General features: G+C 35.3%; 2 pseudogenes; one reads left to right on the forward strand and one right to left on the reverse strand.

Moving 5' to 3' along the window:
* Positions 1-2,716: 2,716 nt before the first annotated feature.
* On the reverse strand, positions 2,717-5,459 carry LOC149748797 (uncharacterized; annotated as a pseudogene).
* Positions 4,524-117,200, forward strand: LOC111167566 (60 kDa heat shock protein, mitochondrial pseudogene; annotated as a pseudogene).
* Positions 117,201-144,179: the final 26,979 nt, after the last annotated feature.

Raw genomic sequence — 144,179 nt, forward strand, 5'->3', positions numbered from 1 at the left:
ATTTTGTTTTGTTCACCACTATATCTCAAGCACTTAGACATGGTAGGTGCTCAAAATATAACTATCTGAGTGTGAATAATTTGATGAAAAGCCTATTTCCCAGCAAACTTGCCCTTTCTCCTAAATTCCTTTTCCCAATTGAAGATATCACCAACCTGCTGATTACCACAGCTTCTTTTTAGAACACTCAGGTTTCAAACTTGAGGTTACCTTTGATCCTAACTCTTAAATATGTGGCACACACATGATTCCCCACCAGGTGATGAGTGTGCCCTGTCAGTTTTATCTCAGCAATAACTTTCCTATCTCCCTTATCCTGTTTCTTTTCTATGGTTCTACTCCAGATCTTTGTCCCACCTCACATGATTTTCTGAAAGGCAGTCTATAAACTAGTCTCAGCTCCTGCCTTTCCTGGTCTACATCACCAAACCACCTAACTATCACCAATGTTCCCTTTCTCTGTATATACATACCAGATACCTCCTCACAGAATAAGGTTCAGTATCCCAAGCACTTCATTCAGTATGCTCCATTGACAGTCTAACCTAACTTTCTGTTCTTATCATCCTCTACGACCCCAAGTTTATACCCCAAAACAGCTCGGCAGCATGTGCTTTATATCATCAGGCCCTTGGACACCATTTTTCTACTTAGAGAGCTATACCTATCTATCAATATCTATCTCTTCTCACAGAAAATTCTCCACAAAGCCTTCCCTGCCACACCATGTGAATGTTTTGTGTATGAGGCTGTGGCATGTTCATCTGTGGATTGCCCACAGCATCGGGCCTTTCCCATAGCAGAACTGCCCAAATGCTGGCTGAATTTACTTCATAGGATCAGAGATTTGGGTAACTATAAGAAAGTTTAGAAACCTTCTAGTATGATAACTTCTTTTAATATATTAGTAAGTTGAATTTCAGAAAACTGTGAAAATATTTACTTAGAATAACACAAAAGCAATAAAATCAAACATATGTATCTTTGGTTTTCTCAGCTGGTAATAATCCTTCGAATTTTTTGCAGAGATATAGCAGGATCTTACCTCTGCCTTTACAAATGCTCCAAAGAGAGTCTCAAGTAATTGTTTTCTATATGTAAATTCATACTTAGGATAATAAGAAGTGTATCATGAGTCATACTTATACATATGACTGGAGGATCAGAAACTCAAGATTAAAAGTGCAGGTGTTAGCTGTACCATTACTAGCTACATTTTTATTCTTCACTGTTTTGTCTTCAGTGTTGTTGATTATAATTTCTATTATATATGAATGCACAACGTCTGCCACAGCCTCCACTTGCCTTCCTTCCGAGCCAACTCTAAAACTTGTTCCATTTTGGTACATCTTAAAGACAAGCATGACATGAGGATATATCTATAAGTATATCCCTGTAGATATAGATATATAGAGAGATAAATAGAGATATCCTACAGAGAAAGATAATTTAGATGCATAAAGTAAAATGGAGGTTTTAATTAACTGGAAAAATAGAAATTAAAAAAAAACCAGATTACTATTTTGGAAAACTATAGTCGTGTCATCTGTGGTCATATTAGTCAAGGTGTCATTATGGTGGTTAGATGAAAAATAAAATGACCATACTACATGTAGAAATTTAGATGAACAAGCTAAGAATTGGTTAACCTTGATTAATACTCTATATGAAAGTAATGCCATTCCATTTAAATAAAAAATTAGATTCTGTTAAAAAATAAAAACATAAAACTTGTCCTGCACCTATAGTGATGGTGGCATTACATTATTTGAAAACTCAAATCTTTTGATTTTGAGAACAAAAGTTAATTATTGCCTTTGTGCATTAGGGGGAGCTAGACTAGTTGCCCAACTAGGTGATGAATTTAATGATTTGGTGGGTTTTGAAATTTTAATTTCAGTTAAATTCAACTTGAATTTTATGTGGCTTATTTTATTATTTTCTTATAAGAGAAACAGAATAATATTATTACAGCTTGGTTTTTACATTGACAGAAAAGGCAAAAAGGAAAACATTTCAAATCCCACTTGACTTGTAAGACTAAAGCCTTATAAACTGAAATGACAAATGTATGATTTGTGGTATCCAATTACTCACAATTAAGATGTTTTTTGTCATAACAATCTGTTGTGAAATGTAACAGAAGAGTGGATAAATAACAGCAACAACAAAAAGATGTGGCTTTAAAAGCAAAATTCAGAACTTAGAGAAGCACTCTGAAGAAAAGCACTCTGAAGATTTAACAGATTTAACAGAGGATTAATTGAGGATTATTAAATGTCATCCTCAAACTCCAACTATAGGCATTTAGTGATATCTAATGAAAGGAGACTTGAAGGAGTAAAGGCAGTACATATTTCAAGAAGTCTTTACCAGGTGGGCCACATTGATCAATTCTTCCTCCTCTTTTCCCAAATGTTACATCAGATAAGCATGGGCACTTACTATATTCTTTTGTAAAATGTAATGGAAGACAGTACTTTAGGTGTAGAAGACACTAATATGAAGGTATGATACCAGAAGATTTCTAAAATTTCTTACAGTTAACCTTTAAGGAGAATCCCTCCCTCTAATGATTCGTCAAAAGCTTGGCTTTAGCTGATGTGACCCAGCCTTCCAGGCTCTAAAATAATATGATTCAACCAATGGCACCCAAAGAACTGTAACGATTTAAAACACATTTCCTCTTACAGTTTAACGGAATTAGGGGATTAGATATACTGTCTAGGTCAGAAAACCTCAAACCATAAAGAGGAAATCAGAAACCTTTCATTCACTGCTACTGCAGTCACTCTCTCTTGGTGTGGTACAGACTCCATCCAATAGAGCCAAGTGAAATGAAGTCTTAAAGGTGACCCTTGGAGAGGCAATGACACCATAGCTCTAAAACTTTCTAGAATAATAAATTTCTTCTACCTATTTAAAACAACTATTGACATCATCAAGGCAGTGCTTAAGTATTCTTGGAGTGACATGGAGTAGAATGAGTATTCTGGAGCTCCAGCTAAGAAAATATGTGCATGTAAAATACCCCATTTTTCTATCAGGCACAAATACCAACTTGTGCCCACTGCTCCAAGCACTGCCCTTCCCATTCTTCTTCATCAGCCCCTGAACTATGTTCTTGCTACTCCTGAAGTGTGTCTAGCACAGAGGAAAATTGTCTCTTGAAAAGGTGACTGGAGAGAAAGAACCCTTTAATTACCTTTCCTACTCCTAGTTCCAAGTCTTTCAAAGAACAAGTAGACCCCCTATTCAGTTTTCACCTCTCAGTCTCTTCCCCACCCCGTTCATCACCCTACTTTGTTATTTAAATTAACTTTTTCTTCCTTCCTCTCTTTCCTAAAATGGTTTGACCTCTCTGTGTCTCTTCTCCAGCCTGAACTCCATCAATTCTTTCCTCCTTGGTTCCAGCTTCTTAAACCTGCCTGAGGCTGCCCTTTGCCCCCTTTTCTCATCCTCTCTCTCTCTCGAGCCCCTTCATCTCGTCCATTCCCGTCTCAGGCTCTCCAGATTCCCGGGCTGTTTGCTGGTGAGAAATCTTTGCTGCAGCGAGGACCGGAGTCCCCCGCGCGCAGCCCAGTGGCAGAAGAGGGCGAGGCTGAGAGAAAGGCTGAGCTGAAGGAGAGGGAGGCAGCCGGTCCTCCCCGAGAGCCTGCAAGAATGCGGCAGGGGGCCGGGGGCATGGGGAAGTACTAACTCCCCGAGGCCCTGTTCGGGGCTTGAGGACCTGGCCCGCGGGTGAATTTCCTGTCAAGTGCAGCCGCGAAGCAGAGGCGCCTGGAAAGCAGAGAGGGACGCTGGGGGTGCCCATCCCCAGAGTAGGACCCACTGCGAACGCGGGAAGAAGAGAGGCGGGAGTCGTGAAAAGGAAAAACCTGTCTCCAGATTGGCTCTGGACAGTCGAAGAGACTGAGGCGCTCGGGTGAGCACCCAAGGGATGAAGCCTGCCGAGTAGTGGGTGAGGGGCGTGCGGAGGGAGTGCTGCGCGCTCGCGGAGGGGGCGCGAGGCTCCGGGCTGGTGTAGGCTTTAGGTGGCTGTTGGCTGAAAGGAGCAGCAGAGCGCGTGCGGCGGCCGCGGCGCTTGTGTGTGTGTGTAGGTGAGAAAGCGAGGGCCGAGAGCTAGTGCGAGCTAGGCACAGAGAGAGCGCATGTCTCATCTCTGCGAGCAGCCAGTAGCCGCTCCACCACCATCTTTTGCATGTGTAACATTTGCAGCCGGACAGAAAACCTCTCCCAGGGCTATGGAGACTGCGGGAAAAATCTGGCAGCTCGGGATGGATTGCTAAAGGGAAATAGTCATAACCCCAAACCACCCAAACCTCTCTCCTCTGTTTTTTTTTTTTTTTCTTTTCATTTTTGGTTGTTTTTAATTTTAGCGCCATAGTCCTCAATGTCTCTCTGAACAGCCTTTAGGAAGAGTGCGAGAGAAAGAGAGAGCGCGCCAAGGGAGAGGAGAAAAGAAGATGAGGATTATTTGCAGACAGATAGTCTTGTTATTTTCTGGATTTTGGGGACTCGCCATGGGAGCCTTTCCGAGCAGCGTGCAAATAGGTAAGCTTTGCTCCGGTGGGGTATGCGTGTGGGTGGCTGTAGCAGATATCCGAAAGTGAGTCAAATGAGTTACTGATAACCAATTTAGGGGAACCTTCGGCGGCTCCTTCCCCCTCTGCTTCCCTCTTCCTTTCTCCCCTTTATAAAAAGACTGCCTCTTTGGTGCAGGTTCAGTTAGAACAGCACAGAGCTGCCCACCCGTCCATTCTCAGTCTATACTCCTGTTTCCACCTTTGGATCATGTCGCTTAAGTAGGATTGCAATAAGTTGGGGGGAAAAAAAACCTCCGTGGGGTTTGGTAGCATTTTATCTGATATTTCTTTTCATTTCTTTCTCTAAAGCATGAAGGGATGTAGAGTTTGTTTAAACAAAACAAAACAAAACACCCCCCCCTTCTTCCCGTGCTGTACGCAGCAGCTTTCTCTATTACAGAAAGACACTGTGCAAAAAAGCATTTACACCCACACCTCCTTGTCTTTGCTTGCTACCAGTTAACGGATTCCAAAGTTAGATCCCTTTCCCGGAACCTTTTCTTCTTTTGTTTTCCTCTTGAATCTTTTGCCCTTAATCCTCCCTCTCGACTCTATTTCCAGGGACCCTATCCGTCCTTCGCTTTTCTTGCTATTCTCTCCTGTCTTTTAATGGGACGCAGCAATTGAATTTCTTCCAGCTAAGCCCAGCCTCAGACTGCATCATTTCTCGTAGACAGTGCACAAAACGGTGCTAATTAGGCTGAGTCCAAGAGCTGCATAAAAACAAAGTTCATGTCTCCTTTCTGATTTCCCTCTAACCTGCACGTCACCACATCCCTTCATTTCTGTATTTTAATGCAAATTATCTTTTCTTCCCATCTGCATGCATCTTAGAAATGCCCGGAGCTGGCTTCTGTAGCAGTGTGCTGAGAATCATGGGGAGTGCAAGAGAGAGAAAGGAAAGCACACTAAATGATCTGTCTCAGAGGTCACTGTGATCATGACAAATTGGGACAGGAAAAGGCTGAGCTGCCTTAAAGAGTAAAATATTAAGCATACACCTTAGGGACAAAGGGCAGTCTCCCAGATGTGGCAGGAATAGCTCCTTAATTGTATGTGTTGGTGAATGGCAGTGGATTTGACAGTTCTTGGGGTGGGTATAGTAACATTTACAAGAGGAGACACTGAATGTGCTTTTTCTGCTGTTTTTAATAGGTGGTCTCTTCATCCGAAACACAGATCAGGAATACACTGCTTTTCGATTAGCAATTTTTCTTCATAACACCAGCCCCAATGCGTCAGAAGCTCCCTTTAATTTGGTACCTCATGTGGACAACATTGAGACAGCCAACAGTTTCGCTGTAACAAATGCTTGTAAGTAAAACTAAGTTGTAGGTAAATGAGAAGAGAATTAAAATGGGGCAATAGAGTCCCCTTCCTCTATATTATTATTATTACTATTATTATTATTATTATACTTTTAAGAAAGACATTCAAGACCTCCACAGTTTGCTGGTTACAGAGTAAATCAGTTAAAAGTAAGATTTAGTCTCAGGGATATTTAGCTGGTCTTTCTTTCTCTTCCTTCCTTCCTCCCTCCCTCCCTCTTTCTTTTCCGCCTCCCTCACTCCCTTCTTCCGTCTTTCTTTTTTCTTGAAATTAATTGAAGTTACTTTCTCCTTTAACATTTCAGTATTATTTCTACAACCTGAATATCAAGTTAGAGAAAATTGTACTCAATCTAGTTTTTGATTTCTGTTCCTTGGTTTTTATTTGCTTTTCACTTGAGTAAGCGTATGTCTTGCTTTTAAAGAAGACACATGCTCTCTTACACTGGTAAAGGCAATGGAAGGTTTGCTAACAGTTAGAAAGAGGGGAGCAGTGGTGTGGAGGATATATATTTGAGTCGGTTGGCTGACGCTGCAGATGATCTGGTGATGTCACTTGAGACTTCCCTGCTCTTATATTCTGGGTTGTAAATGTCTCCTGCTATAAGGTAATGCATATATCCTGTGAATATAACTCCATGAATCCTTACCTTGGTGGCAAATCATGTTAGTCTCCAATCCACTGAATTTACAAACCAACCCAGCTGGATCTGTTATTTTATGCAATAAGATTGAGATTTGGTGATCTTACCTAACACTATAATTAAACAGTTGTACAGAGCTCCCCTGCCAAAATACTGTATAACAAAGTAAAAATATAATCAACTGTGTATTAATTTAAAAATCACTAAAATATGATCAGTCAATAGAACATTTAAATTGCATTTTCACTCTTGGGGGAAACATGTTTCACATACCTCCTTATTTTTACATGCTAATTTACTACTGCTCAAAATTTACATGTTAAGATAATGGTTATAGATTATGTAAGACATATAGGAATAGTTTCTATATAAAATTTTGCACAGCAGTAATAAAATATTCAATCTGCTTTGTATGATATTTTTATTATATCAAGTTGAGTATATTTTAATTTTGAAAGTCCTCTTTCTGAGTACAAGTGTATACTGAACAAACTACTGAAATTGAAAACAAGGAGTTTTTGTGTTAGGAGGATATCTGTTTCATTAATTATTTTAATTCATATATATTTGCCATTAATTCATCTAACAAGTGACATGATCACATTTCCTTAATTTTTGGCATCTAATTACTTTACTTTAGAACTTGGTTTCATAAGGAGGTTAAAGCATCTGACTTTTTTTTTTTAACTGCTACAATTGTATTAATTTTCAGGAATTCTCTAGCTCCTTTGGGTACTACTTAATTAAAAATATCATTTGTTGTATTTAGTAATAAAGTCAATATTCATTATAATGATAATTATATGGGAGTTATTTTTAAGCAGAAATGAACATAAATTAGAGCTAAGTTTGTGGATAGTCATTTTTGAAAATGTCTTAAGTTATTAATTTTTGTTCCAAGTTTTGATAGAGATGTTAACATTTCAAACAGTTCTAGGTATAAAATATTCTTAGTATGTGATTATTATCTGTTGATTTAAATATTTTTCTTGTGTCTCTCTTGAGATTCTGTCAACAAAACCATTTCTAAGTTTAAAGATAATTCATGATTCAGATATATTTGAAGGTACTTTGTCTACAGTAAATTGCTATTTAAGTATTCATTTTTATTATTTAGTTAATGAAAGACTGTCTTAAAAGTGGAGCTATATTAGTTTTATATTTTCTAACTAAGTGCTTCAGTATTTTAAAGTTTATGTTATGGCTTCCAGCTATATAAACTATAAAGTGATAATTCTTTCTTCTTCCATATCATATGTTAATCTCATTCAGGAAAATTTTAATTAGTATTATATTATTTATGTAATAAAAATATTGTATAAAATAAAGTGTACTAGTAAAGAGCCTGTAAACATAAGAAATTGCTAAGAATCTGTACACAGAATGAAAAAGTTAAAAAAAGGTATAAAATATAGGTAATATGCTATTCTTTAACATGTTAGAATTGAGAAAATTAAAGCTAAGTAAACTAAGTCTGCTTATTTTGATTCCTAGTGTAAGGCAATGTTAGTGGTGTCATGTTTTTCATAATCACATATAACTGACTTTGCATACATGCTTAAAATATTTTTAAAAAGCATAAATTGTAAATAAGGAAAAAACCCATTTTCTAGTGAAGAAAAGGAAAAATTTTTGACAAATGAGTATGCCAAATGTCCTTAAGGCAAATCTAAGCAGAATTTGGGAAAAATCAATGGTCAGAGAGTATGGGTCAGGTGATTGGTGTTTGTTAAATGGACTGACCTAGAGCATGTAGACGCGTGATTTTCCAGTCTAATTAAAGGTGAAACGTAAGCAATAAGTATAAGGCAAACTCATATATCACGCTGTATGCCTTTGGGTACAAAAGGATAAAAATAGTGTTCTGTAGAATTAACATGGAACTTATTCCTCACAGTGATACAGGCTAGATTTAAAAATTTTTCATGTTGGATTAAATATACATATATTTTTTAAATATAAAAAAATATATGTGCCTGGCTAGGTTTATCTTAAATACAATTTTCCTGCAGTGTGCCCTTGTAAAACTTCATAATCTAGTGTCTTTGTGAATAAGGGCCACTAAACAGGATATGTTTAGTTTATGGAATGTATACTTAAAGACAAAAAAGGCAGATTAAAGAATAAAGAGTATTATTGGTCATCTGTTGGACAGATGTAATTTAATGTTGGTTCTTCTGCCTCAAAATTAATTTAGCATTCTAAGACTACTTCAGACAATCTAAACATTCTGTGTATAGAGTTTACATACTGCATTAGTATAAATCCAATTAACTCAAATTTTTCACTTTTGGTATAAATCCCAAGTTGCTGAGAGAGGGTGGGGATAATTTTGGCTTATAGTTTCACTTTATTTTTTTACAATATTTGTGTAAGATTAAATTAAAATATTGTTCTCTTTTTAAACTATTCACATGGTTGAAAAATCACACTTTGCTAAGTATAAAACTGAAATTATAAGAAATACAGATAATATAGAATTATGACATATTTCAATAACAAAGTATAGGTGTAATAAATAGCCCAAGTAGTCAAATTTCAAAATGTAATTAAAGGTATACATTTCTTTGTTGTAATCTATTCAAAGTATGGGGTATGACAAAATAAATTTATTTAAAAAATAAATTCAATACGGACTGTCCTTTAATAAATTAATTTAATAAAATATTAAATATGGAATGTCCTCTAATAAAATATTATACAGTTGACCCAAAATAGCTATCCTTGCAAACAAACATGCTAGTTAAATTGAATATGTTCTTTACAAAACATTTGAGACAACCTGAAAAAGCAGGCTATGTTCTTATATTTTTCTAGTAGTTAATTAATAAAGATATTTTGGTTTGGAGGATGATGTATCTTAAATTTTGCCAAAGAAGTTATAACCAATATACTAAAGTAATCTATCCCAAGCTTTCTAAAAGATAAAAAGATGAGACATTGCAATTATTAATTTAGTACAGTTACGTTAGCTAGCCTGTAAAAGAATCAGTCTTTAATAAGTAAGGCAGTCCCTTTACAATATAATCCACAGATGTTCAGTTTCTCAAATGATTCTTTTAATTTCATATGGGTAGTAGGAAAAACATAGTGAAATAGATCAAGTACTCATGTATTGTCCCTTAGGTGAAATAATAAGAGAATTTTGTGGAATATTTCCAACTTTTTAAACTTGGATAGGAAAGACCAACTGGTTAATATTTTTGTTTTATTTTTTACAAATAATGTGTTTATCTTACTCTCCTTTTCTGTCTAAAATCTGTCTATTCAGTAGTTTACAACATGATGGATAGGAAAGTTGTAAGTCAAAAATAGAATGCATATTATACCCTAGTAATGATGAGAAAGTTGTTCTTTTTAAGTTAAGTATTAGTTCTATTTGTGATGGGTTTAGTTATCAACTCTAAATACCCAGTTGTGTGCCACTTGTAAAAGTAGGTTGGTATGTAAAATATACTTGTTTAGTTAATCTAAATACATTGAAAATGTGACATTATATCCAGTAGGCTCTGCAGGCAGAGCTTATATAATAGGGACTTAATTCAAACTTGTTTAAGGGTACTAAATAATACAAACTTTTGGCTTTAATTCAACAATGTTTAAGTTTTGTACATTTTCCTTTTCAAGGACATGAAGTCCTAAAAAGACATTCTAAGAGTTTATATTGGACTGATATAATAATCTTAAAAATGCTAAAAATAAGTTCTGATGGTTTGACCTGCAAAGTTGTTAGCAGAAATACATTAAATACTATTTGACTTTTGATTATTTCTAGGAAAATGAGTGACTGTCATTAGATTTCCTTATTTTGAATTGATAGCAAGATTCTATGTTGATTTGAAATAATTCTTTAGTTTTATAATATTCTTTCCCTCTTTTTCTTAATTTTCCCCATGAGATTGATGACAAAGATGAGTCACATTTCTATGGCTTGTCCCTTTCTTAAATGATGCACAATTTGCATTGATGTATTTCAGAATTGTCACAGTACTAAGCTTTCTTAAAGCCATTTGAAAAACTCTCTAAACTTTTTTTTTTTTCTTGTGGATTCTCCCAAGGGTTTTTTATTTCTCAAAGAGGAAAAAAATTTTACTTTCTGACATTGGGAAATATGTATATGTCTTATTTACAGAATTTTACTATAGTTCAGGAATTTAAAATGAAGAATAAATACCATACACCTTACATTTTACTACAACACATAGTTTTTAAACTGCTTTTATGTACATGATTTTATTTGACCTCAAGCTAGTCTTCGAGTGAGACTGTCTGAGAAGATAGTCATTATTTTTTAGTTATTATTTTTTAGTTAAGCCAGCTTTGACTCAAAGAAGTTACTTGACTTGCCAAAGACCATGTAGCTAATAAGTTGCAGAGCCTGAGTTTGAACTCCGGTCTTCTAATTACTATCCTAGTACTTTAACCAGGAGACCATAGGATGTGAAAACTACATCTGTATTGAGATTACTTGAATCAAGAAAGAAAAGAATTGTCATTTTTTTTCTAATTTAATTGTAACATTTTGAAGAAAATAGGGCAAGACATTTCTGGCAACTTATTCATTAATCAGATGTCAGTGAGTGATATAACAAAGACTGAAGCCATATTGTGTAGTGACTTTGTCCATTCATTCAGTAGATTAGATAATAAACGTATCCATTTATTCATGAAACATATTTATCAAGGGTAACTGTATTTAAGACATTATACTAGAAATGAGCATACAGAAACTTATAAGAGAAGCTAATAGTCTAGGGGGAAGGATGTACAAGCCAGTTATCACAGTACAGTAAGACAAAGTATTATGACAGAGAAACAGTGTTATGACAGACATTAACACAGGAAGGAACATCAAACTTGGCATGGTGTCCTAGGGAAGATGTTATCTGACTGTGTGTTAAGAATCTAGTTGAGTTATTTGAAAAATAGAGAGGAAGGAAGGCACGCCTGGCCAAAGGAGCAGAATATGACAAGGCACCAAGGTGTGGCAGGGCCAGGTGTGATTGAGCAACTGGATATGGTTTAGTCTGGCTGTAGAGTATTGATTGTACTGGGAAGGAGAGGTGTGCTAAGGGGCAGGGCTTTGTAGATCCACACAGGATCTTGTAGCTCTTGTAAGGAGACTCTTCTGAATAAAAAGGGGGACCCATAATGATTTAAAAACAACAGTGACATGATGAGATTTATGTTTTACAAAGAACAGCATGATTTCAAGAAAGAGAATGTATTAGAAGGGGGCAAAATGGGAAGAAAAAAAACAGTTGAATCTTGAAGTAATGCAATTTAGGATGATTAAGTGTTTGAATAAAAGTAGAAGCACTAAGGAGAGAGAAAAGTACATAGATCTAAGAATACAGAACTGTTGACAGGACTTAGTGATAGATTGGATGTCTGTGTGGGAGAATGGAAAGGAAGTATGGTAAGAATTAAAGATGATTTCTTCAATTTTTGGTCTGGAAAAATGATTAGATAGCAGTACCATCAACTAGGAAGGGACACACAGGAGCAGATTTGAATGGGGAAGATGAGTATAGTGTGGATGTACTGATTTTGAGGAGTTTAAGAGACATCCAAATGCAGTAGAGAGTTGGACATGTGTATCTGGAGCTCTTGGGCTCAGTTTGAACTAAAGGGAGACATTTGATAATGGCTGAAACCATGGATGTGGGCAAAATCATACAGAGAGAGCAAAAACAGTGAACAGAATGTTGAGGACATAAATCCAGGAAATACAGTACTTGAGGCACAGAGAGAGAAAAAGAGACGGAAGGAAATGGGTTAGTGAGTTCAGATGAAAATGAGGCAAGAGTAATTTCACAGGAGCCAAGAAATGGGAAGAATTTCAAGTAAATAGTCATCAACCTTGTCACTGGCTGCAGAATTTTAATAATGAGTTGCATGGATAATTGATCTTTAACAAGTCTTTCCTTCTTTATTCTTTAGTGTTCTTTCGTATTTTGACCAGAAAAAACGCAACCTTTATTAATCCCACATAAATTCTATTAATACATACTCTTTCATGTATGTTGGCCTAGAATAGTCTTATGTTTTATTTAGAGGTAGGGAGAGTCTTTTCTGGACTTTTGAGCCAGATAGGCTTCAATTTACAACCTGATAGTGGGTAAGTTACTTAATGCTTTTGAGCCACAGTTTCTTCATTCATTAACATACAAAACACATGAATTTTATGAATATTAGAAAAGCGTTTGGAAAATATTTAGCCTATAACTATAACTCAATTAAATTTAGTTGTATTACATTCTTTGTCATATAGAACATTTATTTCTAAACCAATGCTAAAACTTCAAGTTTATTTATATTTTCTGTTTATATTTTGAAAAAGCAATTTACGTTTTGAATAAATATATTTTGTTGATATTTCATAGGAATGTTTTTGACCTCTAACTGAATTGTTAATTTTAGTTTATATACACAAATCTAAATGCATATTTTTAAAAATTATTTCTAAGTCCTCTGAGAGGGTAACTTTGTCTGGGATCTATGGACCATTTGGAGAGAGAACTGGTTCATGGATGGATTAAAGAGATTGATGAATTCTCGTAATTGCATGCAAAATTATGTGTTCGTGAGCACGGTGTGTGTGTGTGTTTACAGAGAGACAGTCTAAACTTTTGAACAGCTTCTCAATGAATTCCAGTTACAAGCAAAAGAAAAAAGAAAAGCCCACAGCCCTAAAGGAGCTACACATATATTAGATAAATGCACAGTACTTCATTCTCTACCTTCTTCATTTCAAAAAAAAAAAAAAAGAAGAAGAAGAAAGCCAGTTGGATTTTATCTTTGAAACTAACCTGGAATTTTCCCATAAACTCCATCTCCAGTAGCTTCTTCCTTGTCATAGAAAATAATCAGTGTGTCCTAGCTGGAAAAATGCTTGGCTTGGTCCTCTGCCTCTTAAACTGTCATCATATTATTTTTATTCCTTCTCTTACTATCAAAAGTTCTACATATTCCACATCAGCTCCTTCTATTTTTATCACAATTTACCTTCTCCCTTAACCATCACCACTCCTGCAACAGTGTTCTTGAAGGTCATCAGTGACTTACAGAATAGTAAATCCCATTGTTCCTTAGTCATTGTCTGTTAATATTGTAGTTTGCAGGATTTGACATAGCTGATAACTCCCTGTTCTTTGAAACTCATTTCTCCTCGATAATAATAATAGCTACTGACTATGTGCCAAGTCTCTGTGTTAGTTACCTCAATTCTTACACAACTCTAGAAGCAGGCATCATTATTATTTTAATTATTTATGTGGAGAAACTGAAGATCTGTTGTTAAGAAAATTTGCCTAATGACAAGTATCCAGGGCATCAGATCTTGAAGTCAGTTTTGCCTGCCATTCACACTATAGTATCTTGGTTAGTACAGTATTCACAAGATAGCCATCACTCTGTGACAGTAGCTAGATAACTCCTAATTTAAATAGAAAGATGTTTTCTTCAAAGTTAGTTCTTTAACAATTTTCATTTACTCCAGTGAATATGTCCATTTTACACTGGACATCGAGTTTTCTATGTGATTTGTAATGCAGCACAGAAATTTGAGTATTCTAAATGATAATGCTCTCATTACTTTATATTTCCAAATTCATGTTATAAATACCACCAGGTGTAAAAATTAATAAGTGGGTCTTTATATGTTACACAAACAGTGTTGGATACTTCATTAGTTGGCCAACCTACATAAGTTTTATAGGAATGTTATTTGATTTCAGAATAACTACATCTATTCGAATCGAAACATATTTTCCCCAGTGCTTTAAAGATTTGCTTAGCTGTCAGGGATTTCATTTCAGGTTTTCCTTTACACGTTTTTGGATTCCAATAAACATAGTGAGGATTGTCTTAAAGATCATCACCCTAAGTCAAATTTTCTGCAGTCTTCATAGCATCATCACTTGTCTCCAACTTAATAAAACTACTAGTGTCATAAATAAAAAGTTCAACATTATCTCAGAAATAAAGGGTAAAAAAATTGAGATGTAGTATTTTCTTTGAATAAGCCATTGTATTTCTCCAGTTACAGCAAAAATTACACCATAAGCTGTAATCATTGTTTGCTTACTTTTGTTGCTTATCTGCTTTTTCTAAAATAGGCAGTTTCTCATCAGTATCTTTAAATATATTATACCCTGTGTCCTTTCCATTTTTCATATTTTTATCTTTTTAAACTGACACAAAAATTTCAAATAATTTAGAAGTCTTAAATAGGCAAAATATTTTTGCAGTCTCACCACATAGAGATAATCACAGTAAATAGGGTTTATAGATCTTTCCAGACTTCTTTTCTTATCTGTATAGACCTAGGTAGAGAGATAAAGAGTATTATAAACATAAGGTACTAATATATATCTATTGAATAAATAAAACTTTTTAATAAAAATGATATTAATCTATACCTATATTTTATTATTTTATTTCATTTATCATAAAAAGTTTTCTGTCAGTTATATACTATACTTATATAGAGCTATCTTATTTTCTTTTACTGCTACATAATGTCATTGTGCAAAGTTACTATGATAAATGTACACTCTGGATCAACATTTAGGTTGTTTCCACATTTTTTATATTACAAACAGAATAGCAGTAAAACTACTTAAGTACCTGTGTGAATATTCCTGTAGGATTAATTCCTGGGAATGAAATTACTATATCAAATAATGTGGATTTTTGCTTTTAGTACATATTGTCAGTGTCTTCTCCTCAAAAACAAAGTATTATTTAAATTTACAGCCACCTAAATATGAGAATGATTGTTTTCCTATGACCTGCTAACACTAGTCATTATCAGTCTCTTGAATCTTCACTTGTCCTGATGGATAAAAATGACATCTAACTGCTACTTTAATTTGCATGTTTTTGATTAATAGTGTGACTAAGAATATTTTCCTATATTTATAAGACCATGTATATCTTTCTGTGTGAACTGTTGTTCTTTTACTTTGCCAGTGTTTTCTTTTTTATTTGAGGGAGTGTTTTACATGCTAAGAAATGAACCCTTTGTCATGTATGTTGCAAATTATTTTTCTACTGTGCCTTTGGCTTCCACCTTCATTTATGATGCCTTTTACTGTACAGACATTTTAAATTTTTATGTAGTCAAATCTGTGAGTCATTTTCTTTATGGCTTCTGGGTTTCATGCTTTGATTATAAAGGTATTCCTGTCCTTAAAACTATATAATATTATTCCACATTTTTCTAGTATACATTATGGTTTTAAATTTTATATTTATAATGCTAACTCTTTTGGAATTTATTTTCTTATGTGTGTTAGGAATTGATCTTTATTTTTTTTCTGCTCTATTTATTTGAATAAGCTATTCTTTTACAACTTCTTTGAACTGATATATTTGTGCAGATCTCCGTTATCGTGACTGAATTTGAGCTTGAGCAGAAGTTCTGCATATTACCTCTTCTCAAGTTCTCCTATTTGCTTTTCTTCATCTACCTTTCCTGACAGTCCCTAGTGGTCATATTTCTAGTTTTGATATTTTTATCCTCTGCTTTCTTGCTCTGTCTATTACTTTCCTAGGTTTTTTCCTGTTGTCATTTAACATCTGACCAGGTCCTCTTGCTTCTATCTCCAAAGTACATTACAAGTATTTCCACCTTTCTCCATTTCTATCCCACAGTTCTAGTCCAAGTTAATGGTACTTTTCTAATAATTTCATAGTTAATCTGCTTCTACCTTACCTCTCCCCATCCACTTTACATACAGGAGCCAGTGTTTCCCTTCAGAATTGAAATAAGAGACATTTTTCATTACTTAAAACCCTCCAATGGCTTTTCAATCTCTTGGAGTAAAATTGCAACTCTTTAACAGGCTCTGATTATAAGCATGATCTGACTCCTGCCCATCTTTTTGCCTTGTTCTCCATGCTGGAGTTTTCCCATTCTTCTTTTTGTTTCCTGAACATCCTTTAACCCTTTCATTCTTTTTTCTATACCTTTGTACTTTCCATTACCTTTTTTTGGAGAGGGGCTGTTCCTCCAATCCAGTTATTGCTTGACTAGCTTTTTCTGAATCTTCAGGACTCAGGTCAAAGTCATCACCTAAAAGAAACCTTCCTTGCCAGCCTCTCTAGAGTAAGCTTTCCCACTCCCAAACTCCAATTACTTTATATTGCATTACCAACCATATGATAATCTTTGCATTTATTACAATCTGTAATTATTATTTTCATTTGTTTACATATTTATCATCTATAATTCCCCACTAGAAAATAAACTCCCAGAACCAAGGCCTTTATCTGCCTTGTTAAACAATATATCCTTATAGCCTTGCACAATACCTGGTACAAAGCAAGGATCAGTAAATATCTTTGAATATAAGAATGAACAATATGTGACGAGTTTTCTCTCCACTCATCCTTGGGGCATCCTTAAGATAGCTAAGACTTTTCATGTGTTATCTTAGAAAAAAATGAACAGAAGTAGTGGATCCAAAATGAACAATGAGGTAGTGGATCCAAAATAAATGTTATGTGTCTTCCTTATCTTAAGCATGTTTTTTTCTCATTTGTTTTCATTAGAGTCAATTGATGGGATGGGTTAAAAAAGGAGGAAAGTAAGTCCTATAAAGAACAAAGTGGGACTGTTAATGCAAATTGACGTACATTGTGCTGGCCAGAGAGCACTTTGATAAATTTAAATCTGGTAGAAGAGAACTTCTAGGTACTTATAACATGTGGTGTCTGCTGACAAAAGAACTAGAAAATGCTGATACAATCCGCTTTCAGAATAGGAGAAAGCCCATGTGGGAAGCCCAGGTGTACTAGTAAGCATACCAGGTGTACTAGTAAGCATACTCAGGAGAACCATCTGTTCAGACATTGACTGCTTCCTTAGCACTTCTTAAAGTTCATGAAACTAGAAGACTTGTGAAAGAAGGCATCTGGAGTCAAGCATACGATGAAAACCTGTCAATTCTTGATTATCCACATTGCATTTTCTATAGTAAATTTCACAATTTGCTTGTTTCTATAGCCCTTATCCCTCCCTCTTTTGAAATTAGTTTACCCTGTGTAAATTACTTAAATTTTAAACTATGTATATAATCTTACCTTGGCAAGTTTGAAAGGTATTTCACTACTTCTCTGCTCCAAAGACTTAGAATCAAGATAAATATTTTTTTTCTGAAAAACATATGCATGCTTAATGGAACACTTGTAAGTCCAAATGTTTCCCTTTTTCCTCTGATAACCAAGGAGCTCAATTTCACATTTACTGAGCAGTAACAACATTGATCCCATTAAAAATTAGCTTTGTTTTTATATTTGGATTTTTCTTAAATAATATATATCAATAATATATGAGTACTATATATGATATAAACATTATGTTTATAAATATACCTTAAAAGACTATGCACATCATTTTAAGAAGGAAACACAAAGGTACAGCAGCTATAAATTAAAAGTATAAATGATATCCCTTTTAACAAAGATGTTGATCAGCTTTTGCTTGAATAGTTAACTTTTCTGTATAGTACTTTCTGTATATTGTATATACCTTGGAAAATGATAGATAGATAGATAGATAATCTGTCAAATCCATTAGACTGCAAGTTCCTTGAGGACAAGGATGATACCTTATTAGTACCTCTATTTTAAGGGTCTTTCACTGTGCCAGGAACAATTATGTTCCATACTTAATAAATGTCTGCTGACTGATTATGAGAGGAGGAAAAGGAGGAAAGGAATCCATTTCTTGGTTGGGTATTATAACAACTAATTCTTAGCCAGAATTGAATAACATAACATAAATCAACTTCTTCTCTATATGACTCAAACCCTTCACATTTTTGAAAACAGATATCACAAGTCCCCTTTGTACTTCCCCAAGCTAAATAACATTTCCTTGTATAACATAGTTTCTAAAACCATTAACACCCTAGTTCTGGCATTCTGAATATCCCATGGATTTATCATAATTTTATTAAAATATATTGACCTGAATTAACCCGATTCTCCTGTCATGATCTGTCTAGAATTAAACCACATTTTTGACACTCATGATTATGATCTGACATGATCTGTCCAGGTGAGAATGCTAATTCCAATTATTTAGGCATTTTACACATAAAGTGTAGGCCAAGATTATTTGAGTTTTAATTAGTCTATTACATCACTCTGTTCTTGTTAAATTCATAGTCAATTAAAACTTAACACTTTGTTCTTTTTTCCACATGAATTGCTACAAATCAACTTCTCCATAGGCATTTTTTAAAATTCAAAATGAAAGATTTTACATGTACACTCTTAAATTTCAACTTGTTTGGAAACATCAAGACCATCTTGAGTCATAATTAAGTTAGCTATAAACTATTTTAAATTCCATGTGACTCTTCACTATATGATTATCCTTATTGATGTTTAAAATTAAAAACAGGCTGTGATACCAGGTCATGAACCAATACTCTTTAGGTATGTGTGGTAGTTAAATGTGAATTATCCTATAATAATTGATCAAATTTTTCCATGTTGTTTATAAAGATTGTCATTTCATTGCACTTGTATTTTTTAAACATTAAAACAAACACAAAGGCCATCAAATTTAATTGAAAAAGAAAATTTCAAATTACTCAAGATGGCTGGGGCATTTAAAATTGATACAATGCTTTTGAAAATCAATTTGTCACAATGTATCAAAAACATTACAAATTGTGAATCATTTGAACTAATGAATATAGGAAAATCTCTAGCCATGAAAATGCTCATTAAAGCATTACTTGGCAGTATTTAGTTGGAGGAATGGTTAAATTAATTAAAGTCTAGCCAGACTGTTTAAGGAAGAATGTCAGTCATGACAGTCCTCTATCTGACTTGTCCCAGCAATTGAGTTCAGGAATTTGAGTTCAGCTTATTATCTCAACCATGTATCTTCAGACTGCAAACCAGGCCATTTATGATAATAGGCAGGTTGGAAAAGAGTTGGTATCTGTGGGAATTGGTATCTGTTGGGATCTGTGGGAGGGAAAAAAATGAACAAATAGGCATCATTTATAATGTGTTTAAAGGCAATTAAGTCTCCTTACAGATTGGTATAGATGGTTATAGAACACGGCATATACATTCCAGATTAAATTTCAGACTATTCTCCCTTTTTTTTAGTTATCTACCTTCGTAGAAGTGTATAATTTAATTTAGTTGGCACAGATGAGCATCTGTACTAAATTGTGATTTGTCACTCAATCACATATAGAGTATTAAGAACGGGTTTTAAAAAAGTAAGCTGAGCCTGGAGGGGTGGGATAGGGAGGGTGGGAGGGAGGGAGATGCAAGAGGGAAGAGATATGGGAACATATGTATATGTATAACTGATTTACTTTGTTATAAAGCAGAAATTAACACACCATTGTAAAGCAATTATACCCCAATAAAGATGTTAAAAGAAAAAAAAGTAAGCTGAATAATTGTAAGATGAGAATAATTAGTACAGTTACAAATAACTTTGTAAGTAATTTTATATTGTTATGCATAGATATAAAAATATATAGCATATACATCACAATATATTGTGTACATGTATAATATATACATGCCTTTAGCATTTAATTCTTGTTATTTTCACAAAATTTGGTAATGACTGTATGTTATGAAACCATAAGTGGCTGTGAAAATAAGCCTCATTTTACAGAAGTGATAAAATCTCAGATTAGAAACCAAGTGTGAATATTTTATTGAGAAGGAAATCTTGTTAAAATTTAAAAAAAATAGCAATGTCTTTACCTCCTCTACACTTTATTTTATTTCAAAGGGTAATTTTGCATTTAGTGATAGTAATACTCCAGTGCTTTTAAATCAATAGACTGCAGCCAATGTGCCCTCTACTTGGCAGAATAGTATAACTGTTAATAATTTAGAGACACTTAATATATGGGAAATATAAAAGCTATAATGTCAGTGAAAAAATATAGACTGTCTTTTGATTCCAATTTCATAAGAACCATAATATATACAAGAGATTGAAAACTACCATACCAAAATTTGGTAGTGACTATTTTTCTTTAATGTTACTATGCAGAATTTTTATTTTTAATTTACATATTTCTGAGTTTTTTATATGTTTACAAAAAAGCATACATTTATAGTTTTCTGATTAACAATATTTAAATAAAGGAAACTGTTGTGATCTTACCAGTAAGTATTGTGTTTGTCTTGCTCTGTTCAAATGGGACAGATAACCTAAGGAGCTCTTTAGACATTTAAGCCAATATAGGTCTTGTTGTCAGAATATCATGTCCACTTAGCAGTTGCCATGTTTGATCTCTTTGTTTACACACGTTCATTATTTTAAAATGAAAAGATCAGCTTGAATTAATTAAAACTATTAAATTAAGTCATTATGTTTACTTTAAAAGAGCCAAGAGAACAGTTGGTGATTACAAGCATTTTTCATTGCCAATTGAAATATATAACTTACTGAGTCTAACTGCATATATTATTTTCAATTCTGTAGAAAGCACAGTAGCTGCGTGAGTGAGTTGATGGCTCTTGGATATCTGGTCACTGTCTCTGGGTAGTCTTTTCTGATCACCCTAGGCTGGTTTAGCTCCACTTTGCTATGATCCTTGTGGCATCCTGAGCTTCCCTTTTTACACTGTATTATTATTTAGCTGTACATTCTCCCCCTGGAATGTGAACTTCTGGATGACTGGGATGCCGTTGTATTTGTGAATGAATCCCTAGTGCTTGGCTCATGGCACAATGCCTGGCGCATAACACTAAATTACTACCCATTGAGTTTATGGATATGAGAATGGAGGGATTTGGGAGTTGATGGTTAGATACTAGTGTTTTAAATCAATTTTTTGAGCATCCAGTTCAGAATTGTGGCAGATTCTGTGTTAGTGACTGTTGAGACTATAAAAATACGAAAAACAATTCTTTATTGACACCCCCATATGAATAGATGACTGGTGAAGGATTTTAAAGATTATTACAATGATTATAATTGTATAAACACATTGCCTTCAGAATTTAGAGGCGAAGAGTTCTATAATTAGAGTCTCCATGTAAGAAGGGACAGCCTTACAAGTTGCCCTCCCTCTGTGTTCCTATGTCTCATGAGGATTGTTTCACCTGAATTATTGATACTGCCAGGATGCCTGCCCATGGACAGGGATGTCTCAGCTCTCCACTTAAAATTCTGATCCAAGCATCAATGGTTCATTCTCATTTCTACCCCAGACTTTTTACACAGCATCCATAAAAATTTGGACTCCAAAAGATTCTCACATTTCTACCTGGTTTCCAAGACAACTTCCCATTGCGGAGCACAGGCTCCGGACGCGCAGGCTCAGCGGCCATGGCTTACAGGCCCAGCCTCTCCGCGGCATGTGGGATCTTCCAGGACCGGGGCACGAACCCGTGTCCCCTGCATCGGCAGGCGGACTCTCAACCACTGCACCACCAGGGAAGCCCCCAAGACAACTTTTTGTGTGTCTAGTGTGCCAAACCATATTCCATTCTGGGGACACAGGCTCTTTGCTCCTAAGCAGCACACAATTTAGTGATGACTACTGAAAGTCTCAATGCAATGTGACAAATACTATGATTACATTAGAAAGGAGGCAGCTAGCTCTGCCTGCCTTAGTGTTTTTATAATGTACTTTAAAAGCCATTTTCTCTTTTTTCTCCTCAAGGGGAGAAGGACAGTTTGACTGTTTCTTATAGGGCCAAGATAATAGACTCAAGAAAAGGATTCTACATTATAAACACTAATTTGATTAATGAAGTAAGATTGGATTGATTTACTTATATGCCAGAATTTATATGGAAAGAATAAAACCAAATTCTTTGTCAGCTCCAGATTTGACTCAACACCTATGAATCTGTACCACCCTATTGTCTCAGAGACATCAAGTTGCTTATCACTTCTATATTCTATATTCCTTAAGCATCTGTATGTGTTTGCTACCAAGTTATTATGCCCCTGTTAATATGCAGCTTTTAAGTGTTCAGTTGTCACTTTAGTTAATTGAATGTTCATTTGGCAACTGTCTTGCTTCCTTCATTGTACCACACATTTTATTGAAAAGAAATACTAGATGTGATATTTTACCATAAAAGGCTTATAATCTGCTGGAAAAGTAGAAATAACTTAATGTGAAATAAGGGAATAAGAAGGTGTTAAATTAGAATACTATTGTCTAATAATCACCAAAGAAGGAATATCAGAAGAAGCCAGACTTTATCAACATAAACCTTAATAAAGTGTAATTTAATCTTGTCATGAAAGTAATGGGAAGGGAAGGGAGAGGCATAAAAGAGGGTTGAACAGAGTAAGTAAGCACGCTGACCTTGAAAAGGTGGTAGGACAGCCCAGGAAAATGTCTCGTTGGATCCAAGTAGAGTTACAGTGAAGGGAGTCAGATGGTGGAGCCCATTGTAAATTCAGGACTTTCTAAAGGTTTGGGCAGGGGACTGGCATTATGAAAAGTGGAATTCAGGGACCATTGTTCTGGCATGATATGCAGTATCAACTAGAGAGAAAAGAGGATAGATGCAAGAACATAAAATGAACCAGGGCAAAGTCTCACTCATCTCTAATCACCCTTCATTGTTCTGGGTTCCCTTCAATTTATAGGTTAAACTGACTTCTTCTCTCCTCATAAGGATCTACTCTAGACATGTCTGTTTACTTATACTTCTCACTTTCTAGCCTCTGCTCTCACTTCTACCCAGCTTCAAAGACAATAAATAGCACTGCTTTAAATGTATTTCCACTTCTGTTGCATATGTAGAAACATTTCCATCCTTCCAATCCCCATGAAGGGAGAAAGCATAGGCTCTGGAGGCAAACATGGATTCAGTTCCCATCTTTGTTACTCACTAGCTGTGTGACTGTTTTTTGAAAGAATTTAATATTTCTGAAAGTATCAAAGTCGTCATCAGCACATTGATGGACTTTGCCACATGTATTTTATTTATTGATTGATTGATTTTTAAAATATTTATTTATTTGGCTGTGTCGGGTCTTTGTTGTGCCATGCAGGATCTTTGTTGCGCTGCTCATTGCAGCGCATGGGCTTCTCTCTAGTTGTAGTGTGCGGGTTTTCTCTTCTCTAGTTGTGGCACGTGAGCTCCAGAGTGCATGGGCTCTGTAGATGAGGCGCACAAGCTCAGTAGTTGTGACGCATGGGCTTGGTTGCCCTGCAACATGTGGGATCTTATTTCCCCGACCAGGGATCGAACCTGCGTCCCTTGCATTGGAAGGCAGATTCTTTACCACTGAACCACCAGGGAAGCTGTGTGAATTTTTGACAGGTTAATCAACTTCTTTGAGTTTCCAGAATATAAATTATAAATTAAGGGAAATATTACTTTGTTTTTAATTGGAAACATAAAACAATGTGTATTAAAATATGTCACATGAAGTGTTAGGTATTGTCCTCTGAGGATTAGTGTAACTGTAGTAATCATTGAAATAATAATATGTATCACTCATTCAGCCTCATGTGAACAAAATAAAATGCAGACTTCAATGGCTGATGGAGGTGAAGGGGAAGGTGTCTCTAGGATCATGACTTAAAAGATAGTGGAGGGTATTGTTAAGTAGGATATGGAATGAAGTTAGAATAAAAAGGTCCTAAAGCAATTTATGCTTTCATTTTGGAGCTAATCCAATTAGGGATTTCTGTCTGCTTGAGGAACTCTGAGGCAGTTGAGTATTCAAGTAGCTGTAGAAAGATCTGGGATGAAGATACGGGTTTTAGAATACTCTGCAGGTAGGTGACAGTTAAAACCATGAACAAGAAGCAGATTGCTGGAATATATCTAGTTAGTGTTATAACAAAAAGGATCCCTGGGGAAGAGCAACATCATGAGAAAGAAGATAGCAAACTGTCTTGTTTGGTTCACAAGAATTTAAAAATTTAATTTGTTGCAAACCTAAAAATCAGTGGATTGTATATAAAATTTTGGATTTCTGACTTCTCTGGAAAATTACAAAATCCTCATTACAATGTATCAGAATTTCCTAATAGCAACAATGATCTGGAGCTTAGTGAGTGGCCCCCATTTTAAAAAGGTCTGTTCTCTCTAGTTGGGTCTTAGAAACCCAGAGGGCCTACTTCCCATCTAGGCTTTATAGGCATTTGACTTTATGACCCCTGAGATAAAGAACAAATAAGCGAGAACAGTTTCTCAGAAGCCACAGAGAATTACAACCCTGGCATATGCCTTAGATAGGCATGGGAAGTAAAACTGAAATATCTGTGATTAGGAGAGACTTCTCTGCTTTAACATCATTTAAGAAGGCAACCTCCCCAATACCTTGCAGTATTTAGAACAAATCAGAATATAAACATAGAAGCTCCTTAAAGGTAGTTACCCCATGGTGTTCTATGTTGTATTTTATATATTATCAGAAATATTAGTTCTGTAGGTGCTCAGTAATTCCTAAATGACCTTAACAAAATGTACAATTTAAATAGAGGAACTTTACTCTTCCACATATGTGGATTTCTGTTTGAAAATTACCTTAAAGTCAAGGTTGATTTTTTTTTGTCAGGAGTGGTTTTCACAACTGACAATATTGCCATTTCTTAGAAGATTTTTATATATGTCTATCTAAAGTATTTATTTTTCTGGTTGTCAGATTCAAAGAAACTGATTCCAAAGTACAAATTTACAAATTATGCACAAGTTGTAAATCTGATCAGTAGAGTAAGCTCCTCAGGGACAGAGTCTCCAGCTATGTTTCTGTTTTATCCCCTGAACTTAGAACATAGCACAGTGTATAAATTGTAATAAACTCTCAGGAAGTATTTTTTAATGTAAATTTGCATTATTTTTCAAGCTGTTCAAGCTGTAAGGCCACAAATCAAGTGTAATTGCACTGGAGTTTTGAAGCCAAGTTTGGAAATCTCTTGCACCACAGAAATCCAGACTATATAGGTCAAAGGGCTGTATTCCAGACCTAGTTCAATAACAAAATCAGAATCCAAGACCTGGAAGATACCTTTTGAAATCACGTAAATAACAACCACATCATTTACAAAACCTTTCATACAGCTTATGTCATTTGGTTTTCAATACAACCCCAAGAAATAACTAGAAATATTAGTCTGGAACCTGAGACTCCTAGCACTAGCCTGGTGCTTAGTGCTCTTAGGTTGCAAATGGTTTCTGCCACTTCCTAGACATCATGACCTTAAGCAGATTATTGAAACTTTTTGAGTCTCAGTTTCCTGATGTGCAAAACAGGGAAAATAGTAGTAACTATTGATGGAGTAACTATTTGAGGGAGATTTTGCTTGTAAAGTGCCTAGCACAGTGCCTGCCACATGGATCAGTCCAACTGTGACTATGACTACTTTGCTACTTGCCCAAGGTCCCTCAGCCAGTAAGTGGACTCCAAACTGAAAGCTTTTGACTCCAGATTCCAGGCTGTGTTTCCTATTCCACAAAAGGCTACACAGGCTTGAAAGTTGCCACTCTTTAATATCTCAGACTCTGGCAGTCCCCGGATTTCCTAGGTTGCCTGTGTGAACTTATTATGTAATACAGTATATAGAAAATAATCTTTTGGACTGGCTGCCTGATTGTGAAAATAAAACATTGTCGGATATTCTAGGTATAGGTGAATGTTAGAAAAGTTTTCATAAATTCCATTGTAAAAAGTGCACACTCTGTAGTCCATGTACAAATATTTTTATTAAATGATTTTGGGGTGTGTACTTTTGGGCTGAGACTTGAAGAATATGAATACTTTTGTATAGCTGTGATAATAATACCTCACACATGTATAGTATTCACAGTGTTTCAAAAATAAAGTATTTAGAAATAAGATGATATACAGAATTTCTGACAACAGTATTGTCAGTTAAAACTACAACTTGTGTCTTTTTCTTAAATATCTACAATCAAATACAGGAATCATATTTAAATATTCTCTAAAATAACACTATCAGAGACTTCAGAAATAAATTATCTCTAAGTTTCTTTGGAACACAAAATAGAACCAGGGAATTAGCCTCTTTGTAGGAAATTAACTGCTGAAAGTAAAATAAAATGTCATTATTTGAATTACAGCCATACTAAGAAATATATAATTTGTGACTTAGGAGCCAAACCAGTATTTTAAGGGGAAAGACAATATAAAGAAGATCTGTGATAGTGCTAATAAATGATGGTTCCACAGTAAATGTCAAGCATAATAATATACGTTATAAATTTCTTTGGTTTTACTTTAGGAGAAGTGGCTAAGTAAAATTGAAATATGAATTGTGGAAATTATATTTTTGGCAAAGGAAAAACTTGAAGGACATTTTGTAACTTCTGTGGGACTCACAGAGGTGAGTCTTGTCCTGGATTCATGCCATTTCACAGGTCATAAGAGACATGAGAAGAGGCTGCTCTTTCTTGCCTGGCTGGGCTGTGACAGCATTCCACACAGAGCGTCCCAGCCAAACAATCTCCTCGAGTGACCCTCACCATCATTGCACTTGAAACTGTGTTAGTGGCTAACGGCCTTGAATACAGACCAATATGAACTATTTCTTACATTTTTAATGCACAATTTCAATATCACAGTAAACTCTAACCTTATTTATTTCAACTATTCTCCATAAACTCAAATCCTAAAAAAAAAGCATATATACATTATTGTATATACTCAAGATGGTTTAGAAACAGGAAGGCATAGAAGACGATCTCTGTAGTCTGACATGGAATGCTACTGGAAGACCTGAGAGCTGAGTATTCCACATCAACCCAGAGACATCTCTGCCTCACATCTCTCTTACCATCAATGTGTGCAATGCTAAACACTGACTCTTAATTATCGAGTATATTTGGAATCCGTTAAATGTGAAGCAGACAGTTTTGGAATACAAACTGAGCAGCTTCCAATACAGAGAAAGTAAAAGACAAATGCCTTCTTGCTTTCCATCATTTGTTTTTATTAGATGATTCCCCATATGGAATGTCTAACAGTATAAAATTTTCATGTTAATTAAAAGTAGATAATGTTCATGAAATATATATTTTAAGGCAATGGTGAACAAAATTTGCAGAAGTGTAAATAGTATAATTTTCTATGATTTTTTCTAATATCCTGCTCTCTTCATTTTATCCCTCAAGAATACTTTGCCATTTTTCATTTTTAAATTTCAAAGTGACTTTTTATTCAGAATCTTATTTACTTTCCTTACCCCGCCTGACCCACATACCAAATCAGAACATCATATATTTTCATCCTTTTCCTTTCTTTATAGGTACAATAAGTAGCCTATACATTATCAAGGCTAACATGGAAAAGAGTGCCCCCTCCATTTTCCCTAGTGTTCCCAGGTTTTGGAAGTCCATGGTCTAAAGTCTACCCTCACTTAATGCACACCATATGGTAATGCTTCCCCACTGTTGTGACAATGTCATTGTAAACATATGCTTTGGAAAAAGGATGCTTATTTAATCCATGAACTCTTTGTAAAGAAAAATCCTAAAATGATGACATGGGATGACAATATCTCTCAACAATGAATCATTTCAAATAAATCACAGAGGCAGAGGTGCTCAGTTCTAACTGCACTTGGCTAGAATTGAATCAGTGCATTATCTGTCATGACCATCAAATCAACCAGGTCCTCTCAGTCTGATGTGTTTGAATCTTACCACATGATCGTGCAGTTTCTTGACTTTTCAGTTGGTATTAATAAAAAAATGACCTCAGCATGTACCAATACAAAACAATGGTGGGATTTTTTTTGGCATCTAAAATATTAACTATAGAGACAGAAGAATGTGAACATTTATAAGATTAAAACTCTATGTAATGCTGTTTAACTTTGATATTTGTACTCCACGTTATTGTTGAGAATAATCAATCATTTGAAAATATTTTCCCGTAAAGTTAGATAATCTTAATGGTGTGAGGTTTGAATAGAAACCTTGTTGCCTTTAACACTAGAAATGGAAATATATAATTAAATTAATGCATTTCATGATATTAACAATAGAATTCTATGAGTTCTATGCCTGTCACATTTAAAAAATCCTTTTGCTTACAACAGCATTATATAAAATCTTATTCTAATATCATTGCCATTTTAAAAGTAATACTTTTAATTAGACTGAATATCTCTGGGGAATAGAATCTCTGGATTTTGTGCATACTATGTGATATGAATCATCTCAGATAAAACACTTACATTTGTTAAAACAAGTATTTATAAATATTTACTGAGTGTTTACCCAGTGCATCATACCCTACTAGACACTAGAGGATTCAAAGAAAAGCTTGGCTTCCTGATGTTTAAAGTCTAAAAGGAGAAATAAGACATGTAAATAGATGACCATCATACAAACTAGATAGTGGTAAATACCACAGTGTACTCTGCAGGTTCTAAGGAAGGACAGAAAAATTTTTAGCCAGGAAAATATGGCATTGTGTCTTAAAGCTAGGCATTTTATGGGTAACTCATATTTTAGAGTCATTATAGCATACTGTTATTTTAGAAGCTAGGTAAAATAAAATGCATTTGAACATGAAAGTTTTTAAAAGCTAACCCAAGTGAGAATAATCGTGAAAGAAGAAAATGATTCACCAATGGAGTTCTAGTTCCAATTAACATGGATATCTGAGATCCTGAATTCTTATAAAGGTATATTTTGTTACCAGTACATCATGTAACATTGAACTAATTTCACTGTCACGTGATAGATGATATAGGTTGCTTTTTCTGAAAGAAGTAGAGTAGCTCTTATGCCGAGTTCTTATGCAAGAGTGGAATTGTGAAGTACTTCTCCCAAGGAAATCCTGAAGTTGAAACACTAATTGAAACACTAATGGAAGCTGTGCAATATTGATGGTGATTGTTGTGAAACCAGAGCATCAGACAGATCATGCTGATATGAACAGGGAGGGATGTGGTGGAAGAGACGGTTCAGAAACATTGTGTTAACAGAGGCTATCAAGGCCTGGGACATCCACAAACAATACCCAATAAGCAGAGTATAAATGCAGCTGCCTTGAATCTGCTGAACACCTGTTGCTCTAAATCTTATTATTTTATTCCATAAATAATATATAAATTCATTTTTAAACAAATGCCATAAGTACAAAGTGGTGATATTATCAAATAGTTTTTCTCTTCAGGAATCTGCACCTTAGGGGGTACTTTTTTTTCTCCATACTCATATGGAGAAAAAATATGATTACTGATTACTCAGTAATCATACATATGATTAATTCATATTATTTGTACCCCTTTTTAAATAGTCTTCTATTATTCAGACTTTCTTTTTAGTAAAAACTCACTATTTTCATTTACTCTAATATTTCAAAGTCTCTTCATGGACCTTAGGTTTTCACACTTTAGCCTCCATTAGAAAACTTACTGTGAGCTACCATTTTCACTTTATCTCTCCTCCTTGAGGGAAGTGCTTTCTTTCTTTAGTCATCTTTCTTTGAATTATTTGAACTCACTTTCTCTAACTTTTTCAGGATAACATTCATTCTTCGTTTTTCTTCTCCATCATCTTTTACCTTTTTTATTAGTGAAGTTGTCCACATATCCTTTCCTAATATGTATTCTCAGTTCTCAAATTAGGGTAGTACACATAATAGATAGTTAGAAAATATTTGCATAAACACTCAATATTTCACTAACATGCCTTCATTTTCCCTTAAAACAATAAAGCAACAAAGAAAGAAAACAAATCATCATAAATAAAGCAGCAAATACACCTTATCTCACACTTACTTGGAAAGGGAATATTTACTTAATCATATTAATTTTTAAGTTCACTGATTCACTTTTTTCCTTTATTAAAGTATTATTTACCTACAACACTGTGATAGTGCCAGGTGCACAACATAATGATTCAATATTTCTATACATTACAAAATAATCACCATAAGTCTAGTTACCATTTGTCACCACACAAAGATATTACAATATTGTTGACTATATTCCCCATGCTGCACATTTCATCCCTGTTACTCATTTATTTTGTAACTGAAAGTTTGTATCTCTTAATCTTCCTCACCTATTTCATTCACCCCCCCTCCGACCTCCCACCCCCTGCCCCTCTGGCAGCCACTTGTTTGTTCTGTGTATCTATGAGTCTTCTTCTGTTTTATGTTTGTTCCATTGTTTTATATTTGAGGTTCCACATATAAGTGAAATCTTATGGTATTTGTCTTTCTCTGTCTTACTTATTTCACTTGATATGATACCGTCTAGGTCCATCCATGTTGTCACAAATGGCAAGATTTCAAACTATTTTTTATGTCTGAGTAGTATTCCATTGAATAGATATATATCCTTTGTCATAGATTAATTGACCATAAGTGTGTGGGTTTACTTCTGGGCTCTCTATTCTGTTCCATTGATCTATGTATCTTTTTGGTACCAGTACCATACTGTTTGATGACTGTAGCTTTGTACTATAGTATGATGTCAAGGCATATGATACCTCCAGCTTCTTTTTTATCAAGATTACTTTGGCTATTTTGTGTCTTTTGTGGTTCAATATAAGTTTTCAGATTATTTGTTCTAGTTCTGTGCAAAATGTCATAGTATTTTGATAGGAATTGCATTAAATCTGTAGATTGGTCACTTTAACAATATTAATCCTTCCAAACATGAATTTGGGATATCTTTCCATTTCTTTGTATCATCTTTAAATTTCTTCATCATTGTTTTACAGATTTCAGAGTATAGGTCTTTCACCTCCTTGGTTAAGTTTATTTCTATGTATTTTATTATTTCTGATGTAATTTTGAACAGGATTGTTTTCTTGCTTTCTCTTTCTGATAATTCATTATTAGTGTATAGAAAGTAACAGATTTCTGTATATTTATCTTGGATCCTGCAACTTTACCTAATTCATTTATGAGTTCTAATAGTTTTTTGGTGGAGACTTTAGGGTTTTCTACATGTAATAACATGTCATCTGCAAATAGTGGCAGTTTTACTTCTTCCCTTCCAATTTGAATGCCTTTTATTTCTTTTTATTTTCTGAATGCTGTGGCTAGGACTTCCAATACTATGTTATAAAGAAGTGGCAAGAATGGGCATCCTTGTCTTGTTCCTAATTTTAGAGGAAGAATTTTTCACTTTTCAACATTAAGTGTGATGTTAGCTGTGGGTTTGTCATAAGCCTCCTTTATTACGTTAAGATATGTTCCCTTTATAATAACTTTGATGAAAGTTTTTATAATGATTGGATGTTGAGTTTTGTCAAATGCTTTTCTGCATCAACTGAGATGATTTTTGTCCTTCCCTTTGTTAATGTGGTGTATCACATTGATTGATTTGCAGATAGTGAACCATCATTTTATCCCTGGAATAAGTCCCATTTGATCACCTTGTATGATCCTTTTTATATATTGTTGGACTCTGTTAATATTTTGCTGAGTATTTTTTGCATCTATATTTGTCAAAATATTGGCCTGTAATTTTCTTTTATTGTAGTGTCTTTGGTTTTGATATCAGGGTAATGATGGTCACATAGAATGAATTTGGGAGTGATGCTTTTCTTCAGATTTTTGGAATAGTTTGAGAAGATAAGTAATAGCTGTTCTTTATATGTTTGGTAAAATTCCTCTGTGAAGCCATCTGGTCCTGGACTTTTGTTTGCTGGGAGTTTTTTGATTACTATTTCAATTTCACTACTAGTGATATGTCTGTTCAGATTGTATGCTTCTTCCTGAATCAGTCTTGGATGGTTGCATGTTTCTAGAAATTTACCCATTTCTTCTAGGTTGTCCAGTTTGTTGGCATATAACTGTTCATAGTATTCTCCTATGACTTTTTGTATCTCTGTGATTGTATCTCAGTTGTAATTTTGTATCTTTTTGTATCTCAGCTTTAATACATCCTCTTTCATTTTTTTTTTGATTGTGTCTTTTCTCTCTCTCTTTTTTTTTTTTTTGTGTTGATGAGCCAGCCTAGACACTTGTCAGTTTTGTTTATTATTTTAGAAAGATAGGTCTTGGTTTCACCGATCTTTTCTATTGATTTTGGGTCTCATTTATTTCCTTTCTGATCCTTAATATTTCCTTCCTTCTGCTGATTTGGGCTTTGTTCTTCTTTTTCTAATTCCTGGTGGTCAGGTTGTTTATTTGAGACTTTTCTTATTTCTTGAGGTAGATTTGTATTGCTATAAACTTTCCTCTTAGAACTGCTTTTCCTGCATCCCATAGGTTTTGGAAAGTTTTGTTTTTATTTTCATTTTTGTCAAGGTATTTTTTAATTTCCTCTGTGATTTTTTCATTGATGCATTAGTTTTATAGTAGCTTGTTGTTTTGTCTCAATGTCTTTGTGTTTTTGGCATTTTTATTCCTGTAATTGACTTCTACTTTCATACTGTTGTGTTTGGAAAAAATGCTTGATATAATTACTATCCTTTCAAATTTGTTGAGACTTGTTTTGTGACATAGCATGTGATCTATCTTGGAGAACATTCCATGTGCACCTGAAAAGAATGTGTATTTAGATGTTTTTGGATGGAATGTCCTAGAGATATCTACTAAGTCCAAGTGGTCTCATGTGCCATTTAAGGTTAGTGTTTCCTTATGGATTTTCTGTCTCGATTATCAGTCCATTGATGTTAAATGGTGTGTTTAAGTCCCTTACTATTATTGTATTATTGTCAATTTCTCCCTTTATGTCTGTTAATATTTGCTTTATATATTTATGTGTCCCTATATTAGATGCATATAGGTTAAGGAATATTGTATCCTCTTCTTGTATTGATCCTTTTATCATTATATAATGCCCTTCTTTGTCTTTAGTTATATAGACTTTGTTTTAAAGTCCATTTTGTCTGATATGTGAATCTCTACCGCAGCTTTCTTTTTTTTTTTTTTTGCGGTACACTGGCCTCTCACTGTTGTGGCCTTTCCTGTTGAGGAGTACAGGCTCCTGACACGCAGGCTCAGTGGCCATGGCTCACGGGCCCAGCCACTCCGTGGCATGTGGGATCTTCCCTGACTGGGGCACGAACCCACGTCCCCTGCATCAGCAGGCAGACTCTCAACCACTGTGCCACCAGGGAAGCCACCCCCCTCCCAGCTTTTTTTATTCCTGTTGGTGTGGAATATCTTTTTTCATCCCCTATTTTCAGTTCATGTGTGTCTTTAGCTTTAAAATGAGTCTTTTTTAGGCAGCATATTGATGGCTTTTGGTTTTTTTTACCCAATCAGCCATCCTATGTCTTTTGACTGGTCCATTGACATACAAAGTGATTATTGATAGGTATATGCTTATTGCCATTTTGTTACTTATATATATATTTTTCTGGTATTTCTTCTCTGTTCTTTTCTTCTTCTTTTGCTTTCTCTCCTTGTAATTTGAGTGTTTTCTTTAGTGTTTTTCTTGTGTTCCTTTCTGTTTTGTTTTTGTGTATCTATTGTACGTTTTTGATTTGTCAGAATACCCCAGGGGAAGACATCACTCATGCTCACTTCAGATCCAGATCTGAATGTGTATGTTGACAAACAACTATATGGTGATCTATACATATATCTACTTGTTACATTGACTTATAACTATGTGTTGGTCTATATTTACTTGTTTTAAATTGATAGTCATATAAGTTCAAACACATTCTAAAAGATATACATTTTTTACTCTCCTTCCCCACATTTTGTGTTTTTGACATTATATTTTACATCTTCATGTCTAACTCTTAATTATTTATTGCATTTACAGGTTATTTCACATTTTTTGTCTTTTAATCATTATAGTAGCTGACTTAAGTGGTTGATCCACCGTCTTTATTATATATTTTTCTTTACTAGTGGGATTTTTCCTTTTCTGTAAATTCTTCTCGTTATAGCCTTTTCTTTTCCACTTAAAGAAGACCCTTTAATACTTCCTGTAGGGTCAGTTTAGTATTGATGAAATCTTTCAGTTTTTGCTTGTCTGATAAGTTCTTTATCTCTCCGCCAACTCTGAATGATAATCTTGGTGAGTAGAGTACTCTAGGTTACAGGTTTTTCCCTTTCAGAACTTTGAATATATCATGCCACTCCCTTCTGACCTGCATAGTCCTGTAGAAAAATCAGCTAATAGCCTTATGGGGGTCTTCTTGTATATGACTCTTTGTTTTCTCTTGCTGCCTTTAAAATTTTCCCTTTATCTTTAGATTTCACCATTTTATTTATATGTCTTTGTATGGGTCTCTTTGGGTTTGCCTTTTTTGGGACTCTCTTTGCTTCCTATACCTGGAAATTTGTTTCCTTCTGCAGCTTTGGGAAATTTCAGCCATAATTTCATAAAATACATTTTTGACCCTTTCCTCTCTTTCTTCTTGGACCCCTATAATGAGAATGTTTGTATGTTTGATGTTGTCCAAACCATCCCTAAAATATACTCATTTTTTAAAATGTATTTTTCTTTTTGCTGTTCTGATTGGGTGACTTCTATTATTTTCTAGTTCTTTTATGCATTCTTTGGTATCCCCTTCTCTTCTGTTGACTCCTTCTAGTGTATTTTTCATTTCAGTTATTGTATTCTTCAGCTCTGATTGATTCTTTTTTATATTTCCTAGTTCCTTGTTAAAATTCTAACTGTGTTAGCATTCTTATTACTAAGTGCTTTGAACTCTTTATCTGGTAAATTATTATCTCTTTTTCATTAGGGTTTTTTTCAGGGATTTTTCTTCTTCTTTCATTTGAACTGTATTTTCTGTCTTCTCATTTTTTAAATTTCCCTGTTTATGAAATAAGGTAAAACACTTACCTATCCTGATCTTGTAGGGATATCCTTTTGTGTGGAGGCTCCTTCTCTGTCTGCATGTGCCCAGTGGCTGTGGTGGGAGATCTGGATCTGAAGTGAGGACAGGTCACATCTTCCCCCAGAGTGTTCTGACAGCTACCACTTTGTTGGGAGGCAGGGATGGAGAAGGAGGAGCTAGAGCCAGAGCAAGGTTTGAGCCAGGGCTTTTCCTATGCTCAGTAGCAATCACCGCCTTATCAGGGGAGGTGGCAGCACCCAAAGTGCTGGAGTAGAAACCCTGAAAGTCATGTCTGAGCTGGTTCTGTTTCCTCTAAATTGTGCACTCTCCTTGCTAATGGCAGCCTTCTCCTTAGTGGAGAGCTGTGCCTGAACAAGAGGGACTGGAGTGGATGCCCTACGCACACTGGGGTACAAGCTGTGATGGTCCTGGCAAGCCATTCAGAGTCCCAGGCAATTTCCAATCTACTGCTTCTGTGCAAGCACTGCCAATGGCTGTGTTTGCCATATTCAGAGGCATGGTGTGGTCCAAGCCAGCTCCGTTCCTTCTAATTGTGCATTCTCCCATTGTCAATGGCAACTCTGCCCTAGTTGAGAGCAGTGCTGAATCAAGAGGGGCTGGAGCAGGTGCCTGGTGTGGGCTAAGGTTTGGGCTGGAGTGGTCCTGGCAAGCTGGTCAGAGCCCAGGCAGTTTTCAATCTACTGCCTCTACATTATTCCCAGGAATGAGCAAGCATGTGCACGTGCAAGAGTATAGCCTTGGTTTCTTACAGCCCCTGGCCAGTTGTCACTTATTTTCAAACCAGTTAAGGAGAATCATTTTCCCTGTGTCAGACCCCAGGTCTGGGGTGCCCTATACGTGGTTTGAACCACTCACTCCCTGAGCACATCATATGCCCCTCCTCTTCTGTATCCCTTTCTAGGGGCATGGGTCCCAAGCTGATTACTTCTCCTCCCTTCCGACCTGGTTTCGTGTGGCTCTTTCTTTACAGCCTTGGTTGTAGAAGAGCTTTTCTTATAGTCCCTAGGTTGTTTTCAGAGTTGCTCCACATGTAGATGTATTTTTGATGTGTTCATTGGGTGAGGTGAGCTCAGCATCCTCCTACTCCTCCATCTTGATCTCCTTTCCAGTTGACAGATATTTTAAATTACAAAAGTAATGTGTCTGTTAGGCAATTTGAAAAATACAGTTATAACAACTAAACCAATTAAAATCACAGTAATTAGACTACCTAATAATAAATCTATGGATACTAGTTTTACTGTTTTAAAAACACTTATCTGTAAACTATGTTGTGCTGCTTTGAATTAACATTTTATTTTAGGCATTTTCTCAATAAATATTCAAAGATATTGTTTTAATGACCAACTAATAGTCTATGGAAGTTAATAATGTACTTAACTAATATTTTATTTTTAAATGTTTTTTTCCAGTATTAACGAATATAAATAACAATTTGACCATATTTCTACTTATTTCCATTGGATATATTTCTAGAAGAACTACTGGATGAAGGAGCATACAGATTTATAGGCTCTTAATACATACTGTGAAATTGCTTTCCAAATAGACAAACATGACCATCAACAGTGTATGATGATGACCTTTTCATCATAATGCATATTAATTTTTATTCATTTTTTAATTAGATGGGTGACTGGTCATAGCTAATTATTTTTATTTTGTTTTGCTTTGTTTGTAATGTATTTTTAATTACATTTCTTTTGCTTAATTTGTCCTTTCATATAACATGTAAAAATAAACGTGTTTTTAAACCTCAAATAGAACATATTTTATAGCATTATTCTTATCCTAATTATCATTTTTATTGTAAATTACTATGTTTAAAATTATGCAACTTTGCTTTGTAAGTGCAATGAGCATTTACAAACGTTTATGTGTGTTTATTTATCCAGTATTTGTCATGATAATATTGAAGAAACTAAAAGTAAAATAAAATAGAACTTTGATTTATCATTTAAATCTAGAACTTTATTAGCATTTAATGAGTAACATAAAATAATTATTACTTCTTTTTTTAATACAATTCTGAAATTAGTAACTATATTAATTTTTAATCAGAATTTAATTTTTATGGAATTTAGATCTAGTGGTCATTTAACCTAAATTGTTGTATTACATTAGCCTTTTGCTCTCTACTCACCCTAGCCATTATTGTCTCTTCTGAATTTGTTCCCCAGTTCAATCTGGTCACTAATGTTTATTTTAGCAGTTAAATGAGCAGAAAATTGAGAGGAATTTTTCTGCTTAATGGTTTAGCTGAGACTAGTAATGAGAGCAATTAAATGGCAACACACATGGCAGGTAAGAATCTCTGATATGGGAGTTTTTTTTTTAATCTCCAAAGAATCCTTGAATACAACAAGAGAGAACATATATTAACAAACATATGGGCCAGCATATGATATCATTCTATGTCCACATGATTTTGATCATGTGGATCCTATGGGCCCTGTTGTGATGTCATTCACCAATTTCACTTCCAGTCCATAGAAAGTTAGGCACCTCTCTATCCTTCTGTACCTTATAGTAGGAAATATGTTCTCCAGTGTGTGTTGTGTTACTGGTCCACAAAGCAGTGTTACCTCTATTCTATTTCTTGCAAGATACAAAATTGCCCTTTCCAACCCTTCTTTCACAGGAATCCACATTTGAGGGAGGAGGAGTGGGCAGCAGACAAGAGCACACATTGCATCAAACAAAGTCATCCATCCATCCTGAGGGAAACCAATTATTCATGAAACAAAATTGCACACTTTGACTGTGTTAACTATTATGGTGAAATTCTGTCCCTGCAGTTGGGTCACATCCAACAATCCTTGGAAAATTAAGGGGTGATCCTTGTTCCTAAGTAGGGCCCTCAACCTTGACAGTCATAAAAAAGCCTCAAAGGTATTAACCAGACTATATCATCAATATTCTCAATTTTTATGCAAATACATAACTGGCAGCAGAAGTCCTCCCCACCTACTTTACCAGTTCCTAAAAAGTTCTAGAAAAGAACAGATGTGTCTAAATTGATCTAGACCACATGTCTTAGATCCTAGGTTTAGGTTATCAGACTTCTATTAATTCCAGATAAGTTTGTATTATATTGTTGAATCAGACATATCTAGCTTAAAATATTGTATATTTTTAATTCTGATGCAAAGTCACATCCTCCATATTCTATAAATATTTAAGTAATTTATTTAAATTAAAGTACAGCATTTTATATTTCTTCCTATGATTTTTGTTTTGAATACAGATCATAGTTCAATACAATATGTTTGATATATTTACCATTTTATCTGCTTCTTGCTTTCTGAAAATATTGTGATAAATATTCAAGGGAATGATAGTAATATCAATGTAGTATAGGAACATGAAAAAGATAAGATACTGTAAAATTTCTTTAAAAATTCTTGCCTTTAGGAAATGTTGATGTCTACCAATTGTCAACAGTCATTTAACCAGTTACAAAGCCCCTGTCTTTTCTATTGTGATCCCATGTTTCCTTATGATTTACTTAGAGATTTTAAAGAGATTCTACAATAAGCTCTGCTGAGGTACCAATAAACTAGGTGTACCTTGTTTCCCTGGTCTCCTTCAGTGGAACTGGTGGAGATCATCCTCACTGTAGTAACATAGGTAATACTAGTAGTTATAGAATTAGAAGTAAGACTATTTCTAATATTGTGTTGCACACAGTTATTCCTGCTGCAGTTTAACTGAGTTACCAATATGATTGGTGTCAGATATAAAAGTAAGTATGAGAAGAGTTCTGCTTATAAAGATTTTCAAAGGAAATTACTGAAAACCTTATTGCTTGTGCCAAAGCTGAAGAATGACAAAATCCAGATATGCTCCTTGGCAGGGAGTCAACTGATTTGGAAAGAAAGTGGGAAGAAATAACAAATGCAGAATGCAGCTGTCCATTGCCTCAGGCCCTGTTTACACCCTCTTTCAAGCAAGTGAATAACTAAAGCACCCAGTTCAAAGAATAAGGAGAAGATTCCAACAGCATCTGTTTAAACAGGGAAGGGAAATAAAAGACACTATTTGGGGGCAGTCAGCACTATTTTGGACAGTTAACAGGAATGGATGGAACTTCTTGAAGTCAGAAATAAAGTGTGTAAAAACAACAAAAGCAACAAAGAATATCATGGTAACTCTAAAATTTCTGTTACATTGACAAAAGAGAATATAGCATGCAAAGGAAAAATGAGGAGTATTCATTTAAATGTATATCCTAAGAAATTAGAAGAAAATTAAAAAGCAGGTGTTTGAACGTTTAAGAAAATTTAAGAGACCATGAGATGTAAGAAAAGAATTATGAGTAAAGAAGGAAGATACCTCAAGAGATGAAAGGGAGCTGGCAAAATTAAGTAAAGCATTTGATTAGAAAAGTAAAATCATCTCAAAACTTAAACCTACTTTAGCAACATCAATAAGGAGAATTAGCAATTTTAAAATAAGAAGGATAGAGTGGAGAAAATATCACACATTGTAGAGCTACAGAACCAGAACCCAAGTAATGATAGATTACTAAGTAATGATAGATTAGCTATTGTAGCTATGGAAGATAATGTTGATCAAATATATAAATAATTGGCATTTTTGAAGACGGGGAAAAAAATCCAAGAATGAGTACAAGGAATTTCCAGATAATGCAACAATTTTCATCTGAAGTTCTGTGTAGAAAAAGCTTGTTATATTCTGTGAGATAAAACTCACATTTTATGCTAAGACAAAAAAATATTTAAACATAAAAAATTTTCTCAGGGGCTTCCCTGGTGGCGCAGTGGCTGAGGGTCTGCCTGCCAATGCAGGGGACGCAGGTTCGTGTCCCAGTCTGGGAGGATCCTACATGCCACGGAGTGGCTGGGCCCGTGGGCCATGGCCGCGGGACCTGCACATCTGGAGCCTGTGCTCCACAATGGGAGAGGCCACAGCAGTGAGAGGCCCACAAGCCACACACACAAAAAAATTTCTCTGCCCTTTGGCCTCCTCTCTCCCCCCTAATGTGCATTGTGTGTCTTCTTATGCATTGACCAAATCTCTCCCATCAGCAGAAACACCTGCTCAACCATAAAGAGCAACATTCTCCTAGCATCAAAGGGCAACTCCTTAAAAGACAACATACATTCTTGATCTTGTAAGGGGCCACAATGACATTTAGATGTGGATCGTATCAACTGTCAATAATATTATATCCCATTTAGTATACAGCCCTCTGATATTAACAAATTGAAGGATAAAAACCATATGATAATCTCAATAGCTGCAGAAAAAGATTTTGACAAAATTCAGCATCGATTTATGATAAAAACCCTCCAGAAAGCAGGCATAGAGGGAACTTACCTCAACATAATAAAGGCCATATATGACAAACCTACAGCCAACATCATCCTCAATGGTGAAAAACTGAAAACATTTCCACTAAGATCAGGAACAAGACAAGGTTGCACACTCTCACCACTATTATTCAACATAGTTCTGGAAGTTTTAGCCACAGCAATCAGAGAAGAAAAAGAAATTAAAGGAATCAAAATCGGAAAAGAAGAAGTAAAGCTGTCACTGTTTGCAGATGACATGATACTATACATAGAGAATCCAAAAGATGCTACCAGAAAACTACTAGAGCTAATCAATGAATTTGGTAAAGTAGCAAGGTACAAAATTAATGCACAGAAATCTTTTGCATTCCTATACACTAATGATGAAAAATCTGAAAGAGAAACTAAGGAAACACTCCAATTTACCATTGCAACCAAAAGAATAAAATACCTAGGAATAAACCTACCTAAGGAGACAAAAGACCTGTATGCAGAAAACTATGTGACACTGATGAAAGAAACTAAAGATGATACAAACAGATGGAGAGATACACCATGTTCTTGGAATGGAAGAATCAACATTGTGAAAGTGACTATACTACCCAAAGCAACCTACAGATTCAATGCAATCCTTATCAAACTACCAGTGGCATTTTTCACAGAACTAGAACAAAAAATTTCACAATTTGTATGGAAACACAAGACTCCGAATAGCCAAAGCAATCTTGAGAAAGATAAACAGAGCTGGAGGACTCAGGCTCCCTGACTTCAGCCTATACTGCAAATCTACAGTAATCAAGACAGCATGGTACTGGATCAAATACAGAAATATAGATCAATGGAACAGGATAGAAAGCCCAGAGATAGAGCCATGCACATATGGTCCTTTGATAAAGGAGGCAAGAATATACAATGGCGAAGAGACAGCCTGTTCAATAAATGGTGCTGAAAAAACTGGACAGCTACCTGTAAAAGAATGAAATTAGATCACTCCCTAACACCATACACAAAAATAAACTCAAGATTGATTAAAGACTTAAATGTAAGGCCAGACACTATTAAACTCTTAGAGGAAAACATAGGAAGAACACTCTATGACATAAATTACAGCAGAATCTTTTTTGACCCACCTCCTAGAGAAACGGAAATAAAATCAAAAATAAACAAATGGGACCTGATGAAACTTAAAAGCTTTTGCACAGCAAAGGAAACCCTAAACAAAACGAAAAGACAACCCTCAGAATGGGAGAAAATATTTGCAAATGAATCAACTGACAAAGGTTTAATCTCCAAAATTTACAAGCAGCTCATGCAGCTCAATATCAAAAAACAAACAAGCCATTCCAAAAATGGGCAGAAGACCTAAATACACATTTCCCCAAAGAAGATATACAGATTACCAGCAAACACATGAAAGGATGCTCAATGTCACTAATCATTAGAGAAATGGAAATCAAAACTACAATGAGGTATCACCTCACTCCGGTCAGAATGGCCGTTATCAAAAAATCTACAAACAATGAATGCTGGAGAGGGTGTGAAGAAAAGGGAATCCTCTTCCACTGTTGTTGGGAATGTAAATTGATACATCCACTATGGAGAACAGTATGAAGGTTCCTTAAAAAACTAAAAATAGAACTACCATATGACCCAGCAATCCCATTACTGAGCATATACCCTGAGAAAACCATAATTCAAAAAGAGTCATGTACCAGAGTGTTCATTGCAGCTTTATTTACAATAGCCAGGACCTGGAAGCACTCTAAGAGTCCATCGACAGATGAATGGATAAAGAAGGTGTGGCACATATATACAATGGAGTATTACTCAGCCATAAAAAGAAATGAAATTGAGTTATTTGTAGTGAGGTGGATGGACCTAGATTCTGTCATACAGAGTGAAGTTAGTCAGAAAGAGAGAAACAAATGCTGTATGCTAACACATATATATGGAGTCTAAAAAAAAAAAAAAGGTTCTGGAGAACCTAGGGGCAGGACAGGAATAAAGATGCAGATGTGGAGAATGGACTTGAGGACAAGGGGAGGGGGAAGGGTAAACTGGGATGAAGTAAGAGAGTGGCACTGTGGCACTGACATATATACACTACCAAATGAAAAATAGATAGCTAGTGGGAAGCAGCTGCTTAGCACAGGGAGATCAACTTGGTGCTTTGTGTCCAACTAGAGGGGTGGGATAGGGAGGATGGGTGAGAGGCACGAGGGGGGGGATATGGGGATATATGTATACCTATAGCTGATTCAGTTTGTTATACAGCAGAAACTAACACAACATTGTAAAGCAATTATACTCCAATAAAGATGTTAAAAATATATATATACAACTCTCTGTCTCAAAAAACTTACATAATTGTGCTTTGACTTCTAACTGGTGGAAGAGTTCTTGGAGCTTTCTGAGGTGCTATTCCCAGGTTATAATCCTCAATTTGGCTTGAATTAAATTTTCTGTTTCTTTCTTAGATGGATTATTTTTTTTGTTGACAATTCTAAGGAAAATTATCAAAGATTGGCTGAGACATAGTCTGGTGTACTGTTTGAAATTAGGGTAAGGAAAGATTCCTACAGGGACTTCCCTGGTGGTTCAGTGGTTAAGAATCGTTCTTGCAATGCAGGGGACCCTGGTTCAATCCCTGATCAGGGAACTAAGATCCCACATGCCGTGGGGCAACTAAGCCCGCACACTGCAACAACAGAGCCGACAAACTCTGGAGCCCGTGTGCTCTGGAGCCCACGCTCCACAACTAGAGAGACGCCCAGGCACTGCAACTAAGAGCCCACGGGCCACAACGAAAGATCCCACATGCAGCAACTAAGATTGACGCAGCCAAACAATAAAGAAATTTTAAAACAAACAAACAAAAAACTAACACGATAAAAAAAAAGAAAGAAAGAAAGAAAGAAAGATTCCCACAAGCCATGAGGGGAAAAGAGGAAGATCACCTACAAGGTAAAAAAAAAAAAAAAATCAGGCTGTTCTCAGACATCTTCTCACCATCATGAGTTGAGAGATGGCAATGTGATGTTATCTATAGGTACTGAGGGGAAAACTATTAGTTAAGCATGTGTTACCAATTATATGGTTACTCAAATATAAAAGCAATATCAAAAATGCAATAAATCAGGACGTAAACCACCACTTTGCTCTTTCTAAAAATAATATTAGAGAATGTATTTCAATAAACAGAAAGTTTTATCAAATACTTAAACTTAGTAGGAAAGTTATGGCGTTGTAGATCTGGAGGTAAGTATAATTATTTAAATAGTAATTAGTCATAAAACTCTAATAATTATTGTTGAAAACTGGAAACTGGTTTAATTCTTAAAACAAAGTATAAAAATAATGTTAAATTAAATATAATTCATTGTTACCAGAAAACAATATTTTTCAAAAGTGGACACTAGAAAGTAAATTTCAGAGTGGAGTGAGATATGATAACATACACTGTTAACAGTTAAAGTAGATACATTAGGAAATAAGCATATTATTTAGAATTATAAAGATAACTACCAGTTACCCTCCAAAATAGATTAGGAAGAAAATATAAATACAATATTAATAATAGAGCATAATAGATCAGAGAGATAAGAAATAGAGCTATAATGGATTGAAAATATAATTAATTCTTCAGTTTACCTCAGCAAAATATCTCTGAGAATGTTTCAGCATTTTTACTTATAAGGTCTTTGAATACTTCAGTATAGGACTTAAATTCATTTAGAAAATAATGTTATTAAATTATTTCATCCATTCTTGGCCTTTAATTATATCTTTAAAATGTTGTTTATTATTGTATTGTTCTGACAGTTCTATCTGACAGACAAGATTTAAGATAGAAAAATCAAGAACTTCGGCTTTTTTTTGTTATGTATTAGCATTGGCTTGTAATGTGACCTTTTTCCTTGTCATATAAACTAAAAATCACCTATGCAAAAACAGCATGCCAATTCATAACAAATTAGAGAAATTCAAAGAAGGATAAAAGTTAAACCGTGTGAGATTTCATACATGGATTTTATCATATATTTCTAGTGAAAGTTTAAGTTGGTTTACTTATTTTTTTTTTAAGATTTGTTTTTTGATGTGGACCATTTTTAAAGTCTTTATTGAATTTGTTACAATATTGCTTCTGTTTTATGTTTTGATTTTTTGGCCCCAAGGCATGTGGGATCTTAGCTCCCCCACAAGGGATAGAACCTGCTCCACCTGCACTGGAAGGTGAAGTCTTAACCACTGGACCACCAGGGAAGTCCCTGATTTACTTATTCTGAAAAGCAATTTTATTATTATTTTTATTATTTAACAAGAACTTTTAAATACTCAGTACTTTAAATACTGTTGACCTGTAAATTAATAAATATTTCAGCAACACAGAAGTAGATTTCAGCATTATATATAATATTGAAAATTCAAATACAAACTAAATGTACAAATACAAGGTAATGATTACTGAAATAATGTCACCTACACAGTCAACTCATATGAAGACATTAAAAGGGTAATGCCAATAATTTTGAACTATCTGAGAAAATAGCTATGAAAGAAGATAATATAAAACGTAGAACCTCAAAGACATGTATACTGTATGATCTCAACGGTCCCCACTTACAATGGTTCGACTTAAGAGTTTTCCACTTTATGATGGTTCGAAAACCATACACACTCAGTAGAAACAGTACTTCAAATTTTAAATTTTGATCTTTTCCTGAGCTAGCGATATGCTGTATGGTGCTCTCTTGTGATGCTGGGCAGAAGCAGTCAGCCACAGCTCCCAGTCAACCATGTCATCATGAGGATAAACAACCAAGATAATATAACCCTCTTGTACCCACACAACCATTCTGTTTTTTACTTTCAGCACAGTATTCAACAAATTACATGAGATATTTGATGCTTTGCTATAAAATAGGCTTTGTGTTAGATGATTTTGTCCTACTGTAGGCTAGTGAAATTGTTCCAAGCATGTTTAAGGTACGCAAAGCTAAGCTATGATGTTTGGTATGTTAGATGTATTAAATGCATTTTTCTTATAATATTTTCAACTAGCGATGGGTTGGGTTTATCTGGGTGTAACCCTATTGCAAGTGGAAGAAGATCTGTGTATAAAGAGAAGACATTTAGAAAAAAAAAAAAGAAAAAAGAAAAAAAAGTGCCAAAATGTTCACTGAGTCTTTCTGAGTGTTGGGAGAATAAATAAATGATGATTCATTAAACTGTTCTGCATTTACAAATGTTCCAAATTATAATTTGAAAATGGTGGGAATACTTCCTTTTATTTGTTTTGCAAGTCTCACCTATTTGGGGACTTTTCCATTCATCGTCTTCATGAGGGAAGCCTTGGAGAGTACAAATCTCTCAGAGTATTTTCTCAGAAGAGAGGGACTGCCAGATAAATAAAACAGTTTGTCCTGTTTCCATGTAGTGGTAATCCCTAGCATTTACACAGCCCTTCAGGCTTCCTTATACTTAAAGCAGCTTCCTGAGAATGGAAAATAGGATACCAGTTATAATTACTTATAAGATTTAAATATTTTATTGTATAACAACCAAAGAGTATGAAAGAATGTTTCCATTATTGAAAAAGACTACACCAACATGAAACTCTTAAACATCCAGACAAAGAAAAACTTTAGAATCTCTGAGTGGGGTGGAAAGGCACTTTAAAAAAAAAAAGAATTCCTAGACTTAGCCTCTCAAATTTTGATTCAGTTGATCTAGAGTAGGGCACAGGAACTAGAATTTTTTTTTATAATTTTTTTTTGATGTGGACCATTTTTAAAATCTTTATTGAATTTGTCACAATATTGCTTCTGGTTTTTGGGGGTTTTTTTTTATGTTTTTGTTTTTTGGCCCTGAGGCATGTGGGATCTTAGCTCCCCGACCAGGGATCACACCCACACCCACTGCATTGGAAGGTGAAATCTTAACCACTGGACTGCCAGGGAAGTCCCAGGAACTAAAATTTTTTATGAGGGTTCTCAGACTATTTATTCAGAAGGTCCATGAAGCACATTCATTTTATAAATTTATTTATTTATTTATTTATGTCTGCGTTGGGTCTTCGTTGCTGTGCGTAGGCTTTTTCTAGCTGGGGCAAGCGGGGGCTACTCTTCGTTGCGGTGCGTGGGCTTCTCATTGCAGTGGCTTCTCTTGCTGCAGAGCACGGGCTCTAGGCGCACGGGCTTCAGTAGTTGTGGCGTGCGGGCTCAGTAGTTGTGGCTTACGGGTTCTAGAGCACAGCCTCAGTAGTTGTGGTTCCCGGGCTTAGTTGCTCCACGGCATGTGGGATCTTCCTGGACCAGGGCTCGAACCCGAGTCCCCTGCATTGGCAGGCAGATTCTTAACCACTGTGCCACCAGGGTAGCCTGGCAGGTGGATTCTTAACCACTGCTCCACCAGGGAAGCCCAGCACATTCATTTTAGACTTTCAGATGACAAGCTGGCTTTTCCTGTAGAAATCTCAGAAAGGAAGATTGTATATAAATATTCTCACTAAAAATAAGCAGTGTTTAAATAATATACAAATTATCTTCAATAGGTCCCTGTTATAGCAAAATCAGATCAGTCAGTAGGGTAGATCCAATCTTAAAGTGGTGGATATTTGAGCAAACATTTTGCAGTGTAATCAGTTGAAATTGGACATTTATAAGGAATCCAAGTTTTGTAACTTTATGTTAAAAAATGAAATTTCAGGCAGATCAATATTTCATCATGGATTTTTCTTATGAATTTTCAAGCAATTGATTAAACAAGGAAAAATAATTCCACCTAACTTAGGTAAACATAAACACTCACAAAATATGCATTTTCATGCCTAATTTATAGTTCATGAAAATACTATTCTGAAATGACAATCAGTATAAATATTATATTTCAAATGCTATTTTCCTCAAATAGTGTTAGTTTCATTTGGCATGCAGCGTCTTTGCAACATACAGCTACACTGAGTGAACTGAAGCAAACCTGCATCACAATTACCTGAGGTATTTATGAAAATGCACAGATATTCGTTAGACTCAAAAATTTTCCATATCACTGCAGTGTTTTCCTCTGCACACTTCCGTTTGGGGTTGCATTAATTTGGCTCAATAGATAGTAACAATTACAGTAGTCTGTTGTCATTTATCATTCCCACATCAGCTTTGCTGTAGTAGGAATTGCTTCAGTGCCAGAAGAATGAGTAATGCTCATCCCTGAGCTAATTAATGGAACTCTGTCACTTTACATCCAAGGTAGTAATTAAGTATTGCTGATGAAACAGGTTTAAATTTCACACACAAAGTAAGCCATTTTACAGACCTTTAACATATTTTGGAGCTTCCAGCAGTTAACTCCAGAATAAACAAATCTGTGCTAAGGAAATAATTATTGTTAACTGATGTAAGCTCAAGCTTTTCCCACCCTTTTTATGGGCAACAATCAAGCTTTTCAAAAGTTACTCAAAGTATTCAAAAATATTTTACAAATATTGGAATATTTTTTTCTTTTCCTTAGTTAACAAAGGAAATAGCATGATTCTTAGATGTGTTATTTGTCTTCCATTGATTTACCCTTAGTATTATTGGTTGAGAACTGCTAACCTAATGTTAAAAGTGATACCAAAATCTGAAGAATAGATGCAGGGGCTGGTTTATAACCAGCTTAGTCATCTCTAAGCCTCTTTAAGTTACTACAAAACTGTCTTTCCAGAGCCCTTGGAAAATCTGCTCCAATGTGTCTCAGAGTGTTCTGAATGCTGTAATACCTTTTAGGTTCAGGTTCATAATCAGCTACCTACTGATGGCATCCAGCAATGTTTCCAATTTTCATCTGCTCATGGTAGTATACTCAACTGTCAAGTTGCCTGAGACATAAACTACATGATTGTACACTGCTCATAAATTTGTCAAGTGGACACAGCAACCTGAAGTCAAATCAAAGGAACAGGACAAGGCTTTTTATTTGTAATGTAGCACTTTGAATTTAAAGGCCACTATAGTTAAAAAAACTGAACTAAACTTAAAAAAAAACAGAAGAGTGTTGTGCAAATAAATAGCAATAAATAGACTCATACTTTAGGGATGAAAACTTAAAAATGGATTGTGTTACCTAGGACATATCCAGTACATTTTCACTGTGGCATTATTGGTATTGTCAATCAATTGACATGACATATTTATTGTGAACTTGTAAGCGTCAACAGTCTTCACCCTTGACCTTGTCAATTTGCCTGACTAGGATGATACTTCAGAGTAAGTAGAGTTGCATTCCATTGTTCCCTTCCACTTTCAAATATTGTTCATCTTCATAAGGATCTATTTGATACAACTTTGATATATTTTTGAGACTTTCTACTAAATAGTAATTCAGATTCTCAGAAAATTGGTTCATCTATTCTACTGAACAAGAGACTTAATTTTCATTGGAACAGTGGATGTTGTCACTCATGTAGCTCAATGGCTATGTGAACTGAGAACTGGAATTAAAAATGTATCTCATGTTCAGTACTGAGAAGACAGCTCTCTTCTTCAGGAAAGATAAAATTTTCCTTCGAATATATGTGCCCTTTTCAACACTCAGCAAGTTTCTTCTGGATTTATATCTGTATTTGGAGAGCAAAATATTTCCTTTATTTAGAGTTAGTAAATACTGATGTCTCATCAATAGAGTTACTTTATAGTCATTCAGTTTTGTAAAATCTATGTTTAGAAGGTATGGAAAATTCTTGAAGAGTATATATATTGCATCATAAACATAACACTTCAGTGTGTCTTGGACAGCCACAAAGTAAAGACAAGTGACAAGCAAGAAGCAGTGGATTACAGGACATAGAGAAAATGTGGACTCTATTCTTAGAAATATTAGAATCTGTTTATTGTTTGCTGCTATAAAACTCTTCCTCTATATGGAAATTTCACCTTCAAAGGCTGTAACTTAAAGCAATGATTATGGGGTTAATGGCTTAAATAGTGACATGTATATTATGTGATAAGTGAACAACATATACAAAAATATACAACTGCGTATTGGACTTTCTGATTGAAGTTTGGCATGAATCTTGCATTTTATGTAGTAAGTACATTAATTTAAGAGTCTAAATCAAAGTTGTCTATTTGAAAGGAATGTGTTTTGTTGTTTATGCAAAATTAGATTAACTTAAATATGAAAAGGAAAAATATGATTTATATATTTAAAGAAAGTACAGATGGAAGGCATTTTCTCTGTCATCAAAAATAACTTTAGATTTTTATTATATCTTTTAATTTAAATATTTGTGTTTACAACTATTTTATCATTAAATTCCTCATTTTAAATTTTATTTTAGAGAAACTATTAACTAGCATATTTCATAAATATAGGAAAATTTAAAAGTTGAAGACTATTCATATAAATGTCATATAGTCTCAACTTACAAAATGTTTGTGTGTCTGGTATTTCTTAGTTTCCAAGTAATCAGCAGTATTACTTAAGTATGTATAGAAATTGACTATATATATATATTTCAACATTCAAGTTATGTGATGGACATTATCACCATGTACCAGAAAAGATTAAATTTATTAAACAATTTATATACTTATATACTTAAAATTTCAACTTAGTATTTACAGAGAGAAATAGTGATGAAAACATCCTTTACCTGTTTGAAGAAAATGGCAAAACTAATTTTATAAAGTACAAAGTGAGTTTCCTAATTTAAAAAGAGGTTGAACTTACTATTTATTTTTAGTGCTTACTTATGGGTATAGAAATGTTATACTTTCTGCTGTGAATGTATCTAGAAACCTGAAGCATTTATGCAGAGGTAAGATGCTGAGCTTGGACTAAATTGTCCTTTATCAAAAAGCATCATGATTTTTCATAGAGGAGTACCATTAATACAGTAGGTATTATAATAAATTACAAATATTTGGGCTGAATAAATATTTAAGTGCATCTCTTTTAGGTTTAAGTTAAGATGTCTCTAGATGAATATGCTACATGCCATGAGTTTATAGGATAAAGAATGAAAGAACTGAATTTTCATTTTTTATACTGAATAGATTTCTTCTTTTAAAACCTGTAGTCTACATTGTAAAAATAAAGCTCAGAAAAATAAGTAACTGATCTTTAAACAGAGTGTTTTAAATGGCCTGGAATTCATAAAATGATCTACTGTATTACAAAGGAAAATCTGAAGTGTGTCTAGAAAAAGAAAAGAGAAAGTTCACTATTTTAGATAAAAAGATGTGGGATTAAGAGGGGTGATTTCTGTGGGAACAAACTGGTGGAGGTCTATGAATTCAATATGCTTAAATTAATGCAGAAAGAAATAAGGGTCTGAAGGGAAAATTATTGACAAATAAAACAACAGGTAGTAGAAATTATTTTGGCTGTGATATTTCATATTGTCAAGAAAAAATTTAGAAGGATATAGGATTCAAGTATGAAATGAACAACGACTTCCACAAATCTTTGTTGGATTTTTGAAGGAAGTTTCTAAGAGATGTTGTCTATGGAAAAGTAGCAGAATGTAATAAACTCATAATTTCCTCCTTAATTGTGACTTGAAAGGTAGGTTGGTAATTAAAACTCCTGTTGAATTTGAATTTTAAACTTTCAGGTCAAGATGATAGACTGAATTCACACATTAATCTCTTCTTCCAAAACCCTAAAAATGATATTCAAATAATTAAAAGATATAAATCCACATTGATGGAGGTAGTGGGGAAAGGCCATCAGTAGATCCCAAAATGTTCACAGAAACAAAGCCAAAAAGGAACCAATGAATTTAGCCAAACTCCAAGGAGATTCATGAAACAAAAATACCTGGAAGTTCCATAATATTAGTTCGTTCCTCACCCCCATGTGACAGCTGCTTGGGTTATTAACCCAAATGTCACCTATGTCAACCCCCACACTTTTCCTTATTGGAAGAGATGTCTGTCACCATCAAAGGTAAAAGTGCCAAATACTCACTTTTGAAGACTCCCTTATATCTTGGTCACGAGCATTTGACCCAGCCCTGATAAGTTGGATGGGAGGAAGTCTTGAGAGACTTCTGGGGAAGGTTTTTCTCACTAAAGTAAAGAGTGTTAGGAGAAAACATCTTTTTTCTTTATCATATTTGTCATGTCTACCTAGGATACCTGGAATTGCCACAGCCTTTTGGGACTAAGGGCTAAGCCTATGACCTCTTCCCTAAATAGCATCAATGAACTTATGAATTAACCCTGGAATAACCTACCTTCATATTTCTAGTTGTTCCACACTGTTTAAGGCATTTTATTTAATTATTGTGTTACTTCAGGCCAAAATTCTCCCAACATACAGCCTCAAATAAAACCTCTAATTGACAAACTCCTACCATGTCCAGAGTCCCAGTCAATTTTTTATTGCTTTATTCTAAAATATGAACAAATAGGCACCAGACTTTTGAGGAAAACCTGTAACATAATATTAAAAGAATATCAGAAAAAAATACCACAAGAAAAAAAGATAATTCAGTGAAAAGAACATAAATTTAAGACTAAAACCACTAATTATATCATCAGAACATTCTTTGTCCCTAGTAACTTCTGAAGTCACCAAAAAACTATATGTAATATATAATATATATATCCTGTTTAGATTCTGATTCAATCAGCCTTTTTAGGGAAAAAATCATTTTGAGATAAACAGGAAAATAAGAATATGGGCTGGATATTAGATGAAATCAAGGAATTAACTATGTAGGTAAGATAAGGGCATCATATTAGATGGTGAAAATTTACATACTTTTAAAGAAATTGATCCTTAATTCCTTGTACAGACTGATGTATAAAAATGATGAGATAACATTATGTCTGGGCTTTGCTTTTAAATATAATCCAGCTGAGACAGGAGGAGCAAAAGAAGGGGAATATATAAGTAGTATGGTAAATTCTTGATGATTATGAAATTTGGGTGACAGGATATGGGGGTTAAGTAATATTTTTTGCAAGCATAGTTGCCCCTAGAGAAGATTTGGTTAAGGAAAGATGAGACAAGAGATTTTCTTGTCATTATAGGACTTTCTATACCACTTGATTTTTCTGAAAATCATACTCATATATTTCAATAATAAAAAAAACTTAATGAATTTATTCTAATAGAACCATTAAGGAACTGTAAATTTGAGGTGATAAGACTTTTAACTATGCAAAGTGTGTGTGCCTGTATGTGTGTGTGTGCACACAAAATGTATTTAAAAATATGAACTCAATAGTATTTGACAAGGTTAAAAGAATGTGATGTGGCAAATCAGGCAAGACTTAACAAAGCAGATGAGATTTTATTTGTCATAGAGTAATAATGGGTCATGTACATTTAAGCTACTCTATACACAATTAGAAATTTGGCAGTCCACCATATCATCTTATATAACCCTTATGAAATAACCATTTCATAGGGTGGATAGGATGGGAATTGAGAATGCTAATAGACCAAAGTGAGGAAGTTAAGTTAAGAAGGAAAGGGAGATCAGTCAGATCAATAGGACTAGACCATAGTAAACAAGTCTATAGTAAAGTGAAAGTATTGAATTTTTAGAGAGAAAAATTTTACTCTATACTTATTCTGAAGTAGAATTTTGAGAAAGATGGAAAATACTACATGGCAAAGCAAATTCTACATAATAAAAAGGGATTCATAGAAAGGTGAAAGTAAATGATGTAGGAAAAAGTTGAACATTTCAGAAAAGATAATGGTTGAAGTCAGAAAAAAAGAAGTTACAGGCTGAGGCTGAGATTTCCTCAGAGTCAGTGAAAAGAATGATGGAGAGACATATCTATGTTCTTTAAACTACAGATGGAGGTATCATTGTAGTGGCACTCACACTCTCTCTCACACTAAATCCTCTGCTGTTTACAGCTATGACACAGAAAGCAAAATACTACATAATAAAATAGTTTCTAGAAATTAGTGAACAAAAGCAATTTTGCCAAAAATGTTTACATAGCAGATAATACAAAGTGTCCTTATACCTTTATGAAGAAACATTGTTATCGAATACCAGTAATTACTATAAACATGTCTCAGAGAATGAAAAATCTTTAAAAGAATAACTGTCTTGAAAAACATAAATCCTTTATATCAAGTACATCAACTTAACCAATTTTCAATATGGAGAAGTTTATATATCTTAAGTGCATAAGATTTCTGATTCAAAAGTTACTTGGTTAAGAAAATTCATTGTATTATAAAGCTCTCTTCAATACATAAATTCAACAAAAAGATCTCATTTTAGTAATATAAATTGTCTAAATTCATCTATTTCTTCAACAAATATTCATTGCAAATCTATGTTCCAGGCATCAGAGTTATATAGATAAATAAGGCACAGTCATTACTCCCAAGGAACTCATAGTCACATGTGGAAAATCAACATGTAAATATGTTTTTTAAATAAATTTATTTACTTAATTAATTTATTTTGGCTGTGCTGGGTCTTCATTGCTATGCACAGGCTTTCCCTAGTTGTAGCGAGCAGGGGTTACTCTTTGTTGCAGTGCACAGGCTTCTCATTGCGGTGGCTTCTCTTTGTTGCAGAGCACGGGCTCTAGGCACATGGGCTTCAGTAGTTGTGGGACGTGAGCTCAGTAGTTGTGGCTCATGGGCTCTAGACCACAGGCTCTGTAGTTGTGGTGCACGGGTTTCGTTGCTCCACGGCATGTGGGATCTTCCCGGACCAGGGCTCAAACCCCAGTCCTCTGCATTGGCAGGAGGATTCTTAACCACTGCACCATGAGGGAAGTCCCTGTAAATATGCTTTAAAGTGACAATTGCTTCAATAGACATCTGTATAATATGACATGAAAGTGGAGATAATAATAGTACTCACAGTGCTCAAGTTTTCATTCATCTTTGCTAGTAGGTTAGTGAAAAAATAAGAGTTCTGGAGCCAAACACACCAGATGGTGAATCTGGGCCCTTACTAGTTATAAATCATAATAATAATATTTACCTGGTAGGGTTGTTAGGAAGACTGAATGAAATGCTCTATGTCACTAGCAGCACAGAGACTATCACATAGTAAGTGATTATTCCACTACTCAACAAATAATGTATTGAGTGTCTAGTGTACAGAGTGAACTAATCAAGATGTTGGGGATACCTTAGAGAAAAGGCAGCCAAGGTGTTGCTTCCATGGCTTGTAGATTCTAGTGATGCGAGTGGTTAGGAGAGGTCTCTCATTTGAAGTCCATTTTTAGCAAAGATGTGAATGACTCAGAGTCAGACAAGTGAAGATTAGGAAAAAGAAAGTCCAAACTAGGAGCCCTGTGATAAAAATGAGCTTGTTGGTTTTGAAACAGAAGGAAAACCAGTGTTTCCAGCATGAAGACAGGGTGGCAAGTAAGAAAGAAAATGGAACAGATGAGATCCAAGAGCTATGGGCATGTTAGGACTTTGAAAACCAGAATAAGGAGCTTTGATTTTTATCTCAAGTTGGGGTAAAACAGGAAAGCAACATAAACTGATGTATAAATTAAAATGATAACTCTAGCTATATTATATGTATTTTGTAGCTTTGATGCACATTGCCACAAATATTATCTGGCACTTCTGTGGCAGAACCAGCCGTCTTTTCTCTCTGTAAAATAACTTGCTAAAATAACCAATTAAAATCTTATTTTGTTAAACTAGTGTGATTTCATTACCCCTCTGTACAAGGCAGCAATATTCTGGTCTGTCTTCAGAAGATAAATCATCGTGTGACCAAGTGGTTAAATCAGATAAGATGTCAAAGGGGACTCCAATCAAGATGGTGGAATAAGAGGGCGTGGAGCTCACCTCCTCCCACAAATACATCAAAATACATCTACCTGTGGAACAGTTCTCACAGAATGCCTACTGAACACTGGCAGAAGATCTCAGACAGCCAAAATTGCAAGAAAGATCTCCACCTAACTAGGTAGGATGAAAGACAAGAAATAAAAAGAGGAATCTGGATGGGACCTGCACCCCTGGGAGAGAGCTATGAAAGATGAAAGGTTCCCACACCCAGGGAAACCCCTTCACCAGTGGGGAGGTCATCTGGGACAAAAACGTTAACTTCAGAGACTCAGAGGAGAGTGCAGAAGCCAGTTTGCAGCAGGCAGTACCACACAGAAGGTCCCTGCCACCTCCCTGCACTCCCCAGTCCAATACGTGCATCTGCTAGTGTGGGCAAAGGCTCAGTGCTGAAACTTGGGTTTCAGAGGACAGACCTAGGGAAAGGACTGGGATTGACTGTGTGGAGACAGCCTGAAGTGGCTGCAGTGTGATACAGGCTGCATCTAGGTGTGTACATAGGAGAAGACCAGGCCCATCAAGAAAGGGAAGCACCATTGTTAACAGGTGCATGAAGGGAAGGAAAGAGCCCCCCATAGCAGCCTTTCTCTCAGCACACTCTCAGCCAGCACAGCACCACCTATACGAGCTCTGGAATCCTGCACATGCCTGCGGGTTGCCCACATGCAGAGGCAGGGCTGAAATCTGAGCTGATTCCCAGGGACCATGTGACTTAGGAAGCAGGGATGAAATCTAAGCCCTCTCCCTGCAGGTGTGTGATCCACAGGTTTACAGCCTCTGGGGCTTTCTGCCGGACATCCCAGTGGACTACAGGTACTCCTGTGGCTGAGGCAAGTCTAGCATTAGCAACCATAGGCTGAGTGGGCACGAATATGTGGAGGTCATGCCAGGGTCTGTGCTGCTTCCATAGCTCCCAAGGCAGGTCCAGGTGCATGACTGCTGTCGTGGTACCTGACTTCAGTGGAAATACACCTACAATCTCTGGTGAATTTGTAAACACAGCACCTGAGGGACACCAGGGCCGATTGCCTGCATTCCTATGGTTGAGGCAGGGCCAAGGGCAGTGCCAACAACAGTGCACTTTGTGAGCCTGTGCAATGGGTGACAGGCAACACCACAGAATGCAGTCCTCTGTGGAGAGCAGAGGATTACTCAGTGGCTCCTCTCACAAGAGGAGTGCTCCAATCCCACCTACGTCACACCGCAGCTCAGAAATGGATCTGGGGGCTTCTACTACAACAACTAAGGAGCAGACCCTGCCCCTGGCAGGGCTGTGACAACAACAGAGCAAAGAGGAGACTCCATTTAGTATCCAGTGCAGGCTTTGGTAACAACACCACCAGTCACACCCACGATCAAGGAGATAGAGGTCAGCATACACTGAGGAAAGATGCAGCAGGCATCCATACTAAAAACAGCCCTCACACCAAAAATATTAAAGCCACTCATGCTACACAGGGATGCTCGCACATAAAAGCAGCCCTCCAAGACCACAATGGATAACTGTTTCCCCCAAACTCATAGACTCAGTGAAATATAAGTAAAATGAAGAAGCAGAGGAACCACTCCCAATTAAAATATCAAGAAAATTCCCCTGAAAGAGCAAACAATGAAAGAGACCTTTTCAGTCTAATAGATACCAAGTTCAAAAAGGAGGAAATGAAAATACTGAAGGAATTAAGAAAGGCTATTGATAGAAAAGCAGATTACTATAAAAAGGAATGAGAAACTATAAAGAGGAACCAAGAAAACTTAGGCAACTCATTTGCCAAGACAAAAGCCAAGCTAAGGGCAATAAATAGCAAATTGAATAATGCAGAAGAATGATAAGTGATCTGGAAGATAGAATAATGGAAATCATCCAATCAGAACAGCAGACAGAAAGACAAATGAAAGAAAAACAATACAAGAGAACTATGGGATAATATAACATTTGCCAATCTACACATAATAGGGATCCCAGAAGGAGAAGAAAGAGAAAAGGATATCAAAAATGTATTTGAAGAAATTATAACTGAAAACTTCCCAAATTGGAAGAAGAAAACAGATATCTGTGTATGGGAAGTACAGAGGGTCCCCCAAAAGATGAACCCAAACAGACCTATAACAAGACATATTGTAATTAAAATGGCAAAAGTTAAAGAGAGGATTTTAAAGGCAGCAAGAGAAAAAAAATAATTTCAAAGGAACCTCCAAAAGGCTATAAGCTGATTTCTCTACAGACACAATGCAGGCCAGAAGGGAGTGCAAGATATATTCAAAGGCCTGAAAGGGAAAAACCTGCAACCTAGGATTCTCTACCCAGCAAGATTATCACTTAGAATAGAAGGATAGAAAAAGAATTTCTCAGACAAGCAAAAACTAAAAGAATACAGCAATATTAAACTTATTCTAAAAGAAACACTAAAAGGTCTTCTCTAAATGGAAAAGAAGCAAAAATCTGTAGGAAAGAGAAAATCCCACATGTAATGTAAATCACTTAAATAAGCCAGAACACAGATTTTTTTTAAAAAATCAAAAAATTTTTGTGAAAGAAATAACCACAATGAACAGCAAAAAAGATAAACATAAAGATGTAAAAGTGGACATCAAAAAATCATAAAATGTGGAGGGTAGATTTTTTAAAATGTGTTTGAGCCTATATGACTACCAGTCTAAAGCAAGTGGATATAGGAAGGGTTTAACATACTTGAAAAACAGGGTAATGTGTTTTTATGTTACCCAATTCAAAAACACAATAATTTCACAAAAACACAAACATAATACAAAAGAAAACCATCAAACCACAAAATGAAAAAGAAAGGAACATAGAAAAAAAAATACAACTGGAACACAAGGTTTAAAATGGCAATAAATATGTATCTATCAATAACTACCTTAAAAGTCAATAGACTAAATGTTCCAATCAAAAGACATAGAGTGGCAGATTGGATAATAAAATAAGAGCCTACAATATGCTGCCTACAAGAGACCCACTTTAGGATGAGGACACATATAGATTGAAAGTGAAAGGATGGAAAAAGATATTTATGCAAGCAGAAATGTCAAAAAACTGGTGGTAGCAACACTCATATCAGACAAAACAGACTTTAAAACACAGGCCATAAAGAAAGATAAAGAAAGACACTATATAATGATAAAAGTATCAATAAAAGAGGATATTACACTCATTAATATATATGCACCAAATATAGAAGTACCCAAATATATAAAACAAATACTAACTGACATAAAGGGAGAAATTGATGGGAATACAATCATAGTAGGAGATTTTAACACCCAGCTCACATCAATGGACAGATACTCTAGACAGAAAATCAATAGAGATAACAGGACTTGCCTTTTAAGAGAAAACAGAGACCCTAAGTGATACAATAGAACAGTTAGACTTCATTGATATTTTCAGGATATTACATCCAAAAAAACCAGAGTACACATTCTTTTCAGGTGCACATGGAAGATTCTCTAGGATTGACCACATGTTAGGAAACAAAATAAGCCTCAACAAATTTAAGAAGATAGAAATTATTTCAAGCATCTTTTCTGACCACAACAGCATGAAACTAGAAATCAACCACAGAAAAAGAAATGAGAAAATTTAAAAAAAGAAACAGTTACATGGAGACAAAACAACATGCTACTGAAAAACCAGAGGGTTAGCAATGCAATCAAAGAGGAAATTAAAAAATACTTTGAGACAAATGACAATGAAAACACAATGATACAAAATCTATGGGATACAGGAAAAGCAGTTCTTAGTGGGAAGTTCATAGTGATGCAGGCCTTCCTCAAAAAACAAAAAATCTCCAATAAACAACCTAAGCTACCACCTAAAGTAATTAGAAAAAAAAGAACAATCAAAAACTAAAGTCATCAGAAGGAAGGAAATAATAATCAGAGAGGTAATAAATAAAATAGAGATTAAAAAACAATAGAAAAAAGTCAATAAAACCAAGAGCTGGTTCTTTGGAAGAGTAAACAAAATTAACAAAGAATATGATGAGCAATTATATGACAACAAATTGGACAACCTAGAAGAAATGGACAAGTTTCTAGAAATATACAGTTCACCAAAACTGAATCAAGAAGGAACAGATAATTTGAACAGATTGATCACTAGAAGTGAAATAGAATCCATTACATTATTACACTGTTTATTACATTATTAATACTCCCTACAAACAAAAGTCCAGGACCAGGTGGCTTCACTGGGGAATTCTACTAAATATACAAAGAAGAACTTACACAAATCCTTCTCAAACTCTTCCAAAAGATTGAGAAGGAAGGAACACTCCCAAAGTCATTCTGTGAAGCTGTCATCACCCTGATACCACAATCAGACAAAGACACTTACCAAGAAAGAAAATTACAGGCCAATATCTTTGATGAATATAAATGCAAAAATTCTCAACAAAATATTAGCAAAACAAATCCAACAACACATAAAAAAGATCATACTCCATGACCAAGTTTGATTCATCCCAGGGTCAAGGATAGTTCAACATATGCATATCAATCAATGTGATAAACCACATCAAGAAAAGAAAAGGTAAAAACCACATGATCATCTCAATAGATGCAAAAAAAAAAATATTTGATAAAATTCAACATCCATTCATGATAAAAACTCTTACCAAAGTGGGTATGGAGGGGCCGTATCTCAACATAATCAAAGTTGTTCATGACAAACTCACAGCCAGCATAATACTCACTGATGGAAAGCTGAAAGCCTTCCTGCTAAAATCTGGAACAAGACAAGAATGCCCACTCTCACCACTTCTATTCAACATAGAATTGGAAGTCCTAGCCACAGCAATCAGACAAATAAAAGAAGTAAAAAGTACCCAATTGGAAGGAAAGAGGTAAAATTGTCATTATATGCAGATGACATGATATTCTATATAGAAAACCCTAAAGAATCCACACAAAAACTGCTAGAACTGATAAATGAATTCAGAAAGGTAGCAGGATACAAGATTAACATACAGAAATCAGTTGCATTTCTTTACATGAACAATGATATCTCAGAAAGGGAAAGTTAAAAAAAAATCCTTTTTAAAGTTGCATCCAAAAAAATATTTAGGAATAAACCTGACCAAGTAGGTGAAAGACTTATATGCTGAGAACTGTAAAATATTGATACTGGAAACTGAAGATGATTCAAAGAAATGGAAATATATCCCATGCTCTCAGATTGGAAGAATTAATATTGTCAAAATGGCCCTACTACCCAAAGCAGTCTACCTATTTAATGTGATCCCTATCAAATTACCCTTGAGGTTTTTCACAGAACTAGAAAAAATAATCCTAAAATTTATATGGAAACATAAAAGACCCAGAATTGCCCAAGCAATCCTGAGGAAAAAGAACAAAGCAGGAGGCATAACCTTCCCCATCTTCAGACAATACTACAAAGCCACAGTAATCAAAACAGCATGGTATTGGCACAAAGACATATGGATCAATGGAACAGAATAGAGAGCCCATAAATAAACCCACACTCCTATGGCCAATTAATCTATGACAAAGGAGGCTATAATATACAGTGAAGAAAAGACAGTCTCTTCAGCAAGTGGTGTTGGGAAAGCTGGACAACCACATGTGAATCAGTGAAGTTAGAATACTCCCTCACACCACACACATAAATAAATTCAAAATGTCTTAAAGACTTAAATATAAGACATGACACCATAAAACTCCTAGAAGAGAACATAGGCAAAACATTCTCTGACATAAATTGTAACAATGTTTTCTTAGGTCAGTCTACCAAGGCAATAGAAATAAAAGTATTAATAAACAAAGGGACCTAATCAAACTTACAAGTTTTGCATAGCAAAAGAAACTATAAACAAAACAAAAAGGCAACTCCATTTATTTGGACCTACCCATGCTGACTCTCACTTCAGGTTTTTAACCATTACTCTTTATTGTTGTAGCACTGTCCATGGAGAAAGGCATTGGCACAAGACCAGGTGGGATGCTGCAAGGAACTAGGGCATAATACAAGGTACTGGGAACTGGAAATGAAAGGAGGCCAGAAAGTAGGAAGCACAAGTGTGAAGTGATTTATCTGACTGTAGTATATAAACAAAGCTATTAATTAATTCTTGTTTTTTACAGAGCCAAAATAAAATATATAAAGCACTGCTAATTTCTCAACTCTTACTTGAATTCAAAAGCTCTCCTTTGGGGAACAATTTATGTCAAAATGACTTCATAAGTATTCAGATGAAATTAGGAATATGTTAATACATCACATCTATTTGTGAGACACTTCCTACAATGAATTTAATGCTGATAAAGTATTTTCACAGAAAGATAGTACACAAAGTTTGGTCTCCATGACATTTTTTGAAGAACGTTTATGCTTACTTGCATGCAGGTATGTGATAGATGGATGCTTTTGGCCAAGAAGGATCCTAGTCATAGTTTTCACCTGAACATGGAATAACAACTAGGAATAACCAAGTGAAATTCAGTTATTTATCAAAACCAAGGGTCTTTCCACCTTTTAAAAAAACAATTTGCGTTATTTTAATGTTTTTCTGTTTAGAGGCAAAGTGAGGGCTGTGAATAGGTGAGACTGTGTACTTAAATACTTTAAACCACAACCTGAGAGTTCTTAAAATGTAGTTATTAATGACAGTGTGTTAATAACCATTGTTTTGCTCTCTCAAGGGACAAAAAATGAAAGAAACCATTTTATTTGATATAAATCTCAAAGAACAACTTATTTTAATTTCTATCAATTGTACCCTATTTTTCACTGATCCATTCAAACAATATTTATTGAATATCTATTATGTGCTGTGTACTATGTTAGTGCTAATATATATTTCCATAAATGTTTATGATGTCCTTCCTAACTCTCTATGGAAAACTATGGGGGAAAGATGACAAGAAATAAACTATATTTTATCAAAGATTCATTCATGTAGATATTAACATGAAAGTACTCCTTCATGACTTCTGAATTAACTGGTTTAAGCAGATATTCTGGAAAACTTAATCTCTTTTTTAAAATATGAGATAATGATTATACCTAATTGAGTCAGTGTTTGGCATAGGTTTATTGTTAATTTTGTTGGTATTATTCAAATTGTATGATTAAGTTACTGAAGAGAATCTTTAGTATCTGGTATGTGTTACTCTGATCATTTTTGAATTAGTTATTCATAAAAGAAAAGCTAAGTAGATGTTGTGGTTACCTTACCTAAATTATACTGGCTTTCTTTCTGTTTGGTTTTAACTTCTTAACCTGATCAGCATCTGCCTTATATGAAACATTATTTAATTTCTTCCTTTGTTTGTTTTTGCTTCTGAACACCCCTTTTGACTTAAAAAAAAAGTCATGCTTCTTTTTGGTCAAGCTTAAACTGTCAATTTCTTAAGCATCTTCCTGAATTGATTATCTACTCTCTCCACTGAGTATTGAAACACATGGTCTCAAGATTGCTCAGTCTCTTCAGTTGTTCAAGTGGAGCATGAAACAAAAGGCATTAAATACTTCCTACAAACAAGCCTCTCTAGCTATATGAAAATACTTTCAAAGCCACACAACGTAACTACCCATATTCAGAGCCATTTATGCACATATTGCAGGCAGGGTAATTCAACTTTCATACTTTTTTTTTTTTAATTAAGCAAAGGCCAAGTAGCTATATACCTTGTGCTGGATTCTGTTTGTTTCCACCAAATAAAGCAGATTTGATGGCAAAGTACCTTGTATGAAAATACCCTACATTTATCTTCTCTGGATTTAATGTTTATTAGAGATTATGATATAAACTACTATGGTGATAAACATAGAGAATTGATAACTGCAAAAGGCAGTCAATGCCTAGAAATCAAAGTGGTGTAGAATGGAAATGAAAATGAGGGTGTCAAGGACTGGCATAACCCATATCATTAGACTGTTTTGAAAAATATCTCAGAAAGAAATGACCTCTTGTTTTATTTGTTTGATTTTTACTATTTTTAATTGCACAAGTAATCCTTTGCCACACAGTAGAGATTATCATACTAAGTGAAGTAAGTCAAAGACAAATATCATATGATATCACTTATATGTGGAATCTAAAAAAAAAATTATACAAATGAACTTACCTACAAAACAGAAATAGACTCACAGAGATAAAAAACAAACTGATTATTACCAAAAGGGATAGTGGTAAAACAACAAGGACCTACTGTGTAGCACAGGGAACTATATTAATATCTTGTAATAACCTATAATGAGAAAGAATCTGAAAAAGAATGTGTGTGTATATATATATATATATATGTCTGTATATATACGTATAACTGAATCACTTGCTGTACACTTGAAACTAATACAACATTGTGAATTAACTATACTTCAATTTGAAAAATCTGAAAATATTAAAGAACTAATAGTCTCCTTTGAGCTTGGTTTAAAAAGTGAATAAAGGGAATTCCCTGGTGGTCCTGTGGTTAGGACTCAGGACTTTCACTGCTGTGGCCCAGGTTCAATCCCTGGTCAGGGAACTAAAATCCCACAAGCCACACAGCATGGCCAAAAAAAAAATAAAGTGAATAAAACCTGAATTCTTAATCCCAGTATCTTTCCTGAGCTTTGTTCATCTGTTTCTAACCTTATTCTGCTGGACATTGCCAATTAGATGTCCCTAGCACAATGCCTCCAAAAAATTTACTCCTCCATCATTTGCTGCTTTTTTTAGAGTACATACATTTCAGTCACATATGCCAGAAAACTGGGAGTCATTTTTATGTCTCCCACACTTCCTACACATTAATCACCAAACCCATGATACCCCCAGAATTTCTCTTATTCTGTGTCTTTTCTTCCACTTTTATAGCCTCTGTTCTAATTTTGTCTTCTCGCTGAATTATTACAATAAACTTTTTTACATGTACCACCTTTACACTAATCTCTTTGGACTTCATTTTCCATACCAGAATAAAAACATCTAATTTTATATGTATAATATATATATATAGCCATATACATATATATGTTGTTTATTCGTTTGTTTAAAACAAAAACAATATCCTTGCCTTATGATCACCTTCAAAATTCTTTCCTTATTACCTTCAAATTCAGTCATACAGGATGTGCAGTCACTGTGCTTTTATTCATGCTGCTCTTTCTGACTGGGAATACTTTAACCAAACCCTTATACAAACAAATAAAATCTCACAATCTCTCACACAAGCCCAGCTTCACTTTTTCACCCAGAATGTAAAATGCTATGATTTATTTTCTCACAGATCTATTTTGATCCTTTATCACAGGATAATCACAATGCATTGCACTTCATGGTTAACTTGTTGGTCTCCCCAACCCTATTCCTTTATCAAACTTGGAAATCAGAGACTTTAAATATATGTGTATATTTTCCTGTATATCAGGTACCCAGCAGAGTGTTTGTTGACATTAAGGAGGTTTGTGAGTGAGTGAACATCATGTGTTTCATATCCATATGATCTTATATTGTTAGTCTTTAGTCCTTCCCAAAGAACTCCCTTAAGTCCCCCTTAAGTGGGACCAAAGATGTACATTTTCCAGAATTGTTTCTACAGGCTGCTGATCCTATATGAGTACATCTGTTTTACATATTTTAAATAGATATCTATGTTTCTAACCCAGTGAAAGAATTGTTCAGAAAACACTTTATGGATTCCCAAGCCACCACTTCTTCGCTTTAGATTCGATGGGCATAGTAAATACGAGGCATTATAAAAATTTAAGACAACCTCCAGAAAAAATGAGTTACTAAAAGTATCATTTATTTAGTAAATTTACTTCTAGATTCTAGGAGCAACCAAGAACCTTAAGATCTATTGTGCCTATTTATTCAAGTATAGGACGCACAGAAAATCCTTCTGTTGTTTCCTTTTACATTGATTTATTTTGAGGTAATTTAATTCCCATGGATATTTTACTATAATATTTTAAAATATATTTTCAGGACATTTTAAAGTTCATCAGTTGGCTTTTTCGTAATTGCAAACAGAGACCCTAAGGATGATGGCCAGGCATTATCATATGGATTTTCCAGATAAAGAATGATGTACACAGAAAGGGGGACTGTTTGTCTAAGACAACCAGAGCTAAGAAGTGGTAAATGATCTAGATCAACTTTAAGATTATTTCTATTAATCTATTTCAGCGTTTCAGCAGTTAAAAGTGTATGCAACAAAGATATTTTTGGTGATAGCCTTCAGTTCTAAATACCTTTGTGTGTTACATGCAATTGTGTATTTTGTAAATCTCTAACAACTTTAGCTAAAATTTGAAAACTAAATTGATAATAACTAGAATATCTTTTTCTCATGACAGATACCAGTCATACAGGTACTTGTATCCTAAATAAATAAACATAGCCAATGCCTTCTATATTCTATTTCTGCCAAAATAAATTACCATAAATTCAGTGGCTTAAAACAGCAATCTTTTTTTCTTATAATTCTGGAGATCAGAAGCCTGGTAGGCCTCTCACTTGGCTAAAAATAAATGTCAGGAGGGCTTCATCCCTTTCCAGCAGCCCAGGTCTGTTTTATTAGTTTCCTTGCCTTTTCCAGCTTCTAGAGGCCATCTGCATTCCTTGGCTCCTGGTCCCTTTCTTTCAGCTTAAAAAATAACAACAATGTATCTCTTTTTTCGAGGTGATTTTTTTTTTTAATTGAAGTATAGTTGAATTACAATTTTGTGTTAATTACTGCTGTATAGCAAAGTGACTCAGTTTTACATATATATATGTATATATATATGTGTGTATATATATATATATATATATATACATTCTTTTTAATATTCTTTTCCATTATGGTTTATCACAGGTTATTGGATATAGTTCATCACTAATTATTAGAGAAATGCAAATCAAAACTACAATGAGGTACCACTTCACACCAGTCAGAATGGCTGTGATAAAGTCTACAAATAACAAATGCTGGAGAAGGTGTGGAGAAAAGGGAACCCTCCTACACTGTTGGTGGTAATGTAAGTTGGTACAGTAACTATGGAAAACAGTATGGAGGTTCCTCAGAAAACTACAAATAGAATTACCATATGATCCAACAATCCCACTCCTGGGTATATATCCAGAAAAAACTGTAATTCAAAAAGATACATACACCCCTATTTTCATAGCAGCACTATTCATAATAGCCAAGATGTGGAAACAACCTAAATGTCCATCAACAGATGAATGGAGAAAGATGTGGTACGTGTATACAATGGAATACTACTCGGCCATAAAATAGAATGAAATAATGCCATTTGCAACATGCAGATGCATCCTTATGCCTTTCTTCCATAGATACTTCTCCCTCTCTGACCACTTCTGGTAAAGCTCCTTTGCTTTCATTTGTTCATGTGATTAGATTAGGCCTACTTGGATAATACAAGATAATCTCATCTCAGAGTCTTTAACATTAATCATTTCTGCAAGGTCCCTTTAGTTCTGTAACCTGTATTCACAGGTTCCAGGGATCAAAACATGGATGTCTTTGTGGAACCATTTTTCTTCTTTTCAAAACCTTCTTTTCAAAATAGAGAATGGCTTGGGGAAGTATGAGAGGGAGTTAAAAGGACCATACAGAGGAGGTGGTTAACAGAAGTTTCATTTCTGATGTAGATAATAAACCAAATGAGGTTCAAAATAAGAATCATATTAGGGGAAGAAAGGTTAGATAATTATTATAATATCACCTACTCTTAAGGAAATATCTATTAATACTGGTAAAGTTCTATTCCATTATTACAACTGATATTTATAGACTCTGTTAAAATGTACATCACAGACTCCACACACCAGAGATGCTGACTCAGGAGGCCTTTGCTGAGGTGCAGAATTTTGCTTTTTAACAAGCATATCAGGTGATTTCTGATGACTGTGTCCATTTCCTACCATCCTTCAAGAAATGATGCTGCAGTATTTATTTCTTTACCACTGGAGCTAGAACAGCTTAATTGCTCTAACTAGAATTTTGAACTGCTGACTCTGGAGAACATATATTATTCAAAAGTGACATTTAGTATGAAATAGAATAGCACAGTAAAGAATTTTAAGTTAATGTAAATAGAATGATTGGGGCTTATGAAAAATACAACTTTTTAATCAGTTACTACAATTCTTTTATCATTTAAGGATTGTGTACAATTAAAATGAGTTGAATATCAAAATTAATTCTTTGATTGGCCACTCTACACATAAATCTGGGCCAACTGCTCTGTGAGGATCAAAGGAGTATTCTCTGTAGTCACACCTTTAGAAAGCATATTTGATCTTACCCATTCTGCTTTAAAGCTAAAGAGAAAATAATTTCTCTAATGGAATGTTAATGGAAAAATAGAGTTAATGTAGCTCATAAATTACCAAAGAAAATATTAGTTTTAATATTACTGTATTTAGTTTACTATAAATATAATACAAACTGAAGGACACTTTCTAATACTAAAGCCCAACTATGGAACTTTCCCATAAAGAGAAGTACAGTGGTCCAGCAGAAATAGATTGACATTTTAACATAAAATTGAGAACGACTTTCTGATGCAGAGCTTAATACTGCTTTGTAGTGACAATGATAATGGTATCCTCAGAGCCAAATAATTGGGTATAATTTTATTTTACTGAATTACCACCTGTTATTTAACCCAGAGATGCAGTCATCTCCATGAGTTAGTTAACCTATGAGTACTATAAGAAAAAATATATGTTAATTAAAGGATTATTAGAAAAATTTATTTTTCTAATTTCTGATTATTTTTACCAATCTAAAACTTGTTTACTACTTTTATAGTTTTGTTATCAATTTTCATACATATTACAGATATTTATTAAATACCAGCATTCATTTAACAATTTATTTTTAGATTAGGTAGGTCACATATTTCCTTGTAGCTGAATTGAACTTTCCTAATTGAAAATCAGATTGGATAGTTCACTTAACTTTTCTAATTAACCTATTCTAATCTATCCCCTTTGCTCTTAGAATAACTCTAACCACCTGAAGGGGGCTGAAAAGGTCAACACCATCTGACTCCTACTCCCCTCTCCAGCCTAAAACTAGGTTCCTGGCTCCAAGTAGCTCACAAAATAATTGAAAAAAAAAAAAGAAGCCACCTTGAAAACACAGATTAAAGTGTTATATGGCAAGTGACATTAACATAGAACTATTCATATGTAAAATAGAGTGTACAAATCCAAATAAGTTTCCTGACCTTTGCACTGGAGTTGGCAAAATGTAAAAGTAGAAGGAACCCCTTAATAAATTGATACAAATAAAATAAATGTTTTCTTCTATATGAAAAAGAAGCAGTTTTACTCTTTACTCCCCCTTTTGTTAGGACTTGGAAAAGGCTTTTATCCATTTGCTATGAATTTTATGAGCATGACAAGATGTCAGCTCACAATTTACCACTCTCATTTTTTCCACAATCATCTCTCATGAAATAACTCTATTGTATTTATTAGTCTTACTTAAAAATAAATATTGGACTATTAATTAACATTTGTTTAATTAAAGACAAGAAAGTACTCAAAACAGGTACATGAGTTATTTATTATTACATTCAGAAACTTTATGACTGATAAAACTATTTCTTAAAGTTATCTACATCGAATTATGAGATCAATTGAATATAGTTTTAAAGGCAAAAATTTTAAATAGCAGGGTATATCTAATGTTTTTTAAATGTAAGTGGATTTTCATGTGTTCCTAGATTTTTTTTTAATGTAGTGAGATTCAAGGAAAGGACTATTTAACAACCACCTGCATATGTAATCCATTTAAAGTTACCTTTATATTTGAAGTATAATCTGTTACTTACCTGAATTACATATGAAGCCTGAAGAATGTGAAAATATATGTGGAAATGGAGAAATAGTACTTGAAATATCTATTTCTTCTATGTAATAGTGAAATATTCTACCAATTTCTTGCAATCGTGTTTATGTATGTATTTTGATAACCTGTATATTCCATGGTGTATTAACATTTTGCCATGCAAGTAAATCAGTTTTATAATTAATTTTAGCAATGTTGGATTAAGATGAGTTTAGCAAAGTAGACAATGTGTGTGAGTGTGTGGCAAGAGAATTGGGTAATCTTTAAATTTATTCAAAGAAGCCAAGTCCACATCTCTATAACTTGATACCTACTAGATGATTTAGAAACCCATTTGCCTACGATGATTTTTGTTGAAAGAAAAAGGATGGAGTAGACTTCTGAAGATAGTAGTAACACTGTGGCCAAATACAGGCTACATTACAATTCAGTCATGGACAAAAATTATGAATTTCTATCTGGTGTACAACATGGTTTCAGTATGTCAGCAATTTTGAAATTGTCTGCATAAGTAGTGAACCCAGCTATTCCAGCATTTCCATTAAGATATGTATACTGCCTCCAAAGCCTATATATATTGTATTATCGAATTTATTACTACTGGGAATTAAAAGTATGCATCAAAAGGAAAGCCTAGTTTCCAAGTTTAAAAAAGGAGTATTGCAAGAAGAAAATGGAGGGTTACTTTAGTAGCCCTATCTGTAAATATGAAACAAATATTTTATGCCATGAAAAATAAAACAAATGCTGATTCAGGTGAGAAGCTCAGTTGTAAAATCAAAACCTCAGTAGCACTAGGCCATCATCTCAGATGAAAGTATTAACCTTCTCTTAATCTTCAGGGACTTGTAGAGAATTAAAGATATAAGTGCCTAGGTAAAAAAGGAAATCTCTGCATGGAGAACATTTTTAAAGTACTAAATGGGCTCCTTGGGGATATGTTCTTACAGTAGCTGACAGGCAGAGAGTTATGTTCTTTTCAAGATTTTCACTGTAGCTGAAACTCAGGAAAGCTAGTCAATTAATGGCACAGACTTTGAGTTGATTTCTGTTTTCAGGTAATTAGGTATGAATTGATGTCAACATATAAAAATTTCTATTGATAATTGCTTCCCCCTTGTGCTGATGCTCTCTTTGTAAATAGCTATCTGCCACTTATTTGTATGAAACTTTTTTTAAAATGTGTGATATTTGTGACCCAGGGTAACTCTTAACTGAAATCTTCTGCACATTTTGAATTCCATAAGAATATAATTACTTGAGTCATCTGCTTATTGACATAATCAAAGAACAGTAGTTTAATATTTAGGAGTCAAAGCACAGTTTATTGACCAGTAGATTTAATTAATCTTTAGAATTCCTCTCTTGCTTAATTTTTAATAGAAAACACTGAGGAATTTAAAGAAAGCATAACCTGACACTTAAAAACTCTATCTCAGGTGTCATACCCTTCCCCAATTGGAATTCAGTTTTAATTTTTGTTTTTGTTTTGCGGTACGCGGGCCTCTCACTGTTGTGGCCTCTCCCGTTGAGGAGCACAGGCTCCAGACGCACAGGCTCAGCGGCCATGGCTCACGGGCCCAGCCGCTCCGCGGCATGTGGGATCTTCCTGGATCGGGGCACGAACCCGTGTCCCCTGCATCGGCAGGCGGACTCTCAACCGCAGCGCCACCAGGGAAGCCCCAGTTTTAATTTTTGAACTGTTTTCTTAAGAACGAGGTCTATAAGGATCGTCAAACATTAGAGTTATTATCCAATTAATTTCAGTGTTTTTTATAATCTTGGACTCAGAAAATCTACTTCTCTGTAATATTTGATTTCCTATAATAGTGCTGTCTATTTTCAGGATCCAAAAATCATTTTTTAAATTATGGAATCACAGGTTTTTGGCAAATGTATTTATATGTTCTGATATTTATACTATTTCAATTATCCAATTTAAAAAATACGATATGTATCTATATTCCAGATATATTTAGTCGTTTTATTAATATTTGTTCCTAGACTAACTGTAGTGATTCTAAGAATACATGAAAGACATTATCAGTATGCCTTTGATCCTTTCACAGTAGTCTTCTCACATTTATAAATGTATTAATTTATTCAACAAGTATTTAATAAACACCCAATAACCAAAATATATTAGGCACAGGGCATATGTTAATAAATAAAATAGAGAATGTTCTTTTTAAAATGTAGTATATAATAAGGATGTTAAGTATTGGAAAGAATAAGAGGAAGTAGGTGAGCACTTACACTACTGATAGATAAAAAATTGTTATAGCCACTGTATAAGGAAATTTTGTAGTAAATAGCATTATTAAAAATAGGTGCATATTCTTTTGGAACCAGCTTTTGGTATCTGCTCTAGAAAAATACCTGCACAAGTATACAGAAGGCCATTTCATTATTTTACAGCAGAATTGTTTGCATTAGATAAACTAGAGAAACAAACCAATGTTCTTCCATCAGTAATGGCTAAATAAACTACATTGTAATACTATGCAAGAATTTGAGTGAATAGGACAAAAGTTTCTTTGGGTTTGTAGAACATATTCACTAGATATCTTATATTTTAAAATATCTATAAAAACAAATCAAGATATTTACAGGAGTACGTGTGTGTGTATAAATTCATAGTAAGAAGCCAGAAATGTATACATGAACTGATAATAGTAGCTCCTTGTGGGGAAAGAACTAGGTATGTGAGTGATGGTAAAAGTTAACTTCAGCATTATTTCTCATATCATAATATAACATTTGTAAAATTAAAAATAAATACCAAAAATAAAATTTACTGTGATGCATACTGTAGAAACATGCAGGAGTGAAGAACAGTAAGTGACTAATTTTAGGTGGCTCTAGAGCAGGGAAATAGTTCACATTACTGAGTTCAACAGATATTCACTGTATGTGTTACATTCCAAAGTGCATTTTACCAATTTATATTTTAAAGATTTCATGGAGGTATGATATAGGGTTTGTGCAGCTTTTCCCATGGCAAAACTTCCTACAGTGGCATTGGATATTGTTTACTCCAAAGTCTCACACTTAGGGCAGCTACTCCTCGCCCTCTCCACTGCCCACCCTGCACCCTATGCTGTTTCCACTTTGGTGTCCTCCTTCCTGGTCCTATGAATCTCAGCAGCCCTCTCTTACCAAAATCTTCTAGATGTCACACATGACCCTCCCACCTCAGTGTACCTGTGGAATTAAAGTATCCTATTCTCTAGTGTGTTGCTTTTCTCATGAGGAAAAGCCCTCTCTGGAATTCTGGCTGCTGAAATGTTTCACCTTGTTATGAAGTGTATCTGCTAAACATTGCAGTGGGTGCTGTGCCTACCAAATGAGTTGGGTAAAATCTCATTTTCAAGAAGCTTCATTTCTAAGAGGGGAAAAAAAGACAGGTTGACCAAGAAGTGTGCTAATGTTGTGTAAATGTAGAGATAGAAGTATGTAAAGAGGACATTGATCATAAACGGTTAAATTTAAATGGAAAGGATGGAAAAAAGTTTCACAGAGAAGGTGAAATTTTAAGTGAACATTGAAAGAGCAAATGTTGCATTTTCTGGACCCTGAAGGATGAGCTTAATGATTCAATTTAAGATAATATATTTTAATAACCACAGAAATGTTCAAATACTTTAGTATTGCTAGAGAAAAGAAGTCTTGGGGAGCAGAAATAGAGGGAGGTGAACATTTCCCTTTGCACACCTGCTATTGAATACTTGGTAATTACATATGAATATAAGTATATTACATAGGTCACATGCTTTTAATAAGAAAAATGAGCAAGTTAAAAAATTCAGTTATACTAAGTACAGCATTTGTAAAGCACAGAAGTAGCCCTATATAATGTTATTGTTAAATAAGTGCATATATGTGAAAAAATCAGACTTAAAGATAAAATTATCTTCAGTATTTCCAGATGAGTGACAAACAAGTGATTCAATCTCTAATTTTTATTTATCTTTAGAATGAATAAATAAATAAAGATAATCATTAAGCTATAAAACCTTAAATATAAACTGCCTTTGAGCAATCATTGTAACTTTCTGGTGTGTCCTCTGGTGAAGTTAAGAGAAGGACAAAGTGATAACCACAGTTAAGCAATGCACTCTTGATGCATGTAATGTTAACTGAACAAGAAGTTAACTGGGCAAAAATAAGTTGAGGTAGCTTTCTTCTGTTTTACTCAGCAGGAAACATTCCTAATGAACTGCATGATCAGTTAATAAAGTATCAACAAATTAAGAAGATGCCAAAAAACGGGAAATGGCCATGCAATACAACTAGCAATTTTTTTGAAAAGGAATTTACAAATTCAAACAAAGAGTTTACCCTCCCTAAACAAAACAAAGCAAAACTTCAGTTCAGATCTTGAGAAAGTGCTGTATATTGTAACTATCTTTTTAATGTGTTTTAGACCACCACATCTCAGATTCCTTCTTGTCTTTCATACCTAGTATTCCCTAGTAGTCACTTAAAAAATAGCATAGCCACACAGCAATTTCAGTCTAGAAAGAAGATAATATTTGAGTTGAGACCTGAATGAGGGAACTAGCCAAGCAAATATCTACAAAAAGAATTGTAGGTTAAGGAAACAGCCATTGCAAAAGCCAATCTGTTTGTGTGCATGAACAATGGAGGTATTCCTAAAAGGTGAGGTCACAGAGGCAGATAGACTAAATAAATATTTGTAAATTATGATAAGGAATCTGGATGTGTTGCACTGTAATCATCTATTTGTCTGCATCTTCCATAAGCCTGTTCAGAGACTAACTCCATCTCATCTCCCAGTGTATCACTGAGGTTCATACTGTGCCTGGCACTAAGTAGACACTATGTAGATATTTTTTGGATGAAATGGTAGATGAACAACCTATTTTATTGGAATTTGGTACTTCCGTATATAACTTCTATTCAAGTATGTACTTTAAAAAATATTATAATTTATGTATTTGAAAGCCTGGGAGCAAGCTATATTTAAGCCAGGATTTGGGTCACTAACAATAATGAGAAAGTTCTCTATGAGTAAATGTAAAGGTCATGTGGGGTCTCAATTATGTAGATGCTTTAAGCTAAATCTAGTTCAGCATTGATTATGATGTTTCCTTTCTCACGTAGAACTCTAATGAGCTTTACCCATTATCTTGATCATTAGTGAGCAAGCATTTCAGAAGATTAAAGACAGTGGTCAGCTGAAAATGGTTCTCACTTGTCTTATTCACTTTAATTCTATATTTAATTGGGGAAGCTAATGCTTTTCTATTTCAGTTTTCTATTCATAATTGTTGCCTCATGAATGCAATACGGCTTTTGACATTTCATGTAAGCCACACAGAATTTGTATTCTATGTTTATTTAAGCAACTCTAATAACCTGTTGCTTCATGAATAAGCTCTATGTTTAGCATACAAAATTCACCTCTGCATTTCAGCTTTTGAAATTAATTTCTGAGTGTTTATTCACAGAAGCTTCTCACTGAAATTGCCATTCAGACTGATGTCAGTGAAGCACATCAAGATATTATGAGATGAGACTCTGAATAAGTCATTCTAGATAATTTTTTAAATATATTTAAGCTAAAAGCATATTTAAAAAGCATAGTATTTGCAGAAGTAAATAAAATGAAGTGATATTTAATCATAGAGGGTGGGATGTGAGGTTTTTTGGGGGTAAAGGGGTAAGTTAGGAGAGAACTGTAGTTAATTTTCCCACTTGAAGAGATTTCAACCTTGAATTGTCAGAATGTCTTCGAGAATATTGTTTAATGAAAAGAAAAAGACAAGATTTGGAGATTCCACTAAGGAAATTGTGGTTTAGTGAATGATTAGTCAGGGTTCTCTAGAGAAATAGAACTGATAGAATGTGTATTTATATATGGAGAGTCAGAGAGATTTATTTTAAGGAATTGGCTCACATGATAATAATGGAGGCTGGCAAATCCAAAATCTGCAGGGTGTTTTGGCAGGCTGGAGACCCAGGGAAGAGCCATGGTGCAGTTCAAGTTCAAAGGCCCTCTCCTGGCAGAATTTCTTCTTGATTGGGGAAGGTCAGTTTTTGTTCTATTAAGGCCTCAACTGATTAGATGAGGCCCACTCACACGCAGCAGAGGCCATCTGCTTTACTCAAAGTCTACCAATTTAAAGGTTAACCTCATTCAAAAAACACATTCACAGAAATATCCAGAGTAATGTTTGACCCAATATCTGGGCAATTAGCTCAGCCAAGTTGACACATAAAATTAACCATTACAAACCTACCCCTTGTCACCTTGTCACCTATATGCATCTCCTAAATTATACTTAGTCTCTCAATAAGGACAATAATAAGGTCATAATTCTGCCTAACATGATACAACTAGCCTGCATACAACTGAAAATGGCTAACCCTTTTTCAAGTAAAGGATGCAAAGTCCTTGTGTGATGCTTACTCTTCTCCTTGACATCCTGTAACTTAAATATTATGATGTAAAGTTAACAATACTTGAATACTATAATACAAAGTAAATGCATCTTCTGTTACATGAAAAGAGGATAAGAGAGGACAGAAAACACATTTGTTTCAAATGTGTTTTCATATGTGAAAACACATTTGTAATAAAATAATGAAAATATTCATGACAGTTATAGTTCTGATTTCTATATGGTCATGTAGTCAGAGCAAGCATGTCAGCTGGTCATGGTTCATTACTTGGTGGGGAGACCCAAGCCTTCATTCCTGAGACATAGATATTTGGATGTTGTATGATACAATCATTCAGGTTTTCTAGGAGCTTCTAACTGAAGACAAATTTATTTTTGACTTTCTTAAGTACTGTTTCCAAAATATTAAAAAGGAAATACCATTAATGGTGAAACAGTAAATATACTGAACCATTTCATCCCCCAACTCTCTTCAGGTTGGAATCCCTCAGTGGCCAAAGACAAGACATTTCTTTGAAATTTGTAATTTTAGCAACAAAGTGCATACAAAACTACTATTTAACTCCATCAACTTTTATTTGCTTTACAAACTAGTGCTTTTCAATGACTTTCTATCAAGTAAAATGAGCACTTCAAGGGTCGTACACTGCTCTTTTCATTGGAGACCAGTATAAGCAATGTGTTCAGAAGATATACTTAGGGTCTGTCTACTTAGCAGTGGGATTTTAAACAGATAGCAAATAATGCACTTCTTGACTAGAGATGTGGGCAGCCCTACTCTTACTTACAGTTCCAGCCATGGGCATTACTTAACCCTGGGTACCAAAAGCAGTCATGATCAGATTTGTGCTGTTTCACACTGTTATTTTAACCCAGCGATGCAGTTGGCTCAGATGATTAATTAAGCAACACTACAATTTAAAGAAGAGCAGAGCTTGGAACCCCAACACTAATCTCTAGGAAATGACAGTCACTTTCACAGTAATAAATGATTGGACAGCAACTATAGTTGTCTTTAGCAAAAACTGTATGCTTGAACTGATGATGCATATTCCTGGTGTGAAGAATGACAAAACCTTCACCCATCATATAAAAATATCCCATAATCTATCCCTTATTTTTGATAGGTCAAGTCCTCCCAGAGGGGAAAAAGATCTATCCTCTAATATTAATCGTACCTTTGAAATACATAACCTATTTATAATAATGGTAGGTCTTCGAGTTTTCTAGTCTTAGAACTCTAAGGAAATAAATTGACAAACTAAGGTTAAAACACTTAAGATAGAGTGGATGTATAAGAAATTTAAAAATCTATGTTTTTTCTCTGTATATTAAACATATATATTAATTTTTCAGGCATTTCATTCAATGATATTTAATGTTATATTTTAAGTTTGTATTGCACTTGATATTTTGCAAATTAATCATTGTATATGATGGCCCCTAAAATAATATGTCATTAACTAATATTAATTAGTTGTTTTTTTATTTGCTCATACCCAGAATCAATCTGAAGCAGCAAATAACTAGTATCTTTGACACTTTTAAAAATCTACAGTTTGATTGGAAAATGTGTGATAACAGACAATATTTACTTAACTTGGAACTAAGCTTAAAACCAAGGCTTCTGAAGGCCAAAGGAATGTTTTTTTCCAGTATAAAATAATATATAACCAACTTTTTAGAAACTTCCTTAGATTTTAATTTATGACTCATTTATGCAATATTTCATCAACGAGTATTTATATATAAAATATTTCATTTCATTTGTTACTCATGGAAATATTTGCTACTACTTTCTAACTCTTGTCTGGTGTGAATAATAACATAAAAAAAAAACCCATCATCTTTATCAAATAATACAGAATACATTGATTTGACATTTGATCATAATATTTAGATAGTCAGTGTTGTTCAGTATCATACAATTATGAAAAAAAGCAAGGAGGAGAAAAATGAAAGTCTTAAGAACCTAATGGAAAGAGTGAAAATGGGGAAAGCGGAAGATATAGAGGAAATGGAAATAAATGCATATTATTGGAGTGGGGGTGTGCCACACAGACTGTTTCAAGGGAAGCTTAGTGTCAGTATGATAGATTTTGCGTCATCAGGATATTCTGAGCTTAAGAATTTCATGGATGCCATTATACAAATAGGGAACACAGAGGTTGCATGATTTGTTTATCATTATACCATGTATCTGTTACAACTGTATGTAATCCTAATGCTCTGTGTCTCAGTCATTTGTTTGGATGAATGAGTTGCTTTTGTTTCAATTGCTAAAATAAAAATATATGAAGATTTTGTTGGCTTAGACTGACCACACTAAAACAAAAGAAAATAAAACAACCTTAGGTGATTTTCTTTTCTGAGGAAAAATAGGGTAAATAATGTAACTTAAGGGAAAAAAAATCAGTCCTGCTTAATCTTACTTCAGCAGAGAAGGAAAAGAATTTGGCTTACTTAAACTCTGTCTATTCTAAAGATGGACACTTTAGAAATAGTATTAACTTTTCAAGAATTGTTAATATTGCTTAAGTTGATGCATCAGTATTTATTAATACACTAGAAAATAGTAGACTAATGTTCTCATAAAGAAAGTATATTTTTTTAAAAATCCTTTATCTTAATTTCATTATAAAGATTACTCAGTATTTGGTGTATGCCTTGTTTCCCATAAGTCATGTAAAGATTTGTAATCTTGAATAACTATTTGCACTGATTTTTCTTGTGAATAAAAACAATATGACTAATCTCCTGGCTAAAAAAGAATATTCCTCATATGGGTTATAGCATTTATTATTAGGTAACACATCTATTTATCGATTATTTGTCACCTGAATTCCTTTGAGTCTGGTTTTGTCACCAAAATCCTAGCTACAAAAACAGAGGGAGAGAGAGAAGGAAGGAGGGAGGGAAGGAAGGAAGGAAGGAAAGAAGGAAAGAAGGAAAAAGTGAGAGAAAGAGATAAAGAAAGAAAGGAAGGAAGGAAGGAAGAAAAGAAGGAAGGAATGAGAGAGGCCAGGAGGGATGGAGGGAAAGAGAAAGGAAGAAAGAAAGAAAGGAAGAAAGAAAAACTCTTCACACACCCATAAAACTGAAATACGCCCACTGGCTGTAGCCTATCTTCAGAAATGGATGTCACTTCATAAAAGTGAGATTCTCAGCCAAAGCTCTAATTTTAAAATAAAACATGAGCTTTAAAAAATTTTGTGTTCAAACTTACTGGACTTGGCCCCTGGTTTGAAATCACTGCCAAATTGGCTCTGTGACAGCATGAAAATATAATGTTAAATCCTATGGATTTGCCATTTTAAATGTCAAAACTGACAAATGTCAGCACTTTGATATAATTCAACCTAATAGAAGAGTAATAGTCACTACAGGGTATGAGGAGACAATATAAGATATGTTTGTCTGCTAATAGTTCTTAATTACATAAGAGAAAGAAGTCAAGTATGAAAATTATGTTTTATATATGATCAGAAAAGTTTTAAAGTAGATTAGATTGGATTGAGAATGGAAGTAGGATGGAAGACATTCTAAGAGAAAAGAGAAATACCAACAAATATATGAAGGTAGGAAAATGTAGACTGTATTGGGAGAGTTATAACATAAAAAGTAGACTTCTATTGGATGCATGTAAAAGAATAGAGAGAGCCAAGAATCTAAGGGCCAACAGTGGCCAGATTTTAAAGATCTTTGACAGTTACATGAAAAATATATGAATCTAGTATATAATAGAAAAAGTAATAAAGGCTTTTCATTCAGAAATGTCACATGAGCTGTCCTGAACTGTTTTAAGATGGGTAAGGCAATGGTGTGTATATTGGGCAAAAGGTGTATGAGCAGACCCTCAAAGCTGAGAAATAAAATTGAAACTATTTTAGCAATAATAATCTGGCAATAACGCTAGAACAAAATTGGCAGAAGAAATGGAAAACAAAAGAAGGACTTGAGAAGCACTGTGAGGAGTTAATCTACATTCGTTACTCTCTTCTATGGACATGGTTAAATGCTACGAAATATCTAGATTTGGTCTCCAAGGACCTTAGAGTGTAGTAAACAGTATAACAGATGTAAGTCAGTGTCTATTATTAGTATTATTAAATTTTGTGGCCCTTCTACATGCCAGACTACTAACAGGTAGAAGGCAGAAAGTGATATTACTGGAGAGACAGTGCTAGGGAGTTCCTTCTGGGGAAGAGACAAGAAACACATTGTGAAGAAGGGGAAATAGTATTTACATCTTCAAATATTTGTAGACTTTGGACACATCAAGATGACTTGGCAATTAATTCAACATGGGGGAGTTAGCAATTAAAAAAGAAGAATCAATGATAATTAGGTTTCCAAATCTGAATGACAGTGCTCTCTAGGGAAATAAAGATATCTTGATTGAAGGATGAGATAGTTCTCAGAGGAATGATGATGACTCCGTTTATAGCCAGGCTGAAGGTGAGAGATGCCAGTGCAAGTGCAGGGTTGTGAGTATTGAGAGAGCTGAGTTAGGCAGGAGACACTTGAAATACTAAGACCTTCTCAAAACTCCAGTCACTCAATATCACTATAATATATCATTTTCCCCTTAAAATGCAATAATGTATGGCTGATCCTTAATGTTTCTACATATGTTTATAAAATCATTTTTATCAGTTTTTTAGTTCTCTGCATTTTTCTTCATTTTAATCATCAGCACCAACAGCTGCATTTGTTTATAAGAAATGAACTTCTTAATCACCATCAAAGAATGGTTTGATATGCAGCACTAAGCAGAGAGCAAGAAACTGGTCTTATGAAGAAATTAGGTTTACTTCCATCCAAAATCAGTCTCAGTCTGTGACTGTATGTTTCTGTCTCTGTCTCTGCCTTTCTCTCTTCTCTCCCTCTCTCTCTGTCTTTCTCAAATATCTGGTAACTGACACATTTCAGGGTCTTGGAAAATAGAAATGAGAAAAATATGATGAAAATAAGGTGGAATAGGAAACAAATCCATACTCTCAACAATATACATTAGCTACCAATATGCAACAGGATTGCATAGTGCTAGAGATACAATGTTTAATGGAATAGAGGGTCACGTTTTTATGGTACTTACAATCTATTCACTATGCCTTCAACACAGTTGCATTTCACACATCTGCTATGAGAAAGAAATTTTGGTAGCAGAGAGGTAGATAGTAATATACAGCTAATACACCATTAACAAAGATGGCTGTGCTAGAAAGAAAAAGTCTCAGATGCTATTTATATCAGGAGGATCTGACCTAGCCTAGTTGATCAGGGAAGGTATTTCCGATGAGGGGACATATAAAACAACAACTGAAGTGACTTATCCAGTATATTAATTGTGACAAACATATTCTAGACCGATGAATAGCAAGTGTGAGAGAGTGGTTTAGGTAAGGTAAGAGAGGATATATGTTTAGATTTTCTTTTATAAAAGAAATTAAACAAAATATAAGATTATTTGCTTTTTAAATCAATACATGTATTTTTATGATGAAGTGGTTTAATTATTCACGGCCATGGTTATTTGGAGGGGACACAAAGGAGGGGTGGTATTTGGTTAAATTGGAGACATTGTAAGTGGGCAAAAGGAATAATGTATTAGATTCAGGGACAAAACTTTTGCTATCATTTAAGAAACAATGAGGGCTTCCCTGGTGGTGCAGTGGTTGAGAGTCCGTCTGCCAATGCAGGGGACATGGGTTCGTGCCCCAGTCTGGGAAGATCCCACATGCCGCAGAGAGGCTGGGCCCGTGAGCCATTGCCGCTGAGCCTGAGCGTCTGGAGCCTGTGCTCCACAACGGAAGAGGCCACAACAGTGAGAGGGCCGCGTACTGCAAAAAAAGAAAAAAAAAAGAAACAATGAAAGGCTCAATTGGCTTTCTCCAAACCCTTGCCTGCTCTTCGATGCCAAAATTTAAGGCATTGTGTTTGACTGAAAAGCACACTGTGAGTTGTATGCATCCTTCCTGATCCCTTTTATGACTCAGAACTTGTATTTCAGTTCTATTGTAAAACCAGACAACTGTGAATTAAACTGAATTTTGGGTAAATTAAACCTGGTCATATACTCCTCCTTCTGTAAACAGGCCTCTAAAATTCAAAAGTATTTAATCCATTTTGAGTTTATTTTTTGTGTGGTGTTAGAGAATGTTCTAATTTCATTCTTTTACATGTATCTGTCCTGTTTTCTCAGCACCACTTATTGAAGAGACTGTCTTTTCTACAGTGTATATTCCTGCCTCCTTTGTCATAGATTAATTGACCATAAGTGCATGGGTTTATTTCTGGGCTTTCTATCCTGTTCCACTGATCTATGTGTCTGTTTTTGTGCCAGTACCATACTGTTTTGATTACTGTAGTTTTGTAGTATAATCTGAAGTCAGGGAGTATGATTCCTCCAGCTCTATTTTTCTTTCTCAAGATTGCTTTGGCTATTTTTTTTTCTCAAGATTGCTTTTGTGTTTCCATACAAATTTAAAGATTATTTGTCCTAGTTCTGTGAAAAATTCCATTAATATTTTGATAGAGATTGCATTGAATCTGCAGATTACCTTGAGTAGTATGGTCATTTTAATAATATTGATTCTTCCAATCCAAGAACATGGTATATCTTTCCATCTGTTTGTGTCGCCTTCAATTTCTTTCATCCATGTCTTATAGTTTTCAGAGTACAGGTCTTTTGCCTCTTTAGGTAGGTTAATTCCTAGGTATTGTATTATTTTGATGTGATGGTAAATGGGATGGTTTCCTTAGTTTCTCTTTCTGAGAGTTCATTGTTAGTGTGTAGAAATACAACAGATTTCTGTATATTAATTTTGTAGCCTGCAACTTTACCAAATTCGCTGTTGAACTCTAGTAGTTTTCCAGTGGCATCTTTGGGATTTTCTATGTATAATATCATGTCATCAGCAAACAGTGACAGTTTTACTTCTTCCTTTCCAATTTGGATTCCTTTGATTAAAGACCTAAATGTAAGACTGGATATTATAAAACTCCTTGGGGAAAACAGACAGAACACTATTTGACCTAACTTGCAACAATAGTTGTTTGGATCCATCTCCTAAAGTAAAGGAAATAAAAGCAAAAATAAACAAATGGGACCTAATTTAACTTAAAAGCTTTTACACAGCAAAGAAAACCATTGACAAAATGAAAAGACAACCTACTGAATGGGAGAAAATAGTTGCAAATGATATGACCATAAGAGATTAATATCCAACATATATAAACAGCTCATAAAACTCAATATCAAAAACATACAAACAAACAACCCCATTAAAATATGAGCAAAAGAACTGAAGAGACATCTTTCCAAAGAGGAAAGGCAGATGGCCAGCAGGCACATGAAAAGCTGCTCAGCACCACTAATCATCAGGGAAATGCAAATCGAAACCACAGTGAGATACCACCCCAAACCTCTAAGAATGGCTATCATCAAAAATAACAAATGTTGGCAAGCATGTGGAGAAAAGCAAACAATTTTACACAGTTAGTGGGAATGTAAATCGGTGCAGCCACTGTGGAAAACAGTATGGAGGTTTCTCAAAAAACTAAAAATAGAACTACCATGTGACCCAGCAATTCCACTCCTGGGAAAAACACTAATTTGAAAAGGTACTTGGACCCCAGTGTTCACAGCAGCATTATTTACAATAGCCGAGATATGGAAACAACCTAAGTGTCCAACAACAGATGAATAGATATAGAAGATGTGAGATATATATATATATATATATATATATATATATATCACATATATATAATGGAATGTTACCCAGCCATAAAACAGAATGAAATTTTGCCATTTGCAGCTACATGGATGGACATGGAGGGTATTATGCTAAGTGAAACAAGGCAGGAAGAGAAAGACAAATACTCTATGATACCACTTATATATGGAGTCTAAAAATATAACAAAAAAGAAGACGACTCACCAGTATAGATAGCAAACTAGCGGTTACAAGTGGAGGGAGGCAATACAGGGGTGGGGGAGTGGGAGATATAAACTATCAGGTGTAAGATAGGCTCAAAGATGTATTTTACAACATGGGGAATATAGCCAATATTTTGTAATAATTGTGAATGGAAAGTAACCTTTCAAAATTGTATTAAATTTTTTTTCAATTAAAAAAATAAAATTATCAGAGTCATAATTATTTTCTTAAGCAGATTTAAAATTGTATTGCCAAAATATTGCCCTATAATTTACAGAAGTAAATCATAATTGATACCAAAAGAGTACCACCTTCAAGAGAAGGCTTTTCAAAACATCAAGCAGAATTCTTCATTTCTAATCAGTCTAGTTCACCTTTATTACAATTTTATTCTCTCTCTTTTACTTCAGTGTCAACAAGTCATGTGATAGAATCCCTCTCATGCAGTCAGCCCAGAACTTTGTGCTTCAAAGTTCAATCTCTCTAGCAACTAGCTTTTTTGAAGTACGACCTCAGGAGGTTGCAACCGAAGCACAATTATTTCTTAACTTTGAAACTTAGTCCATCTTTGCAGAAAAGCCTTCGAGTTCCTGCCAGCAGCTTCTGGTCTAATCCTTACACCTTAGCTATTCTTAATTAGTGCTTACACCTTAGGTAAGCCCCTTTCCTAGAGCAGCCTTCTGCTACCCATGGCAGAAAATACATTTTACTTGCATTTTTCCCTGCACCTATCCTTATATTTTTTTTCTTCAAAATTAGAGAGTGGAAGTATGAGAGAGAAAAGAAATGCAGTGTTTCCATCCTTCTTGATCTCATGATTTTTCTGCCCTTTCAGAAAAAGAGTATAACTTGATTTCCATGGCAAACCCACTGCTCCAGCCTTTAGCAAGTTTATACTTAATTTTTCCTTATATTTAATAGAACTGACATTATTTTTCTTAACTGAGCTCATGTTCATTTGCCGACAGAAGCTGCTTTTTTTAAAAAGGATCTTACATTGTCATACTGAGTGAAGTAAATCAGACAGAGAAAGACATATCATGATATCATTTATATGTGGAATCTAAAAAAAAGGTACAAATGAACTTACCTACAAAACAGAAATAGAGTTACATATGTAGAAAATAAACTCATGGTTACCAGGGGGTAGGGTGAGGGAGGGATAAATTGGAAGTTTGGGTTTGACATATGCACACTACTATATATAAAATAGATAACTAATAAGGACCTACTGTATAGCACAGGAAACTCTACTCAGTACTCTGTACTGGCCTATATGGGAAAAGAATCTAAGAAAGAATGGATACATGTATATGTATAACAGATTAACTTTGCTGTATACCTGAAACTTACACAACATTATAGATCAACTATACCCCAATAAAAATTTTAAAAATAAATAAATAATAAACAAATAAAAGGATCTTACAGTTTGGGGGCAACTTTAACATTTGAACATTCTGCAATACATATGTGGATAAATTTGCTCTGTGTAGGTTAATCAGTCTCTTTTACCTTAGTGGACATCAACAAATTCTGATAGGTTTACTCTTAATAGAGTTAGGGGAGAGTACGGTCTAAATTGGGCTGTTAACATAGAAAGGACATTCTTAAAATAATGATTCAAAATGAAAGGATTGGGAATTAACATAAAGTTTATTTCACAACTTCTGTGGTCAAGTTGTTTAAATAACAGAAATATGTATGTATTTTAAATAAAAAGATGTATGCATGCTCTATCTCAAAATTTTGAGAATATTCACCCACCCACCATGGTTAGTCATTTTCTTGCCAAGGCTGGAGATCCATCTAAGTGACCTTTTCTAGAGACTTTTTAAAAATCACATCTCAAATTCCACTCATATTTAATAAAGGCAAAGTTATGAAAGAATTACAATAATTTCAAGATTAAATATTTAAACTATGTGGGCTAATTAATTTGTCCATGTCTTTTCTTTCTCTTTCTCTGTGTGTCTTTTATATTCAGTTTTTATTTCCTCATCTTTAAAATAAGAAGGTTGAACTTGTCATAAGAACCGGAGGTTTACATGGAGATTAGTTAGAACTGGGCTTTTATGATGCTCTGTGTGGTGTGTATGTGTGTGGGCTGTGTGTGTTTGTGTGTGCTTGCGTATGTGTGCACACATGTGGGGAAGGAATCCTTGTTACCATTCTCTTATATACAAATAAATGATTGTATCAGTTTTCTTTACTATTAAGGACTTTTAAAAATCTTGAAATAGAATATAGATGGGTACTTTTCTTGGGCGAAGCATGTCTTCCCCTTATGTTAATATTTCATTTTAACAGCCAAGGGCAGAGAGTGGAAATCAAGAAGTGCGGTGATAGAACCCTGAGGTGAATAAGCAAGATCAGGTGCTTCCTGCATAGCTTGTACTGACTCAGAAGAAAATAATCACGGTGCTAAGAAAAAGATGAGAGGAAAAATCACCTACTCCTTGTTAAGGGTTTTTATTTTTCTTGTTACTCAGTAGGTTAGTTAATTGGCTAGTTAATGAGTTAGTTCTTTAGCTTAAGACTAGCATGCTGAAAAGTGCATGCAGGTATGATTCCTTGGTACAGATTTTTGTAAGTAAGTTACAGCAGCCAAGTTAGACAGACTGACTGATGTGTGTCTGCTGAAGATGACAAGATTGAGCAATCAAAAGGAAATGTAAGCTTCCAGATTGTGTTGTTTAAATATAGAAAATAAAAGTGAGGAAATACAAACAAGACAGAATAAGAAATTTCTTAGAAAGAAATACAGTCTATTTCCTTTGTAGAATTTAGCCAGAAGGAGAAGTTAAATTTTCTTATGAAAATCAAACATGCACTCTATAAGAGTCTGAATAATATTTTGCTTAGCTTAATTAAAATTTAGTTTTAAACAACTGAGCCTCAGTTTCCACATCTATAAAATGAATATAATGATAGTAGTTACATCATAGGACTGTTTTGATGATTAAATGAATAATTTTATTGAAGAGTATTTTTAAATGCTATCACATAATATTAAATAATAGCTATAGAAATAATTGCTAGGTTCTAAAACCATACACCTAAGAGAATATCTAAAATCAACAAAAACTAAATTACAAGTTAACCCCATGGTGCTGACCTATTTGAAAGATACATGATCCCTAAGATGTACAGAATGCAGGGATTGTATAAATTTTATGGTGTTGTGATGTTGATGATGACGATGATGATGGTGAGAAAAAGAGTAATAATCACCATTTATTTTTTTAAATAACTTTATTTATTTATTCATTTTTTGGCTGCATTGGGTCTTCGTTGCTGCGCTCGGGCTTTCTCTAGTTGCGGCGAGCGGGGGCTACTGTTTGTTTTGGTTCACTGGATTCTCGTTGCGGTGGCTTCTCTTGTGGAGCACGGGCTCTAAGCGTGCGGGCTTCAGTAGTTGTGGCTCACGGGCTCTACAGCACAGGCTCAGTCAGTAGCTGTGACACACGGGTTTAGCTGCTCTGCGGCGTGTGGGGTCTTTCCCGACCAGGGCTTGAAGCCGTGTCCCTTGCATTGGCAGGCGGATTCCTAACCAATGTGCCACCAGAGAAGACCTCACCATTTATTTAAGTACCTTCCATGGGTTAGATCTGTACTGGAAACATCGTATATGTAATTACTTATTTTTTTTTTAAGTTGGCATTTACTGAGTGATTTTTAGGACTAAAGCACCATAATAAACATTATTGGGAACACAAAGACTCCAATGGTGCCTCTGATCTCAAAGCACCCAGTGCTATTGGAGAGATATGATATGAACTAGGACAAATTAAATATCAGTGAAATATTTGCATTGCTCCAAACTTCCATAGCTTCATCCCTTTGATTGGAAAGTAGTACTGTATTCAAATGTAAATAACTCATAAAATCAACTAGGGAAAAAAATTCATCTTAACATGTTCCCTTGAAATCCAAATCAAAAGGATAGACTATCATACCCATTTCACTGCTAAACTCAAAAGAGCTATTTGTCTAACTATGCTTTTACATAACTTTTTGGTAAGTTATTTCAGCTTTAAGTATGGAAGATATTTGAACTATCTGAGAGAGATATAGAATTCTGAATTGTAATCATCGAAAACTACAATGATCTTATCTGTAACGTATCAGTTGGGTAACTTTTTCTTTGGGGTTAATGCAGATAATTTAATATAAATTACTAAACTAATTTATAGTATTCTTTATTTCAGCTAAATGATGCAGATTTGAGCATTGCAAAATATAAATGGATATGAAATATGTAAAAGCAAATTACAGCACTTTTGGCATATATTGATTGTGCTTTTTGGAAAAAAAATATGCTAGACTCTAGAGCCATAGTATTTTGCTGTTAAGTCACTTGGTCATCATCTGCCAGAGACTTCACTGAAGGCAGGGAGTTGAAAGCTTCAGCTATACCAATACGACTTTATGTTATTAATATTAATAGATTGTATTTTTAATATTTTCAATCACCCAAGATTAAAAGTCATAACTAAATAAAATAATGAGTCAAATCAAATCAAAGTTCAGAAAAAAGGAGTGAAAATATAACTAATAATAATATCTGCTGTTTAGTCTCTTGCAAACTGAAATATTTGTGCATGTTATGAAAATAATTGTTATATATGACTCCATTCTTGCACCTGATAAATATGCAGTTTATCAGCAAACTGGCAAATGGCAACTGGTCAAGGGAAAAGGAAAAAATTGTTGGGGTTTACGATTTCTAAAATTAGTTATTAAAATAATCTCAATTGGTGTTTTTGATTTTTAAAAAAATAACTTTAAAAAATATTTGATTGTAGAGCAGTCTATATTTTTTTTAACTCTAGGATTTAAAAATGAGAGGATGTAAATATTCCTAGAGACGTGCTGTACCTAATGGCCAGAGGGAGAAATTGGCATTTCTTCCTGTGTGTTCACACAGTGCAGTACTCTTTTTAGCGTGTTATTACACTCTTCTTTTTTATTATTTTTAGCTTACCTGTTTATTCATTGTAAACCCTTAAACTGTGCATAGTATTGATTTCAGACACAGGTGGCAATAAGCGGCAGGTGTCAGTAAGCTGCAGGTGGCAGTAAGCGGCAGCTTGCAGCAAGCAGCAGCAAGCAGTAGCTGGAAGCAAAATCTCAGTTCCCTGACGGGGAATCAAACCCAGGTTGCCTGGATAGAAACCAGGATCTTAACCACTAGACCACAGGGTCAGCAGCCAGAACCTAAATCCCCAGTGCTTTGTATACCTTGAAATGAAGAATCTGACAAGGTGTTGGAAGGTATAGAAGAAAGTAAAGTATTTATTAGAAAAGCAGAGTACATGCGAAAAGATGCACAGGCAAACTCAGCGGGAGACTCGTGAGAGTTGTGCCTTTGGGAAGTTTATATCCTTTTTAAGGGGGCAGTCTTCTGGGTCTTTGTCTCCTTCTGGGCCAATCTTATTGTTTTGACCCCATGGCGAATTTGCCTCTGGACCCTCCCCTGGGTGTGCACGCACTCCTCAGTCAAGATGGATTTCATCGCAAAGGCCTCTGGGAGGGAGATAGCAGGACTTACTATGGTCTGGCATCCCCTGCCTTTTTGACCCTGTGAACGTTTTTGCCCATGCGTAGTGTCTCCCTTGCCCGAAGGATGGGAAATGTATGACCTCTTGATCTTTTAACAGGGTTTAGGTCCTCTCTGTCCCTGCCATAAAAGTGCCCAAAGTCCGGTTATCTACCCTATTCCTATTGCTGTTTCTTATATTGAGGTGCACATCTCGAAATACAGAAAGGAGTCTGGTCATAAATATGTAGTCCTGGAGCCCGTTTGTTTCTTGCCTAGGGAAATGTAAACAGGGGACTGGTAATGAATGTCCGGCCTGGAGTCCATCTTCTTCTCACCCCAGGAGGTGTGAACAGGAGGCCAGTTGTAAATGCTTAGCCTGGAGCCCATCTATCTCCTACCTCATTATTTTATATTTATTTTCTTCTTTTCTTCCTTCCTTCCCTCCTCCTTTCCCTTCCTCTCTCCAAAAGTATGTTCTTACAGTCTACCTAGTCCAGACCTCTAATCTCTTGTTTCTGTGTGCTGTGTATACTCTGTGTTGTGCCTTCACTATTGTTAACCATCCCTTCCTGTGAGACTCCCAGTTTGCCTCTAACTCTAGGCTATTTCAATGTGTGAATGTAGTATCCTACAATATAAGAGTCTAACTAAAATTTTACTGCCTGTGGAAATAACTTTCTTCAAAATATATTTATTTAAGGACAACTATGTGCCAGGTATTCTTTGAGGTGCTAAAGATACAGCAATGAACAAAACAGAATCCTTGTCTCCTAAAGTTTATATTTTGCCTAGAGGAGTCAAACTCTGAGTGAACTCGTTTGTATTGCCTGTGGTGTTTATTTCTGAATTCAATTTAGAACACTTTTTAAAATTATAAAGCATTTTTAAGTTCTAGCACCCATTTACTTTGGAAACTTCTTTTATCTTTCTGTGTCATCAACTAAATTAATAAAACTGAGGAATTATATTAACCATGCCCTAAAGACACTATGTGTGTGTGTATGTTCAGTATATATATGTATATGTATATTTGTGTATGCATGTATACATTTCCCTTAGGAATTTTTTTTTTTTAACTTCTAAGTATGTAAGCTTAGGTAAATTTTTTAACCTTTACTAAGTTTTTCTTATTTTGAAAATGTAGATAATAGGGTCTATTTGACAGTGCTATTGTGATTATTAGAAATATTGTATGAAAATGGTCAATGAAGGGCCCCTTACTATGTCACAAAAACCTAAACAGATGTGGAATCTAGGGGTTAAAGTTAACAAAGTAATTTGCCCAAGGGTGTAACTTGCCCAAGTAAGTAGCAGATCTGAACTCAAGATCTTGCCTCATTATATCTTTTCTCCAACTTCATACTCAGAAAACTAGTTTATCTTTTACATGCTAAAGCATTGTCTACATGCTTGTTTAATTTGAACTAAAAATCTTTAGGAAAAATATTAACTACACGTTTCCCACTTGTGTATTAGCCTTGCAGAGCACTACATTTCTCATCTCAGGCTTTTTGGTTTTATTTTGTATTGTTTTTGAAAAGCTCAGTCACATCTGCCATCTATTCCCAAGTGACTTTCTTCTCTGCTGTGAAGGTGTCTGTCAGTCACTGTCAGTCTTTCTCAATCCATGGAATGGCTCCATAGTCAGTGTCACTGCTTCTCAGTGGCATTGCCTTCTTTCCTCTTATTTCCTCTTCTTCTTATGTTTTCATCCTGGGGAGAGGAGGAAGTGATGGGGGGAGAGGTCTTTTCTTGCTTCTCCCTTTTTTCTTACTTTAACTTGAAAAGAGTGGCCTTTCCTAAAAACACCAGTTAATCAGTGTTTCTTCCCTAACCTGTGTTTGTAGCACAGACTTAAAGTCCTTTATTCTTTATAGTCACATGTATTTGGTTTTGTCTGCTAAATAGCTATTTCTTTAACAGGAAATGAGAATTTAGTTTAGGGTTTTTTTCACTTATTTATTGACTAGGAGCCATTCCTTAATCTGAAGATTATGGAAAACAAATTCTAGAGGTCTGAAGTATTCAAACTAATTTTGCTCAGCTATTAACTTCTAAACACTTTAAATGTTGAATAGCATTGCATTCTTGTTTCCAATTTGCATCTCCTTTTTTTTTTTTTTTTAAGTTTTTAGTGGATCCCCATTGCCCTCTGAATAAGGGGCAAGCAAACTCTTTTAATAAAAGACAGAAGCCTTTGGCATTTCAGTTCTCCTGAAGAAATCTTTAGTTCTCTGAAGGTGGCAACCTCCCTGGCAGTCTGGACTTTTTATGTTGGCTGCCCCTACTGCTGGTTCATTGATCTCACACCACCTCCTCCCCATCCCATCTCCCTTGGGAGATACTGGTTAAGACAGGAGCTACTTCCTCTTTGAAGCCTCCCCTAAGCTCCAAAGACTTGTTAGGCATTTGACCTTGGTTCTTATAGGGTCCTGGGTATGCCTTCAGAATAAGGCTTCTGCTACACTATAACCCTGAAGACAAGGGAGTGGTGCCTTATTCTCATTGTACTTCTAGTCTAGCATATACCATAGAGACCAACAAAAAAGCAGGACCTCAGTAAGTATGTACTGAGTCAATTGAACTATCTTTAATGTGCGAATAAATTGCTGTTGTATATAGTCATTATATTATACTTGTGGGCTTCCTAAATGCATTCAGAATGCATTGAAATGAAGTGTTTATTAAAGGTGTTTAAAATTTAATAATAATAATTACTCAATAGTTTGCAAGATACTACTTCTTACTAAAATTTAATTAAATGTTTGTACCTGATAAGGATTTTTAAAGTGTATTTTATTCTGCATAAAATGCAGTTCCAAGAAATATAAGAATAGCATTTTCCTGATAACATATTTTATATTCTACACTAACTATAGTTCATATTTTCTAGCATACTTATTACTTTATTACTTTCTGGAAAATATTATTTTCTGGAAACAAGCACTTAGAACCCAGTGAGAGACATTTTGTTGATGTGTAAAGTCATTTAAGGGTAGTTCTTGTATTGGAACACAACATCCTTTTGAAGACTGATAAAAGCTATAGGCTCTCTCTTTCTCTCCAGAACAATGCCCAAATGCACATATGCTCAACAATTTTGCCTACAATTTTAAGATTCTTGTGTTTCATTCAAGAAAAATAGGTTAAGAAATCCCAGGCTAAAATCAACCTGAAAAGAACATGGACTCAGCCAAGAGGTGGGACAAAGGTGGAAGGAAAAGAGTGTTAAAAATGGTCAAGAAGTATGTGCTTCAGAAAAGGCTGCACAATGGTGTATAAATCTGAAATACTTCCTAACTTGAATGCTACCTAAAAAGATGATTTCAATTGTTTGTAATCAAAAAAACTTGTACTCATTCACGCATCCACCCATTCAATTGGCCACTGTGCTAGGAACTGAGAGAGTGGAGGGGAAGTGCAACTGTGGAAGAATAGTTATTACTTTAAACTAGGCAATTTCTCTGTGTTTCTCACATAAACTAGCATATCATGCTAGAGATAAGGAAAATGAATTCATTTGTTTGGAAGTTTCTGCTTACTATGGCACTGATTTTATACCCAGTAGCCATTTTTCATTCCTAATTGATATTACGTGCAAATAAATGAAAATTTTAATGAATTCTAGAATCACAAAATATGATTTAATTATATTAATATTAAATGACTAGAATGAAAAGTATTAATGTGACATATAATCAATGCAGTAATATTGTAAGGTTATCGTTTTAAGCATCATAACAGTGCCCAAAATTGAATGAATATTTTTATAGAAATTTAATGGAAAACATGGCATCTTTTGATTACCCTGAAATTATTTACATGCAAAGGGATATCTCAAATTAACATAACAGTTTTTGTGGCTTCAGTCAAACTCAGGTGGGGTTAGAGGTAATTTTAATTCTCTGTGACATTCATTGAGACTCAGGCTTGGGTCTGTTTTCCTAGTAACAATGGAACTGCTTTGCAATGAGACACCAAGGGAAACTTTGATCAAATCATTGTAGAAGTAATTGTGGCCTCAAGTAAATTGCAGTGGAACCAAAGAAAACTTTTTGTATATAATCTGTCAGAAAACCAGAGAGAATGTGGGTAAACAATCACCTTGGAAAGGAGGGCATAGCACTACGTGTACATGATATTGTTATCCACCATACTTGATGACATATTATGATCCATGTGCAGGTGTGACTGAAAGACCTATTTGTGAACAATGGGCCTTTTCATGCTGCACATGCTAGGATGATTCTCTGGTTTTGCAGCTGCAACTGCTATTCGCAAAGCATGCTGCTGTTTAAAGGGCATCCATTTAAATGTGAAGCCAATCCCAACTCTGCACAAAAGAGCCACCCAATTCCTGAATATACCATGACAGTTTGATCTGTCTGTGCTGAGTTACCTAACTTTCTACAGCTCCATCATATTGCTTTCCCCAAATACTCCTGTACTCTTTACTAATGCTGAAACTGACAAGAATTATGTTTTCGTGAATATCGTTTAAACTCTGGGCATTTGTTTTCTCTTCATTCATTTATCCATTCATTCAGAAAAGATTTTTGAAGACCTATCATGTCCCTATCTCCTTCCATGTGCTGTATGTGAAGAATAGAGCAGGAAGAAGACAAATACGTTCCCTGAACACTGTTTTTGGCTGTTCCAAACCTGTTACTTGATTTTTTTTTTTTTTTTTGGTACGTGGGCCTCTCACTGTTGTGGCCTCTCCCGTTGCGGAGCACAGGCTCTGGACGCGCAGGCTCAGCGGCCATGACTCACGGGCCCAGCCGCTCCGCGGCATGTGGGATCTTCCTGGACTGGGGCACGAACCCGTGTCCCCTGCATCAGCAGACGGACTCTCAACCACTGTGCCACCAGGGAAGCCCCTGCTACTTAATTTTAAAGATGGCTTACAAATAAGGTTTATAGAATTACTCAAGAAACAAGTAGCCCTCTCTGGAACAAAATCATGTCACATGACAATACTGAAATTTGAACAGACCCATAACTTCAGGTATTGTTAACCTTCTGTGATGCTTGGATATGGATACAATGATACAAATGATGCAAATACATTTATGTCATTTGTTACTCCAGTTTTTAATCAGTGTTTTATTTCCCAATCCATTCTGCCAGAAATAATACCATAACGTTTTCTTTATATTGACACCTTCTACTTTGTACTTTTTATCTTCTGCATTAAGGTATATGTTCCCTGGGGGCAAGGGCTTCTTTATCTTTGTTTCCTTTGTTAAACCTTGCATATAACCTGGCATATATATAGTTGGTGCACAATAAAACTTCTTATTGTTCCTTGACTACAGGAATATGTTCCTGCTTTGATTTTGCACAGCCTCTGCACTTACTATTCCCTCTACCTGAAATACTCATCTCATGGATACCCACATGGTTCACTCCCTCAACCCTTCACTCTGTTTGAACATCATCTCATCAGAGAGGTTCACCATAACCAACCTACTTAAATTAGAAACTTCACAACTCTCCTATTCCACCACTGCTCACACTTCCTATCCTATTCTCCTTACTCTGATTTATTGTTCTTCATAGCATTTATCACTATCTGTCACATTTGTTTATCATCTGTTTTCAACTACCAAAAGCTCTGTGAAGGTAGGAACTTTGTTCTATTCACTATTTTATTCCCAAGGCCTGGAACAATGCCTAGAACCTAATGTAATACTCAATAAACATTTGTTGAATAAATGAATGAATGAATGAATGATATAAATCCATGCATATCATATACTGGCTAACAAAGCATAGAGATATGATGGTTTATTGTATGACACTGGTAGTATGTGAAGAGTTCAGGTAGATGCTTCTGTAAAAGTTCCTCTGGGATGATGACACAACTCCCAGCAGCAAAAACCTTTTTGACAACGATTGACTTGATGTGATGCAATAATTGCATAATTGCAGAAAGAGAAGAATGAGTCTGCTCATTTCTGGTATAACACTTGAACCATAGATAGGTGAATACATTTCCAGAATTCTACCATATCATCTTCCTCTTGTTTAATTAGTGAAATGATTGCTTTGACAATTGCAAGCTTATGCCAGGCACATTTTGCTAAACTAGAGTAGATCATTTCTATTGGTAGTTTCAGTTCCATGTGGCCCTGTTACTTTCCCCCATATTTATGCCTCACTGTGAACAGAAGTGCTCAAATCTCATGTGATAATTAGTTAGATGCTGGCAAATTTTCAATGAATCTGTCTAATCCTGCACTGAATGTCTCTTTCCCTTTTCCGTTATTTGTCAGAAGATATCTATACACTAATGGTAGCTTACATTTACCCATATGCCCAGGCCAGAAGCTGGAGTAGCATCCTTGATCCCTCTTTCTTCTTCAGCCCCAAATCCAAGCATTAAAAATAGTAAGTCAGCTCTGTCTTGAAACTGGCCTCTTTTAATTCCCACTGACATTAAATTAGTGTAAGCCAACATCACCTCTTGGGAAGACTAATGCATTACCTTCTCCCTGGGTTTCCTGCCTCTGGTCTAGTTTCTCTCCAATGCATTCTCCTAACAGAATACAAGATAGTTTTTCAAAAATGCAAATCTATATTGGCTTCTCTTAATCTTCAGAATAAAGTCAAAATTTTCAGCTTGGCATGAAAGATAATTTATGAATAGACACCTGCCTCATTTTCCAGCTTCCCAACTACTCCTAATCCCTTTGAGCTCCAGTCCTTCTGAGTTATCTGCAAAATCTCTGAAAAAGTCATGTTTTTTCTTGACTCTGGACTTTGTACACATTATTCTTTACACTTGGTAAAACTTCTCTCCCATTTTTAGCGGGGTTTATTCCCCCTTCCTGATTTCAGTTTGGAGACTATCATATTCAGAGTTTTCTGGATCCCCTGAGACTGAGTTAGGTGTCTTTCGTCTGTGCTTATTTGTCACTCTGTGATCACCCCTATCATAAGATTGAAAACAAACGGTGCTGAAATTGCTTATTTACTTTCCTCTTTACCCACTAGCCTACAGGTATATCTTCTGTGTTCAGCACAGTGCTTGACACACAGTAAATGTTCAGCATCATTTGTTGAATAAGTTCTTAACTGCAATGAAAGTGTATTTATATTCATTGAGATGGTATGTTTCCATATTACGTCTAACTAGAAGTCACTTTTGGAAGTTCACAGATCCTTCAAGACAATCAGAGGCTTTAGAATATATACAAATATGATTTTAAATTAAAGCTTTTCTTTATTTCAAAGCAGAATGTATCCATTACATGTTGATCAAAAATTCACTTCGATTATTGGAGAGAGTACGTGTGTTCATATGAATATGAAACAAGGTTTATTTAAAGTATTGGCTAACACTTTCAGCAAGTGTAAGGCAAACATAATTTTTAACCTCCTTGAATGCGATTAAACAGTGTGGAAAAATCATTGATTAAGATTACACTTTATTTAGCCTCTTCTACCTGAAAAGTGTTAATTATTGGATTTGTGACAACACCAGAAAATGAGTAAGAGTAAATTAATAAGCATAATACACATTCAAACCTGATACTATCAAACTTTTTTTTTTTTTTTTTTTTTTTTTGCAGTACGCGGGCCTTTCACTGTTGTGGCCTCTCCCATTGTGGAGCACAGGCTACGGACGCACAGGCTCAGCGGCCATGGCTCACGGGCCTAGCCGCTCCGCGGCATGTGGGATCTTCCCGGACCGGGGCATGAACCCACGTCCCCTGCATCGGCAGGTGGAATCTCAAGCACTGCGCCACCAGGGAAGCCCTAATACTATCAAACTTTAAAGTGACTTCCCCTAAAGTTAGGTGTGTGACTTAAAACTGTAAATTTTTTTATTTTTACTTTGTGCTGTAGAAGAAATATTTGACCACAGTAATATATATTAATTTTTTCTCAAGGCACTTTTATTCTTACACACTTTTATCTAGTCATTGAAGAAGTTAGCTTATAGCTATCTACAGCTTCAAAGACAAGCACAATAATTTCAAATTAAATAAAAATAAAATAAAACAATTGAAAACAAAATTTAATATCCAGGTCATTCAGAAGATTCTGAAGTAATACAGGAAAATACAAAGGTAAACTGATGAATATAATTGTAAGATATTTAACCACATACACACACACACACACATATATATATATAAAACTAAAAAAACAAATAAAATAATAATAATAAAGATAGTAGGAAAACCAAAGAATGGGAAACATATAACTAATGGCTGATGGAAACAGGAATAGAAAGAAATTCATATAATAAAAATATTTTTTAAAGTATTAACAAATCACAGTAATGATACTAACATGTATAGTTTTTTAAATTTTTTTATTGATATATCATTAACATATAGCATTATGTAAGTTTAGGGTGTACAATGTAATTTAATATATTTATATATTACAATATGATCACCACCATAGAATTAACTAAAACCTGTATCATGTCTCATAATTATAATTTCTTTTTTGTAGTGGGAACAACTAAGGTATAGCCTCTTAGCAACTCTGAAATTTATAATACAGTATTGTCTGTAATCACTATTCTGTGCATTACAGCTCCAGAACTTATTTATCTACTAGTTGCTAGTTTGTACCCTTAAATAACATCTTCCTAATTCTACCACCCTCCATCCTTTGTAACCATCATTCTACTCTCTGTTTTTATGAATTTAGTTTCTTAGATTCCTCATATAAGTGATATCATACAGTATTGTTTTTCTTTGTCTGACATCTCACTTAATGTAATGCCCTCAAGGTCCAACCATATTGTTGTGCAAGTTGCAGGATTTCTTTCTTTTTCATGGCTGAATAATATTCCTCTGTGTGTGTGTGTGTGTGTGTGTGTGTGTGTAATACTAGCATATCTCATTTTATTGCTCTTCACTTAATTGCGCTTCATTGATATTGCATTTTTTTTTACAAATTGAATGTTTGTGGCAACCTTGTATAGAGCAAGTCTGTTAGCACCATTTTTTCAACATTTGCTCACTTTCTGTCTCCATGTCATATTTTGGTAAATCTCTCAATATTTCAAAATTCCATTATATTGTATTTGTTAAGGGCATCTGTGATCATTGATCTTTGATGTTATAATTGCTTTGGGGGACCGTGAACCATACCCATATAAGACAATGAATTTAATTGGAAAACGTTGTGTGTGTTCTGACTTTTCCACTGACTGACTGGCCATTGCTCCATCTCTCTTCCTCTCCTCAGACCTCCATATTCTCTGTGACACAACAATGTTGGAATAAGTCAATTAATAACCCTACAATGGCCTCTAAGTGTTCAAGTGAAAGGAAGAGTCACATGCCTCTCACTTTAAATAAAAGGCTAAAAATGATTAAGCTTAGTGAAGAAGGCATGTTGAAAGTCTAAATAGGCAGAAAGCTAGGCCCCTTGCACCAAACAGGTAGCCAAGCCGTGAATGCAAAGAAAAAGTTCTTGAAGGAAATTAAAAGTGCTACTCCAGTGAACACACAAATGGTAAGAAAACAAAACAGCCTTATGGTTAATACAGAGAAAGTTTTACTGGTGTGTATAGACGATCAAACCAGCCACAATATTCCCTTGAGCCAAAGCCTAATCCAGAAAAAGGTCCTAACTCTCTTCAATCCTGTGAAGGCTGAGAGAGATGAGGAAGCTACAGAAGAAAAATTTGAAGCTTAGCAGAGGTTGGTTCTTGAGGTTTAAGGAGATAAGCCATCTCCATAACATAAAAGTACAAGGTGAAGCAGCAAGTTCTAATGTGGAAGCTGCCACAAGTTATCCAGAAAATCTAGCTAAAATAATAATAAAGATAGCCACACTAAACAACAAATTTTCAATGTAGATGAAGCAGCCTTATATTGGAAGGAGATGGCTTCTAAGACTTTCAAAGCTAGAGAAGACTTTAAAGCTTTAAAGGACAGACTGATTCTCTTGTTTGAGGCTAACTTCAACTTTAAGTTGAAGCCAGTGCTCATTTATCATTCCCAAAATCCTAGGCCCCTTAAGAATTATGCTGAATCTACTCTGCCTATGCTCTATAAATGGAACAACAGAGCCTGGATGACAGCACATCAGTTTACAGCATGGTTTACTGAATAGTTTAAGCCCACTCTTGAGACCTACTGCCCAGGAAAAGAATTCCTTTCAAAATATTACTGCTCATTGACAATGCATCTTGCCACCCAAAAGCTCTGATGGAGAGGTACAGTGAGATTCATGTTGTTTTAATGCCTGCTAACATAGCATCTGTTCTGCAGCTCATGGATCAAGGCGTAATTTTGCCTTTCAAGTCTCATTATCGATAGTGATTCCTCTTATGGATCTGGGCAAAGTAAAGGAAAGGATTCACCATTTTAGATGCCATTAAGAACATTAATATTCATGGGAAGAGGTCAAAATATTAACATATATAGGAGTTTGGAGCCCTCATGGATGGCTTTGAGGGATTCAAGACTTCAGTGGAGGAAGTAACTGCATATGTGGTGGAAATAGCAAGAGAGCTAGAATTAGAAGTGGAGCCTGAAGACATGACAAAAGAATTGCTGCAATCTCATGATAAAACTTTAAGAAATGAAGAGTTCCTTCTTATGGGTGAGCAAAGAAAGTGATTTATTGAGATGGAATCTACTTTTGGTGAAGACACTGTGAAGATTGTTGAAATGATAACAAAGGGTTTAGAATATTACATAAACTTAGCTGATGAAATAGCAGGAGGACTTGAGAGGATTGACTCTAATTTTGAAAGTTCTATTGTGGGTAAAATGCTAGCAAACAGCATTGCATGCTACAGAGAAATTGTTTGTGAAAGGAATAGTCAATTGATGCAGCAAACTTCAGTGTTGTTTTATTTTAAGAAAGTACCACAGCCACCCCAACCTTCAGCAACCACTGATCAGTTAGCAGCCATCAACATCAAGGCAAGATCCTCCACCAGCAAAACATTAGCACTCGCTGGAGGCTCAGGTGATGGTTAGCACTTCTTAGCATTAAACCATTTTACATTGAGGTATGTGCACTGTTTTTTTAGATATAATGCTGTTGCTCACTTAATAAAGTACAGTATAGTGTAAAGATAACTTTTATCTGCACTCAGAAACCAAAAAATTTGCGTGACTTTCTTTGTTGTGATAGTCACTTTATTGCAGGGGTCTGGAGCCGAACCAGAAATATCTCCAAGGTTTGCCTGTATATCCAGAAGTTGAATTGCTGGATCAAATGGTAGTTCTATTTTTAATTTCTTGAGGAACCTTCATACTGCTTTCCATAGTGGCCATACAAGTTACATTCCCACCAATAGTAAATATCTCCACATCCTCGCCAACACTTGTTATCTCTTGTCTACTTGATGATAGCCATTTTAACAGATGTGCAGTGATACCTCATTGATTTTTTATTTGTATTCACCTGATGACTAGTGATGTCAAGTATCTTCTTATGTACATGTTGGCTATTTGGATGTCTTTTTTGGAGAATGTCTAGTTCCTCTGCTCATTTTTTAAACAGATTTTTTCATCAAATTATATGAGTTCATTATATATTTTTAGATGTTAACCCTAATCCAATATGGTTTGCAAATATTTTCTCCCATTCCACAGGTTGCTTTTTCATTTTGTTAATTGTTTCTTTTGCTGTGCAGAATCTTTTTAGTTTGATGTAGTCCCACTTGTTGATTTTTGGTTTTGTGCTTCCAGTGTCTTATCTAAAAAATCTTTGCCAAGACCAATGTCAAGGAGCTGTTCCCTATGTTTTCTTCTAGGAGTTTTATCATATTAGGTCTTATGTTTAAGTCTTTAACCCACTTTGAGTAAATTTTTCAGAGTGAGGTAAGAGAGGGGTCCAATTTCTTCTTCATGTGGTTATCAAGTTTTTACACCATTTGTTGGAGACTATTCTTTCCTCATTGAGTGTTCTTGGCTCCCTTGTCAAATATTAGTTGACTGAAAATGTGGGAGTTTGTTTCTGTGCTCTTGATTCTATTCCATTGGTCTATGTGTCTATTTTTATGGCAGTACCATACTGTTCTAATTTATTACTATAGGTGTGTAATACAGTATGAAATCAGAAAATGTGATGTCTCCAGCTTTGTTTTTCTTTTTCAAGATTGCTTTGGCTATTTGGAGTCTTTTGTGAATACATACAAATTTTAGGACAGTTCTTTTTCTATTTCTGTGAAAAATGTCACTGGAATTTTGACAGGGATTGCATTGAATCTATAGATGGCTTTGGGTAGTATGTACATTTTAACAAAATTAATTCTTCAGATCCATGAACCCAGCCATCTTTCCATTTATGTGTGTCTTCTTCAGTTTCTTTCATCAAAGTCTTGTAGTTTTCATTGTACAAATCTTATACATCCTTAGTCAAATTTATTCCTAAGTATTTTATTGTTTTTGATGTGCTACTATGAATGTGATAGTTTTCTTTATCTACTTTTCAGCTGTTTTGTTGTTTGTGTATGGTTGTTAGTGCAACTGATTTCTGTATGTTGATTTTATACATGGTACTGATACATTTATACATTTATACTGATAGCCTAATGGAGGTTTCTTTGTAGGTTACAATCAATCCCTGGCTGCTTTTAGAATTTTTCTTTATCTTTGATTTTTGACAGTTTCCTTACAATGTGTCTTGGAGAAGGTCTTTTTGCATTGAAATAATAGGGTGATCTATCAGCTTCATGAACTTGGATGTCCAATTCTCTCCCAGGTTTGGGAAGTTCTCAGCTATTATTTCTTTAAATAAACTTTCTATCCCCTTTGCCCTCTCTTCTCCTTCTGGACTCTGATTATTCTTTGTGCTTTTTATGGAATCCATAGATCACATAGACTTTCTTTGTTCTTTTTCATTCTTTTTTCTTTGTTCTCTTCTAAGTGAGTTATTTCAACATCTATGTCCTCTAACTCATTTATTACGTCTTCATTTGTCCTGCTCTACTGCAGATGCTCTTTATTGTATATTTTACTTCATTCATTGAATTTTTAAGCTTCAGAATTTCTGTTTAGTTCTTTTCATAAATATCTCAATTTGATCATGTATTTTTTTCATGATTTCATTGAAATGTCTTTCTGAGTTTTCTTGTAGCTTGTTGAGTTTCTTTAAAAACAGGTATTTTTAGTTATTTATGTATTAGATCATGCACCTCCATGACCTTGAGCTCAGTATTGGAGAATTATTTTTATCTTTTGATAATAACATTCCCTTGATTTTTTTTTTTTTTTCGGTACGTGGGCCTCTCACTGCTGTGGCCTCTCCCGTCGCGGAGCACAGACTCTGGACGCACAGGCTTAGCGGCCACGGCTCACGGGCCCAGCCGCTCTGTGGTACGTGGGATCCTCCCGGACCAGGGCATGAACCCGTGTCCCCTGCATCGGGAGGCGGACTCTCAACCACTGCGCCACCAGGGAAGTCCCCATTCCCTTGATTTTTTTGATGTTCTTTGTAGTTTTACATTGCTGCTTTCATATTTGACATAGCAGACACCTTAAATCTTTGCTAGTTTCCTTCAGCTGGGTTATTCTATTCATTGCTGCTGTATCTTTTCCAATATGAGACCCCAAGAAAAAAAAACTCTGCGCTTTTCTCTGCCTTTGTATAGGTACATTCTACTCTTCTTGCTCCCTCTTGTGGCAGAATTCTTAAGCTTTGATGTCATATCTGGTTCTTACAACTCACCAGACTGCTACTGGAAGCCTTTCTTTTGTTTTTCAAAAGGTGGCACCATAGCTGAAATTTGTGGTTTCTCCCTTGCCCACAGACCCTGGCCTGTTTTCTGAGTGTATTTCCTGTCTGCTGTAGCTCAATCTTCCCTCTGCACTTTGGAACATGCACAAGAAGCTGCCTCAGTGTGGTGGGTGGTGTGTGTTTACCACTTGTGGCATTGGGGGTGCCTACAGACCTAGTAGGGAGATACTCAGGTAAGGTACTCCCAGAAACTCACAGGTGGGCTTCCTGATGAAGTCTGCAGTGCAGTCTGCAGGAACTGCATCCCTTTAATCCCTTTGATATCGTTATCTTCCTTTTTCTTGATCAGCTCCCTCTTCCCAGTCATGGAGATCTTGCCTCAGTACTCTGGGTGCTGCTGGAGAGAAATGGGTTTACTGCTGTCCTTTTCCCTTGCAAGAAAGGAGGCCACTGCTTGATAGGCCATCCCCATGTGGTGTTGCATGGGATGCGGGGGTGGGAGTGGGGACAGCACTGTTAAAATTCTTACCATCTTCACTGCATTCTATAACTCATATACATTTTTTTCTCCAATGGTGTGCTAGAATTTCCCCTTAAGAGGCTGGACTTCTACAGTTTCTCCTCATTTGTGGGTATCTTACCAGGTCAGCACTCTCCAGGTTCTTTTCCTGACCTTGGCAACAGGGGTTGAGACAGGTTGGCTACTTTGCCAGTTCCACAGCCTGAACAATCTGTCTGCCTGGTTTGGATGCACAAATGGGCAAGACTTCTCCTAGGTCCCTTGTCATGTAATGTTGGATCCCACAACTCCCAGAAAATGTGCTTTTGTTCATGGAAGGGTGTCTAATTCTTGGTTGAAAAGGGGACAAAAAGTAGAAACATCTTACATCACCATGATGCTGATATCACTCATACATAGTGTTTGAGGTATGCCAGCCATTGTTCTAAACATTTTGCATATATTAATGCATTTAGTCCTATAAGATATGTGATATTATCACCATTTAAAGTTAAGGAAACTGAAGAACAGATAGGATAAATGACTTGCCCGGTGTTGGCAGGGATTCTTATCCACATCTAATCATGTATTTAAAATAAGGACAACCAAATTACACAAATTACACAATTACATGTGAAGATGCAATAGAACAGAGAGACTTATGAATAAATATCAATTAAATAGTAATTTGTTATTGTTCTCTTGGAGAAGAATTTAATATTAAAACAAAATGATTTTATTCAACCTTCTGATTCATAATGTCATTTCTTATAATTTATTCCAAAGAAATAATTCAAAACTTAAGTCATTAAAAAGTTCTGTACAAAGACATTACAACATGTTTGCACAGGGAGCTGAGTAGGCAGGGCTATGTAGTTGCAGTAATTCCTAAAAAAAAAAAACCTCAAAAATTGATAAATTGTTAAAGAGATTGGAGATGTCATTGTAATGAAACTTATATTTCCATTAAAATGATATGTTTCAGGGACTTCCCTGGAAGTCCAGTGGTAAAGGATCTGCCTTACAATGCAGGAGATGCAGGTTTGATCCCTGGTCAGGAGCTAAGATCCCTCACGCCGCGGGGCAACTAAGCCTGCGTGCCACAACTACTGAGCCCGTGTGCCTCAACTAGAGCCTGTGTGCCACAAACTACAAAGGCCACGTGCTCTGGAGCCTGCATGCCACAACTATAGAGCCCACACACCCTTGAGCCCATGCACCACAACTAGAGAGAAGCCTGTGCACTACAACGAAGAGCCCACATGCCACAACGAAAGATCCCACATGCCTCAAAGAAGATCCCGCGTGCTGCAGCTAAGACCCGATTCAGCGAAAAATAAAAATAAAATAAATAAATAATAAAGACAATTTAAAAATGATAGGTTTCAAAAATATAAAGCAGTACTGAGAAGTATTTGTGAAATAACATTAAGTGAAAGGACAAAATTGAATTTTTTTTGGAGTATAGTTGATTCATAATGTTGTGTTAGTTTCAGGTGTACAGCGAAGTGCATCTGTAATACATATACATGTCCATTCTTTTTTTTAAGATTCTTTTCCCATATAGGCCATTACAGAGTATTGAGTAGAGTTCCCTGTGCTATGCAGTAGTTCCTTATTAGTTATCTATTTTATATACAGCAGTGTGTATATATCAATCCAAATATTCCAATTTATCCCTCCCCCCACGCCCCCCTTATCACCTGGTAACCATATTGTGTTGTCTACATCTGTAACTCTATTTCTGTTTTGTAGATAATTTCATTTGTACCCTTTTTCTCAGATTCCACATATAAGCAATATCATATGATATTTGGCTTTCTCTGAATGACTTACTTCACTCAGAATAACAATCTCTAGGTCCATCCATATTGCTGCAAATGACATTATTTTGTTCTTTTTTATGGCTGAGTAATATTCCATTGTATATATTACCACATTTTCTTTTTTTCTTTTTTAACATCTTTATTGGAGTATAATTGCTTTACAATGGTGTGTAGGTTTCTGCTTTATAACAAAGTGAATCAGTTATACATATACATATATCCCCATATCTCTTCCCCCTTGCATCTCTCTCCCTCCCACCCACACCCCCTATCCCACCCCTATAGGTGGTCACAAAGCACTGAGCTGATCTCCCTGTGCTATGCGGATGCTTCCCACTAGCTATCTATTTTACATTTGGTAGTGTTTATATGTCCATGCCACTCTCTCACTTTGTCCCAGCTTACCCTTCACCCTCCCCATATCCTCAAGTCCATTCTTTAGTAGGTCTGTGTCTTTATTCCCATCTTACCCGAAGGTTCTTCATGACCATGTTTTTTTAGATTCCATATATATTTGGGATTAGCATACGGTGTTTGTTTTTCTCTTTCTAATTTACTGCACTCTGTGTGACAGACTCTAGGTCCATCCACCTCACTACAAATAACTCAATTTCGTTTTGTTTTATGGTTGAGTAATACCACATTTTCTTTATCCATTCCTCTGTTGATGGACATTTAGTTTGTGTCCATGTCCTGGCTATTGTAAATAGTTCTTCAGTGAACATTGGGGTGCATGTATCTTTTCGAATTATAGTTTTATTTGGATATATGCCCAGGAGTGGGATTGCTGGATCATATGGTAACTCTATTTTTAGATCTTTAAAGAACTCCATAATGTTCTCCACAGTAGCTGTACCAGTTTACATTCCCAGCAACAGTGTAGGAGGGTTCCCTTTTCTGCACACCCTCTCCACCACTGATTGTTAGTAGATTTTTTGATGATGGCCATTCTGAAGGGGGTGAGGTGATACCTAATTGTGGTTTTGACTTGCACTTCTCTAATAATTAGTGACGTTGAGCATCTTTTCATGTACTTTTAACCATCTGTATGTCTTCTTTGGAGAAAAGTCTATTTAGATTATCTGCCTATTTTTTGACTTGCTTGTTTGTTTTTTTGATATTGAGATGCATAAGCTATTTGTATATTTTGGAGATCAATCCCTTGTTGGTCACTTTGTTTGCAAATATTTTCTCCCATTCTGAGGGTTGTCTTTTCATTTTGTTTATGTTTTCCTTTGCTGTGCAAAACCTTTTAAGTTTAATTAGGCCCCATTTGTTTATTTTTGTTTTCATTACTCTAGGAGGTGGATCAAAAAAAGATCTTGTTGTGATTTATGTCAGAGAGTGTTCTGTGAATGTTTTCCTCTTAAATTTTTATAGTATCCAGTCTTACATTTAGGTCTTTAATCCATTTTGAGTTTATTTTTCTTTATGCTGTTAGGGAGTATTCTAATTTCACTCTTTTATATGTAACTGTCCAGTTTTCCCAGCACCACTTATCAGAGAGACTGTCTTTTCTTCATTGTATATTCTTGCCTCCTTTGTCATAGATTAGGTGACCATATGTGCCTGGGTTTATCTCTGGACTTTCATTTTCCATTGATCTATATTTCTGTTTTTGTGCCAGTACCATATTGTCTTGATTACTGTAGCTTTGTAGTATAGTCTGAAGTCAGGGAGCCTGATTCCTCCAGCTGTGTTTTTCTTTATCAATATTGTTTTGGCTATTCATGGACTTTTGTGTTTCCATACAAATTGTAAAGTTTTTTTGTTCTAATTCTGTGAAAAATGCCATAGGTAATTTGATAGGGATTGCATTGAATCTGTAGACTGCTTTAGGTAGTATAATCATTTACAATATTGATTCTTCCAATCCAAGAACGTGGTATATTTCTCTATCTGTTTGTGTCATCTTTTATTTCTTTCATCAGTATCTTATAGTTTTCTGAATACAGGTCTTTTGCCTCCATAGGTAGGTTTATGCCTAGGTATTTTATTCTTTTTGTTGGGACAGTAAATGGGATTGTTTCCTTGATTCCTCTTTCTGATCTTTCATTGTTAGTGTATAAGAATACAAAAGATTTCTGTGTATTAATTTTGTGTACTGCAACTTTTCCAAATTCATTGATTAGCTCTAGTAATGGCATCTTTAGGGTTTCCTATGTATGTGTCATCTGCAAACAGTGAGAGCTTTACATCTTCTTTTAAATTTGGATTCATTTTATGTATTTTTCTTCTCTGATTGCCATGGCTAAGACTTCCAATACTATGCTGAATAACAGTGGTGAGAGTGGACATCCTTGTCTTGTTCCTGCTGTAGAGGAAATGCTTGCAGTTTTTCACCATTGAGAATGATGTTTGCTGTGGGTTTGCCATATATGGCCTTTATTATGTTAAGGAAGATTCCCTCTATGCCTTCTCTATGGAGAGTTTTTACCATAAATGTTGTTGAATTTGTCAAAAGCTTTTTCTGCATCTATTAAGATAATCATACGGTTTTCATTCTTCAATTTGTCGATGTAGTGTATCACACTGATTGATTTGCCAATATTGAAGAATTCTGTTAACCCTGGGATAAATCCCACTTGATCATGTTGTATCATCCTTTTAATGTGTTGTTGGAATCAGTTTGCTAGTATTTTGTTGAGGATTTTTGCATCTATGTTCATTGGTGATATTGGCCTGTGATTTTCTTTATTGTGATATCTTTGTCTGGTTTTGGGATCAGGGTGATGGTGGCCTTGTAGAATGATCTTGGGAGTGTTCCTTCCACTGCAATTTTTTTGGAAGACTTTCAGGAAGATAGGTGTTAACTCTTCTCTAAATGTTTGATAGAATTTGCCTGTGAAGCCATCTGGTCCTGGACTTTTGTTTGTTGAAAGATTTTTAATCACAGTTTCAATTTCAGTAATTGTGAAATTATTGTATTTACAGTGATTGTGTTCATATATTCTATTTCTTCCTGGTTCAGTCTTGGAAGGTTTTACCTTTCTCAGAATTTGTCCATTTCTTCTAGGTTGTCCATTATTTTGGCATATGTTTGCTTGTAGTAATGTCTTATAGTCCTTGTATATCTGTGGTGTCAGTTATAACTACCGCTTTTTCACTTCTAATCTTTGATTTGAGTCCTCTCCCTTTTTTTCCTTGATGAGTCTTAGTAAAGTTTTATTAGTTTGGTTTATCTTCTAAAAGAACCAGCTTTTAGTTTCATTGATCTTTGCTATTGTTTTTTTCTTCTCTATTTCATTTATTTCTGCTCTGATCTTTATGATTTCTTTCCTTCTACTAACTTTGTGTTTTGTTTGTTCTTCTTTCTCTAGTTGCTTTTAGGTGTAATGATAGGTTGTTTATTAGAGATTTTTCTTTTTTTTGAGGTAAGATTGTATTCTTATAAGCTTCCCTCTTAGAACTGCTTTTACTGTGTCACATAGGTTTTGGATCACTGGGATTTTGTTACCATTTGTCTCTAGGTATTTTTTTTACTTCCTCTTTGATTTCTTAAGTGATCAATTGATTATTTAGTAACATATTTTTTAGCCTCCATGTGTTTGTGCTTTTAACTCTTTTTTTTCCTGTAATTGATTTATAATCTCATAGTGTTGTGGTCAGAAAAGATGCTTGATATGGTTTCAATTTTCTTAAATTTACCCAGGCTTGATTTGTGAGCCAAGATGTGATTATCCTGGAGGATATTCCATGTGCACTTCAGAAGAAATTGTATTGTTGCTTTCGGATGGAATGTCTTATAAATATCAATTAAGTCTATCTGGTCTAATGTGTCATTTAAGGCTTCTGTTTCCTTATTAATTTTCTGTCTGGATGATCTGTCCATTGGTGTAAGTGGGGTGTTAAAGTTCCCCACTATTTTTTTGTTACTGTTGATTTCCCCTTTTATGACTGTTAGAATTTGCCTTTGTATTGAGGTGCTCACTATGTGGGGTGCATATATATTTACAATTGTTATATTTTCTTCTTGGATTGATCCCTTGATCATTATGTAGTGTCCTTCCTTGTCTCTTGTAACAGTCTTTATTTTAAAGACTATTTTATCTGATATGAGTATTGCATGGAGTATCTATTTCCATCCCCTCACTTTCAGTCTGTATGTGTCCCTAGGTCAGAAGTGGGTCTCTAGTAGATAGCATATATACGGGTCTTGTTTTTGTATCCCTTCAGCCAGTCTGTGTCTTGGTTGGAGCATTTAAACCATTTACATTTAAGATAGTCATCAATATGTATGTTCCTCTTGACATTTTCTTAATTGTTTTGGGTTTGTTTCTGTAGATCTTTTTTCTTCCCTTCCTCTTTTGTTCTCTTCTCCTGTGTTTCTCACCTAAGGAAGTTCCTTTAGCACTTGTTTTAAAGCTGGTTTGGTGGTGCTGAATTCTCTTAGCTTTTGCTTGTCTCTGAAGCTTGTGATTTCTCCATCAAATCTGAATGAGAGCTTTGCTGTGTAAATTATTCTTGGTTGTAGGTTTTTCCTTTTCAATATATCCTGCCACTCCTTCTGGCCTGTAGAGTTTCTTCTTTAAAAACAGCTGATAACTTTATGGGGATTCCCTTGTATCTTATTTGTTGCTTTTCCCTTGCTGCTTTTAATATTTTTCTTTGTATTTAATTTTTGTTAGTTTGATTAATTTGTGTCTCAGCATGTTCCTTGTTGGATTTATCCTGTATGGGACTCTCTGCACTTCCTGGATGTAGATAACTATTTCCTTTCCCATGTTAGGGAAGTTTCCTAATATAATTCCTTCAAATATTCTCTCAGTCTCTTTCTCTTTCTCTTCTTCCTCTGGGACCCCTATAATTCTAATGTTGGTGTGTTTTTCTTGTCCCAGAGGTCTCTGAGATTGTCCTCATTTCTTTTCATTCTTTTTTCTTTATTCTGTTCCATGGCAGTGATTTCCACCATTCTATCTTCCAGCTTACTTAGCCTTTCTTCTGCCTCAGTTATTCTGCTATTGATTCCTTCTAGTGTATTTTGATTTCAGTTATTGTATTTTTTATCACTGTTTGTTCTTTAGTTCTTCTAGGTCCTTGTTAAACATTTCTTGTATCTTCTGGATCCCTGCCTCCATTCTTTTTCAGAGATGTTGGATCATCTTTACTATCATTGCTCTGAATTCTTTTTCAGGTAGATTGCCTGTCTCCTCTTCATTTTCTTGGTCTTACAGGTTTTTACCTTGCTCCTTCTTCTGCAGCATATTTCTTTGTTGTCTTACTTTTTCTGCTGTGTTTGTGGTGTCCTTTCCACAGGCTGCAGGGTTGTAGTTCCTCTTGCTTCTGGTGTCTGCCCCTGGTGGGTGAGCTTGGTCCCAGGGATTGTGTAGGCCTCCTGGTGGGAGGGACTGGGGGCTGCCCCCTGGTGGGTGGAGCTGAGTCTTGTCCCTCTGGTGAGCAGGGCCATGTCAAGTGGTGTGTTTTGGTGTGCCTGTGAGCTCAGCATGACTTTAGCCAGCTTCTCTGCTGATGGGTTGGGCTGTGTTCCTGTGTTTCTGGTTGTTTGGCCTGAGGTGTTCTAGCACTGGAATTTGCAGGCAGTTGGTTGCAGCTGGGTCATAGTGCCAAGATGGGGACCTCCAGGAGAGCTCATGCTAATTAATATTCCCTGAGGCCGGGAATTCCCTAGCAGTCCAGTGGCCAGGACTCGGTGCTCCCCCTTGGGAGCTCAGGTTCAGCCCCCAGCAGGGGAACCTAGATGCCACAAGCTTTGTGGCACAGCCAAAACAAAACATTCAAACAAACAAAAACCAAGACAAACAATAAAAACAAAAAACAAGACAGAAAAAAAGTAAACAATGAAACAAAAAAAACAGAAACCAAAACAAACAATAAAAACAAAACTAACAAAAACAAAAAATAGAAAAACCCAAACAAAAAAGCAAAGAAAACAAAAACAACAACAACCAAAAAACCTCCCCAAACCAAACCCCCCAAAAACAAAAAATAATATAAAAATAAAGAAATAAAATATATATTTAAAAATGTAAGAAATAAAAATAATAAATGAATAAGTTAAAAACTTCCCTGGGTCCTCTGCTATCAGTGTTCTTGCCCCCACAGTGAGCCACAGCCAACCCCTGCCTCCCTTGAAGGCCCTCCAAGACCTCTTATTAGGTCTCTGGACCCACTGTGGGCACTGTAGGGGCAGATCAGACTCTGACCTGGCCCTACTTTCATGTACACGTGCCCACAAAGTCTACAGTTGCTAAAGCTAGACCAGTCTCAGTTGAGGAAGCACGCATTGTCCATTCAGATGTTCTGCAGGTGCTGGGTTTACCAAGGTGATCACAGTGGTTTAATCTGCAGCATGTGCAGGTGCAGTGAGAGATTTCAGCTCTTCTTCCTTAGCCCTGGGGCTCAGCTTTGGTTTTGGTCCCACCTCTGCATGTGGGTCACTCTCAGGCGTCTGCTCCCCACCCAGGAGAGATAAGGTGAAGGCAGGGACTGGGAGCATGATGGCCCATTTTAGTGGGATGGGGCATGCAGCTACTGACTGGGTCACTCTTGCTTGCTTAGGTGGGGGCAAAAGGTGGTGACTGACTGGTGCATGAGTGCTTGCTTTGGTGGGAGTCCCTCTCATTGCCCATGGAGCAGGGGCTGGTGTGTGAGGAGAGAGACCTCAATGGTGGCCCTGCCCTTCGTGCGCCACTCAGCACTGATGCCTTCCATTGCAGTCCATGCTTCCTCCAGGAGCATTCCTGACTGTGGAGCCCCTCGTTCCCATCCCCTCAGGCTGTCTCCATGCAGCCAACAGCAGTCCTCTACTTGGGTCTGCTCTCCAAATCCCATGTTTCAGCACCCCACCCCCGCCAGCACTGGCAGACCCCTGTCTCAGGCTGGGGTGCCCAAAACTGTGGCACAGACTGTCCGTCAAATTCTCTCTCTGTCCTACCTGCCACAGGCCCACTGCTACAATTTCCTCCGATAGCCCTCAAAGCTTCCCTCCATCTCAGCTGATCCAGCTGCCAGTGAGGGGGCCTCTCCAGTTATGTTAACCTCTCATCTCCTTCAGCTCCTCTGCAAGAGGAGGAGCTAATCTTGTTTCCTCTTTTCTTTTTCTTCCTTTTCTCTCTTTTGTCCTACCCAGTTACACGAGGATCTTTTCTTGTCCTTTTAGGTGTCTGAGGTCCTCTGCTAGTGCTCAGCAGGTGCTCTGTGTGAATTGTTCCACTTGTAGATGCATTCTTGATATACTTGTGGGGATAAGTGAACCCCAGGTCCTCCTATTCTGCCATCTTGACCCAAACTCTGCATGACTCTTCCAGAGTACCATTTTTAAGTGTACTCTTCTTAGAACTATTTTAAACCTATATGTACCAAAAAATAAATATTGGTAAGCAGAGACAGTAGTTATTCCATAATGGAGACAAAATGATAGATTCCTTTTAAATATTTTACATTTCTGAAAAAATAAATTCACTTTTTGATGCACTTACAAACATAAAAGAAAATTAACACTACGGCTTTATTTTTAATTTACCAAATTATCAAACCCATTACCTTCTGCCTTTTCTGCATTAGATTCCAAAGCCTACTGGGATGTATAAAGAATGAGCAGTTTCTTGTGAATATTTATAGGATTAATCTATTATACTTCATCTAATATTTTAGTTATAGTACATTTAAGTGCTGACAATGCTTTTCTGTAAGAAATAAAATAAAATAAAATTACTAGTACTTAATTGATTTTGCACAAATACTCAAAACAGTAAAGAAGAGGACCAAAAACTTCACTGATATTTTATAATTATAAATATATCTTTATCTAATTTATTTCAAAATCTTACAGATATCTCCAGGTCTGTAAATATAATAAATACTTATTCAATACAACTTAACATGTAATACTTGTTTAAAAAGACACGTTTACTTTCTTCATTCAGTGAGTGTCTATAATACACAACACTCTCTGGCAGCCACCAAAGAAATAATTCTTTCCCCGTAAGTTTTTATTAATCAATTTATAACTTAATTAACTATTTAATTACAATTGCAGGGAATGCTAATAAAAATTATAGGTTCTATGAGAGCTTGCAAAATGTTTGCTGAATTTAGGGATCAGGAAAGATATCCTCAAGATAGTAACTGATCTGAGTAATGAAAAGTGACTAAGAGGCCACTAGGTGAGTGAATAGTGGTTAAGTGCAGAGGAACATTTCAGACTGAGGGAGTAGGTGGCAAAGGCCCCACAGAAAGAAAAATGGCCAGTGTGGTCAAAGTCCACAGAGAAGTGGCTGTATAGGCCAGAAGATGGAAGACTTGTTAAACCTTGCTAGGAACTTGGTCTTCATCTTAATGTAGAAGCTTCTGAAGGACTTTGAAAGAAAATGAACAAATTTACATTTTTAAAGATCACCCTGAATCTGGTGTAGAGAAAGGATTGAAGGAAGATATGGATGATTGCTGGGAGTTTCTTAAGTAGTCTAAGAAAGATATGAATGGGTAGAGAAAACCCCTTTAACAACTGCAACAAAGAAGATTAAATATTTTGGAACAAGCTTAAAAAGAAATACGTGCTACCTCTATAAGGAAAACTTTAAAACATACCTGAAAGAAGTAAAAGTATACTTGAACAAGTAAAGAGACATCCCCTCTTCCTGTATGAGACTATTCAACATTATAAAGATGTCAGTTCTCCCTTAATTAACTTATAAAATTAGCTGAATCTTAATCAAGATATTAGCAGGCTTTTTTATGGTGTAGAAAATAATAATAAAGTTAATAATAAAGTTCATATGGAAAAACAAACATACAAGAAGAGGCAGGAAAACACTGAAAAAGAAAATCTATGAAAGGATATTAGCCCTGCCAGATAGAAAGCTATAAAGATATACTTCAAAGTAGCTGCAATTAAAATAGTGTGGTACTGGCACATGAATAGATAAAGAGAAGAGAGGAACAGAATGGAAAACCCAGAAGTAGATTCAAATACATAAGGAAGCTTATTATATGATCAAGGTAATCTGTGGGGCATCAATGAGGCAAAGGTGGACTTTTTAATTAATGGTTGTAGAACAACTGGGTGGCCATTTGGAAAAAAATAAAATTTGATAAATATCACACACCATATACCAAAATAAACTCCAAATTGATCAGGAATGCAAATATAAAAAATGAAAACAAGAACTAGTAGAACAGTGGTATGAATTTCTCTTTATCCTCACAATAAGAAAATACTTTCTATTTCACAAACTCTAGAGGAAATGAAAGAAAACATTGATAAATTTGACTACGTGAAAGTGAAAGTTTAAAAAAAGAAGCTAAGACAATAACGTAAGCAATATCACAGACAATTTATTAACTGCGAGAAAACATTTGCAATGTGTAACACAAGAGCCAATATCCCTAATACATAAAGAACTCTTAAAACTGAAGAAAAAGGAATCAAAAACCCAATGGCAAAATAAGAAAAAGACTTAAGCAGCCATTCACAGAGACAGAAAAAGCATATTTGTTAAAAATATTGCCAATGATACAAATGAAAAGACCGTAGGCCCACCACCACTGCTGCCCTACTGATATACTCTATTACCAAAGATGGCTTAGAGAAGATTAGCAAAGGTGTTTAGCTGGTGGAAATCAGAAGAGGTGTAATGTTAACTATAGGTGCTGTAATTGCTGAACTTAGGACACAGTCTAAACTTGTACCAACCCTTTAAGAAATTGCTGATTGCTAAGATTTCTGCAAACAAAGAAATTGGCAATACAATTTCCAATGCAATGAAAAAGATTGGAATAAATGGTGTAGACATGTTAAAGGATAGAAAACCCCCGAATGATGAACTAGAAATTATTAAATTATTAAGTTGAAGTTTATATTTCTTCATATTTTGTATACATCAAAAGATCAGAAATGTGTATTTCAGGATGCCTGTATTCTACTGAGTGAAAAGAAAGTGTCTAGTCTATTATACTGGCCCTTGAAATTGCCAATGTTCATTGTAGCCCTTGATAATAATTGCTGAAGATGTTGATGGAGAGGCTCTAAATACACTCCTTTTGAATAGGCTAAAAGCTGGTCTTCAGATTGTAGCAGTCAAAGCTCCAGGTGTTTGTGACAATAGAAAAAAACCTGTTTAAAAACATGGCTATTGCTACTGGTGGTTCAGTGTTCAGAGAAGAGAGATTGACCCTAAATCATGATGATGATGATTTTCAGACTCATGACTTAGGAAAAGTTGGAGAGGTCGTTATGACCGAAGATGAAGTTCTGCTCTTAAAAGGAAAAAGTTAGCAGTCTCAAATTGAAAAACATATTCAAGAAATCAATGAGCAGTCAGATATCATAATTAAAGAATGTGAAAAGGAAAAACTGAGTGGACTTTAGCAAAATTTTCAGTAGAATAGCTGTGCTGAAGGTTAATTAAACAAGTTATGCTGCAGTGAATGAAAAAATATTTACAGATGGCCTTGATGTTCCATGAGTTGCTGTTAAACAAAGCATTGTTCTGGGAGGGGGTTGTGTTCTGCTTTGCTACATTTCAGCCTTAGACTCACTAATTACAGCTAATGAAGATTTTAAAAAATGATACAGAAATTATTAAAAGAACACTCAAAATTCTTGTACTGATCATTGTTAAGAATGTAGATGTTGAAAGATTATTGATAATTGAGAAAATTATGCTAAATTCCTCAGAAGTTGGTTATGATGCTATGCTTGGAGCTTTTGTGAATATGGTGCAGAAGGGAATTACTGATCCAACTAAGGTTGTAAGAACTTCTTTATTGGATGCTAAAGAAGAGAAAGATCCTGGAAATCAGTGGAATGGGTGGTATAGGGGGTGATAAGTTCTAATTCCTAGAACAGTGCTTCACCATTACTAATGAACTATGACAGGATGCTTGAGACAATGTTTCTCACCAATAATTTCAGAGAAGTCAGTTGAAGAAAATGAAGAAAAGGCTGTCTGATATTTAGGAAACTCACTATAATCCTCAATTACTAGTTTCAGTTGACAATATATAATGATTTTCATTGTCCATGCTTATAGATCATTTATTTTGTATTTTTAAATAAAAAGTCATTTGTACAATCATGAAAAAAAGGATATGTGAAAGAGTACCGATAGTATGTGATCCTTTATGTAAGAAAAAAGGGCAATGAAAAAAACACATTTATCCACTAATCTCTTCAAAAGAAATATCAGAAAGATAAATCAGAAAATAATATAATGTGGGTAGGAATGGAAATGAAAGAATGTAAAAGGGATGATACTTCTTTAAGTATACTTTTCTGTGTAGCACTGTCTTATAGGATGTACCCTCAAACAAAAATATATGACAAAACCAGGATGTAGGTGGAGCCCAAAATGGAATACAAAAAATAATAATACTACAAAAATACCTAACTATGTTACAAATGAATGGCATAACCATACTTGAAGGAGATAGAGGAAAAAATAATTCACTTAGTAATTTGCGGAAACAATATTTTGATTGTATACCATACACAAATATATACTACTGTCGGCTTAAAAAATATTCACAACCTAAAAGTTGAGAGTTATGTTCTATTTGGTGGGAATTTTTAGGACTTCAATCCTGGGAGGCAGCATCTCAAGTAACCCTGAGAGAACTGCTTCAAGGAGGCAAGGAGGGAAACCAGGTAATATATTATAAAAGTTTTGCAACAAAGGGCAGGTAGTCTGGATGTCAAAAGATTATTGTTAATTAAAGAAAACGATATCTCAAGTTAAGTAATTTAGCGCTTTCCTATGTATGGGAAGATGCAAGAGTCTGGGCTCACTGAAATCATTCCTCATGATATGTATCTCAGCTACCTGGGACCACTATCCTGTATTTTCATATCCTGAGTTTCCTCAGGGCTCACCAGCTCACCGTTGGCAGTGGCTGCAATCGCTGATGACTGTGACATCCTTTGTTTACTGATATGGCAGTCAGTATTCCATTTATCAGCCACATTGTTAAGCAAACATCAGTTTATTTATTTGAAGATCATAAATATCAATATAGTGAATCATTGCTAAAGCAGACAGATTATTGTCAAAGTATACACAATACACCTCTGACCTGTGTAACTCAAATTTATTCACTCAAAACAACTCAAAACAACATTCTAAAAATAAAATTATGAAGAGAAGAAAAATTATTCCTTCATGTGTTACAGCATACTTGTGTTTTAGTCTGTCCAAACTTTTTCTCATTATATAGAATTTGATTTATATGGATTTCATCTATACATTCCCTTTGGGGAAAAAAACTGAAAATGAATAAAATAGCAGCCACTCTTTGAAAATATCAATAAAATACACTTCTTTAACTCGGAACACTATTTCTATGAGAGCGACTTTAAGAAGATATTACAGGGATGGCGATATAGGAAAGAGAGGTTATTTCATGAAATGAATATTGATTAAGCATGTTCCATACATTACAGGCAATTTTGTTGATATAATCTTTTTAAGATGAGGCATCAGTCCTTAAGGATTTGGAACTATATAGTCCTTGAGGCTTAATTCTATTCTGGCTCAGCAATTTACTAAAGCTGTACTATTGGACAAGTTTAAAACCTCTCTAAACTGCTGTTTCACCCTCATAAAATGGGGATACCACAACACTTATTTTGAAAACTTGTGAGAATTAAATGTAAAATATTCTGAAAATAATTGGCTGGAAATAAATGTCAGTGTTTCTTTCCTTTACCCTTTATGACAGCATTTTTTGAGAAGATTCAGCTTTAAAATACATGGATGTTATAGGTTATAAATCATTATATATGTAAATAATTGTTATTATGAATAATTAGAAAAATGGCTTCAATTTACACTTATTTATCAAGAAAGCCAATCTCACCAAATGAATACACATATTGGTAGGTTCATCTCTGTGGCCAACATCTCATATTAGGACACTGGAAAGTACTGGTGGATTTTTTCCCCTATAATAAAGAACTGGTGTATCTAATTCATGTTAAACTGTCTAAGAGATTTATATGTAGAATATCTAGATAGAAAAAGTAAAATCTTCAGATAATGAAGATAAACTAAAGGGAACTGTAAAGGTCTATAGGCATATTCCTATTCATGCTATGTCAACCATTTAATTCACTAATTTTTTTATCTTATTTGGAATGAGAAAATATCATAGAAATGGAAATGCAAACTTCCTCCCATAGACATAAAGATTTCAAAGTCAACTCATATTGGCTTCTATAAAAAGATTATTTCAATACTTCAAACAATCCTATTTTGGTGCATAATTTAAAAATCACATTACTTGTACCCTTTACCATACTTAGTGAATCTTTTTCATGTTGTTTTGTTGTTGTTGTTTTGTTTTTTTAAACACTGAAAAAGCTTTGAGTGAATTACCTATGAATAAATCATTGCAGTCCAGATTTAAAAGTACATTTGACCTCAGGCCATTCCTCATAACTAGTGAATGCTCAAAAAATATGAAAACAGTGTTTAAAAAAGGCACTGGAGAAATGATTTCATAAACAGAAACCATATATTAAATTTAAATACAATTTAGAAAGGTAAATATTGCTCAACATTTTTTTGTATATGATGAGATGTTTAATTTCATGATGGAGATATAAAAATAGTGTTTATCATTAGAAATCTAAGCAAAACTCTTCTACTAAGTAACAGGTTACTATTGCAACATAGTACAGAAAAACATTCTGAATACATTTAATTGTGTACCTATGGACACATACTCAAAGGAAATTTATAAAATTAAATTATTTGTTAAAATGATAGGATTATGGGAAATTTCTAATTTTTCTCTAATGCTTTAATAACTTAAACCCATGCTTAATTTACAAAAACACCATCATGAATTATATATTCCAATTTCAACTGCAAGTGTTTTTTCTTTCCTGAATGATCTGTGGGAACACAAGCTTTCAGTAAACTTTCAACTACCTGTTTCTCTATCTTGTATGAGAAGCTTTTAAAATTGGGTTTGTTGTTAAATTACTCAGGGAAAATAGTTCAGGAATTATTAATTAATATATGCTAATTAAGAACATAAAATATTTTAAAGATGCACAAACAGAAACCAGAATGGAAATTTAAAGTAGCTCGTGACCATTAAAGTAACAAAAGGACAATTTAACAATTATTAGCAACTGACCCAGAGGACCAGTAGTATGTACAGCTGTCAGTAAAACAATTAACTTGTGCAATGGCAGGCTTTGGAACTTGTATGGTACTTAGTGAGCACAGCTATGCTAAGCTAATTTTCTTTGTTCTAATGATAATATAGAAACCACTAAACTTAGAAAGGCCTTTAGACAAAGTCTACATGATTTAGGTTTTACAAAATATTTTTGAGCTTCTTTTATGTGAGAATTGTAGAAATTATATCTCAACTTCCAAATTCAAATTTACAGAAACATTATTTAGAGGCTATATTTGATAAACTAAAATTAAATATTTTTTGCTTTTTTAGGAATTCATTATCTCAATCTTATTTTTGTAATTTTTAAACTAAGAGTTACAAAAATTAGTTGTGAAATACTTTAAATTCTAAAAAACAAGAGAAACCAAATCAACATATAATTGAGACAAAGTTATTGGTGCAACTTTTATATATAAGATATTGTGCTGGAGAATATGCGTCACAAAATTAGACTGTGTTCAATTTCTTAACATTTTAATGATCTGATACCACTTCTACATAACCTTGTTGACATTTCCCTATAATAAATGATGGACAAGTCCCCATAGTAAAATAATGATATGTCACAAATTAACAATGGCCTCAATCAACAGTTGAGCCTGGAACCTAAATACTATTAGACCTAAGACTAGTATAATCTATTATAAAATAACATCAGTTGTCTTTCAAAATGTAATTGGTTCATATTTAGTAAACCCATCTTAATGGATGTATTTCCAAATAATTATTTTATTCAGATTCACCAGGAATCTGTATTGCTCAAACTAGACATGCCAATGCAGATATTTATTCAACTGCAATGATAACATCTGCTTTAGAATGTAATACAGTTATACTGCACAGAATGACTCTGTGATCTTAAGCAAGTTGGAACAGACCCAGAAATCTGTGTGTGTGTGTGCATGTTTGTGCATATTCTGACTGTTTCATCAGGTGTCTTTGAAAGCCTTCTATTAATAAACAGTCTAGATTAGGTTTCCTAATGTCCACAAAATGATAGCAGTCAAAGCATATGATTTTCTGGTCTCAAATGCAATGGATTCACCATCAACCAACAACTCAGAACTTGCTGTCATCGAGGTCAGACCTGATGACAAACACAACTGATAGCTGTTCAATTCTTTTTTTTTTTTTTAATCCGGCATACAGATATTATATCTTATGGAGAATTACTAAACAGTGTGTTGTCAAATAAGTATAAGACTGATCTTTGGATTGAGGCGGGAAAACATCAATTACTTGTTTACTATGTTTCACTTTGGCACCCTGCAGGGCTGCCAACCATGACAATCAAAAGATGCTATAACTTACAATACTATTGCATCTATTCATTACATTTGTTGCAGGCATGTTGTTGAACGCATTTTCTATTATATATCACTGTCTTCCCTATATGAAGTTCCATGTTTGAAACATATTTTAGAATTTAACACTAGAGAAATCTTTCTTTCCATCCATGATCTGGCATGTTTTGTACCCACTGGAAGTAAGAATATGGAACTTATTCTGATTTGATGGCCAAGAAGCCTACAGGCAGATGTTTCACTCTAATTAATAGTCAATAGATTAGTATAAGAAATCTGGTCAGGAAGATACCATTTACGTCAAGGTAAAAGTAATAGGAAGGCTGCACAGAAGATAGTGAATTTGAGCCAGGTCTGAGAATATGGAATATAGTTGGATATTAAACAGGCATAAAGGCCTCAATATAGCTCTGTTCTGGCTAGAATATGATAGGTTGCTATAACAAAAAGACCCAAACATTTCAAGATGAAGACAAGAGAAGTCGTAACTCAATAGTGGGTTTTCAAGTTAACGGGAGAAGGGCTTTCCTCTATTTGGTGTTTGGGGACCTGGGATACTTTCATTTTGTGGTGTTGACATCCTATAAAGCCATCCCTGTCATCTGCCGTCAGCTAGCAGGAAAAAGTACAAAGTACACATAAGAGGTGAAATGTGTCAATCTTGAAATTGGCTCATCATATCATTTCTACTTGATTTCCACTGGGAAAGACTTACTTGTTCAGCCACCAGTAACTGCAAGCGAGACCCAGAGATGTAGTGTAACTGAGTGCCAGGAAGAAGAAGTGAATAGATGCCAGTGGACTCTGCCACAAATATTAAAAATAATAAATTACATTTAAAATATAAATAGGTGTAGTAACAAGCATAATTTTTTCTTGGACAATGTCTATAATTTCTCTGTAAATTTCTTATCCATTACAACTATTTCTTTTTCCATATGCAAAAATTTTAGCTATATTCTCAAAGGTTTTGGTTCTATAAGAAATCCTAGATTGATAGGACACCAGCCTATACTATAGCACATTTTATAGCTCTGATTAAATGTAGATTTCATTGACAGCATAGAAGGAAGAACAGACTTCCATTTACATAAAGAAGTAAAATAATTTCCTTACTTCTACAGTAAAATTTGATAATATATACATTTCAAATGATTTTCAGAGGTTTTATTTATCACTGGACTCTCAACTACCTTAACTTTAATAATTTTTTTAACATCTTTATTGGGGTATAATTGCTTTACAATGGTGCATTAGTTTCTGCTTTATAACAAAGTGAATCAGCTATACGTATACATATATCACTATATCTCCTCCCTCTTGTGACTCCGTCCCACCCTCCCTATCCCACCCCTCTAGGTAGTCACAAAGCACCGAGCTGATCTCCCTGTGATATGTGGCTGCTTCCCACTAGCTATCTATTTTACATTTGGCAGGGTATATATGTCCATGCCACTCTTTCACTTCATCCCAGCTTACCCTTCACCCTCCCCATGTCCACAAATCCATTCTCTACGTCTGCGTCTTTATTCCTGTCCTGCCCCTAGGTTCTTCGAAGCATTTTTTTTAATTCCATATATATGTGTTAGCATACGGTATTTGTTTTTCTCTTTCTGACTTACTTAACTCTGCATGATAGTCTCTAGATCCACCCACCGCACTACAAATAACTCAATTTCATTTCTTTTTATGGCTGAGTAATATTCCATTGTATATAAGTGTCACATCTTATTTATCCATTCACCTGTCAATGGACACTTAGGTTGCTTCCATGTCCTGGCTATTGTAAATAGAGCTGCAATGAACATTGTGGTACATGACTCTTTTTGAAATATGGTTTCCTCAGGGTATATGCCCAGTAGTGGGATTGCTGGGTCATATGGTAGTTCTATTTTTAGTTTTTTAAGGAACCTCCATACTGTTCTCATTAGTGGCTGTATCAATTTACATTCCCACCAACAGTGCAAGAGGGTTCCCTTTTCTCAACATGCTCTCTAACATTTATTTTTTGATGATGGCCTTTCTGGCTGGTGTGAGGTGATACCTCATTGCAGTTTAGATTTGCATTTCTCTAATGATTAGTGATATTCAGCATCCTTTCATGTGTTTGTTGGCAATCTGTATATCTTCTTTGGAGAAATGTTTATTTAGGTCTTCTGCCCATTTTTGGATTGGGTTGTTTGTTTTTTTGATATTGAGCTGCATGAGCTGCTTGTAAATTTTGGAGGCTAATCCTTTGTCAGTTGCTTCATTTGCAAATATTTTCTCCCATTCTGAGGTTGTCTGTTCGTCTTGTATATGGTTTCCTTTGCTGTGCAAAAGCTTTTAAGTTACATTAGGTCCCATTTGTTTATTTTTGGTTTTATTTCCATTTGTGTAAGAGGTGGGTCAAAAGGATCTTGCTGTGATTTATATCATAGAGTGTTCTGCCTGTTTTCCTCTAGGAATTTTTTAGTGTGTAGCCTTATATTTAGGTCTTTAATCGATTTTGACTTTATTTTTGTATATGGTGTTAAGGAGTGTTCTAATTTCATTCTTTTACATGTAGCTGTCCAGTTTTCCCAGCACCACTTATTGAAGAGGCTGTCTTTCCTCCATTGTATATTCTTGCCTCCTTTATCAAAGATAAGGTGACCATACCTACATGGGTTTATCTCTTGGCTTTCTATCCTGTTCCATTAATCTATATTTCTGTTTCTGTGCCATTACCATACTGTCTTGATTACTGTAGTTTTGTAGTATAGTCTGAAGTCTAGGAGCATGATTCTTCCAGCTCTGTTCTTCTTTCTCAAGATTGCTTTGGCTATTCGGGGTCTATTGTGTTTCCATACAAATTGTGAAATTTCATGTTCTAGTTCTATGAAAAATGCCATTGGTAGTTTGATAGGGATTGCACTGAATCTGTAGATTGCTTGGGTAGTATAGTCATATTCACTATGTTGATTCTTCCAATCCAAGAACATGGTATATCTCTCCATCTGTTTGTATCATCTTTAATTTCTGTCATCAGTGTCTTATAATTTTCTGCATACAGGTCTCTTGTCTCCTTAGGTAGGTTTATTCTTAGGTATTTTATTCTTTTTGTTGCAATGGTAAATGAGAGTGTATCCTTAATTTCTATTTCAGATTTTTCATCATTAGTGTATAGGAATGCCAGATATTTCTGTGCATTAATTTTGTATCCTGCTACTTTACCAAATTCATTGATTAGCTCTAGTAGTTTTCTGGTAGCATCTTTAGGATTTTCTATGTATAGTACCATGTCATCTGCAAACAGTGACAGCTTTACTTCTTTTCTGATTTGGATTCCTTTTATTTCTTTATCTCCTCTAATTTCTGTGGCTAAAACTTCCAAAACTATGTTGAATAATAGTGGTGAGAGTGGACAACTTTGTCTTGTTCCTGATCTTAGAGGAAACTGTTTCAGTTTTTCACCACTGAGAATCATGTTGGCTGTGGGTTTGTCATATATGGCCTGTATTATGTTGAGGTAAGTTCCCTCTATGCATACTTTCTGGAGGGTTTTTATCATAAATGGGTGTTGAATTCTGTCAAAAGCTTTTTCTGCATCTACTGAGATGATCATATGGTTTTTCTCCTTCAATTTGTTAATATGATTTATCACATTGTTTGATTTTTGTATATTGAAGAATCCTTGCTTTCCTGGGATAAATCCCACTTGATCATGGTGTATGATCCTTTTAATGTGCTGTTGGATTCTGTTTGCTAGTATTTGTTGAGGATTTTTGTTTCTATGTTCTTCAGTGATATTGGCCTGTAGTTTTCTTTCTTTGTGACTTTTTTGTCTGGTTTTGGCATCAGGGTGATGGTGGCCTCATAGAATGAGTTTGGGAGTGTTCCTCCCTCTGATATATTTTGGAAGAGTTTGAGAAGGATAACTGTTGACTCTTCCTAAATATTTGATAGAATTCGCCTGTGAAGCCATCTGTTCCTGGGCTTTTATTTGTTGGAAGATTTTTATTCACAGTCTCAATTTCAGTGCTTGTGTTTGGTCTGTTTATATTTTTTATTTCTTCCTGGTTTAGTCTCAGAAGGTTGTGCTTTTCAAAGAATTTGTCAATTTCTTCCAGGTTGTCCAATTTATTGGCATATAGTTGCTTGTAGTAATCTCTCATGATCCTTTGTATTTCTGCAGTGTCAGTTGTTACTCCTCCTTTTTCATTTCTAATTCTATTGATTTGAGTCTTCTCCCTTTTTTTCCTGATGAGTCTGGCTAATGTGCATGTGCATCTCTTAGCCAAGATGTATTCTAGCAAAAAGGCCTATGGATAGTTGACATCACTTACCATGGGGTGACACCCCCTCCTTTTTCGACCTCCAAGGAATTTTTCTGCACATGTGTAATCAGGGAGGTCTCCTTGACTTTGAGAATGAGGAATATGTGGTCCTTTATCTCTTATCTGAGCAGGACCCAGCTTCCTCCATCATTCTGCTTTTATGGAGTTTCTGTCCACAGGGGACAAAATTCAGCTGTTTAGCCTGGTGCCCACATATCTCCTACCTCAAATTTCCCCTGAGAGACATGGAACACAAGAAATCTTTTTTGGGAGGATGAAGGACAAAGGTCTGTCTTCCGTAGCTTCTTCAGGCTGGCAAGGGGCTTATTGACCTTACCTAGTTGGGTCACGGAGCTCTCGCTCGGTCTCTTTAAGGGGCCCAGGGTGACTTCTGTTGTTATTCCAGCAGGATCTGTTTCAAGGAGTGGCTGGAATCTCTGCCTAACTGTCATCTTGTCTGGGAAACTGTTGTGCCCTTAGAAAGAACAAGCTAGACAAGTAGATTAAGAAGGCACGGGTCAAAAATCAGTAAAAGAATTATTGTAAGCAGGGGCCAAGCAGGAGTAAGAAGCAGGTTACATGTGATAGCAATTTTGATCCTGGTCCAGATAGAGTCAGTGCTTGGGTTACACTGAACAAAGGAATGGAGCCATTTGGGATGGTCATATACATTTTTGATGTACTCTTCTATTAGCTCAGTATGATTGATATAGGTGTAACAGACCCAGTTAGATGTAGTTGGACAATTTGGACATTAGTAGACAAAAGAGATCTTATTTCTTTTCAGGAGAATAAGGCTGAAACCCAGTCTGGACCTGGCACTTTGGAGAGACTTGTAGCCAGGTAGCCAGTTGTCTAGTTTTATCTAAGCAGGTTTTAACTTTTAATGTGGTTATTAACACATAGATAACAAGTGCTATTGGTCATTATACATGTCCCTTCCTTTTGTTAATGTATGATCTGAAGCAATTTCATTGTGTAAAAAACGTAATAGTTCCAAGAGGAGACCTTTAAAAAGTAAGGTTTTAGTCACCAGCCACCAACTGACATTGTTTTGAGAGTGGCTGGTGGCATCCCGAGTCTGACATAGCTCAGAAAACTCAAGTTCTTAGCAATACAAGGACTTGTCTGAAATCACACCCATAGTGTCCCTAGTTATTTCCTTGGATGTCTAAACCATAGCTACTCCATTTTGACTTTTAGTTGTAATTTTCTCCTTAATAGTCAAAGCAGATGTCACCATCAATGATGTTAGAGTTTCTCTAGGTATGAGAAGATGCAAGAATTGGGGCTTACAAAATCTTCTCCTGAAAGTATCTAACTATCTGAAGGCCTGTTCTGCAAGTTTTTCCCAGAGCACAGAGTGCCTCATTCCTGACCTCCACCCTGAAGTCCTTTCAGGGGGTGTGAAAGTCAGCAGCTTCAATGGCCATGATTTAATCTTCATAGAGTTAAATAGCAAGTACCAGTTTCCAGTTGGCAGGGCCCCTTCATGGTCATAAATTCGACCATGGTATGGGGGGGTATTTCATGACCATTTTGTCCCATGGTGCTAGGAATGCTCATTCCCAGGTCTGACAAAGATTTCACTGATAGGCGACTCAATGTGCTTTTACGGGACTAGGCCTTGCAAGTAGCAAAAATTCTCTGGGCCACCTGTCTTACTAGTCTCTTATGATCCAGGAAAATATTCCCTCTTGTTGCTCCTTCTCATATCTAGAGTTACAATATTACAATCATTGATCTCATATGGGACTATATATCATCATTTTATCAGAGGCTCAGTCATACATTTGGTAATTTAAGAAACAACAATTTTCTGAAACAGGCAATATAGAAAATAATATATCTAGCAGTATTAGTAAGTTCACAATTAAGAATTTAAGTCAAGACCTTCCATTAGGTGTAGCTCAGTATATCCTCAGGTCGTCTGACTTAGTCTGTTCTGTACCAATCCTTATCATTAAGGGAAAGTATATATTGGCACTGTCCATAAGGTACCCAGCTCACTTTCCTAGTGTTACTAGACTGATTAGCCTTAGAAGGATTTAATTGTTCCCAGCATAAAGGAGCCTCTAAACTTAAATTACCATAGCCTGGTGTTAACTACATAAATCCATCCCATAATTGTGGGAGGTTTTATTTATTGGCTGAAATTTTGCTTGTTGCTCTGATTGAGCTTGAGTAATAGAGGAAAATTCACATTCATGACCAGGGTCAGAGCAAATATTATTAAGCAGCTAGGTGAGGGGATCCCACCTAGTGATAGCAGTAGTGGCCTGAACATGACTGTAATTCTCTCTTCTAGAAAAAAATTCCCTAACAGCTGGCCAGTAAGAGCCTTGGAGTGGAGAAAACCACCAAGGTGACCCATAAGGGCTAGAAAAAGTAATTGGCCACAAACCCAACAATTGGATTGATTTTACAACTAACGTAGGATCATGTCCATGATAGGAAAACATTTGATTCATACGCAAAGGTACAAAAATTCAAGAAAACCTTAAGCAACTGGGAAAAGAAGAACAAAGAAAACCCAAAGTTAGTAGAAGGAAAGAAATCATAAGATGAGAGCAGAAATAAATGAAATAGAAGTGAAGAAAACAATGGAAAAGGTCAACAAAACTAAAAGTTTGTTCTTTAAGAAGATAAACAAAATTGATAAACCTTTAGCCAGACTCATCAAGAAAAAAAAGGAGAAGACTCAAATCAATAAAATAGGGGTGAAAAGGGGAGATCACAAATGATGCCACAGAAATACAAAGGATCATAGGCTACTATGAGCAACTATATGCCAATAAAATGGACAACCTGAAAGAAATGTATGAATTCTTGGAAAGGTGCAACTTTCCAAGACTGAACCAGGAAGAATTAAAAAATATAAACAGACAAATCACAGGTAATGAAATTGAAACTGTAATTAAAAATCTTACAACAAATAAAAGTCCAGGAACAGATGGCTTCACAGGTGAATTTTGTCAAACATTTAGAGAAGAGTTAACAACTATCCTTCTAAAACTCTTCCAAAAAATTGCAGAGGGAGGAACACTCCCAAACTCGTTCTACAAGGCCACCATCACCCTGATACCAAAACCAGACAAAGATACTATAAAAAAAGAAAATTACAGACCAATATCACTGATGAACATAGATGCAAAAATCCTCAACAGAATACTAGCAAACAGAATCCAACAACACACTAAAAAGATCATACATCATGATCAAGTGGGATTTGTCCTAGGATGCAAGGATTCTTCAGTATACTCAAAACAATCAATGTGATACACCATATTAACAAACTGAAGAATAAAAACCATATGATCATCTCAATAGATGCAGAAAAAGCTTTTGACAAAATTCAACACTCTTTAATGATAAAAACTCTCCCAAAAGTGGGCATAGAGGGAACATACCTCAACATAATAAAGGCCATATATGACAAAACCACAGCAAACATCATTCTCAATGGTGAAAAAGTGAAAGCATTTCCTTTAACATCAGGAACAAGACAAGGATGACCAGTCTAGCCACTATTATTCAACATAGTTTTGGAAGTCCTAGCCACAACAATCAGAGAAGAAAAAGATATAAAAGGAATCCAAATTGAAAAAGAAGAAGTAAAACTGTTACTGTTTGCCAATGACATGATACTATACATAGGAAATCCTAAAAATGCCACCAGAAAACTACTAGAACTAATCAATGAATTTGGAAAGGTTGCAGGATACAAAATTAATGCACAGAAATCTCTTGCATTCCTGTACACTAACAATGAGGATCAGAAAAAGAAATTAAGGAAACAATTCCATTCACCATTGCAACACAAAGAATAAAATACCTAGAAAGAAACCTGCCTGAGGAGGCAAAAGAACTGTACACAGAAAACTATAAAACACTGATGAAAGAAATCAAAGATGACACAGATGGAGGGATATACCATGCTCCTGAATTTGAAGAATCAATATTGTGAAAATGACTATACTACCCAAAGCAATCTACAGACTCAATGCAATCCCTATCAAATTACCTATGACATTTTTCACAGAGTTAGAACAAAAAAATTTTACAATTTGTATGGAAACACAAAAGCCCCGATTAGCCAAAGCAATCTTGAGAAAGGAAAATAATGCTGGAGGAATCAGGCTCCCGGACTTCAGACTATACTGCAAAGCTGCAGTAATCAAGACAGTGTGGTACTGGCACAAAAACAGAATTATAGATCAATGGTACAGGATAGAAAGCCCAGGGATAAACCCACACACCTATGGTCAACTAATCTATGACAAAAGAGGCAAGGATATACAATGCAGACAATACAGCCCCATCAATAAATGTGGCTGGGAAAACGGGACAACTACATGTAAAAGAATGAAATTAGAACACTACCTAACACCATACACAAAAATAAACACAAAATGGACTAAAGATCTAAATGTAAGACAGGACACTTTAAAACTCTTAGAGGAAAACATAGGACCAACACTCTTTGACATAAATCACAGAAGACCTTTTATGACCCACCTCCTAGAGTAATGAAAATAAAAACAAAAATAAGTGAATGCGACCTAATGAAACTTAAAAGCTTTTGCACAGCAAAGGAAACCATAGAGAAGACGAAAGGGCAACTCACAGAATGGGAGAAAATATTGGCAAATGAAACAACAGGCAAGGGAGTAATCTCCAAAATATACAAATAGCTCATGCAGCTCAATAGCAAAAAAACAAGCAAACCAATTAAAAAATGAGCAGAAGAGCTAAATAGAAATTTCACCAAAGAAGACATACAGATGGCCAAGAGGCATATGAAAATATGCTCAACAGCACTAATTATTAGAGAAATGCAAATCAAAACTACAATGAGGTATCACCTCACAGTGGTCAGAATGATCATCATTAGAAAATCTACAAACAACAAATGTTGGAGATGGTGTGGAGAAAAGGAAACCCTCCTGCACTGATGGTGGGTATGTAAATTGATACAGCCATGTGGAGGACAGTATGGAGGTTCCTTAGAAAACTAAAAATAGAACTACCATATGACCCAGCAATCCCACTACTGAGCATATACCCTGAGAAAACCATAATTCAAAAAGACACATGTAACCCTCTCTTCATTGCAGCACTATTTACAATAGCCAGGACATGGAAACAACCTAAATGTCCATTGACAGATGAATGGATAAAGAAGATATGGTACATATATATAATGGAATATTACTCAGCCATAACAAGTAATTAAATTGGGTCACTTGTAAAGACGTGGATAGACCTAGAGCCCGTCATACAGAGTGAAGTATGTCAGAAAGAGAAAAACAAGTATTGTATATTAATGCATATATGTGGAAAATAGAAAAATGATACAGATGAACCTATTTGCAGGGCAGGAATAGAAAGGCAGATATAGTGAACAGACGTGTGGACGCAGGGGTGGAAGGGGAGAGTGGGATGAATTGAGAGATTAGGTTTGACATAAATACACTACTATGTGTAAAACAGATAGCTAGTGGGAACCTGCTGTATAGCACAGGGAGCTCAGCTTGGTGCTCTGTTATGGCCTAGTTGGGTGTGATGTGGGGGAGAGGTCCAATAGGGAGGGGATGTGTGTATATGTATTGCTGATTCACTTTGCTGTGTGGCAGAAACTAACACAACATTGTAAAGCAACTATACTCCAACAACAACAAAAAAAGGAAACAAACAAACAAGATAAAACATTATAAATGATCGTACAAGTCAGGTCCAGGATCTTGGGCTAGCTGTCTACCTCTGGTGTCATCTTCTTTTGTCCTAGTGTGAGTGTAGTTTCTCCTCTGTTTGAGCATTGTTTTAAGGTGAGTTTGAGGTCAGCAGTCCTCCCTATAGGCCAGTCCAATTCAGGGGCCTTTTGTGAGTGGAAATTAATTCAAGAGTCAGTTCCCTTTAGTTTCACTGTGCATGAGCTAGTTAAGAGTACCTGATAAGGGTCCTTCCATCTAAGCTAGAGATAGTCCTTTATATTATGTCTTTTCCAGTATGCATAATCCACTGGTTGCAGGTTCTGGGGCATCTGACCTTCATTCAAAGATAGATTACTGAGATAAGCTTCAGAAACAAACTTAGAGTGTCCTTTAAATAATTCAATTAAACTTTACATTAACATAACATAACAACAAGGAACTATCTGGGAGGTGTGTCTTAGTAAATACAGACCTCCATTAACAAAATTAAAATTTAATATTCACTGAAACATAATCTTTTTCTCTCTAAAGTTACCCTTGTTTTTACCAAACATAACCAAATTAAGAGTAATTTGTTTGCAAAATAAGTCTGGTTTCAATAAACTTAGCCTACTATACTTGATCATACAGGTGTTTTGCTTGCTGAAACTTTTATAATGAGTCTCAGACTGGACTTTAAAAGACCTCTCAGTACTAGGAAATTCACGCCAAGGGCTTATCACAGATTTCACCTAACAGATCTAGGTGAATTCATCCCTTTTCAAGGCTCAAAAATACCTGGAGATTTCTGTAACGGTTAGTGAGGTGTCCTTCCTAATTTATCTGATAAAGCTGCTGGGAACCTAAGAGTTTCCTATCTCTGGAGTGAGCAGATAGAGAGAAAAGATAAATGTTTCAGTACTGCTTACAAAAGTATAATTTACCAAATTACTGTAAGTCATAATAAGTTTGAGGGGAAGGTTTCCTTATACCTGGAAAACACAGATTCAAACTAGTAATTTTTCAGATAGAAGCCATAAAAATTATAACCATATTTACCAGTTCAATCACTTCTTTTGTTAACTTTTTATGAAGTCATCAGGTTTTTCATTAGAATTCTTCAACTTCTTACACAGTTCAGAATTATGGTCTGAAAGTCCATATTTGTATTAATCAAAAAGTCTTTTCTATGAGTCTTCTTGAAGGGGAAGCATTTTTGCGAAGCATTAGAGTGAAACTGTGTCTATAATGATAAAAGCCTTAAAAAGGCACGTTTAAAATCTGATTACAATGCAATTGAAAAAGAAACTTGGTTTCTGATGTGACATACAACAGTTTAAGATAATAACTAGAATTATGACTGATAACATTTTACCAGGGCATCTCAGAATTTTAGGAATTCCATATAATTACTAGAATATCTATATTAATAACATTTACCTTACAATATAGCATAAGAATATTTATTATTCATTAGACAATGCTTCCCATGTAATTTAGCATGCCAAATGAACCTAATTAGTTTAATATCGCTCTTTGGGATGTTTCAGGGGCCCTTTGAAGCATCCCAAAGTTATCTACAGGTCAAAAGGACTTCATTAGAAATTTTTGTTTTGAATTTAATTTTATTTATTTTTTTATACAGCAGGTTATTTTTAGTTATCTATTTTATAGTTATTAGTGTATATATGTCAATGCCAATCTCTGAATTCATTCCAACACCACCAACCCACCCTGGCTTTGCCCCCTTTGTGCCCATACATTTGTTCTCTACATCTGTGTCTCTATTTCTGCCTTACAAATTGGTTCATCTGTACCATTTTTCTAGATTCCATATATATGTATTAATATATGATATTTGGTTTTCTCTTTCTGACATACTTCAGTCTGTATGACAGTCTCTAGGTCCATCCACATCTCTACAAATGACCCAATTTCATTGCTTGTTATGGCTGAGTAATATTCCATTGTATATATACAACACATCTTCTTTATCCATTTGTCTGTCGATAGGTATTTAGGTTGCTTCCATGACCTAGCTATTGTAAATAGTGCTGCAATGAACATTGGGGTGCATGTGTCTTTTTGAATTATGGTTTTCTCTGGGTATATGCCCAGTAGTGGGATTGCTGGCTCATATGGTAGTACTATTTTTAGTTTTTTAAGGAACCTCCATACTGCCCTCCATAGTGGCTGTATCAATTTACATTCCCACCAACAGTGCAGGAGGGTTCTCTTTTCTCCACACCCTCTTCAACATTTGTTGTTTGTAGATTTTCTAATGATGATCATTCTGACCTGTGTGAGGTGATACCTCATTGTATTTTTGATTTGCATTTCTCTCATAATTAGCGCTGTTGAGCATCTTTTCATGTGCTTATTGGCCATCTGTATGTCTTCTTTGGAGAATTGTCTATTTAGGTCTTCTGCCCATTTATTAATTGGGTTGTTTTGTTTTTTTAAATATTGAGTTGTTTGAGCTGTTTATATATTTCGGAGATTAATCCTTTGTCCATTGATTCATTTGCAGATATTTTCTCCCATTCTGAGGGTTGTCTTTTCGTCTTGTTTATGGTTTCCTTTGCTGGGCAAAACTTTTAAGTTTCACTAGGTCCCATTTGTTTATTTTTGTTTTCACTTCCATTACTCTAGGAGGTGGGTCAAAAAAGATCTTGCTGTGATTTATGTCAAAGAGTGTTCTTCCTGTTTTCCTCTAAGAGTTTTATAATGTCCAGTCTTACATTTAGGTCTTTAATCCATTTGGAGTTTACTTTTGTGTATGGTGATAGGGAGTGTTGTAATTTCATTCCTTTACATGTAGCTGTCCAGTTTTCCTGTCACCACTTATTTAAGAGACTGTCTTTTCTCCATTGTATAACCTTGCCTCCTTTGTTATAGATTAGTTGACCATAGGTTCGTGGGTTTACCTCTGGCCTTTCTGTCCTGTCCCATTGATCTATATTTCTGTTTTTGTGCCAGTACCATATTGTTTTGATTACTGTAGCATTGTAGTATCATCTGAATTCAGGGAGTCTGATTCCTCTAGCTCTGTTTTTTTTCCTCAAGATTGCTTTGAGTACTTGGGGTCTTTTTTGTCTTCATACAAATTTTAAGATTTTTTGTTCTAGTTCTGTAAAAATGCCATTGGTAATTTGATAGGGATTGCATTGAATTTGTAATCGCTTTGGGTAATATAGTCATTTTCACAATATTGATCCTTCCAATCCATAAACATGGTTTATCTCTCCATGTGATGGTGTCATCCTTGATTTCTTTCATCAATGTTTTATAGTTTTCTGAGTACAGGTGTTTTACCTCCTTAGGTAGGTTTATTCCCAGGTATTTTATTCTTTTTGTTGCAATAGTGAATGGGATTGTTTCCTTAATTTCTCTTTCTGATCTTCATTGTTAGTGTATAGGACTGCAAGAGACTTCTGTGCATTAAGCTTGTATCTTGCAACTTTACCAAATTCATTGATTAGCTCTAGCAGTTTTCTGGTGGCATCTTTAGGATTTCCTATGTATAGTATCATGTCATCTGCAAACAGTAACAATTTTATTTCTTCTTTTCCAATTTGGATTCTTTTTATTTCTTTTTCTTCTCTGTTTGTTGTGGCTAGGACTTCCAAAGCTATGTTGAATAATAGTGGCAAGAGTGGACATCCTTGTCTTGTTCCTGATATTAGAGGGAATGCTTTCAGCTTTTCACCATTGAGAATGTTGTTTGTTGTGGGTTTCTTGTATATAGCCTTTTTTATGTTGAGGTAGGTTCCATCTATGTCCACTTTCTGGAGAGTTTTTATCATAAATTGATGTTGAATTTTGTCAAAAGCTTTTTCTGCATCTATTGAGATGATGATATGTTTTTTATTATTCAATTTGTTAATATGGTGCATCACATTGATTGATTTGCAGATATTGAAGAATCCTTGCATCCCCAGGATAAATCCCATTTCATCATGGTGTATGATCATTTTAATGTGTTGTTGGATTCTGTTTGCTAGATTTTGTTGAGGGTTTTTGCATCTATATTCATCAGTGATATTGGTCTGTAATTTTCTTTTTTTTGTAGTATCTTTGTCTGGTTTTGGTATCAGGGTGATGGTGGCCTTGTAGAATGAATTTGGGAGTGTTCCTCTCCCTGCAATTGTTTGGAAGTGTTTGAGAAAGATGTATGTTAACTCTTATCTAAATGTTTGATGGAATTCACCTGTGAAGCCATCTGGTCCTAGAGTTTATTTGTTGGAAGACTTTTAATCACAGTTTCAATTTCATTATTGGTCTGTTATATTTTCTCTTTCTTTCTGCTTTAGTCTTGGAAGGTTATACCTTTGAAAGAATTTGTCCATTATTTCCAGGTTGTCCATTTTATTGTCATAGAGTTGCTTGTATTAGTCTCTTATGATGCTTTGTATTTCTGCAGTGTCCATTGTAACTTCTCCTTTTTCATTTCTAACTTTATTGATTTGAGTCCCCTCCTTCTTTTTCTTGATGAGTCTCACTAAAGGTTTATCAATTTTGTTATCTTCTCAAAGAACCAACTGTTAGTTTTATTGATTTTTTAAATTGTTTTCTTTGTTTCTATTTCATTTATTTCTGCTCTGATTTTTTATTTCTTTCCTTCTACTAACTTTGGGTTTTGTTTGTTCTTCTTTCTCTAGTTCCTTTAGGTGTGAGGTTAGATTGTTTATTTGAGATTTTTTGTTTCTTGAGGTAGGATTGTACTGCTATAAACTTTTCTCTTAGAACTGCTTTTGCTGCATCCCACAGGTTTTGGATCATTGCGTTTTTGTTCTCATTTGTCTCTAGGTATTTTTTCATTTCCTCTTTGATTTCTTCAGTGATCTCTTGGTTATTTAGTAATGTATTGTTTATCCTTAATGTGTTTTTGTTTTTTATGTCTTTTTACCTGTAATTTATTTCTAATCTCATAGTTTTGCAGTCGGAAAAGATGCTTGATATTATTTCAATTTTCTTAAATTTACTGAGACTTGATTGTGAACCAAGATGTGATCTATCCTGGAGAATGTTCTGTGTGCACTTGAGAAAGTGTAATCTGCTGTTTTCAGATGGAATGCCCTATAAATATCAATTAAATCTCTCTGGTCTATTGTGGCATTTAAAGCTTGCATTTCCTTATTAATTTTCTATCTTGATGATTTGTCCTTTGGTGTAAGTGAGGTATTAAAGTCCCCCACTATTATTGTGTTACTGTCAATTTCCTCTTTTATAGCTGTTAGCATTTGCCTTATGTATTGAGATGCTCCTATGTTGGGTGCATATATATTTAGAAGTGTTATATCTTCTTCTTGGACTGATCCCTTGATCATTATATAGTGTCCATCCTTGTCTCTTGTAACATTCTTTATTTTAGAGTTTATTTTATCTGATATGAGTACTGCCACCCAGCTTTCTTGTGATTTCCATTTTCATGGAATATGTTTTTCCATCCCCTCACTTTCAGTCTGTATGTGTCCCTAGGTCAGAAGTGCGTCTTCTGTAGACAGCATATATATGGGTCTTGTTTTTGTATCCATTCAGCTAGTCTATGTCTTTTGGTTGAAGTGTTTAATCCATTCACGTTTAAGGTAATTATAGATATGTATGTTCCTATTACCTTTTTCTTAATTGTTTTGGGCTTGTTTTTGTAAGTCCTTTTCTTCTCTTGTGTTTGCCACTCAGAGAAGTTCCTTTTGCATTTGTTGTAGAGCTGGTTTGGTGGTGCTGAATTCTCTTAGCTTTTCCTTGTCAGTAAACTTTTGATTTTTCCATTGAATCTGAATGAGATCCTTACTGGGTAGAGTAATCTTGGTTATAGGTTCTCCCCTTTCATCACTTTAAATATACTGTGCCATTCCCTTCTGGCTTGTAGAGTTTCTGCTGAGAAATCGGCTGTTGACCTTACGGGAGTTCGCTTGTATGTTATTAATCATTTTTCGCTTGTTGCTTTTAATAATTTTTCTTTGTCTTTAATTTTTGTCAGTTTAATTACTATGTGTCTCAGCATGTTTTTCCTTGGGTTTATCTTGCTGGGGCTCTCTGCACTTCCTGGACTTGGGTGGCTATTTCATTTCCCATGTTGGGGACGGTTTCAAGTATAATCTCTTCAAATATTTTCTCAGGCCCTTTCTCTCTCTCTTCTCCTTCTGTGACCCCTACAGTGTGAATGTTGTTGCGTTTAATGTTGTCCCAGAGGTCTCTTAGGCTGTCTTCATTTCTTTTCATTTCTTTTTCTTTATAGTGTTCCATGGCAGTGATTTCTGCCATTCTGCCTTCCAGGTCACTTATCTGTTCTTCTGCCTCATTTATTCTGCTATTGATTCCTTCTACTGTATTTTTCATTTCAGTTATTGTATTGTTCATCTCTGTTTGTTCTTTAATTCTTCTAGGTGTTTGTTCTTTAATTCTTCTAGGTCTTTGTTTAACATTTCTTGCATCTTCTCGATCTTTGCCTTCATTCTTTTTCTGAGGTCCTGGATCATCTTCACTATCATTTTTCTGAATTCTTTTTCTGGACAGTTGCCTATCTCCACTTCATTTAGTTGTTTTTCTAAGGTTTTATCTTGTTCTTTCATCTGGTACATAGTCCTCTGCCTTTTCATTTGGTCTATCTTTCTGTGAATGTGGTTTTTGTTCCACAGGCTGCAGGAATCTAGTTTTTCTTGCTTCTGCTGTCTGTGTTCTGGTGGATGAGGCTATCTAAGAGGCTTGTGGAAGCTTCCAGATGGGAGGTACTGCGGGTGGGTAGAGCTGGGTGTTGCTCTGGTGGACAGAGCTCAGTAAAACTTTAATCCTCTTGTCTGCTAATGGGTGGGGCTGAGTTCTCTCCCTGTTGGTTGTTTGGCCTGAGGTGACCCAGCACTGGAGCCTATGTGCTCTTTTGTGGTGCAAATGGCAGACTCCAGGAGGGCTCACACCAAGGAGTACTTCCCAGAACTTCTCTTGCCAGTGTCCTTGTCCCCGTGGTGAGCCACAGCAACCCCTTGTCTCTGCATTTGACCCTCCAACACTAGCAGATAGGTCTGGTTCAGTCTACTAAGGGGTCACTACTACTTCCCCCTGGGTCCTGATGCACACGCTACTTTGTGTGTCCCCTCCAAAAGCGGAGTCTCTGTCTAGCCCAGTCCTATCGAAGTCATGCAATCAAATCCCACCAGCATTCAATGTCTGATTATCTGGGAATTCCTCTTCTCATTGCCAGACCCCCAGGTTGGGAAGCCTGATGTGGGGCTCAGAACCTTCACTCCAGTGGGTGAACTTCTGTGGTATAATTGTTCTCCAGTTTGTGAGTTACCCACCCAGAGGTTATGGGATTTGATTATATTGTGAATGCACCCCTCCTCCTGTCTCACTGAGGCTTCTCCTTTGTTTTTGGATGTGGGGTATTTAGTTTGGTTATTTCCAGTGTCCTCCTGTCAATGATTGTTCAGCAGTTAGTTTTGATTCCGGTTCTCTCACAAGAGAGAGTGTGCGCACATCCTTCTACTCCACCACCTAGAACCTATCTATCTCCCTCATTAGAATTTGATTTAGGAAGTTTTGTCAAAAATATCAAAAGGGTTTAGAACCGTCAGTCAGTTAGGATCATAGATCACTGTGAAACAAAAATTATTCACTTAGCCAAAGTAAGAATAAAGGATTTCAAAGGCTAATACAGAACAGATAACATAAAAGGTAAAAAAACCCTTAAAATCTGTTATCAAAGGCAGTTCAACATTTTAATAAAACTTGTCCTCTTAACAGAGAGGAAAGCCAAATTCAAATTTTGCCCCAGCTTACTTTTAAAATTCATTTACTCAATTAAATTCATTCTAAACTTAGTCAATCCTGACCATGCACAAAACTCTTTTCCCAGGGTCCACTTTCCACAAAACTTTTTAACACTTTCTGTATTCATCACTTTATTTTTCTATCCAAAAGCAGCCACCTGTAAGTCAGACCTACCTCCTTTTCCCTTAATAAAATGCAATTTAATTCTTTATACCTTCTTTAGTGAAAACACACATTCTACTTTCTTTAAGCAACCACAAACTGTCCTTTATGTCAGCACTCTGTAGGTTGGTAAACATAAATCCAAATAATAATTCTTTGAAAAAAACATGCTTTCTTATAGAAAATATCTCAGCGTGGCACCAAACATAGTTATTAATAGTTCTAAACCTTTTGTTTCTCTGTAAAAGGAGGCCAATGTTCAGTAATTTGTGTGTCAGTGTTTATTTTATTCCTAAAAGTTCACCCAAAGTTTTTACCTCATTTGCATTTTCTTTCCTTAAATTTTCTTCATATTGAGTTACTTTCCTTGCTGACAGATTTGTAACAGATACAACAAGATTTTGTTTAACTTATATTAGACCTATGTGCAATAAAATATTATACTTAGTGTTGATGACTCTAAAGACAAGTCTATATTAATTAGATTGACAAACTTATACATTAATACCAGATATTAATTTAATACTGAATTTTTCCCAGTTCACATGAACCTGAAATTTATTTAGCTTAATTTCTTTTGTATTTAGAATTGCTTGATTTGTAAGCACTTACTTTTTTTAAGCCAATTAAATAGAGCTCATTTACAAATTAACCTCAGCAATATTATTCAAACACAGAGACACATACTGAGACATACATATATGCAGACAGACACGAGAGATCTAACTTCTTTTTCTAAACATAGTCATGAATCAGATGTCACAATATCAAACTCACTAGTTTATAAATAACAGTTGGAATAAGAAAAATTTTTAAAGGCTTCTTCCAGTTTTGGTGTTTTTTTCCCCTCAGTCTCAAGAATTAGAGATAGTCTAGGTAAGGTAAGTGTTTTTCAAGCCATTTTTCCATCCCCAACTTAAATAAAGGCCAGGCAAATGTTAGAGCAGAACCTAAGTTTTCCTTTTCTCAGCCCATCTGGCTTAACTGCACTCCTAGAAATGAAGTCCAGCATCCTGGAAACATTATTAGGAGGCACGTGAAGGAGATTCAGAGTGTCCTCTGAATTTCCTTTGAATCCTGTGCTCGATGGGATTTTGAGCATCCTCTACTCTCCCATGAACCCCTGATTAGACATTTCTGATCAACCAGGCCCCTTGCACGAGGGAACCCCAATAGGGGACGTTTGAACCATTGCTAGTGCATTGCTAGGGCTGTCCTTGAGCATTGTCGTCTGCTTAAAAGTGGCCAGCCCAATAGGCTGTCCATTACAGTGTATGGACTGCCAAGGCCTGGAGTGAAGGGGGAACTCCTGGAGGAATTGGAGTTGGCTGCAATGGAAAATTCCATGGGGGTCAGGACCAGAGGGCCTGAGGAGTGGGACTGGAAAAGAAAGTGAAGCAGAGAGCAAGAGAAAGAGAGAAAAAGGGAAAGTCAGAGGTCTCAAGACACAGCTGGGTGAAGCCCACAATTTACCTTGAAGTCCCGGGTTTCAGCACCAAATATGATCTCGGGTAGCCTCGGCCTAAAGCTGCTTGAAGCAGGGTTTCAGTTTCCAGACAGAGATTGAGGTTGGGCAGCGGCAGTGAGAGCGCTGAATCAGGGACAAGGCCCTGGCCCGTTAGCTGTGTAGAAATGAATTTCCACATTGAGATGGAAAGTAGTGAAGCCAGTAAAGTGTTTATTAGGAGGAAAAAGAGTACAGTACCTGTGGATAGACACATGGGCAGGCTCAGAGAGAGAAAGTTGCGCCCTTGTGGTAGTTTGAATCATTTATATGGGCCATGTCTTCTGGGTTTCCTTTGACCAATCATCTTGCTTTGCCTGGTTTTGAGTCTGTATTTGGTATATCTCAGGGTCCTCCCATGTGTGTGTGCACATCTCCTAGCCAAGATGTATTCTAGGGAAAAGGCCTGTGGGTAATTGACATCACTTACTATGGGGTGGCGCCCCCTCTCTTTTTGACCTCCAGGGAGTCTTTCTGTGCATGTGTAGTTGGGGAGGTCTTCTTGACTGCAAGGGTGAGGAATATGTGGTCTTTTATTTCTTATCTGGGCGAGGCCCAGCCTCCCCCATTATCCTGCTTTTATGGAGAATGAACTTTGCTGTTTGGCCTGGGGCCCATCTATCTCCTACCTTATTTTTATGAGAGTCTGGAAGATCTCACAAGTTGTGATATGACAGAGTGCTATTATTCATAAAGATTCATTGGTAGAAACATATTTGTCTCTCTGAGGGATTCTCAATTTAAAAATGTGTAGGCAACTCTCTTTATAAGAAAATTTGCATACTTTTTACTTCAGTGAGAGAGCAATTTATTAAAAGAAACTTGATAGCAGAGAGTTAAAAAGACCAGTCACCTAAAATAGAATTGATTATTTTCTTACCAAATGATATGCATATTCAAACTCCTAAATGAGGTCTCTTTTTTGTGTTTGGTGGCAGTGATAACTTTTTTGCCTAGTAAACTAATGTCTCTTGAAAGGAGCTAAAATGGAAGCCTGAGTTTACTGTTAATGCAGGCACTGATGAAAGGAGAGGGAATGCCGTTCCATTCTATTGCTCCCTTGGCAGCTTATTCCTTTGAGCTATCAGGGCATTGAAATGGAAAAGATTTGTGCTTGCTGAAACTCCTAGAGCAGAATTCTTGTCAATTTCAATCAGTGGCCTACTTAGAAATTTGGAACCATAAACGGGACACAAGGTGAACACATGAATGAGCTTACATCACAGGTATGTCTGTTGAGCTCCATATTTGAGCCATTGACTGTGTTGCAGCCTTTATTCTTAAAAAATTTATCTCTCTTTCTCTCTCTCTCTCTTACAGTCTCTCTCTCTCTCTCAACCTCTTGCTCTCTCTCTGTTTTTTGATATGAAGAATTGACTTTTTGAATTATTTTTAAATTTAAAAGAAAGTCGACTGATAACAGTTTAACTGTATGGCATTTATTTCTAGAACAGACAAGCTGAACCTCTTCAGACATTAGTACCTGGTCTTGGTACCTGATTTTTTAATTTTAAGTTTAGAAAGTGCTATAAAGAGTTTTCATTTTCGGGCTTCCCTGGTGGCGCAGTGGTTGAGAGTCCACCTGCCGATGCAGGGGACACGGGTTCGTGCCCCGGTCCAGGAAGATCCCACATGCCGCGGAGCAGCTAGGCCCGTGAGCCATGGCCATTGAGCCTGCACGTCCAGAGCCTGTGCTCCGCAACAGAAGCGGCCATAACAGTGAGAGGCCCGCGTACCACCAAAAAAAAAAAAAAAAAAAGAGTTCTTGTTTTCACCCAAAGGGTAATAATGACTAACAGAATTCTCCATTTTCCCTGTCATTCATTGTGTTTGCTAGAGAGAATTGTGATTGGTATTAGGAATTATCAAAACGATTAGGTAATTACAGTATAGAGTTTTCCCCTGAGCCACTATGTTTTGGGAGGTTACGATTCCTGATCTGTTGTGGACATACCTCTTACCAAACCATCGGTCCTTTATGCACATGTATGCTTTTAAGTTTTGTAAATATTAGAAACAGGTCATTGGAGAATTCTGAGCAGGTAGAAACACATGTATAATTATGAACCACTTTAGAGCAGGAACCGAGTTTATGGAGTCCTCAGGACATGGCACCGTAGGCAGCAGACACATAATAGGCACTCAAAACAGAGTTTATTTTTAAAATAAACATGTATGATCAGTTTATTCTGAAAACTAATGAGGAAGCCCTCATCCCTCATGGGGTTTTACTTCTTGAGGGCCCTGAGTACAGGGATGTAAATATATACCACAAAGTTGTTGTTTCACTTTTTTATTTTACACATAACTCAGATGGACTTTGGCTAAGTGGGAGGGAGAAAGTCATTGATGGAGAAAAGGAGCCTGACTTGGCATGGGTAATATTCCAAGTAATAACTATTGAAACTATAAATGTAAAGGGTTTCCTGTTCTGTATTGTATTTTTCACAGCAAATAACATTCTTTCAAATTGCATTGCTCATATTATTGCCAATTAGTCTTTCACTAAGCATATTTCATCCTCAGATTCCTCATAAGCAGTACTAACTATTGAAATTTATTCTTTATTCTTTATGTGTTCATTTCTTTATTGTGGTAAAATTTACACATAGTGAAATGCACAGATCTTAAGTGTACAATTTAATGAATTTTGATAACTGTATTGATCTCTATACCCCCTATCATTCCAGAAAATTCCTTAATGATTCCTTCCAATCAATCCTCACCCCTACAGACAGCCACTGCTCTGATTTCTTTCACATTGATTATACTTACTTATTCTTGAATTTCATGTAAATGAGTCATATGAAATATACTTTCTATTGCTCAACATAATGTTTATGAGATTCATCCATGTTGTTGAATGTACCATAGCTCATTCTTTTAAATTGCTGAATAGTATTTATACCATGACTTTATTCTGTTGATGGGCATTTGGATTGTTTCCAGTTTGGGTGATTATTAATAAACCTACTACTTTTGTACAAATCTTTCAGTAGACATGTGCTTTAATTTGTCTAGGGGCTAGAATTGCTGGGATGCAGGGTAGGTGTATTTTTAACTTCGTAAGGAACAAACAATTTTCTGAAGTGGTTGTACTATTTTACACTCCCATCAGCAATATATGAACATTTCAGTTGTTCCTTTACTTAATATATATGTCAATCAGAGAGGTCCCTAATTATTTTTTTTAAATATTTTTTATTTAGGTAACATTGATTTATAACATTATGTAAGTTTCACATATGCAACATTATATTTCTACTTCTGTGTACACTACAGTGTGCTTATCACCGACAACTTAGTTGTATTAGTCACCATAAAATTGATCTCCTTTACCCATTTCACCCTCCCCCCCTTCCCCTCAGGTAACCACTACTCTGTTCTCTGTATCTATGTGGTTGTTTTTGTTTGGTTTGATTTGTTCATTTATTTTGTTTTTTGTTTGTATTTTTTTATATTTTACATACAAATGAAATCATATGTTATATGTCTTTCTCTGTCTGACTTACCAAAATGAAAGTACAACCTACTGAATGGAGGAAGATATTTGCAAATCATATATCTGATAAAGGATTAACATCCAAAATATATAAAGAGTTCACACAACGCAACAAGAAAAAAACAAACAACGCAATTAAAAAGACGGACAGAGGAGCTGAATAGAAATTTTTTAAAAAATACATACAGGTGGCCTACTGGCACATGAAAAGATGTTCAACATCACTAGTTATTGAATATCACTAGTTATTATGGAAATGCAAATCAAAACCACAATGCAATAATACCTCATGGTATGCATGAATACCATGAATACCTCATGGTATATATGAGGTATATATTATGGTATACATTATTAATGTTGCAAAGCACTGTACAAAGTGCGGCAGATAGATCCCTGCATAAGGTCTAGCCCTAGTGGGTTTTACAATCAAATAGAAAAGAAAAACATAATTAAACAAGCAATTGCACAAATTATTTGTGCAATTATTAATCCTGACCTTCATAATTTTCTACCTTCTGCCTGGAGCATTTTGCCCTCAGCTATTCCCACAGCAAACTAAATATTACCCTCCCAATCATTAATATTGGACATGGAACACTAAAACAGCGCAAGATAAACTGCACTAGAAGTGTTGGGGA

The sequence above is a fragment of the Delphinapterus leucas genome, chromosome 7 (genome assembly GCF_059928025.1).
Source record: "Delphinapterus leucas isolate spDelLeu-1000000601 "Yukka" chromosome 7, BTC_Dleu_Yukka2, whole genome shotgun sequence".
In the NCBI taxonomy this organism is placed as follows: domain Eukaryota; kingdom Metazoa; phylum Chordata; class Mammalia; order Artiodactyla; family Monodontidae; genus Delphinapterus; species Delphinapterus leucas.